At 40.6% G+C, this 144,179-nt stretch overlaps 1 protein-coding gene across 2 annotated transcripts; it reads left to right on the top strand.

The window, feature by feature from the left end:
* The first annotated feature begins 32,994 nt into the window (after positions 1 to 32,994).
* On the top strand, positions 32,995 to 83,890 carry BASP1 (brain abundant membrane attached signal protein 1). Of its 2 annotated transcripts, none has more exons than XM_074873963.1 (2): positions 32,995 to 33,180; positions 82,270 to 83,890. In XM_074873963.1, the coding sequence occupies exon 2, from the start codon at positions 82,279 to 82,281 to the stop codon at positions 83,008 to 83,010; it is 732 nt and encodes a 243-aa protein (XP_074730064.1). In that variant the 5' UTR covers positions 32,995 to 33,180; positions 82,270 to 82,278; the 3' UTR covers positions 83,011 to 83,890. The 2 variants fall into 2 exon arrangements, with proteins under 2 accessions (XP_074730064.1, XP_074730054.1); XM_074873953.1 differs by lacking the exon at positions 32,995 to 33,180 and adding an exon at positions 39,200 to 39,271.
* The last annotated feature ends 60,289 nt before the right edge of the window (positions 83,891 to 144,179 follow it).

Here is a 144,179-nt window from a genome sequence, read left to right as displayed (position 1 = left end):
GACACAGGAGTACCATTACAGGGAGAATTTTAATACAAATGATTTTAACTGGATGCCCAACCACAGAAATTTTAAGATAGCTTTACAGCTAACACAAATATCCCATATGTCACAATTTATACACCAGGAACATACCCTCTACATTTCTTAGTTTACCGTAACCAAGTGCTTTCAGAACAGCTTCCTTCTGTCTTCTGTGACTGGAAAAGGCACTATATAGTACAGAACATTATCTTGGACAAGTTTTTCAAGGTTAATATGCAAAAAATTCTCATTATTGGATTTATGATTTGCGGTGTTACAATATGACATAAGTTTGATATATGTTTTTCTACAAGTCAAAGACCTGCAATATGTGATACATCATGCAAAACTAAACATGTCCCACTTTTCTCTGAAAAATCAGTGAAAAAATAATTCCTTGCCTTTTTGAACTTTGGCATTACTATGTAGTAACGTGCATGCATCTCTAGCTGAACTTAAGGGAGATAGAGGTTGTGGGAAAAATTGCATTTGGCCAAAACCCGGAACTATGGAACACCAGACTGGATTCATACGTGCAATACAGCACAGTGGTAGCATCTTGAGTGTGGATTTCTGAAGCTTTGCATAGGATTAACTCTTTTGAGAATCAGCACAGTTTTTGAGAATTAGCACTCAGACAGTGATTTTTATGGCTTTGTCAGGGGAAGTATTAGCTAGTAATGTAAGAACAGCCATCCCAGTTGAGATCAATGCACGGCTTAAGAGGGATCTAAGTTGAAAACTCAACTGCAGAGTGACAGGCATGGCTGTGCTGTCCGATTCATGGCATTACAGTGGCAGAGGGGAAATCCTACTGTACAGTGCATTGAGTTCCTCAGGCTGTAGTCTTTCCTCTGACTCCAAACCCTGTTGCTGACATTCTGGTTGCACTTGTCCCCCTCATCTTTTTGACACCTGTCCCTTTCTCATGCCCACCAAGTTCCAGGACATCCTCATCCTTGCTCTCCTTGTCCTGACCAAGCTGACTACCCACCACAGTGTTAAAAAGCAGCATGACAAGGGGAGACCTCAGCAACCGCAGATCCTATTTCTGTTCCCTTGTCCTGTCATGTCTCCAGGTAGAGCACCCTGCAGCATCCACTGGTTTCTCAGACATTTGCATGGAGCAATGGGCATTGCTGGAGAACTCAGCTAAGCAACTCCTCTGTCTATTTTGCATTTTTGATTCTTTAATCCTTCACCCCATCCTTTTTCCACTTATCTCCTGTGGGATCACTTGTGTTTTTTCCTAAGGTTGCTGTCTCTACTTGTCCCTTTGGGTGTTCTCTACCCTCATTTGGTATTCTGCGGGGACTGGTTCACGTGCTTAAGGGAAAACCAATAACCCACAGTGGACATAGGAGAAATACAAGAGTGGGGCCGTTATGTAATGACACGTCTTCTAAACGCTGTCCCAGCCTCCAGCATTTTGTGGCTCAGAGGCTCAGAGGAAGACATGTCTTTTAATTTAATAGAATTTGACAGATTCATTTTCCATTTGCTTGTCCAAAGAGATGTTTTATCAGCACTAGTCGAACTGTGGCCACACACAAAGTAAGAGAAGTTCTTGTGTACATGTGGTGTAAATCCTGAGTGTGTAGCATCTAGTTCTCTTTGGCAATAACTTCATAGCTGCTCTCAGATCCTTCAGGAAGATTTTAAACCATGCTTTAGAAAATCACCACTATTAAAGGAATATTTTTCTTACTTCTGACATTTTTCACTGTAGTGTAGAAGATGAATATGCACAGGCTTGTTTCAAAGTCAGGAGCTTAAGTCACCAGTGAATAGCAGTAATGGTTATATCTCTGGCTGGTGAGGTGATATATTTAGATTGCCTGGAAATCTTTTTACATTTGGCAGTTTGTCCCTGACCATATTTATTCTCAGAACAACAATGGCAGATATTCTTTGTGCCAGCATATCAGAGGAGTAGAACAAAGACCTTGCTGAGATTAAAGCTTCCATTCCCCATTGTAAATCCTACTGAAAGGTGAGAGTTAGTTATGTATTAGTTACACAACACAGTTTATGTAGTCGTGCCCCATTGATCAACTGCCCCTGCAGCACTGAAGTCACTTGACATTCATTTTTTGCAGCAGTATTCCAATTAATGCAAATTTCAAAATGTATCGCTCTTTTCAGATTGTAAGCACATTTTATGGGTTTGCACTGATGAGTCTGAGATAATGTAAAATGTCATTTTATGTTGCAGTATTTCCAGTTTATCAGTGGCAACAACTAATATTCTAATTGAAATATTTAAGTAATGAGGAGGCTTTCCAAGTGCTATGCTTTAAAAAAAGTGTAGACACATAATAATCCTCTTTTCAGAACAGGGTGCCCAGAAAAGCTCTTGCAGTGTTTGGTCAGCATTTCTGCAAATGTTCACAAAACCCAATTCACAGGGTACTGAAGCATCTGAAATACCACCTGACCAGTGGTGGTGGTGGTGGGATCTTATGACGTCTGACAATCTGTCCTCAATGTTTTGTTTTCTAGTATTATATTTGTAATACAAGATGAAACATATCTGCTTTATCAGTCAATTACCGCTTTATGATTCCTTCACCCCCCCTTGGCTCAGGGGCATCACAGGATCCCCAAGAAGCATTAATGAATCTTTTTTCTCACAGTGAGAAAGTGAGATAACGTAGGAGTTCTCATTCCCAGCTGATATACCTTTTTAGAAAACACTGATTCTGGGGGAACATACATACCTAACGTGTCTGTAATCATTGCTATAAAGATAGACTCCCCTGAACCATGTATTGGTCTCTGAGAGTCTTTTATCCCCTTTCTATCAGTTTTTTCTTCATTTTCCCCTCCTGCTTATAGTACTACTGTGAATTAACGAGAGACAATGCAGAAAAGTTTGCATGCTAGTGTATGTTTTCTTGAATACAATCTGTAGAAGATTTCAGCAAGAAACCTATAAATATCTTGATTTGTTTTGGCTAGCATGCAGGTTTTTTTCTAATATGTTAAAATTATCAGGATAAACTTCCTTGATGCTTTTGGTAAAAAAGAATTCCAGGGGAGATTCAGGAAATTTGACCAGTGAATCAGCTATTGCTGCAGAGCTACATTTGTCGAACCAGTAGAATTAGTGCACATATAGATACATGACATACTTCAGATCATCAACATATTTTTTTGTAAAGGAAGTCACGTCTCATAAATCTCTTGGAACTTTTTGATGGTGCAGTCAATTTAGTCATTCTGGATCCCCAGAAAGCTCTTAAGGAAATGAGGCAGCCTTTGCATAAAAGGGAAGATCATTCCATAGAAAATTAAATAGTTAATGTATGAGGGTAAGAGAAAAACATTAATTTTAGCTGTGGAGGGAGGACATCAGCAGCATGTTATGGTGAAATGTGATAAGCTTGATGTGACGAGATCTGCTGTTCAGCATAGTCACAAAAAAATTGGAAGGGCATGAGCAGCAAGGTGAGAAAGTCTTCCAATTACATCAGCTTATACAGGATAGGAAGAATGAATTGCATGTAGCCCTTGCTGGACTGCGTGACTGGAATTTCAAATGATGGATGAAATTCAGTTGTAGATCAATATTAAGTGGTATTCATGGAAATATACACTCCGGATTTAAATATTAACTGATGGATTCTGAACAAATTATTGTAACTCACAAATGAGAATTTAGTTATTAATATGTGGATACATCAGCACAATAGTAATCAGAAAGCAAGGATAGCACTGAGAGTTATTAGTAAAGATACAGAAGACAGACTATATCAGTATGTCACTGAATACTTCCATGTCACACCCCCATCATGAATATGGTGTACAGTTCTGCTCTGTCAACTCAAAAAAGATAAACCAAAACTAGGATGGATTCAAAGAGGACTAGTGATAGCCAGCAAGGTATGGAAGAGCTTCCCTACTGAGACAAGGACTCTTCAGTCTGGAAAAGAGATAATTGGAGAGACATATGACTGAGTGCTACAAAATCATGAGTGGCCTGGAGATGGTGAGGGGGAATGACTGTTTGGCAGTTCTTCCAAGAGAAGAGTTGATCATTGTGCCAGATTAGAAGTAGGGAGGTTGCAAATAAAAGTAAAAGGAAGTAGCCTACCATCCAATGTAAAGTTAAACTGTTGCAAGAAATCCCTTGCCAAGGGGTGGTGTGGATACTGGTAGTGTATGTGCATTCAAAAGCAACCATTCATAGAAGAGTATCCATCAAGGATTATCATATACAAAGCCTGTGACATCTGGCTCTGGAATCCAACAAACTGCAAATTGCTAAGGGATGGGAAAGTATTCTGGGGACGTATCACAACATGAGTGCTCTGCCACACTCTTTTCTAGGTATTAGGTGTTAGGGTGGTTGTACCTTTGGCATAACCCTGCAGAACTGTTACAATATTTCCCGTCCTGGCAGCCATGAGGATGGCCCCTTACAAATGTTTCTCTAAGGATATCACAAGGTTCTCCCTCTTATTCTTTTGTTTCAGTTTTGCATCACAATGCAGAGCAGAAGAAAAATCAAACAGTAAAACGCTAATACATAATTTCAAAATTGTTAACCTCCACTTTCCTTAGTGGAAATTCCAAAAGCTCTGTTGTTCTGCAAATGCAGGGTCACTCATTAGCCACATATTGGATTTCTCCACTGCACAATTCTGCACTGTTTGTGTATGCAGCACACAAACTATGCACAGCAGGTGTCATGTTAAGCTCTTTTCTAATATGTTTGGATGAGCTGTTTCTAATTAGTTATCATTGCAAACAGAGTAAGAAAATGTGGCAAATATGGTCATGCGGACTGTCTACCTAATAGCCCAATTAAGTAATTGTTCTGTGGGCTCTGGCTGGAAGTTGCTGCCACGTGTGAAATAATAGAAATAGGCTCTGTACACTTTTTTAAACACAGTCCATCACAGCTTCTGCAAAGAAGTATAATGATAGTTCGGGCATTAATATGCAGGCTGCTGTGTATTTTGCATCTCAAGTTAACCTTCATTTGTTGCATAAAGTATTTGGTATCACTTATTTATGTCGGAGCTGCAGTTGGATGTATTGAATAGTAGTCTAAAGACTACCCTAAAAGGTGATGCTCTGAGCATTTCAGGTATCAACACCTCATCTAAAAGATTCAGCCAGTGTACTCTGGATCAATCTGAGAATGAGTACTGATTAAGTTGGCCAACACAAAATATTTTAATGTACATGGAGTTTATTGTCCTTATTAAATTTCTTGTAACACAGTTCTCATATACAGCAGACTGTTTCTCTAGAGACCTGACTGACAAGACCCTGCTCATGAGTAAGCTGACTCAGCATTATGAATGTTAGAAAATGGGCTCAGTAGTCTCATTTAAATAAGATGATAACCCATTTAAAGCTCTTAAGTCCATAATTTAGATAAATGCAGATAAACAGAGAACAAATGTCTGATCCTCAGCTGATGCTAACTTCAATGTCACACATTAGATACTGGCAATCCGTGATCTGCTCCAGTGCTAGACCTGCAGTGACCTAGCTGCAGCTTGAGTTGAACTTGCACCTGCTTGAAACCATGCTAAGCTCCACTGGTGCCACAGAGAGCTGCAGTTTGAAACTTTGGGGGTTTGTGCTGATGTAGTCGTGCCAGATGGTAGCTATGTATAGCATGGAGAAAGCTGACGTGGCATCTGGCTTGATCTACTAAAACCCTAAAAATGTTTCACTTTAAAATAAACATCTGATATGGATAACATCTAAGTTGAGGGTCTTATCCAAACACAGTATCAAATGATAGTCTAATCTTATGGCTATTCTCAGTTACTGAAAATTCAGGGTACATCCTTGTCTGGGATGCTATATTGGAAAGTCTAGGATTCCTTTTGTAACCCCTGAGACTAGATAGCTCCAAGCAAAGGAGCTTTAAAATAGCAACTCTAAAATTGCCAAAAGCATACTATTGCTAGCCAGCTTTACTTGAGTCTATAAAAGCAGTGATGACCTAGCTTGTGGCTTGGCATAATTTTAGAGAACATGGCAGACAATAGGGGAAAATCTGCCAACACTAATATCACATTTCTAAGAACTGTCCAAGCAATATTAGTTCAAATTAATTATATGGGATAAATGAAAGTTTACCTAATAAGTACCATTTTTATGAAAGCAGCAGTGAATTAAAAATGGACTAGTAGAAGCTATGTGGAATTTTTAAAAGTTCATGCTGCTAAATTTTCCCCCTCCATTCAACTGAAGTTGATGGGATCTCCCCAGAGAGAAGCAAGATAGATCTGACTTGGTGGAGAGGGAACAAGTCTCATTCATGTGCGCAAAACTTTCACTTCAGACCAAGTGGGTATGGGAATTCCTATTTTCTTCAGTCAGGCTATCCTAGATGTCATCCAGAAGTGCCTACATGAAGAAATTTATTGGCTAAAAAAGACCTGCTGATATGTCCTGTGTGTGGACCTTTGTGCATGTTCCTTCTCCACACCTAGATTTGAAAGCCAGGCTTTGAGCTGCACTGCATGCTGAAAGGCTTAGCTTTATTGGCTTTTTCATTTTAAACTGTTTGTGGAAAAGTATCTTGGTGTGGCATATTCAGAGGCTTAGTCTTTGCACTCTGTGATACAGTGGCTAAAGGTTTTAAGATTGCCCCTTAGACAAAATTGAAGAAGCACCTTTGTGCTCATGAACCTAGGGAAAAATTTGGTGCTACTAAGTGGGGAAATGACAAGATTAACACAATTCACAAAAAAAAAAAAAAAAAAAAAAAAAAAAAGCCCCAATGCAAATGCTATTCAAAGGTAGGGATTTCAGTTCATGTTTTTTCTGAGAAGTATGAAGACAGAGTTCATGCAGTATGAACTGTTCCTGTTGGTTATGAATTCACTTGTACAAACAGCTATTTAAGATACACAAGGCAGTGGAATATTCTGAGGAAAATGCGAAACTTTGAGGAACTTAATTGCTCTCTAAAGGCTCTTTCTTCGCAGGGGTTTAGATTAATGCACGGACTTTTCATTATAAATCTGAAAAGACAAATTTTGCTTCCTTGTCTGCAGCTAATGGCTTCCTGCCAGTGCTCATGGTATTTCTAACATATTTAAAATACCAATTATCTGAAGTAATGGTGACCCTCTGCCCTTCTAAAATGTTTAGCTTTGTACATAGGGAATGAAATTAAAAAGCAGATGGTGAAACTTGGAAAATGAATGGTGGTACTTACCTGACTATAATGTTATCTAACTGTACTCACAGTGCTTTCTGCTGAATTTTGTGGGGGGTTGTTTGATTTGTTTGGGCTTTTTTAATTCCATGGAATTCATCTGGAGTCTGTATTTTTGCTTAAAGGAGAAACCCAGAGAGCTGTAAATCAACATAGTCCACGTTTTCTTAAAACATAAACAGTATACAGTATGTTCCAGTTCTAGATGGAAGTCTCTTAAACTAACAAGACATTTAAGTCAATCATTGTAATACCTTAAGGGAAGTGCATGGCCTGCACAGTCCTTCCATTTTCCGATGGACTCATTCATCTTTTACAAATGAGTTTTTGGCACCCAGGACACTGCTAGACAACTAAACCTGTTTTCTAGGAAAACACTTAGTCGGTACTAAATTACCCTTTCATTTGATGGCCTTCAAAATTATGTACCTACTTGCTGTCAAGTTTACATTATTTCTGTGTTTACCTAATGGAACTACCTAAAGTAAATCAACGTGTGATTAAGGATGTAGATATGCACTCTGTTATATGTCAAATGGCTTTAGCTACATTGTCCTGAGATCACTTCACACTTATCTGGCTGAGCATTCCTGTGTTTCTATCTCTCCATCTGGAAACGAACTGGCATGAAAATAAGAGGACGTGAGGAGCACAGGAGTAAGATGAGCTCAGTCCTAATGACCTAATGCCCTCAGATCACTGTGGGTCTCAAACACTAACAGATCACTTAATGGAAGAACCTGCAGGCAACCGAGCAGTGTCACTGAAAGCTCAAATCCCAGTCTATAACTGACTATACCAAAGACCGCCCTGTATATGTCTCAGGAGAACTGTGCGCTATTTTTCCTTCCTGGTGAACAAGATAGTGAACTGTCAGCCTTCTGTATTAGGGACAAAACTAAATTTGTCATGTAGGAAATACTGTGGAAAGCAAAGGGACATGAGCAATTTAAAGAGGGGTACTTGAGCTTTTGGGGAATGCTATCTCCAGATAAGGTGAACTGTCATTCTTCCCCTTATCACGTTTGTACAGGAGATCTGTTCATCAACCATACCTACTTATGGACTGGGTCTATCAATAGCCACTGCAGAAGAAGGCACAGAAAAGCCTTATCAAAATCTAAATGGAGTGTTACGGCTTCCAAGAATGTTCACAAGGTGTTTCCTTGTTTTTCAAAATACCTACCATTTTTCTTTCAAAAATCTAAAGTTAGTTCTAGTTTTTCTTACCAGTAAATGTCTTAAGACTTTATGCCCTGGAGATAATATGTTAGTTTTAATATCACATTTCAACATGAGTGATCAGTAAACTCTTTAAAGCAAGCTAAACAATAAAGGACAGAAGCTCTGCAGCATTCATTCCCTCCTTGCTTTGGGGTCCCTGAAGTCCTACATATTGACAAGTTCAGTGACTATTTTCTGATGACTTCAGGTGAAGCTGATTTTCTGTTGAACTTTTCCTAGCTCAGTCTCATTCCACTGCTATAAACCTGAAGAAAACATAACAAAACTTGTCAGGAACAACATCAGAAAATGATCAGTATCAATCCTAACACTAAACAAAATATATCCAATTACCCTTATTGCAATTTTGTTTGCAAGTCTTATTACACTGAAGTTCATTTATGTGTAACAGAGACAGTGATAAAGTTCTGTAGACTTCAATTCACTAAACAGACTGAATTTACTTGTCTCATTCCTAGCCATGGCTTTCAGACTTCAAATCATGCATGTAGGTCTCACTTTCCAAGTCAAAATTCCATCTTCAGAAGTATTCAAACAGGTCTGGCAACAGCACACTCCAAAGTAATACAATCTTACTTGTTAGGGTTTTGTTCTTTCGGTTGTAGTATCTCACTACTTAGTGTTCATTGTTAATAAGAACCTGACTACTGATACTAAGGAGGACCTGTATGCCAAGGTAAGTTCATTTAAGAGTAAGCCTCTTTTAATACTGTCAAATGCAGAAATCAAACATATTTTTCACTTGCTGGTACATTCAGATATTTTTTTTTTTTTCACTTTTCCTGCTTTTAACATTAAAAAGTCTTGTGCTTAAGTAAGGGATACCTCAAAAAGAAGAACTAAGAGAAAGCAAATTGTTATCCCAGCTACAGAGATTTTATTACACTATTAACTGTCCTGTGATGTTCTTGAGTTAAGGAAAAGTAGGTAAGATTAATACCACCTAATTGTTACATCACATACCACCATTATGACTCAATAATGTTTTGGACTGTATGAGAGTAGTAAAACTTACTACATGCTGTAGATGGCTTTGTGCTAAGTTTGTTACTTCTGTTTGCAAATATACCTCTTAATGAAATAAAATTTTGTAAAATTTTTGTTCTTAAGTGCTTACTCCTCCTTGTTGACCATCTAAATCCTTACTCAGTTTCCAATTTTGTACTCCAGTTATTGAAAAAGATCTTGTCTTGTTACCTTGAGATCATAGCTTTTTTGTCTTCCATGGCTGTTTCCAGCCATTCATCCACATTAGTTTGCAACATAAACTGCCTGACTTGTTCTGATATCACATTCACTCACTTGTCCAGCAACTTTGGTTTCCTTTTGCTCTCTCACAACCTTTCATTATTAGAGTCTTTCATTATCCATTCCACTTCATATGCCTGGGAACTAATCTTCTTTACAACCCTATCCACTGTTTCTCTAATACAAGCTGATCTATTGTCATGACTGAAATATGACTCAAACCTACCAGTCTTACTTCCACTACTGCACATTAAGTCTGATTCAGAGCCAGCTGGCAGTGGATGGGAAAAACCAATTACTTCACTGAGCTTCTGAATGAGTCTGGAAAATGATGATTTGTTCACATATTAAACCCCCTTGTATTCAAGTAAGAATAACAGTGGTCCTCATGTTCTATGATACTTAGCGTTTTATACCCTAGAAGTCCCAAATTATTTCTTAGACCATTTTGGTTACTGCTGACTCTCGGAAAAAAAAAAAAAAAAAAGGAGATCTGTATCACTGAATTTGCTTGAATCTGCTTTGGGCCAAAGCAGGCTGTCTCCTTCTGATCTTGGGGGGAAGATGTCTTGGAAATAATTCTGGCTTAAATTCCTATTCTTGAAACAAATACTAACACTCCTTTCCCCAAGTTCAAAGTAGCTGAATCCTGCTCTTACACTTATGGCATTAACAGGGTTTGTCAGTGTATTATGAAATATTTTTCTTTAATGCTTTTGATACTTAAAATGATAGAAAAACATTCCAAATTGTGCATGTGGGAGTGCAGCAGGGACTAAAGGGAAAGGCGAGTAGACAGGTCGGGAATTCATGTCACCTTACAGACAGTGTGTCTTGTGGTTTCTTCCTCTGCCTCCTGACACCAAATTGACAGCAGTACTGGTACCCTCAAGCTACAGTACTGACTTGTACCAGCAGAGCTGGGAGGATGGGCTGTATTTACTCTTGAATGCAACACAGGATCATAGGATAATTCAGGCTGGATTGACCTCAGGAGGTCTCTATTCCAACCTCCTGTTACAAACTGGGTCAGCTGGGAGATCAGACCAAGTTGTACAGCGCTTTATCCAGTCTGATCTTGAAACTCTCCAAGGATGGAGAGAGACTGTTCAGTCTCTCTGGGCAACCTGTTCCACTGCTTGACTGTCCTCAGAGTGAAAAAAGTATTTTTTCCCTTATTTTAGTCCTTTTTCCACTCTGATCCTCTCTTGTTTTTGTTTGTGCCCCTTGTGTCGTGTCCTCCCACACTCCGCTGTGAAGAACCTGGTTCTGTTTGCTTGATGACCTCCTTGCTGGTACAGGCACACTACTGTTAAGTCCCCAAGAAGCCATCTCTTCTCCAGGCTGAACAAGTCTTGGTCCCTCAGTTTTCCCCATAAGGCAAGTATTCCAGGCCCTGAGCAGCTTGGAGTCCTCCGCTGAACTTGCTCCAGTTTGTTAATGTCATTCTTATATTGGGAAGCCAAAACTGGGTGTAGTATTTGAGATGTGGTCTAAGACATGCTGAGTAGAGGATAAACCCTTCCCTTGATGTCCTGGCTGTGCCCCTGTTGACACAGCCCAGGGTGCTGTTGGCCATCCTTGCAGCCGAGGCACACTGCTGGCTCGTGCCCAGCTTGTGCCTGCCAGGGTCCCCAGGGCCCTCCCCACAGAGCTGCCCCCAGCCAGGCAGGGACCTGCCTGTGTCCTTGTACCAGAGCTTACTGCCTAGGGGCAGCACTTGGTGTTTGTCCTTCATGAATTTCAATTGTTTTCTGCTGGCCCATTCCTCCAACCTGTCTAGGTCCCTATGGATGGCAGCCCTGACCTTCAGTGCATCAACAATTTTCCCCCAATTTGGTGTCATTTACAAACTGGATGAAAGTGCGGTCAGGCCATTGATAAAAATGTTAAGCAGGACAGGTTGCAGGAAAAGTCCCACAGTACTCCACTTGTTCCTGGCTTACAGACAAAGTATGACCCATTAACCCCCACCCTTATGAGCCTAATAAATGAGTTTTTGGATGGATGGTTGTCCATCCATCCAAACTGTAACATCCTAACTTGGATAGAAGAATATTGCTTAAGGCTATGTTGAAAGCCTTGCTGAAGTCAAGATAAATGACATGCAGTGCTCTGTCCAGAAACAGATCCTGATCACAGGAGGCAATCAGGTGGGTCAGGCATAATTTACCCTGGTAAATCCATGTTTAATTATCTCCCCAAGTGAGACCAATCAGCCTGTGGTTCTTTGGGTTGACCTTTTGGCCTTTTTTTTTGAAGATGCATATGACTCTTTCTTTTCTTTAGTCATCAAGCACCTCCTCTGGATCTCCAGGGATACAGCTCTAGATAGGCCTTGAGAGGGAAGCCTTGCCAGGTAGTGTCCTTTCTCTGTCTTCCCTTCAGACACTTTGTTTGGATGAACAAAGTTCACTCGGAACAGACAGCAGCGCGTTGCTTTAGGTTCCCCTTTTCAACACAGTGGTAAACTTCCATCAAGCAGAGAGGAAACCAAAATTCTGCTGCTGTCAGCACAGACAGCACAGATTGAATGATGGCCTTTACGTGTGTGCCCACGTGCACTTATGGATAAAATTTCAGAGCCCTGGTGTAGAACCAGGGAAAAGTAAGGGATACAAGGCTGGGTTGGGAAGATGATCCTTTACACTAGGTACCAAAATTTCCCATTCTACACTTCTGCATCAAGTTGAGACTTGAGAAACTTTCTTCTGTAACCTCTACAGAAAAAAAGAGAAAGGCTCTAAATTTTCCCTCTTGGGGAGAGCATATGGCAGTGTTTTTTCACACTTGAATCATTCAAAAATGGCTCAACAGATTTTACTCAGACATCCAACGTAATCACTTTTGGGCTGAGGTCAAGTGTGGAAAATTGAAGCCAAAAGGAATTTGAATTATGAGCAATGGGAAAGGGATAGGGAGGCAGGAGAGCAGCTGGATTTCTAACTACATGATTCTAACTACATCACAAAGAACCTCACAGCTTCAACTTCAACTGAACTTTCCTATTCTAATTCCAGATGAATGAATACCACATATTTGTATAGGTAACATGGGAAGAAGTTTTCAAAGTTGCAAGGTGAAGTAGGCTGCAAATATCAAAACATCAGTGTTTTGTTTGTCTGTAATCAATCACTTAGGGGAAGGGGAAAATTAAATCTTTGGAGGTGGTTGCCTTAACAAGCAGATGCAAAAAGTTTATATGATTCATGAGCTGGAGCAAATGGTAGCATGTAGCTAACTGTACTTATCAAGGTCTGCTGAGAAAGGAGAGTTGAGGATGTTGCATGGTATGGGTTAGCTAAGTGGCAGTCCATGGAGTGGTAACATGGCTGATGCCATACTGAAGTGAAAATTTACCCTACAAAATACCAGACTGATTTTTGAGAAGAAATAACTAAGGGGGAGGGAAAGCCACCTTGTCTGTGAGTGTTTCAGTGTAGTCTGAAGCATGCTACTTCACAAATATTCTGGATTCACTATGTGAAGAAAGAAGATGGCACGAACACAAGTAAATATGCATAGTGACAGCAAAGCAAGCACTGCTGTGTCTTCATAAAAGCTGTTGCTCCCTGTTTCAGTGGTGGTCAGTCTCTCCATGCCTAGCAGGGAATACCTGGTGATATATAAATTATCTCTGATAACTAAAACCAGCTGCCTGCCCCTTCTGTCTCAGTAAGTCTCAGACTCGTTGCTGCCTAAAAAAGTTGCATGGCAGCTGTCTGTATGAATTTGAAGGACAGCTCGGAAAGCTGAACTTGAGCATTTTCTGAAACACTGCTGGCAGGCAGCTTGAGACAGTTGCTTGGTTAATTGTGATATGCTCAGTTTTGTATTTGGGTCCCAAAGACAGGTCAGGGTGGATTATCCCATTGAACAAAACAAGAGTCTTACCACTTCCACGAGAGCCCTTGGGAAGTTCATCCTTTCTTCTAATACAAACAAAAACCCTCAGCACTTTTTATGTACAGACACAAATGAAAATGGTGTTATAAATAAAAGCACAAGAGCCTATTGACTTAATCCAATGAGATTGCTGTAAAAATGTACCATGTGTTAGCATTCAGCTAAATCCAGAGGGCTGCTTTTAGCAACAGGGAGGCAGGAACTTCGCTTTACCCAAGTACTACCTCCAAAGAAAGTGGTGAAAGCAGCACAAATGCCCAGGTCAGGAAACAAGGGATGAAAAAAGATGTAATCTCTGTCCAAACTCAGTGAGGTATGACTGAATTCAGTCTTGAAGGGTGCTCATTCAAAAATACAGATGGTTAATTTAGAATGTGATCCAGGGGAAATTCAAGTTTTCTGTAGACTAGACATTTAAAAATATTTCTGAAACATTGGAGTAACTTTTAATTAGTGCATTTTTATATAAGCTTTTCTATGCAAATACATATTAATGAAATCCATACGCACATAAACATAACAAAATTCAAAGAATGTTTTCTCTTGCAACAAAATACTGCTTTCAAGCTCAACCAAAATTGAAACATCTATTTCCATTTTGAAAAGAGTTTTTTAGAAAGAAATAAAAGAGAAGAAAACTATTCAACTTTTTCCAGAGAAAAAAGTATTTTCAAATGTGAGGACAGGAATCAATGTATATAAATATCACAACTTGTTTCTACTTTTGTGCACTTTAGGCATTACTAAGAAAACAACATACTAGATACAGAGAAAAAAAGCAGCATTTGTCATGTTGAGACCAGGATGTTCCTGAAAAATTGTTTATTCCTTTTTCACAGTGTTATTTCCAACATCAGTTACACTTGCACCTTCTGAGGGTGCATTAATGATAGGGAAATCAGAGGCAATGGTTAGACCTACTGGATCTGCTCTGGTCCAAGGCAGCTGACTAGCCGAGTGCCCGTCAGTTTGGAATTGCCATGGTCCAGAAGAAGCTCGAATGCAAAAAGAGCCCTGGTCCATATATGCAACATGGTCAGAGCAGCTGTGTGGTCCTCTGCTCCATTGTTCCATAACGCTTGAGGAGATTCTCAGTTTATCAATGATAGTGCTTGTGCAAGCAATTAGTTCTGCGTTTTGTACATATTCTGTCTTGTCTAGGCTGTTTCCTACTATACTTCATTACTCTGAAATGGAATAACCTAATGCTTGTATATGATTGCAGTTAAGGCCATTGTATTTTCTTGAGAAAATAAATCCACCCTATGCTTGATGAGGACTCCATATGCACATTGTTTTGGTCATAGAGGCATCTAAATACACATTTCTTCTACACCACAAGTAAAACTTCATTCTATCCTAGACTGGGAAGAGAAAATACAGAAAAGGAGCCAAACTTCATTGTTAGACTACCAAAGCTGAGCAGAACACAAATGTTATAATTTATCTTTTTATATGTTGAAGACAACTAAAGAGCAGCTTGATTGAAGGCCTACCATGTTTTCTGTCACTGGGCTTGTGAAGGGTTTGAAGTCCTTCTATCGATCTCCCTGCAAGGAGCATGGCTGACTACTTCTCCGGCCCTTTTGGATTAAGATTTCATGAATGCCAAGCTCTTTAGAGCTTAGTTTTTCCATTGGAAGGAATTCAGGACTCTAAAGTTTCACCACCCTTCTACAAATAGACCATTCAAAACCCACAGTAACTTGTTCAATTTTCAGTTTTATTTTCAAGTTTTCATATGAAACAATGTCTAAAGTTAAATTTACTACTTGCTTGCTATGAAGGACCATCCTTAAACATGCTTCATATACAAAAATTCAACACCACTTTTCCAAGAACAAATATTTCCAAAGAAGCACGGAATTTTCCCAGAACTACCAATGACTCACCAGGTCTGCAGCTTCCGCTGATGTAAATTAGCATAGCAGTAATAAATGAGGTTATACCATCTACATCAGCTGAAGATGTATCTCACTGCTCAGCACTGAGAAATTTGATGAAGACATACTCATTTTATGATCTTACTAATGGATAACATGGTCTACTACTGATGTGCTTTTGTTGCTCTTTCCTTTATGAGTTTACATGAAAGCTGTAGCGCCTGTGGGCCATGAACAGAAGACCAAAAGACTGAAGCAGTTCTCTGTTAGCTGCTTTGTAGATGATTATAAGCCAGACCAGAACACTCTTCAAGAAATGTTCATTAAAATCACGAGGGTTTCCAATCTGAAAACAATAACATGTTCTGGACCGAGTCTCTTTCCAGAAATTAAATAGTAAGTTACAAAATAAGCTAGTTCTCAAGCATTTTGGAATGACAACAGTTCAAGATTTTTGTGGTGAAAGCATAACCTTTGAAACTGTTATTTCACAAACAAATGGCAAGCTCTGTCCTTCTTCACACAAACACAAGATTTGATTGCATCTGTAAAAACTGCCCCCAAAGCATTTCCTTTGGCTGATGTGGAATGCTGACTATTCATTAAATCAGATACAGAAAGACTTTTTTTTTTGGCCCTTGTGAACTTCTGAAGCTTTGGGGGCTAACAGCTGCTTATCTTGTGAACAGAATTTCCTGTTAGTATCCTTCCAGCCTATTTGTTGACTAGAAGCACAACAAATGTCAACAAAAAGAACACACTACCTTCCAATTTTTAAAGACAATTGAGAAATCTCAGATGTTTTACACTTCCCAAACAGACTCCTGTTCTATTAATGAATGTCCTATTATGGCCTTGCTCAGATCTCATTTAGTTCTGGTGACTTAGTTGGAGTGAAATTACAAAGATGTTGAGAGACTGAATATAAACACCATGTTCTTGTAACATACAATGTACTTCTAATAGCAGTGCTAGCAATCATTTTAGGAAAGACTGAGTATTTTTAATTGTGAAAAAATGTCTCTTTTCTTGCTGTGACAGTCAGATTCTGAGTAAATCTGTTGTTCTGATTCCCTTCGGGTTAACTAATAAGCAGTGATTTTGGCTGACAAAATGAGATGTTTCCCAGTCTCTCTACCCCATGGAAAGCTGCACTGTCTCTAGAGCTGTCTCCCTCAGCTAATTCTAGTTATAGTATTGGAGAAGGATCTGTGGGCTAACCCATTCAGGACATCAGACTATTAGAGTGTGTCCAGAGCAGGGTGACCAAGATGGTTAAAGGCCTAGAGGGCAAGATTTAGGAGGAGTGGCTGAGGTCACTTGGTTTGTTCAGAAGAGGAGGCTGAGGGGTGACCTCATCGCAGTCTACAAGTTCCTCAACGGGGATAGTGGAGGGGGAGTTGCTGATCTTCTCTCTCTGGTGACCAGAGATAGCACATGTGGAAATGGAATGAAACTGAGTCAGGGGAAGTTCGAGTTGGACGGAAAATGTTCTTCACTCAGAAGGTGGTCAAGTCACTGGAACAGGCTCCCCAGGGAAGGAAGTGGTCACGGCACCAAGCCTGTCAGAGCTCAAGGAGCATCTGGACAATCCTCTTAGTCACATGTTTTAGTTTTAGGTAGTCCTGCAAGGAGCAGGGAGTTGGACTCAATGATCCTTATGGGTACTTCCAACTCAAGATATTCTACGATTCTACAATTCTTGGGAGGAAAGGCAGCAAGTGATCTGTGGTCAATACTCCTGATCTTATAAACTATGCACTACAGCTTTCATTTGGTCAATAAATAGAAGATGGGAACTGTTGCTTACTTTCTGTGTGTGGAAGATTGAATGGGCAGGACAATGATTTTCCAGGACTCCCACTCCAAGATAAGGTAGGGTAAGCTTGGGCATAGCAAGAGCCTAGGACAGGTAGGCAATATTCATCTCTGCACCTTCTGTAGTACTCCCAAAACTAGGAGTTAGAATTAGCTATCAGATTATGCTCTAGGAGCACAGGACCACTGCTCATCCCAACAGGCAGCCTAGGATGTTTGCAATACTTGAGAGCTGGTTTTGGCTCACTTGCATGAGCTTAAAATAGATGATGAAAGGTATCAGATTCAAACAGAGGGAAATTTGGAATCAGTAACTGCTATTTTTGTAGGACCTAAGGATAAACATGTTACTCCTTCAAAAGTTCATTCAGACTGCAAATAGTTGAAATGAGTCACTCCCCTCCAGTCAAAACTGGTCCTGATGGGATTCTGCTTGATTTTTGGTTTGGTAAAGGAGCAGAAGCATGAAACTTTCTGATAACACCATTTCTAGCAGCGCCTGCTGCATAGAACGGCACTGATCTACTCTCTCCAAGGGTACTTGTCATGAAGATTAAAACATCTGGGTGGCTCCCCAGTTTCCACTGGAGTGGGACACACAAATGCAGCAAACAGTGCTGCTCTGCATGTTCCCAGGGACGTAACCTGAAAGCTATGCCTGCTTTCTCAAAGAGATGACCAAACACATGACAATCATTTCTTTTCCTTAAGACACTACTGGAGAGTGTTCACATGCTGCAGAAAGCCAGGAGTCTAAGAAGACCACCCACTATCCTGGACTTAGAACTACATTGCCTTGAACTCCTTCAACAGCATTGGGTGATTTTTGTAGCACACAAGTTTGTGGTGCTTTGTGATCCCACTCAAAAGGCAGGAGCCAATTGAGAAACTATGAGAATCACACACTACAGAGCTTCACGGTGTTTGAAGGAAGTGATCCTCCTGCTTGCCTTGCTAGATTAACAATATCAAGAGAAACCGCTTTGTGCAAGAAAACAAGGAGCTCTGTGAGCAATCGAAGTTACTGTAACAAGTGGAAGTTTGTTTTCCAGATTCCTGTAGCTGATGTTCAGTGTCTACCACACACATGTTATGCTGCATGTGCACACAGCAACTGCAAAGCACATGTGTAGTAAAATCAGGCCATCCAACATCTGTGCAGCACATCTGGTCTCGTTTATGTGAGACATTGACTTGCTATGTACATGTGCCACAAGAGAGATGTTCTTAACATGCTCATAATAACTTTTTGCCTCCTGACTCCACTCTCTACCTAAAGATGTGTCCAAAGTTTTTCCTAAACCCAAGGCATTCAGGATGCTCATACAAGCACCTTCTGATGTCCCTGAGGTGCAAGCTCACATTGCAACCTTTCCCTAAAGTGGAGCAAAACCAGAGTCCCTCTAGATAAGTAGTTCATTTCTTTAATGAAGACATGCAAGCTTTTCATGTGAGATCTCCATCACCGTTGGATAAAACTGCCCAACAGGTTCAAAGCTGTGGAGGTGGTGGGGGAAAGGAGTTTAGACTCTGAATTTCTGTTTATAAACACTGCATTTTTCATACAAACCTTACTACATACAGAGCATCAACAGCGGCACTGTCAACATTGTCCTGTACCCTGCAGTCCAGAAAGCTCTTTTTCTTGTCACATTATGAATTCTTGGGCTTGTCAGCAAATGGCAAATGCAGATAACATGCATTGTCCACAGTTGTCATTCACCCTAAGACTGAGACAATAAATTCAAATCTGAAATATATCTTCAATGACATTAGTGATTCTTAACTTTTCAGGGGATGTCTCGTTATTCACAGATGTATTTGTACCCTTTCCATAAGGATGCTGCATTCTTATTTGCAGTGGTGAGGAAACTGGCCACTGTTCAAGATCATGGCATCACAAATTCAAGAGGGATCCACAAGCCACATGCAGTCTGACTTACAGTTTATTACATGGAATACAAGTATAATTTTCCTTTCTTATAGCTGAAACACACTTTAAAATAGCTGCTTTATAAATAACCAATCATATAGGAAAATCCACCTGAGTACTACCCTGGAGATGGCTCTGGATTCCCATTCACAAGTCTACAGTCCAAACATAATGTGTCTCCCATGTGAAGGGGGATAGTCAGCCTTTTGTAAGGATGCTTTTCCCTTATTGAGTGCATAGCAGTGTCTTGGGTTATGAAGAATTGATTCATTGTGTTGATTAGCATTTCAAAAGAATTTAGCTTGGCTGGAGCTCTATAAAAGATTGCTGTGAACTGTGTTGCTGTATGTATATAGGCACTACTGAATACAATAGGAAATAGGATATATTTACATTTTTATGAGAGTTTCCTGAGTTAAAGGAATGGGCTAACTACTTTGAAGTTGAGAGCAAGTTCTCTTTCTGCTCTTCCTCAGCCTGAATGGTCATATGTACAGCACAACTGTAGTGTCACAGTGCAGGTGAAGTCATTGCTGTTCTAACCATTCCTGTATTTTCCATGGATGCAACTGCAGATGTGGGTAGAAAACAGGATCTGTGTGCTGGGTCTTGTCTGGTGGCTCATCCTGGCTTATTCCACACCTTGGCTGTGCTTGTGAGCCATGTTGTCCCCTTTCAGATCACAGCTTCATCTACCCAGTTGCAGAGGGTAAGGAAGACAGGTCCTAGATTTATTTTCCCTCCAAAATATGAAACAACATTTAACACAGCAGTTTTTGCATAACTTGTGTAAGTGAACAGTAAGTTAGCTATAAACAGACAACTTGAATGTGGATCTGGTATTTCCCTCTTGTATAATGCAAATCCCTGGTGAACAGAGACTGAAGCTTATGGTCAGGCATGAATAAAGGCTGTTTAGGAAGGACAAGCAAAGAAGAAGAGGAGGGAGGCTCATGAAGAGTCTGACTGTCCAGTGCTCCACTATAAATCTGGAGGACATGCTCATTAAGCATGTCTCTGGGGCAAGAACAGAGAAGGAGGGTACACTGAGGATGAGTCTGTAAGAACTACCTGACCAAGAGGACATAGCTGATGAGGTTTTCTAAAATGACTAGTAAAGGTCTCCTGGTTTTAGGTTCTCATCCTCATGTCGTTTTCAACCCTCTAGACATTGACAACACAGCAGTATGTAAGCATTTCAGGAAAACCCTAGACTGTGTTGGTGATAATTTCATAACAGAGAAGAGTTAGAGGCTCAGCTGTAGGTAATACTCTACCAGACCTATTGCTCACAAACTGTGAAGAGCTAGTGGAAAATGAAGTCATGGTTGGCAGCTTGGGTTGCAATAACCACAGGATGATTGAGCTCAGGATCTGAAGGAAGGCTGGGAAGGAAAGCAGCAGAGTTAGGACTCTGGATTTCAGGAGAGAAGACTTTGGTTTATTTTTAGGGATTTTCTAGGCAGAGAGAGGGCCATGGGAAGCAGCCATGAAGAGGAAAGGTGCCCAGGAAAGCTGGCTAATTCTTAAAGAAAACTTTTTGAGAGCTCAGGAACAAACCATCCTGTTGTACAGGAAGACCAGGAATTCTGGCAGAAGGCCTGCTTGGCTAAGCCAGGAGCTTCTCAATGAACTAAAGCACACAGAAAAGGAGTGTACAAGAAGCAGAAAGAAAGAGAGGCAAAGAAAGAAGAGTATAACAGTATTGCTAGGCAATGCTTAAGGACAAATGCTGCAGGGACAAAATCAGGATAGTCAAAACAGAAGATGGGTCTGGAGCTAAAACTGGCCAGAGACACAAAGGGCAGTAAGTTGTTACAGGAACATTAGCTGGAAAAGGAAGTTCAGAGAAAAGGTAGGTCAGTGGATGAACAAGGAGACAGTCTAGTAGCAAACACAGAACCGACTGAAGTACCGAAAGTCCTTTTTTGCTTCTGTCTTCACAGACAAAACCTGCTCCCAGAGCTCTATGTGTACCAGCACATATATGGAAGGAGGTGGTGGGTAGGGGGCACAACAGTTTAGGGGCTACCTAAAGAAGCTGGAATTATTCAGTCAGTGGGAGGAGATGGGTGCTGACAGAGATGGATGATATGATTATGATGCCTCTGTCCATGGAAAATAATGACAATCAGGAGAGGCAGCTGTGGAGCATGTCCTCTGGACATTGCCAAACCCCCAAAGGACAAGAAGGTAATGAGGACTGGTCAACATAGATTTCCAAAGAGCAAATCATCCTTTGCTGACAAAATCATTGGCTAGGTAGGCGAGGGGAGAGTGGTGGGTATAATATATCTGACTTTAGTAAAGCATTTGACACTGCCTACTACTGTATCCCAAATCTCACCCAGAAGCTGAGGAAGTCTGGGCTTGAGTAGGGTAGAGCCTGGGGCTCAGAGAGTAGAAATCAATGGCTTGAGGTCTGATTGGTAACCCATGGCATCCCTCAGAGGGTAACATGACAGTCCATATTATCTATTGTTTCATCCACAGCCTTGATGATGAGGCTGTGAGCACACACCCTCTACAAATTTGTGGATGATGCTAAATTGGGGGGGAGGGATGGGGCTGACATGGTAAATGGTGGAACTTTAGTTCACAGTGACCTGAGAAACTCAGACTAGGGCAACAGAAAACTCATTGACTCAGTAAGGAAAAGTACACCTGGGGCAAAATAACCCCATACATCAGTACTAGCTGGGAACTGTCTGGCAGAGCAGCAGCCTCACTGGAAAGGACCTGGGATTACAGGTGTTACTTGGTGTGACAGTGGATGCCAAGTTGAACATGTGCTAACCGGGTGCTCCCATCATGAATAAAGGAAATGACTAAGGGAAGCATGGCCAGCAGATCACGGGGAGCTAGTCCTTGCTTTAATCTGCTGCTGAGGAGGCCATAGTTGGACTACTGTGTCTGGTTCTGGGAGTCCCCAACACACTTCACGAGGTATGTTAAAACCTGGAGATGGTCCTGCAGAGGGTATCAAGATGGCCAGGGACACAGAGCACACGAGCTATGAGGAAAACCTGAGGGTGCTAGGCTTGTTTAGTCTGGTGAAGAAGACATGAAAGGGAGGTTGAATAGCCTGTGACTACACGAGGTGAAGTTAAGAAGATGAGAAAGCCAGACTTCTCTTCACAGTAGCAAGCACAAAACAGACAAGGGTAAGAGACATATGTTGTGACTTGGGAGGTTCAGATAAGACATTAGGAAATTATTCTTCAGCAAGATGGTAGTGAGCACTGGAAGAAGCTATGAGAGATGCTGTAGAGTCTCTGCCCTTGGAGGTCTTCAGGACTCAGCCAGATGAAGCTATGGTGGGCCTAATTAACTTAGTCTTAATAATTGTCCTGCTTTACGCAGAAAACCGAACTATATACCGCCCAAGGTTCCCTCAAAACAGCTCTTGTGATATGCGACGTCGTGTCCCCAGTCCAAGCTGAAATCTTGCAATTCAAGGAGTTTATTTCGTTCATATCCTGTATATCAGTGAAGGATATACAATTCAGATTGTCAGGGAAAACTTCTGGCTAAGGAACTCATTTCAGTTTATGGTCTATTTCCCCCCTCTATCTCAAAGCAGGTATTTTTTAGAGTTGTTTGTTTGGAGAGAGAAGAGAAATATTATATTCAGGCACTATATTTTAAAAGGTCTGAGTAACCAGTAAAATTGGTTTGTACATAAATCCAGAAACTGAAAATTAAAGCAATTGAATGGAAAGCAACCTGAAGTCAAACTGCTAACATTTCTTTTTTGTTTACAATATTAACTCTAATATACCCTGGTGAAAATGGTCTGGTTCAACCTTTCTATCACAATGGTGCAGGAGCTTGCAGTATATTCTTCCCATGGTTCCTTACAGCAGAACTACCTTGTGGTGGACTCAACATTCCTGTTATTTACTGAGTAACAAAAATCTTGTTCTAGCTCTTTTTTGGTACGAGCAGGCTGAAAGAAATAGAAGCAAATCTTCAGCATCTTTCATCCATTGTGTGGTATCGGGAATGAGCCGTATCAGCTTAGAGTGTCTTCACACTCTGTGCTGAAAGCAGCTTTGCAAATGTTGATGGTTACAGGGAACAGGAGGAGAAGACAGCCTTCCTTCGAGCTTCCTGTTTCTTTATCTGGTTGGGGCATCTAGTGGCTGTTGTGACTAAATTGCTTCATGGCTGTAAAATAAATTGCTGGCTAAAGGTTAGTTCCTCCATGAGAAAGGCCTACACTGTAACTAGTAATTTTGGCAAAGATTTTCAAAATTATGCTATAGAAAAGGCTAGCAAGTGCTTGCTTCTGTAGATAGAAGAAAGTGTTTGAGAAAGCAACATGGGAAAGTTTATGCTTTTGTCCTCTAATGTTGCCTTTCCGCTGTGTTCAGAAGCTTAATTATTCAGGCCAGAATATACAGTAACTTTTGCTTAAAAACAGTCTTTTAAAGAAATAACCTGTAAAGAAAGAAGGCAACAGGATTTCTTTAAGTTATGTTACTAACTTCTACAAATAAAAGAAACAGACATTGAGTAGAAGTGGCAGAACAATAAAACCAGATGTAGATTGTAGATTGAACAAGGTTGGAGCTTCAGACCATGCACATGGCTATGCATTGTATTCATCACATACGACTACAAATTCACCATGAGATTCTCAAAAGTAAGTCTATTGCATCTGTTGTGGAAAAGCAGTATTTACTCAGAATATGACTGCCCCAATGTGCTCTGGTCAGCTTTTCTTTCTAAATGCAACAGTAAGGATTTTTATTCTTAGTACTGGTGACTTCCGTGCCAAAAATTGGATGTAGGTAAGCTTCTTCCTGAACTGATCTGAAAGCCCCTCCAACATCCTTTTTCACTTTCTGCAAGGAGGAAATCTGCTCTAGGTGCAGTTCTGGCATCAGTATCTCCTCCCTGATGTATAATTTCAGTCATGCCGGCTATGTTGGGACAAGCAGCAGGAGGTGCTTGAGCCAACTGCACTGTCATTAGCTACTGATACAACAGAGGGGAACAGCCTCCACAAAATCCAGCCTTGTTACCTCTTATGCTCTTTTATTCCCACTATAGGGGCATCACTCAACTTTAATGCTTTTTATGATCCTTACACTCTATGGGAGCCTAGCCAGCATCATGAGCTTACTGATCTATTTGACTTGGCTAAGACCTATAAAGCACAGGTGTGTATGAGCAGGAAAAATTTCTGCCTTGACACAAAGACCAAACACTGCAACAGGACAGACTGTGCAGATGAAATCACATGAAAGACTGAAAATCAAGGTGACTGTGGCGATTTTGAGTTTTGATTATGACTTGATTTTACTTACATTATGAATTCCTGCAGATCCCTTACGTTCCCTTTGCTTTGGTGAAAGATGGTATAAACTCCTACCCTAGCCATGACAAGTACTACAGACTCTCTGGCAAGAATCCAAAGTGCTGGTTTGTAAGGGAAGGAAGGGGAGACGGTGGACAGGGAGATTACAGAGAAGAAATGAATCATCTCTTAAACTCTAAACAATTCATTATTTGGCTAACTGGCAACAGTTTTACACTCTGCCGTTCCCCAGTTTGCTTTCTCAGTTCAAAGGAATAGCTGCTTGAAAGGCCTTCTGCTAATGTGGTGGCTACCATATTTGGAACAAAAACTCTTTAACGATTTGGCTTGTAATCTTTGCTTATTAACAGCTCAGCCTCAGGTTTATGGAGCTCATGGAATTCAGGACATGTATACTAAACTATTATTTACCTCCAACTGTGGCATTAACCTTGTTTTCCTGACTGATGAATTAAAACACACAAGTTTGCTTGAGACTACAGAGCAGATGGGGTCAATACAAGATGGCATCTATGAAGTTCATTGATCAGAAGTAAAACCATATGCCTCTTCACAGAAGTCCTATCGAAGAATACATTGAGGAAGTGGGGGCTGGAAGGTCACACTGTGGTCACATCTCTTCTTCAAGGTGCTAGAGGCTTTGACCATCTTGGAGATTATGATGTTCCAGAAACACCTGGAAAGCACTCCTTATAGAAAGTTACAACTTTCCAGTCAAACAGGCTGCTTGTCCTGTTAGCTTTGTGTCAGACCTACCAGCAGTGAGGCTTCTTTCAGTGATTTTGATGAGAAAAGATGATGCCTTCCTTGTCCCATTGGAAAGTTCCTTCTCAGCCTTTTAACTCACTAAATAGAAACTGGAAGCGCTGTTTGCATGATCAGATGTTGTTACCGCAATTAGTGAAGGATGGACTGGTGGTATGGTGATAATAGCAGCCTGTTCCTGTCACCAAGGCTGTTACGTGTCTCTAAACAAATATGAGCTGCTGGGCAAGCAAAAGCAGCATCTGTCTCCATTACATGAAGTCATTCAGTTACACTGGTCAATGAACTGTAGCTGATAAAGCAGGGAATGTCTAGTACTTCTGTGCTGGAGCACAATCAGTTATCAACTTCTGGACCTCCACAGACCCCACTGGCCTTTATCTTTTTCTTTCTGAAGTTTTTCAGTAAAGCTTGAACCGTTTTGTGTGTGTGTTTGATTTATGCACTGTAACAACCTTGATCCTACCATATGTCAGGACTCCCCATATGTTCTTTCATTTGTAGTATCCACAAAATTCATCCAATAAAGGCAAAAGGTGCAGCCTGACTACAGATCCTCTGTCATTCAGCTACAAACAGCTGGTAGTGCATATTACAAGGCTTATTTAAAGCTCAAGTACTTTCACTCACCCTCTCTGATAACTAAACTTGGCATGTAAAAACACGAAATTAAAAATATCAAAGTAGTGTAGCATTTCAAAGAAGCATTCAGGAAGCAGACAGCACGTCTTGCTCCAACACACAGAATCCTGTGGCTGAATGCATGGTGCATGCTTTGAGAATGTACCCATCTCTGGTATGGAAAGGACAGGTCATCTAGGTGTGGTCGCATAACTTAACACGTAGCTGCTCACACTTGCATTCGCTAGTCTGAAGCACTGGGTGCTTTCTGTGCCTGACCATCTACCGCTAGCATTTCAATTTCAGAGAAATCTCCACAATTGACTTGATTAGAAGGACTGTTTTCGTACACAGGAGTGATCTCAACAACCTGTGCTATTGACGTGTCTGGTGGTTAGTTGAGGAATAGTGGTTTTGAGGCATGAGTGCTATCTGGTGCTCATTTTCCAGGAGAGCCACTTCCATCTCAATGTTTACAAATATTTTCAGCTTTAGCCACCTCAAACGTAGTTTTTTAATTTGATTCTCCACAAGTCATTTGCAGCTTGTGCTTGGCACAAATAGCGCAGTAAGCAGACAGTTTCAAATCTAGTGCCTCCAAGTTGAAGGAATAAAGGGGACTAAGAAAGGTAGCTGTATAGGACTAGAGCTGCTGTAATTTATGCAGGTTTAAAGTCTTTTCCGTAACCACTTCAATCACCAAAGATCCTCGGAACACCTAATTTCGGTCAGTTCCTGACCTAGAAATGCCCTTCATTGGGAGAGGGTGGAAAAGAACGGGTGAAGTATCTAAATGAGTTCTGCAACCTAGAGCAGTAAGGAGACAAACAAATGATCCTATAAATTTCTCCACTGCGATGAACCCTCAGGCTTTCCCACAGTCAGCTTCCGGGACAGGAGAGGCATCAACAACAGACAGGCGTCAGGAATATTTGCCCCTGTTACACAAATTTGAGGAGGGGTGTCCATCTTGTCCTTTCTCTGCTTTGACTCTGTGGTGACACTGGCACTGTTAGGAGGGTTTTAATGATAAGACTAAGTTTGCAAAAGTACAGATGCAGGTGCTCCTGAAGTGGCCTCATGTGACCCAGTTTGAGTCTGAAAGCAGAGCAGTGGTACAAATGTCATGAGTGGCTTCACCAAGGAGCAATATTCCAGGTAAACCAAATGACTTAAGTTGGAGCTACCTCAAGGAACTGCATTTTGTCTTTACACAACTAACCGGGCTGCCAGGAGGCACTGTGACAAACTGGATATTGGGGAGCAACAAGCACAGGGCTGCTCCACAAGGAAGGAGGAGCCGGGAGCTGAGGGGGGTGAGATGAGGAGGTAACCAGATCCAGGGTCCAACCAGGAGGTTCAGTCAGAGGCAGCAAAAGATGGGGTCAGAGACAGGGATGGGACCAGGCACAACTGTGGCATTGCTGGGGCAGGGACTGATGGCCTGGGCTGAGCTGGGACCAAGGCCTGAGCCATAGGCAGGGCTGTGGAGGAGCCCCAGGGGAGGCTTGGCAGGGGCAGTCAGGGCTAACCATGCCCTCAGGGCCATGGCCCTGGGGTTCACAGCCAGAAGTTCTCAAGATAGGAATCCAACAACATGTGTTTCAGAGCAATGTTTTAGCCCAGTGAGTAAAGTATATAAGCAGCCATCATCGCAGAGATCAGAACACCAAGTACTGGAGCAGAGAATCACGTTTTTCTTCTCTCAGGGTATTTGACACTCTTTTCTGTGTGCCTCACTTCTCCCACCTTGTAGGAGGTACAGCGTAGCTGCCACATTAGTTAGACCATCCAGTCAGTCGTGCATTTGATCCTGCGTAACTGACATTCTTGCAGTTGAATGAGAACAGAACAAAATAGTACATGAGAAGCCAATTCTGATCACTATCAAGATACTGATATAGTTGCTCCAGCTGTTAACTGAAAGACATTTTTGTGGCCATAGAAGCCAAACAATGAATAACTCATTCAGCTGCTGCTTTGGTGAAACTTGCAAGTGAAAATGGAGCAAAGACTCTGAGATCTAACCTATAGATGGTCACTGAGAAGCCTGGCATACATAAATCATAAGGGAAGCTTATAGTAGTTGAGCACATATGTTTCTTTTGTACATGAGTAACGCTAACTCTTTAGGGTAACTGGGGTAAGAGACAGAAATAACCCAGATAATTGTACTGTCAGAATAGCAACTATATCCATCTTTGGGAAAACTTGCATACAGACTTCTGTGGAGTAGGGAAGCCTTTTAAAATAGATGGCTAGCACAGGACCTCCTGGGAGGCACATATGCTTTGCATTATAGATTGAGCTGAAGTCAGGAACGTTGGGGTAAAGCAGGGTTCACAATCCACATATCCCTACCTGGCTACAGGCATGAAGTGCCACTTTTTATGGTATAAACAGAAACATCAGCCTAGTAAAGCTAGACTTAGCTATGCTAGCCATCATACAACTTTGGGTCGTTAAGATTAAAATTGTTATCAGACGCTTGCATCTGTCTTCGTGTCAGGACTTAAATTTGGATTGAGGTGCTCCGGTAGGGATTTATCAAAGTTGTTATTTTAGGATTTTATCAAAATCCAAACCAAAAATGTTTTCTGTGCTCTGCCTGCAAATCTAGAAAAAGCATCATGTGTCTGTCTATGCTGTTGCAATCAATTTTTGAAATTCATACAGCTGGTATTTACATTTATGAGGAGAATGACACCCACTGCAAATAGAAAATTCTACATATGCCTTACACTGACATCTTTTATTTTCCCCAGAATAAATGACTCTATGACCAGGTGAATCAACAGGGAATTGGACTCTAATTACATTTTAGATAATAATTATAAAACCTACTGTAAGTCTTAATGAAATCTTATGAAATATTAAAAAATTGCATTGCATGGTAAAAGAAAAAAACGTTATTACGAAAATGCTTATGCGGAAAACGGGCTTGGGAAAACCTCAACATACGGGAAACTGAGTTTACTCTCTTCTCGATACAGGGAAAACCAGGTTTTGTCAATAAACTGAACAAAACGCTCCCTCTTGTGGTGTAAGTTCGGAAATAGAGCAGCAGATGGAGGCTCGGGGGGCCAGGCTGCTCCGGCAGCTGCAGCCGAAGGTGGCAGGTTTGCAAAGCCCTGAGCTGCTAAGACTTTGGATTTGCTTTTGTTTTGTTGTGATGAAAAATGCGAGGAAGGAGGGGTTTCCCTTGCTAGGCTGATTCTAGAAGAGGAGCACTGGTGGGATTTTTAACTTGGTGATTTTTTTTTTTTTCTTGCTTGCTGGTCATTTTTCTCACAGAGTAAAACAAAAAGCCCCCTACTTCCCCAGAGTAGGTGCTCCTTATGGATACCAGCTTCTCCTGAGGAAAACCAGAGAGTGCTCAGACACAGAAATGGAGGAGCTGAGTGACAGGGATGGAGGGATGTTGGTGGGGTGGGAGACGAACAGGAGAGGTGGCCTTGTGAAGTGCTTTGAACTTACCCTGAGATAATGCTGGGCTAAGAGCTGTGGCTTGTGGCTCTTTTGTCAGACCTAACATAATCACAGAGCAAAGAGCTCATTATTAATCAGAAGAACAAACTGAATACAAATTAAAGAGGGAAAAAAAAGTGTTCAGGATTGTATTTGTTCCCTAATAGGGAAGATGGAAATATGACAGTGGGTGAGACCTGGAGGACAGAGAGGGCTGAATAAAGTCAGGCCCTAAGGGTTGACGCTGAAGGGAAAGGCCCTGAGATGGAGTAACTGTCAAGAGGTGACAAGAGGAGCTGGCTAAGAAGAGGGAGCTAGCTAGGGTGTTTGTCACAGCAGAGTAACTGTGGATTTCAGAAAAGCAGCAAACAGTTATGTTACACAGAAGAGCCTAGACGTACCTATGTTTCCAGAACAGACCTGGTTCTCCATCTTTTTGCAGGTGTCTCCGTTCCGTGGTTTTTCTTCTTCCTGATACCAACTTTGTCTTTTGGTTCCTTTGACATATGAGGAAAAGGTGGGGATACTTTACAACACCCTTAGTTATGGCAAAGATGTTCAAAGGCTGCTTAGAATCTCCATTTGGATAAACGTATCACATTTATCATGTAAGATGTACATCTTGATGCAGCAAAGTTAACTAAAGGGAGCATTTGATAAATTCTGAATTTAGGGGGTTGTTTGAAGATACATAATTTAGTACATATATTTAAAAGAACGCTAGCTAGTAAACCCTGGTTATCATCTCAGCGCCCTAACTGGCGGTAAAAAGAGGAAAAGGATCAAAACCCCTCTCAAACTGGTAGCATCAATGACTATTTCCTTGCCACTTTTGGTTGTATAGGCATTCCCAAGCAAATGACTCAATACAGGCGCAGAAATTTTATTTCCTTGATATACTGGGAACGCTGTGTAACTTGTCTTTCCCCTGTCGAGTCAGGTAGCACTTGACTCCATGCAAGTGGACATCCACTGCCTAAGCCCACCTTCAAACACAGGCTTAAATACTGGCCTTTTCCTTTACCTCTATTAGATTATTTCACACTGGTTCTGTAGTGGTTAGGCAATTTTACAGGACAATCCTGACAGTCTAAATGTCATGGTCCCACAGGCACTGTTAGCCTTGACTAGGCTAACCAGCCTAACCTGGGGCTTCCCCTGAGCCCCGCCCATGGTCCAGGACCCCATTTCAGTCCAGCCCGGGCCCTCAAACCCCGACAGCTATTCTGTGGGCGCGCTGCTGTGCTCCGCCTGTCTCCGCCTTACTTTCTCGTCAGATTTTGGACCCACCTTGCCTGTCACTTCTCTCCAGCCCTGCCTCACAAAGACGCGTGGCTCAGAAACAAAACTGGGGGGATGGATTTTCCCCCTTGACCTTGCGGCAGCCCACCGACGGGCGGGGGCCGCGTTACTGCTCCCTCTCCAGGGATGCTCCCGGGAAACGGGACGGGCGGAGCCCCGGAGAGCCCCCACCGTGCCGGGCGCTCGGCCCGCATCTCCCCGCGGAGAGCCGCGGAAGCAGCGCGGGGCGGGGCGCGCCTCGGCTCCGCGGGGAGCAGCTCCCCCCCCCCCCCCCCTTTTTTTTTTTTTAAACTTCCATTACCCAATTTAACGGTAAATGCTGCTTGCCTCACCCGTGCGGTGCAGCCGCCCCTCAGCAGCCCGTTACCGTGAGCGGGGAGATGTCGCGGGTGGGGCTGAGGGTGTGTGTGTGTGTGAGTGTGTGTGAGGGGTCCCGCCTGCCCTCCCTCCCCCCCAGCTGCGGCAAGGGCGCAGCCAGCCCTGCACCGCGCCTGAGGAGGGGTGGGATGCTGCATTTGAGCAGGTGGGGCATGGCGAGCTGCTGCAGCGCGAGGGTTAAACCATCGCGAAAAAAAAAACCGGAGATACGGAGAAGAATTAAGGGGGGAAAGATAAAAAACCAAACCAAAACAAAAAGGCTGAAGCGAAGACTGGTATGTGAAGGTTTGCACAAAAATATGGGGAATTGTCCCTGCAGTCGCCCAGGAAACCCGCCGTGCCCGTGCTCGCTCCCTCCCTCTCCGCCCAGGGCTTTTGTGTGGCCGCGGGGGGACAACGGGGGCTCCCGCCGCGCTGCCCGCCCGTCCCGGAGCCCGGCCCCCCGCCCCGCCGGACGCTCGGCGCGGCCACGGGCTCCGCGGTGTTGTGCGTGGAACCCAGAGACCCCAAATTGCATTTTATTGCCCGAATGTTTTCCTACATGGGAATATATGGGGAGTCCTCGCGCGTCGCGTCGCACCGCACGCCACGTCCCTGCAGCAAAGCTCCCCCGCCGCGCCCGCTGCGCGCCCTGCGCCCTTTCCGCTCCGTCTCTACCGAAAATGCAAACCGGATTTATCCTTATCACGGGCCAGCTACGCGCCTGCCGCTCGGTCCTCGCCCCCACGTGAATGGGAAACAGCCTCCATTGTCCCGGCTGAAAGGTGCTGCTGCTGCCTTTGAAGCCGCGGCGTGGCGTGGCCGCACCGCTCCCTTCCGCGCCCCCGAGGGGGTGCCGCCGCCGCCGCCGTTCGCGCCCAGCCCGCCCGTTTCACCCGGCAGCGGGGCCACGGGGGGCGGGCACCCACCCTGCCCGCCTGCCGCCGGGGGAGCAGAGGGCGCCTCAGCCCCGCGCATTGGACCCCGCGGGCCCCCGCGGCGCGCAGCGGGCGCGGAGCGACGAGCGGGGCGCGCCCGGCTCCGCCGCAGCCCGGCTGTGCCCGACGGCGGGGTTTGAAAAAGGGAGAGGCGGGAAGGTGCGGGCAGCGCCCTTGGTTGGGGGGGTGGGGTGCGGGGGTGCAGTGGCAGCCCCAGGGAGGCTTTTGAGCAGGGGGAGAGCTGGAGGGATCCCAGACCTGAAGCCCCGGCGACGTTCAGGCCAGCTCTTCAGCTGCAGGAGCGCCCGGGAGAGATCCGTTCCCCCGAGAAATGGGTTGCCTTCCTCCGTTTTTATTAGTTTTTTGCGCCTGTTGTGTTTAACGGGCAGCCCCTCTCCTTAAGCGCCCTCAAGCACAAACGCCGGGGATTTTTCAGCCTCTTCCGCCCGTGCCGCCCCTCTCCGGAGGGGCGCCGGGTCCCGCACGGGTGGGCAGGCGGCCCGGCTCGCCCGTCCCGTCGCCGCCCGGCTCCCCCCGCGCCGCCGGGGCCGGCCCCGCCGCCGCCCCACGGGGCACAAGCCGGCCCAGCCGCCCCGCGGGTGCGGAAGGTGGCGGAGAGCTCCGCACCTCGACGCGCGGCCCCGCCCGCTCTCCACGGGGAGCAGGACAGGCTGGCTTCTCCCTTCCCGCTCCCCGTCCCCTCCTCGCCGCGATCCTCCCCGAGATTTATTTTTTTTGAGGGTCGCAAGGTGCGGTTGCGGACCTGCGAGAGAGTCCTCCCGCAGCGCGCAAGGCTGGTATTTAAAACCTTGGGTCCGTGCGCCCCCTACGCGTGAACGCCGCGCAGCGCATCTCCTGCCTGGGAAATAAATAAATTAGTGCGTGTGGCTTTTGAACTGCCCACAGACTGTCACAGAGAAGGGGGGGGGAGGGAGGGAAAGAGGGAGGGGGAGAGAGTGAGAAATGCAGAGGCAGCAGCCGCGGTAGCGGCGGCATTGCTCCAGCAGGCACTAGTCACTCCAGTCCCGGCGAGCGAGCGGGGGAGAGCCACAGCGCTCAGACCAAGCCGAGCGGGCTCTGGGCTACCTGGGACTCTCTTGGTGACACCCCAGCACACAAACACACAGAGGGGGAGAGAGGAAAACCAGACAAAGGTAAGAAGCGGTATATCTCACTTATGCCATTGACACAGCAGACCCCGAGAGCTTTGCAATTTTTATCCTTTTTTCCCCCTCCCCGTGGCGTCTCGGATGTGGGGAGCGGAGATGCGCGTTTGACTCGGGAGGAGCGGGGAGAGCGGAGCGGGGAGAGCGGAGCGGGCTGGGAGCCGCCCGCCCGGGCACATTTCAGGAATATCGCTGCGAGGAACTCGGTTCCTCGAGAGGGAGACCGCCGGGAGCGGACTCGAGGCACGACAGGGGACTGAAGGCTATTCCGTGAAATTTAAATGCCCAATGAGGCTCTCTTGGGGGAGGCTGGGGGTAGCGGTGGGTGTGGTGGCAATAATAGTGGTTTATGCCCCATTTCTTTGCGGTGCCTTGAGTCCGTTTCCAAAGGGAGGCTGCTTAAAACAAAATAAAAATAATCAGAAAAAGATCCCCAACCCACTCCGCGAAACGAAGCGCTCGGAGGAGAAGCCGCCCCGCGCCGGGAAGATGGCAGGGCGGCGGGGCGGGGGGCGGCGGCGGCGCAGGGAGGCGCCGGGGGCCCGGCGGGGCGGTGGGGGGGGGCTCGGGGGGTGTCGGGGGGGGGGGGGGGGGGGGGGGGGGCAGTGCCGGGCGGCCGGAGGAGCGCAGCCTGCGCGTGCCTATTGTGGCTGGCAACAACGCGATTGTTCTCGGCGGGGCGGCGGGAGGAGCGGCGCTGCCTTCGCGGTCACGCGTGCGCCGGGAGGCCACGGCGGGTTTGAGCCCCGCGCTCTCGGTGGGGCGCTCCGCCGAGGTTCCGGGGGCTCGGCTGCCCGAGTCCTGCCGCGGCAGCATGCGGCCACCAACCGGCCGTCGAAAAAAGGCAGCGGACGCCGCCGCCCCCCCCCGGGGCCGCCCCGCGCCCGGCTGTGCCCGTGTCATGAATATTCATCGAACGCCGCCTCCCTCTTCCCACAGACCCCCCCCAGCCCCTTTTTTTCCCCCCGTTTTCCCCCCACCAAAGCAGGCTACACATCCCCACAACCTTTTTTTTTTTTTTAAATTCTTTCTCCTCCCGACCCGCCTCGCTGTGCCGCCTCTCCCCACGCACACGCGTGTCTTTCACACGCAAGGAACTTTCCCCCTGTCTCGTCCGGGCGGGGCGGCTGAGGCAGGGGAGGGGAAGGGAAGGGACAGGCACACGGGACCCACGCTCCCGCCACGCCGGGTGGGCGTCCCGCGGCGGGGGGTGACCGGCTCCCGCCGCCCCTGCCCGCGCCTTTGTCTGTGCCCGGCGCATGCGCGGAGCCGGGGGCGGGGCCGGGGCCGGCGGCGGAACAAAGGCTCCGCGCTGCGCCGCGACCCCCGGGCCCTCCCCATCCCCCCCCCCCCCCCCCATCCCCCCCCCAAACGCATCCCCCCCGCCTGGCCTCGCCGGGGCTGCACCTGCCCCCGGGGAGGTAAATGGGGGCGTCCCCGGGGCACGCCGGCACCCTCCAGTGTCCGCACTGCGCCCGGCTGAGCTTTGGCAACTGGTACCCTGCGCGGCGGCGGAGCGGAACCGCCCTCCTCCCTTCACCGCGCCCCCCCTCAGTTTACCGAGACAAAATCTGGCATTTTTGAAGGGGAAAAGGAGGGCGGTGCTGCCCGCCCCCCTCCCCGCCCGCAGCAGGTTTCGGCCGGCGGGTGGCTGGGGGGTGCCCGCAGAGCTCCCCCGCGCCGGGTTCCAACGCCCGCACCCGCAAAACGGCCGAGGGGGGGGGGGGGGGCGGTGCAGATACGGGGAGCGGGGTGGGGGGGCGGGTGCGTGTTCCTCTCCAGCAGCGCCGGTACGGCAGGTCCGTCTGTGGGCCCTTCTGGTCGAAGAGGGCGCAGCGGGTGCGCCGTGCGTGCCGCAGCCGGGCGCCCCGTGGGGCCGCCACGCCGCGGGGAGCGGCTCGGGGCCGGGCTTCGGCCGGGGGGAGACACCCGTGTGCTGCGTGTCCGCGGGTCTCCTGAAGCATCGCCCTCTGCCCAGGGGAAGCAATTTCTCAAGAGGAAGATTTATTTAATTTTGTGTGTGTGTGTGTGTTAGTACGACATCTTGAAATCTCTTTTGTTCGAATTGTTGCATCCCGATGCTGCCGGCGGTGCTCGTTCCTCAGCCGCCTGCCCCTTTTTCCCAGCAGATGCTCTTGTCCAAAATTAGGATACAGGCTTCTCTTTAGGGTGAGCGTGCTTAAGCCTGTTGGAAATGGGTGATTTTGTCAGCTAATGACTGTTAGCTTCTGAACAGAGACGACGGGTGTATTTGTCAAGCTGGAGTTAAAGATGACAAAAGACTACTGCAAGTGGGCTTCTCAACAGAGGATGGCAGCGGGGTTTATTGCATCCCCTCCAGGGTGATGAATGTTCGCTGGAAAACAGATACCCCAAGGCCTCTCACGTAGCAATTACTTGGTATTTCCAGTGTTTTCAAATAAGGTCCCTTGTGAAGAAGCCGTGCCATCAGAGCCCTAAAATCTGGCTTAATGTCCCCTCTGTGCTTGCCAGGCACCACCCAGACCGGCAGCCAGGCTTCAAGCACGGAGGGCTTTTTCCCACTGTATCTGGTAGTTTTCCCCTCGAAGCAGCGGGAGCGTGGGGTGGGAGTGCTGTACCAGGGGAAGATGCGGCATCTGCTCCTACCGCTGTCTCCGGTGGAAATAGCTTTACCTGCACAATCCTCCTGTATTCAGGGTATTTCTGAGAATTTTTGGCAGACCCTCCAAGCTTCAGGGTGGGAGGGAAGAAGTAAGGGCATGACCAAAGGGTTTTGCGCTTGCTGTCTCTACTCATTATCTCACAGAACTTAATATGAGGGAGAAGCTTTGCTTTGTGATCTCCCTACCTGCTGGATTGTGTGCAGTGAGTATTTTCTTTTTGTCTGGCTGTTTTAGTTTCGCTGCAGAGCGCCAACTCTGGTCTGTGTACGAAATAAACCCAAAGCATTGGGAAATTCATGGTGGCTCTGTCTATTCTTGTATGCTTCATGTATGAAATAGCTGATTGTGTAATTCAGGGAAATTGTACGTAGTTGCCAAAAAGCAGTCATGCAGCAGTTTTTTTTCTCTTGATATGAACCTCTGAGCATATCGTATCCAGTTAAAATAAAATCAACATTAAAAGGTAAAACTGGTAAAATTACCGTTCCAGTTACTGCGTGTAGCAATGATCAGGTGCTTTTCTTCTTTTCTTCCCTCCCTCACCCCCTTTTTCCATGCTTCTTTGCATTTGAAATGCAACACCCACTGAAGAAACCTGGTGATAAAAGATTGATTTATTTCAGAAAGTGGCATACCTTTGGAGCATCGTCTTTCCTTGAGATTATAGAGTGTGCACACTGCATAATTTCAGAACCATCTCTAGAACTGTTTCTAGTCCTTAAGCATTTGTGTGTTTTGATCTTTCAGCATTAAGTCTCTGGAATAAATTCTATTTTCCAAGCGAAGCATCTTGTGTTTGTGCTGTGTTCCACTGGTAGCTTTGCCCCATGCAGTGAACCATTAAGTCCTTGAGCAGAGCCTCCCGTGCACAGGACAGCTTCTGTCTGAACAATGCTGAATTCTTCCCTTGTGCAGGCATCCGCCCATGCCCTGATGGGATACACTGAGGGACAGAAGCTGACTGCAGGGCAGAAACAGGCCTTCCCATGAAATCTTGTGAGACTTCTGTGCAGCTACATTTTCAGGCATTCAGTTGCCATTGGGCTACTAATTATTTGGAAACTTGCCACTGAAAGGTGATTTTGCACTAATTTTGAAAACAAGAATTTCAGATTTACTTTTTTTCCTCCATCTGCAAGAAGAGGATGTTACATTTTTTTAGGTACATATTTGTGCACACATCCCAGGTCTTGATTTAGGTCTGTAGGTATAAATGTAGTGTCCTTGGGTACACTGTAAATTTAATGGCTAAAATCTGAGTTCTTCAAGTAAGAAAACTGGATGCTATTCATATATAATGAAGAATTATCAACCAGCATTCAAGGCCCTACCTTCCTTCCTACATGGGCAGTAAAGGCAGGCCATTTTGAAGTACTGTACAGATGCATTGAGACAACTTCGTAACTAAAGAAAGCAAGCTTAGGAGGGGCTTGGGTTGTTTCTTCTGTGTCAATCAGGAATGACAAGAATGAGGTAACAACTAGAGAAATCAAAGAAATTCCTGAAGGCATTAGAGACTTGAAAATAGAAACCATATGCAGCATAATACAGGTTTCATGCATTAGAGGAAACGCTTTCAAGATTTAAAAAAATTCCGGGGGAAGAAGGGGGGAAACACCTCGTGCAGAATGGAAAGGACTTTAAAGTCTTCTCTACAGCATCTTGTATCTCCCAGCTGTCTTTCTTATAAGCATGATACCAGCTCATCTTCTTACTTCAAAATGGAGAAATGCGGTTAGTATGAAAATGTAGCTATTGGTTATTTGATATGAAAATTCATAAGTTCAAAATAGAAACTGATTGATAGCAACATGATTCCTCAAACATGAAAGATTCCTGACTTGCCAGAATCTGAAAATAAAATCCTTTGACTTTTTTCAGCACATCAATAAACGTAAAGAGATACTGATTTGTAACACATGTGGAATGGTCAGGCTTTGCCTGGGAGCAAGATGTGTAGTAATTCCCTCTTAAGTATGGTTAATGGAATTTAACTCCGAGGAAACAGTTTTATTAATAAAAACCTTCTGTCTTAGGATATAAATCAGAAGCTGATGTCTTTTGATGTGTTTGGTATTGTGTTCTGCAGAATAGAAATTAAGTAGTCTGTATAGTTGATCTGACTTGTGGGGTATAGCCTGCCAAGTACCTCAGCAGTGCTGTAGTGTTGGGAAAGCCACATGCTTTTTAGTCACATGTTTCATAGTTTAGATTTTAGCCTGGTAAGTACTGCCACACATATGATTATGATCTGCTGATCCAGGCATTTTTTTTTTTTTTTACCCTGTAGGAATTTGAAGGTCTTTTCAAAAGACTTAATTTGATGTACACTGCTGTAGCAGTTGTTCAGAGCAGCACGCACTTGGTGCTTACTGTAAACCTGATGGTAGGAGCTTCATTTTGATTAGAGACTTTGCTGTCCTTACGAAGGATACAGCACTGAACGTGTAATAAGACTGGGCTTTAACCACCTACCTTTTGCTACTTATAAAGATATGTTGATGGATTCTTGCTAATGATGTCATGATGGTGGTTGTAGTACCAACTCATTGGCATGAAGAGGATGTGAATGCAATGTTGAAGCATATCCTTTTACTCCAGGCAAAAGCCTAGTAACTATAATGGCAAAGCTTCCCATAGGGTTAATTTTAATGACAGAAATCTATGTCATCAAGACTTTACATGACAAATGGAAGCCACTTTTGTACAAGTAGTAAACTCAGGGGGCTACTGGCCATGTCCTGTTTTAATAGTCCTTAAATACTTGATAGGATGTAGAACATGACCCCTGCAAAAGGATAGAACCTGTTTTAGTTTGTGAATTTTATTTTCTGCTATGACTGTTTACCTTATGTGATTGGTTTGTGAAGGAGGGGCTCATACTCAAAATTATGGCTTGACATTAACTGTTTTAGGATGAAGTAGAAGATGGTCACATAGCAGGATGCTGTACATGTGCATCTGCTAGACAAATTTAAGATGATTGCTGAACTACGGAGAGGAAATGAAGCACACTGTTGTTATCAACAATAATAGAACTGATACACCTCTCTCTCACCTAACTACTTTAGAAGAGCACACACAAAACAAGCACAAATCAGGATGTAGAAAACAGTGAAAACCCGGTTGCAAATGCGTAATCACATGGAGAGTAAACCCATGTGAAACCCTTTGGTACATCTGTTTGTCCAAAATAGACTGGAGCCTGAGAATTGCTACATCAGCTTCCTGTAATCATCCTTCCTCAAAGCAGTGAAGCACGTCATTAGGGGAGAAAGAAAACAAAAACAAAAACAGGCTAGAGGTGGTATAAAACTAGAAGTCTGGAGAAGGATAGGGTGAAACGTGTCACCACTAGATGTGGGGCTCGGATCATTTCGGCATTCACCATTCATGTGTGAAGTTTCCAGTTGCTTTTATTTTGGCCAGCACTGGTAAGTGCATGATTGACTTCTGCTACTAATTGTGCTGAGCTGGTGGGAGGAAGCAAATTCAGTGAGCTCTGAGGCAATAAAAACAGCTCTTCTGGGTTTCTTGCTGTCACCACAAAGCTGGGGAAGATGTGCTAGTTCCTCTACCCAACAGGTTTCTGAACCAGGTGGGCTGAGAGAGTGGGGCTCGTTCCTCTGCAGCAGCATTGCTCAGTCCTGTGTGCAAACTCTGCTCCAGTGAATGTACAGCCCATGCTGGCAATAGCTGGTCTCACTGAAGAGTGGGTGAAAGCTGCCTGTTGACTCTTGCTTTGCTTTTCAGATCTACAAGCCCCATGAAGCAAGGGAAGCAACAGCTCCCCAGAGTTTAAAAATGGAAATCTGGCCAGATTTTCCAGGCTTTTCCATTCCTTACTTTGCTTGAGATGGAGTAGAACTTACTGTTGGTTTGTAGCTTTGTTTCGCTAGGAGCATGTGAGGCCGTTGTACCTGAGTGCTCAGGATAGCCCCCTAGCCTATAATTCAAGTGCCTAAATTAGCAGACTAAAGCAGAGGTGGAAATGTGGAAACTCTTTCCCTGTTTGCAGTCCATACGTGCTCTGCATAACTCCCACATCCATAGCGAAGAGCATCGTGGTGCTCTAGAAAGCTGCATGTAGATTGTCAGAGTTCAAGGAGAGTGACAAGTTGTCCATGCAGGCAGTTTTTTCTGATGGATCTGGTATCATTCGCTGGGAAGGATTTTGGTAAGAAGGATGTATCCACTCTCTGTTCCTGTATGCTGTTCACTTTTCTCATTTCCTGCCCTCAGAAACCTTCACCTTGAAGAAAACCATCCCACAGCGCAGAGGTACCATCAGAACCCCTTTTAAGCTGCTTGTGGCCATCTGACATTCCACCAGTATTGTACCTTTTAATGGTTTCATCAGTGCTAGTTTCTCTAGATGATATTTAGAGGGACTTTCAGCTTTCTGCATAGTGGTCCATGCTTTACATCCAGTTGCCTTGAACCGATGACATTGCCTTAATGAATAATACTTTTAGAACCAAGCTAAGTAAAAGCTGCCATGTGTACTGAAATATGAGAGCTCACCTGAGTGTACTTTTTTCCCATGCATATAATATTGAATAAAAGCTTCAACAGAGCTCAAGAAAATTATTATTACAGTAGTCTTTTATAAACACTAGAATAACTATTAGTTCACTGAAAGTTCAGCTGTCCTTCTTTTTTGTGGATGAGTCAGTGACTGACAGATTCATGAACAAATTATTGATGGTGATGGCAAGAGCAACGTGGCACTCCTCATGGTCTCTCAGTCCTGACTGAACAACACACTGTATTGGCAATCCACTGCAGCACAATGTCTTGAAGTAGCCTTCAGTGCTGAGGTAGCTTCTGTTACCGAAGGTTCAAACTATACTGCAGATCACCTACAGGTGTTTTTATAAACATCTCTTGAAACAATGCCATCACCAAGGCATTATGGAGAACAGTAAACATATCAGTCAACAAATGACTCCCCTTGCTTGAAACAGGATAAATATTGTGTCTTTAAATACTTGCCATCTCTGTTCTAATTTGGAGTTGGTACATGGAGAATGATGTTGAGGGAAACGGACTGGCTTTGCGTGCTCTCCCACAACTATTGACCGCGTGAGGCAAGAGACTGAATCCGCGTTCCTCACCAGCTACAACACAGAGGTGATAGGGAGCGAAGGAAGTTCTTCACTGACAGATTTGTGGTTCAGAAAAAAAGCCTGTCCAAGAGTTTGCTGTGAAACAGTGGCAGTAAATTTACAGTCTGAGAATAGAAATACTTATCTCAGCAGCTTTTTTTTTTCCTTTCTACTTCAAAACCAAAGTACTTTGGCACATTTGCTCCTGGTTAAAGAAGCCATTCAATACACTTCTTGATATAAACTTTTTATGCTAACATGTGGGGATATACCTTATTATCTCTAAGCATATTTGTAAATATGGCACAGTAAAAAAAAATTCATGTGTCTTCAAGCTAGTGCTTACTTATTTTTCAGCTAACTTTGACTCTATCCTTCTTTGCCATGTCCCTGTAGAACATTTATCTTCAATTAAATTATCACAACTGGTTATGTTGCCGTTCCCCTTCGTTATCCTCTCTAGAAGTCCATATTCTCAGCAGTGAAGTAACTCAACCTATTTCACAGAACACCTTGTTAATCACACATTAACCTGTAATATGTGCATTAGCAGGTATTCAGAATGCAGTAAGATCTATGTCGTAAACTTGTGTGTGCTGGCATTCCTGTGTAATACAAAGCAGGGATATGAGAACAGAACCACTTACTGCAAAACTTCAATTCCAACCTCTGAAATTAATGTTACTAGACCCCAACTGTTTGCATGGATATGGCTCCCAAACCTGGATGTTCACTAGAGTGAGATCATATCAACATGAGAACTTGATCTTAAACAAAGTTTTATGCAAATCCTGTAAAAATATGGAGATTTTGGAGCTCTGCCAGTCAAGAGCATTCAACACTTTAACCTTCTTATCACTTGAAGAAATACTCATGTGATTTCTCCTGCTGACTGAAAGGGAATAGAACTTTTTCTTTTTTACATGGTGTTTTAGTTTGAAGCAAAACTGGCACTTGACTAAATAAAAAAACCCCAACACCCCAAAACCTGTATGTGATAGCTTGCATTGTCAGTCTTATTTTCAGGAAGAACTAGATTTGTTTGATTCCTGTAGGACGTTAAACAAATTGTTGCAAGATCATAATTAAACTACATCAGTGAGTTGCAAAACCTTCCAAAACACACTTTTAGGGGAAACATTTGCTATTATAATAGACAAAGCTTGTCTGTCAAGCTGTGGCTTTGCTGGGCTGCATATTGCATAAAGGCCAGTAGCTGTCACGGTCATACTGGCCTGAGTTGCTTTCATAGAGAAACCCTTCTTTGGATCCACTTCTAATTGCTTGAGATATTCATTGTGTCCAAATAAAGCACAACATCTATAAATGACGGAGACAACAACATGATTGCTGTGCAAATTCATTATAAATGCCATCAAAATGAGTGCCCTGTTGAGGCCAAATAAGTTCATGATGGCAAATATATAAGCCTTTTTTTTTCTTTTTTTTTTTCTGGAGTACAAGTCTGTGGCTGCAGATAGACTGAAGACACAAAATAGCCTTTGGTCGATGTGGAGGGTCCCCAAGCAGGGGGCCAGAGAACTGAAGTGGGTTGATTTAGATCATCTCCTCTACATTGACCTCCCAAAGAAGACCAAAAAACTCAAAGGAAATTATTTTCATTAGAATTACAACTAGTCATCTCAGTTAATTAACTCCTTAAATAGAGAAAACTCACAGTGATGAGAGAAACAAAATAATAGATACAAGGTCTATTCACAGCCCAATCTCTGCCCATGACCCCTTGCAAGTTTTGAATGCTAGTGTTGATTTCAAGTACACAGTGGTTTTCTGTGCTGCAGCAAATTTCCACAGTCCTCCCTGGTCCCGAACTTCCTTTCCAACACCTTTGGAGTCTGATATGTGCTCCTTGCAGCATTTTTCCAGTTTTGTTCCTGAGCTGCAGGTTCCTGGCTTGAACCTCTTGCCTGTCTCACCCTGCCATCTCCAGAAACCTTCTCTCCTCTGAGCAGCCTCAGTGACTCCTCCAGGGAAGAGATCCTTTGGCCACTTGGTCTTCTTAAAATAAATAAAATGAGGCTGCCCACAGGATCCTTCTGTGCTGTCTTGCAGACACAGTGGCTTTGGTGGGACTGCATCCATGGGGCATACATGGTCTGAAGTGCCAGTCATCAGCAGCTGTGCTGACGATGTTCATTGACTCCTTGCACTGGAAAGGAGACCAAATAGCTAACTTAATTATTACAAATGCCCCGTTTTAATTAATCTAGCCATATGATTCTGGTTCCCTGATCTAATTAGCTAGGGAGACAGTTAAATATAACCTCATGTTTCTAGGCACATTTAGCTATTCATGGTTAAATCTGCTCATGGTTCCTAAGAGACTATATTTCAAAGTTATGGAGTCACAGCCGGGAATACCTCCCAGCTGTCCTTCATCTGAAATAAAAAATACAGAGTTCATCTTAATTAACATGGTGGAATAATTTTTTAATGTTTACAATCGTGTTAAAGCCTTTTATAGAAACAAGGAGGCATCTTTCTCTGGTCTCCCACTAAGGACTAGCAAGTAACTGTGTTGTACACAAGAAATGGGATTTCCACTGTCCGAGTAGATAAACATAACTTTAGACTGTATGTGGAAAATATTTGCCCTTTGCTCTGTGACAGATGGAAGATGGTCAGTAACCTGAGTTAAAATAACTTGAGTAATTTGAAATTAATAAATCACAGTAAAAATTCCTTGTCCATGGAGGCATTTCTAATAAAGACTGTACATGGTAGCCATAAAGAATATGTGATCAGAATTACCGTAAAGAAGATTTTGTTGACCAGAAAGGGACAACAAGAATAACAGAGGTCCACTTCCTAGTTGTGCTAAGCGTTTGCTACCAAAATAGAATAAATTGCCTTTTAACTGTCCTAAAATGGACATCTAAGAATTTCATGTACTATGCATTGAACATTTAAAGATATTTCTTGCATGGGTCATATGCCACATAAAGGAGAGATACCGTTCAAGTGGACACACATGTAAACAGTAAGAGCGATCAAACAGGACCTATGAAAGGAAAAAAATGAACACATTTGTTTTGTGCAGTGTAAAGAAGAGAGTGATTATTTTAAGAAGAGGTAAGACAACCAGTGAGAGATCACTTGAATGTAACTCATTCTGCCTTGGGGCAAGAAGAGGGACTATCTAGACTTCTCCTGAGGTCCCTTCCAGCCTGATGGTTTGTAGGACTAGGCACATGGAGGACCTTTGGAGTGAGCTTGTTCTTGAGTGCAGAGAAATTAGTTTGGTTGAAACAATATCATTCCCAAGAGTACTAATTTGTTGGCAGTATATCTGAGCTCTGCTAAAATAGAGATCAAAAGATAAACCCTCTGCTAATATGCTTTATGGACATGGTATATGCTAGAAGGAAATACACAAATAAGGCTTTTATAGAGCTGGCACGAGGAGATTTAATTTATTGATGTTGAACAGCAGAGCTTGTTAAACAGATTTCTCATAGCACTTTTGACAGAATTCCTCAAATGTGCTGTAAGTTTGAGGCCATTCTTCAAATTGGGGCTGATGTACAAGAAAGGGAGTAAAGCTTACAAAAATGATTGAGACCTTTCAGTTCCTAAATTTTACTTCAAGACAGTGATATGAAGTCATGTGGGTAGGTTCAAAAATTTTACTCAGTAAGCTCAGAATGAAATTTTGTGACTTCATCTGAGGAGAGCTGTGTAATACTGGTTTGTATGATGCTAGTATGTCTTTTGTTACTTAATCTATAGGCTGCAGAGACGTTTGTTGGGTTGTTCCACAGATGAGTGGAGAATCTAACTGCGTAACAAAGGCTATATACACGTTTTCAACACATGGTTGCTCAAACTTAATGGCATAATAACAATAGCTTTGAAGGTTAAGCCTGATATAAATTAAGCTGATTTCTAAAGAAATCCTTGGTGTGTATTCAAAAATGGTTTTGAATAGCCTTAATGTTTAGCTGAACAAATATCTTTGTGCAATCTATCTTTTGTGTGCAGGTGGGCAGCTGCTGTTGAAACTCCTGGTTCAATACCAGGGGCTACCCATGCTGTGGATACTTTTGACTATGTTCTTGAAATCAATCAACCTTTTTGTACCTGAGGGCAACCTGAGATTTATTTAGTTTCCATATATGCTAACTGGAAATAGTGTTGTGCTCTTACGAAGCACTTGCATGATTTGTACGTATGTTTCTGTTTAATGAACCAGATTCTTGGCTAGCTGCCCATATCTTGGTGTTATTAGAGATGAGAAAATGCTCACCTTTGTTTAGCTGCTAATTGTTAGATTATTCAGTGATGTATGGATCTTGAGTTGTGCACAACAGTGTATTGGTATTCTCTGAAGCACACCTCTCAATGAGGGGAGGCATGTTTGGGAGCAGAACTAGAGTTGTGGGCTCGATTCTGGTTTTATTTACATTGTTGATCAGTGACTATTTGCTTTCAGTTGTACTAATAAAGGCAGAGCTGTAAGCCGCTAGAATTCCGTGGTAATTTGAATGATTGGGTGGGTAGCACAGATTGGGTCTGATGCTCTTATATGGTATAACAGTGCTTGTGTTTGCAACCATGATACATGAACATTTGCCAAAACATTAAATCCCGATGTTCTGTCATCTTGTTTGGTTTTCTACCTGTCTTCCCCCTTAGATCCTTTAAGAAAGTAGGTTAATTTGGATAGTATCGATGTTGAAGGCGAGTTTCCTACTGCCTGAAGAGAAAGAAGGATTATCTTTTTACTCTGAAGAAGATAAGTATGTGGAGCAGTGCGGTTTTCATGTTGAGTAGATAGGTCAGAAAAAAATATGCCTTAGGTTAGGATTATTTTGGTCAGAGACAAAATCCCTGGCATTAGGTTTTATTAATATTAATAAGCTCATATAAACTGGCACAAAGGGCTTCAGAATAGTCTGTAGAGCAGAGAATTTTTTTTTCCAGTACACAGGCCTGTACATGAGAAACAGCAGACCTTGCAATTACAGCAGTGAGGGAAGGGAGTGTGTCCTAGATATACTAGACTATGCAAGCGCATACTATTATGCGATAATATATACTAGGGTAGGTAGGGAGCGTATACTAGTACATATGTGGTCACTGCTTACTTGCTTCTCTGCAGTAGATCTCTTGTGTAGGAGCTATGGAATGAGGATGGTGGGTTAGAGTGATTGTGGGGATTTCACTGCTTGTCCTGGGTTTGAGTCAACACCCTGCATCGGAGCTGGTTTCAGCTGTGTTTTGGTGGTGAATCTGGTTTTGGTAAAAACTGTTCACAAGTGATCCGACCAAGCCTGTTTCATCAGCTGCTTATGGAGCTCTGCAGTACAAGCAATAGGTAAGCAAGATGAAGTGCTAAAAATGGCCACGCTGGAACTTCATTCAGGGGTTGATATGGTCTAGAAGATAGTTTTTATCTTCAAGTATTATGTGCATGCAGACGTTTAAACTCTAGAGCTGGACTGATTTGTCATAGAGAAATCTCTGACCTGTATAAACCAGATATGGCTGGCATAATTAGTGTGCTACAAAAACCTTTTCTACATAAGAGACAGGCCAATGAAAATAAACATGAACTTTAAAATCAACCCTCAAGTTTGTATTTCAGGATTAGCGTATGCTTTCAAGACTACTGTCTGCAATGGTAGGATAGTAAAAACATTTCCATTTTCTACCATAAGGTAACTAGCCACTTAATAAAGAGTACAGTTCATAGAGTTTTGAGGTTTAAGACCTAAAGCATGCAATAGCACACAAAGCCTATAGACTAATGAGTGTTAATTAAAGAAAGGCATACATCATGTCTATCGGTAAAGCACCCTGAGGATGTGCAGCAATAAGAAAACTTGTTGCAAAAACTATAATGTGAATTATTTGAAATTTGAATATATTTTAATAGATTTTGTAGCTTTCTGTGTTGTACCACATCCTTAGCTTTTTTTTTCACCAAATGGAAAGTGCAATACTGATAGGAGGAAAGTTTAAATAAAATCCTATCAGCAGTTTCTGCCGTTTTGCAATATTTTATTTGTAGAAGTTTCCGGGAAGATGTTCAAGTCCCCAACTGCCAATTAAGTGCCTGGCATGGAGCTGGTCCTGCTACTTTACGTTAGAGGCAAATTACATAGCATGAAAATTTTAAATTTATGTTACAATGTGTGGGTTTTTTCCTTATTTTAGAACTAATCCCATCTATGGTGTTAGATACTTCCACCTCAAGGGTGCAGGTAGGACAGCTGAATCAGCAGCTCCTTAGGATGGGCTGGCTGCATGCTCTCCCCTGTTTGCTTTGTTTTTTTCTGGCTGGGCTCCTCTGCTCCCAGCTCAGTGAGCTGAATCACCTTGCCCAGGGCTCAGCTATGAGCCAGACCAGCTGCAAGGGCAGTGGAGCGGGCAGTAGGCCCACCCCACTTGAAACAGCAAGCTATTTAATTTGGCTTAGCTGTATCACCTAACTACACCTTCATGTCAAGATTTTAATGAATTTTTAATGTTATTCCTCTAAGAATGTTTTTCATCTAAACCCACGTTTAAGACTATCCATCTTATGACTAGAATATGGAAACATCACATTTTGTAATTTAAAAAAAATATTGCACAAACTTTTGCAAATTAAAACCAATTGTGAAATCTTCCAATAAAATGCTTTTTGGTTTAAAATCTAGTAAGTGGCATAAACTCAGTGCCAAAGGGCTAAATCTGCTTAAAGATCACCGTATGTCTGAACTAACAAGGGAGTTCCAGTGTGGGAAATCAGAAGTGAGTTAACCCAGACTGTGACCTCTAATGACCATCTACATCTCTTACATCCATATCTATTTTGTGTAAATGAAATCTGACTCAAATCTTAAGCTTCCTCTTTTTTTTTGTCTTTTTACATTGTTTCAATTCCTGTCAAAGCAAGCAATAACCCTTATGGTTTATGATGCGATCGTGTTGTTTACAGCTGAATGGAGAAAGATGTGTAAAGCTCAGGTGTGAGTAAAGTGGTATGGCAAGTAAAGGGATGCCTCGGAGCATCCGACATGTCTGTGCCTTGGGCAGGAGCCAGGCCTCTCAAGGGATATTGTGATCCTGGCACTGCAAGAAAGCTGCAGAAGGCTCACTAAATTCTTACTTTAATGTTGTCTTTTGATTCGAATATTACAAATAGTGAGTAGGTTGTTATGATAAAACTATTAGATGGGACCGGAAACTTGGGTTCATACTTTCAAGTGTTTCTTAATGTTCGTTTAATGCTGACTGGGGGAGAGTTGGGGGGATTTCCATCAGTTTTAATCAAGGGGACTACATTTTAATTCCTAATACATATTTATAATATCTTCAAAGGAGTTCTTATTTTTTTCTATTAGTATAAGAGTCACTCGTAGATTGCTTCAAAAGATAAAGGATATTTTAGTTCAACTGTTTCATCTGTAATTCCTGATTCTCACTACAAAACTACAAAAAAACCCTACAAAACACATTGAGACTACAGGTTATACTCCTTGATAGAATTAGATCAGTAAAGTAGCAATCAAAATGTGTTGCACATAAATTGCTACACTGGTGCTGGTTTAAGAAATCCTTTATTCTGTAAACAGGAACTTAGCACTTTTTATGAAATGTCTTATCCTGTAGATAGCTGCTCAGCATAATTTATGAATACATGTAGTTCTCTCACAGAGTGTACTTAGGAGATGGCTATAAAACTGAGCTTCATTTTGTACAGGTTTTTTGTATTTATGTCTACTATGTCAGCCATTTGGCTGCAGGAAAATGGTGCCACTTGCTTGTGGGAGGGAAGGTTTGGACTGTTAGCCAAACATGAGACACTTTGTCAGGACAGCAAGGTAAGTGCGCTATTCCTGTGTAAAGCTGTATTTTATGAGGTGAGCCCAGCTATCTCGTTGTTTCATACAGTAACTCACTGGGTACTTCCTGCCTACCGAAATGCCCTGTGAGAAGTCTTTTCTACCATGTTGTGAGGCCATGCAGTTAAAAAGAAAGGATTATTGATGGGATTTTTGAGAAACCAATTGCAAATAAATTTCTTTTCTGATTGTATCTGGAAGTGGAGAACAGTTGGACCAGTCTCTACAGCTATAGATCCACATTTTTTTTCTCTATATATTGCAGCCATAAAAGTGGGAATATGTCCGTAGTGCATTTGGTAGCTTTAGAAGTGCGGGTTCCCCGAAGCTCTGTTCCCAGCAGCACCATAGCCACATTCATGAGGAAGCTCTGTGGGAGTTAATTTTATCCTTCTGAGAATGTTTAGCCACCTCTTGTACAATTTCACAAGTATTCTACCCTACTGCTTCCAGTAATGTGGGCACCAGTATGTTACACTGCTCTGTGCCCCAGAGTTCTTCCCTCCATCTGAGTGTTTCAGTAGTAGTTTCAGTGTAGCATTGCCTGGAGTAGTAAGTGTCCTTGTTCCATTCTTTTTGATTGAATTAAATTGAATAAAAATAACATTTAAAAAAATCAGTGTTAAATATACCAGTTTTATCTTTTATTATAAAGCTTTTTTGTGCACATAGCTCTCCAGAAATGCTTGTAAAATCTAACAGTCCCTCTTAACTTCAGCCTTAACTAACTGAATAATTACAAAATGGCAACATGAGAGATGACAGTAATGTTGGAGATCCCACTAATTTGTATTTGCACACTTTCACAAATGAGTGGCGCTATAGAGACTGAATCCACCATACAAATGTTAATGGGTCCTCTGTCATTCCTTCAGCACAGGTAGTCAGCATAAATGCTATTTATAGCAAACCAGTGTTCCCTCTGTTACAGGGAACAGGACACCAACCCCTGTTTTCTAGTGGCTTTGCTTCTATAAAACAAACTCACATTGAACTAAGGAATCTAAGTTTGTAAAAAATGTGTAACTTTTAGATGATAAGTACATGGCTAAGCATATAATCCCTGATATAAATGCTAAAAGCCATCAAGGAGAACAGGCTGAAAAAAGCACTTTGTGATTTGGTGTGAAGTTGTGATCTCATGAAGCTTTCTGGCCTGACCACCCCTGGGCAATGCCATGTGCCTTCTTGCTGGTAAAGCCACCCAGCGTGGGGGGCGTGAGGGGCTATGCCTGAGAGCTTACCCCCTGTCTCTGCCAGGCAAGCTGCACAACTGCGCTGCTGGATCAAAAGCTGCTTCCTTCTCCTTCTGCTTGTGAATTGTATGATGTCACGTCTACAGTACTGGTGCTGCTGTGATGGCTCTGTGATGCACCACTAGTTTTGAGTTAGCTCAAGGCGTGTACTAGAGTTGCATGGCAGCATGGAGCTCAGCAATCTGCAGAAACCGTGCAAGCAGCAGTGTGAATACACAAATAGTTAGACCACACTGTGCTCTGGGGTGACTACCAGCACCTGGTGTAGATGGTGTTAAAGCTAGGCAGAGTGCATCTGCACTGCAGATGGTCTTGCATGAACCTATGCCCGATAAGGTGTTGGAGCACTCCAGCTTCTCACCTAATGCAGGTCTGATTGAAAATCCATTTGTTAGAAAGACTCTAGTGTCTATAAAGCCTGCTGCCTCTGAGAGGAAGAAAGGTGACTCCTTGAGAAGAACTTGAGGAAGAAACTATATTCATTTTGAGCTGAAACTCAAGTGCTAATAGTAACTAATCGCTGCAGAAATCTAATCTAAATATTAACAGCCCCCAGTGCTCTTTTGCAAGGACAAACATTTCTTTCTAAATCTCAACAAAGCAAGCTTCTAATATGGGTCAAATGGAAATCCTATTTATTAAAAAGCTGCTAAAGACAACTAGATTTTTAATTTCAATGGAAGAGGCTTCTCTGTGACCCTTGAAGGCATACCAGTGGACTCTTCCAGCACATGCCTCAGTAAACAACAAATGAATCACTGAGGTGCTCTAACAAGGATTGATGTGTCCACCCAATTAGAGGGATATAAAGAGCGCTCCCTTGAATTTCTGGGTTCATTTGGGTTGCTCTGCTATTTCTGCAGTCCAGCGCTGAAGCATTGCTTCAGGGGTATTGTTGGCCTCAACAACTGGCTTGTGTACATTGTCCTAGCTAACAAGTACTAATTTTGCACAAATATTTCTCCTATGAAATACTCAAACAGCAAAATAAAAGAATAACTCTGAATATCAAAGTCAGATCAGTCACTAGTGTCAAACAGCAAAATAAAAGAATAACTCTGAATATCAAAGTCAGATCAGTCACTAGTGTCTGTTTAAGCTAAGAGCAAGATTTTCTCCAAACTTAACACTGCTACAAGTGTGATTGATAAGACTCTTTAAACAGCTGTTTTCAGGGGCTTACAATTTCTCAGTTTTACATGGGTTTAATTTTCTCACGACTAAAATATGTGCAGTTTTGGGAGCTGAGAAGGTGTCATGCATCTTGTATGGTGTGATTAATGCAACTGCTCAGATGGAGCAATGCATGGAAAATTCATTTTTTGAGACTGTTTCCTCTTTCTCTTGGAACAGTGTTTCTATTTTCCATTTTAACTGTACACGTAACTTGCACTGCTTCACAAAGAATTTCCTCATGTCATCTTAAAAGAAAATTAAAAATTAGACCATTTTCTCACTATACAGAATATTTTTATTCCCAGACAAATAGTCCAATTGTTTGCACAGAACAACACATAAAGTAGCCAAAAGAAGGACATCATGCAGATCAACAAGAAAGCGAAGATCAGAGTATGTTTTGTTTTTCAACCAGCTGCTGCCTCAACAATCGTGGAGCACTTGAAGACTTCAGAGGGTATCTTGCAGGTACTATTTAAGGATTCACTCTGACAAAGTATGGTGGCAATTTGAAATTCCCCGACCATGCTTCCAGGAAAACTGTATCATGTTATTATGTCTTAAGATAGTTAGATACTGGCACCTGAAATTTCATTTCCTAGACCACAGATGAAACCCTGACTTTTTCAGGAAATTGCCTAGACCAAGCAATAAATCATTGCAAAACAGCTGATTAAGATATTCAGCTGTTGCAGAAGATGCTTTAATTCCTCCCTTCTTGTTGCTTCTTACTACCCCTTCAGTGTGACCTGGGTCTTAGTAGGGGATTGTAACTTAGCTGTGGTTAGCATCTATTTGAATTCAACTACAATTATATGCTTGGGTTATATGGTGTTTTGAAGCCTTAGTTCATCATGTGTGAAGGTCCTTACAGCAAAGCGCTAGTAGTGCTCTTAAACACATCATTATTATGTAAAAGAAGATTTTGCTCAGTTGTGTAGGTTTTATAAAAATTGAAAAGGTAGTGTTGCAGTTTGCACCAAGTAGCTTAAGAAACAAACTTAAATACCTAAATTAAAGGCCTTGGCATCTACCATTGGTGGAGAAAGCCAAGCTCCTCAGTGCTCCTAATTATCCACTGAAGATAATTAGCTGACTGTACTTGCACATGGTTATCATACCTCAGATATGACAGAGATGAAAACAATCTAAGGATTTCTTTGAAGCAAAGTAAAGATGAGAAGTGTGAGTTAGAAACAGGTCCTTTAAGGTACTGTTTTTCCTCTCTGTACGGCCAGAATCCTAATATACCATGCATTCAGTGAAGTTGTGCATGCTATTTCAAAAAGTTGTAAATATTGAAGACTGATTTAAGCCAAGGTTACTGGAGCTACTAACTTCAGACTCAGGTCTGTGCTGTCTTTTAAGCTGGGGAACCTTCCTAGCTTGTCTTTTGCCAATTCCTGACTTTATTTTATTAATAGATTGGCTGTGTTGGGGATGATTTGATCTCTTATTTCCACTGTTTATGTAATCGAGTCACTGACCCACTGTGGAAATTCAGTAGCAGGCAGCTGTGATAGAGTGTATGTGCCTTATGTCACTGGCCTTCGTGTCCATAAACTTAAAAGCTGCTGCCTGGCCATGCATGACTCTGCTTGCCAAATCTGCCTGCTTGCCAAGTCCTTGAGGACATAAAAGAATCAACGCGTTTTCTTAAAATTGAGACTTTTTTTTTTTTTTTGAGGCTTTCCCATTAGAGTGGAAAAGAAGCAAAAAAAGCAGCACAGTAAAAATATTCTGGAGTGACTTCAAAAAATATCTCACTACAGTAGTGAGACCTCTGTATTTAAAATAACCTTAATAGAGTTAAATATTAGAGTGAATGGAAAAACAGATGAACCCTGTGCTTGTATTTAATCCATTGCTGTCTGCCAATATGTGTGTTTTGTTGTAGTACTGGAGGCTGTTTCACCTCTGCTCCTCTTAGGTAACTGCTTTGGGGCTGGACCAACGTAATAGACAATTCTTCGTTAGCTCAGATGATGGGAAAAGAAAAAACACAGATGAGGAAGGCTCGGTAGGGGGAAGTTTGATTATACAGAACTCCTTGTTTTTAACTCCTGTTCAGGGCCAGACCTAATCTAGCTGCCTTCAAGCCCTCCTGAATCTTGATGCAACCTCTGTCAGCCCTTTGGGAGCCAGCATGCAGGTGCAGACACTCAGTCTTGCTCGCTATGGAGATTGGAACAAAGACCAAAATCTGTTTATATGAATTAAGGATTGCCTTGCTGCCTTGAACAATCTCCTTCCCCTTTTATCTTCCCCCTCCCTGAGCGTCTCCACTCCTCAAACTCCAAACCAAAATGAGGTAGCAAGGATCGTTTCCAGGTAGGGGCTCTCAACCCAGCACGTTATCTCTTCCAGTCCCCAACAGGGTGATTTTCCCCTGTCTGGCACTTCTGTGTTCCTGCTCTGTGTTCCTACTCTGGGGACATTGCCCTTGCAATTTGGCATGATTGTCCTATCCCTTATCACAGCAACAGCATCTTTCAAAGACATTGATTTAATCTGCAGAGCTCTCTCTAGTCAATTATTGGTATAGATGTTTCAGCCATTAGGAATCTCTCTTGTGTGATTTCCTCATCCTTCTCCCAGACCCTTCATGTCTTTGGATCTCAAGGCTTTTCTTGCAGTCAGTTCGCATCCCAGTTCTACTTGTGCTCCCAAACAGTGCAAGGTAGTCCCAGACCCCTGCCTGACCGTAGGTTCCTCTTCATGCTCAGCTCTTCTCCTTCATCCCCTTTCTCTGTGTTCACTCCTGCCTGGGCGCAGCTTAGGTGAGAGCCTGCCTGGTGGTGCCAGGACTCATGGGAAATATACTTCCAATAGACACAGCAAAGCTTGCCAAAACCTTGCGCCAGGGCACAGGATAGTTTATTCTGGCAGGCTATCTGCCCCACAGTCTGCCAGCTGGCAATGATTCTTTAGTGTACTTGTAGTATCTCCAAAAATACTGGTCCTTTCTTACTTTGGGTTTATTTTAAATCCTCACTTACATGTCCTAAATTTTATGGCATCATTTTTTCCATTGAGGGGTATAGGAATGAATGGAGCCCGGTAGGCAGGCACTGTGCCATAACAAGTGCAGCACATCCTTGAGCAAGGAGCTCCTTTTGTTCACTGACCATTAGCCACTTCTTCAGTTGCACTGAATTGAATTTCTCTCATGGGTTCAGAAATTCTCTGAGATCTTGAAGATGATGATCTTAAATCATCCCCCGCCTGGACAGTTCGGTGTTTTGCAAATGAGTACCTCAAAGCAGAAGTCTCACTCTGTGGATTACCTCCTTTGCTGGAGAAAATAATTTTAACTGGCAAAGGCTTTCATGTAAATACTGGGAAAATTTCCTATGTGCTTGGTATCTTGGAAGTAGTGAATAATTGTGGTATGTGACATGGAAAGAACTTACGTAACAGTGTTTCACAGGCCTGTGGGGAGACCTGAATTTGCTCAGTCATGCTCTGCTGCATGAAGCTCTTAGGTTTTTACCTTGCAAATACAGATAAAAACATAGAAAGTGTATCAGACCACCCATCTCTTGTCAGCTTCTAGATCTGTTACGAACTTTTCCCACTGTCATTTCTTAGGACATTTTTCCTTTTAAGTGAACATTTTTAGTTATCACTTTTGCATCTTGCCTTTTGGGATACATTCCTGGAAATGAATGACTTCATCCACGTCAGGAACTCCTAATTCTCTTCCTTCCCATTCCTGGATCATCTCACTGCTGCCACTGTCAATCTTGAGTAATAATGAGTTTTCCTGCAGTCACGTCAGACCACTCACTGCAAACAGCTTCTCTTTGCATCCATTTGACTCTTTAAGGACTTTCTATTCTAATCTGTTGGTGTACACAAACAAAAAACATTCAAAAAATGGAACTGTCTGAATAAAGTTCTTTTTGCATGTCTGATTCTTCCAAAATAGTACTGATTAAGTATTGTCCACATCACTGTTGTACTTTTTAAATTTTATCTTTCTTTATGGAAGAAACAGTAAAGCTGAGTCACTTAAAATGGAAAACTTCTTTTAAACTGTGTCACAACTACTGAGATGAGTATCTCTGGGATGATCCTCCATGCTGCCTCTCTCATTTGCAGATTCCTTACCAGAATGCCAGTTAAGACTAATTCCCTTGCTGAGTGCTAGTTTTACTGGATGGGTGCAGACAACCTGCTATTTATACTTGAATCTTTATTACCATCTATGTAAGCTTCATTTTTGATACAGTGGTCAGAGGATGACAGATGCTTGCTTGAGAAGCTCTGGAAGTATTTATCAAATACTGCTGTGGCACTGATGTCCTTGCATGTAAAACACCTTCTAGTGCAGGTGGGCTGGAATAAGTGACTATTTCTTACAATAAATGCGATGGAAGTCATAAGGTTGACCCTGTCTGTGAGTTGTTACTTTCTTTCTCTTTCAGATTGTTGTGCTGAGTCTCTGTTGCTGCAGTGAGGGCCCACTGTATTACTGGGAGAAAGCGCTGCTTATGCTGAATGCACCAGAATGCATAGTTCAGATGGGCAGGAGGCCTTCTTCAAGTTATGCCAGGGATCAGAGCGTAAAATTTAAGGAGTAAATTTAATGAAGAACAGAGGAAATTTAATCCTGGATCTGGCATTTTTATTGTGTACAGTGGAGTAAACACCATAACTGTTTTTAATAATAAGACTGGTGCCTCTATGATAGAGTTTATTTTAAGTTCTCTTGAATTTGGAGGATTTCTTTTTCTAAATATATTTTATATTTCACACAACTTTCCAATCTTGGAAGCGTTGAGTTTTGAGGATATTCACAGTTTATGATTTATTCCCTATTGTTAGTCTTCAGACTGCCTTTCTGGCATTGAAATCCAATTCACCAAGGTGATTTTCATCTCTCCTTCAGGAGGAAGTAGTAATGGTGCTTCTTTCTCTTCGCATGCCTGGGGCAATTCCACATCAAATTATTTTCCAGGTTTGTACTTCACTTTTACAGGGATCGTCACCAATACTGAAATAGTTGTATTCATTCAGAGTTCCTGTCTTTATCCCTTTGCAATGGCCAGCATGCCGGAAGGAAGCTTAGGTTTCTCTGAAACCGTGGCTTTTTTCCTGTCATATGGAGACTCTTCATTTCAAAGTCTTTTCAAGTCAATAGAGCAAACTAAATCCAGATCAGGTAGGGCTAGTTTCTTACAGTGTTTAGTTGTTGGTTTCACAGAATGGATACAGCTTGAAGAAGAGGAAGTCCTGGTCCCCCAGGTCATTCATTCTTACAGTATCTGATGTTAAAATTGAGGTGTGAACCAGTTTGTGTTTAGAACTGAGAGCAACAGAGTTCACACATGCCCTCTGAATCTTTCTCCTTGCTTAGGCTTGTACCAGACATGTTTTACACTACCCTGGTATGCAGGTGGAATCTCATATGTTGAAAAATAAAATTTTGATGATGTCCTACTCTTTCTACTTTTGGCCTGAGAACTGTTACTTTCAGGGTGGTGGCAAACATTTCTTTGCAGCCTTTAGGAAGCCTTTCCTGGTTCTGATTTAAATTCCAGTGGTGCCTGTGCGAGTGCTTATATGGAGAGCTTGTACGGACCAGCTTGTCTCCTTTTCTGCTGGTAATTCATTCAGAACCTACAATCATCCCAAATTTATAGGTATTGAGGACTCTAGCAGTGCAACCTGATAGCTAGCCTTAGATGTTTAAATGAGTTCTGCTGCAGTACTTCAAAGGTATTACAACACCAAGGTTAATGATGACCTGGTGACCTACCAGACTCATTTTCTTAGATTGACCAGAGCTGATGCAGATTTTAGATAAAAATGAGATTATTTGTAAATTTTCTTTAAAAAAACTTACACATGAAATATCAACTTGTTTGGGTAACCTGTAAAGTGTTTTAAATTAGAAAGGGCCAGATTAAAAAAATGTTAGGTCTTTACTGTGCATTTTTCCCTCTCTCACTGTGTTGCATGAACCCTGACAACTCTACTTTTCTTCCAGTTTTCAGCTAGCTTGTATCTATATTCAGCTCTGTATTTGAAAACTTGTGAACTTACAGTAGTTTCACTTCCTGCACAATTTCTGTCGTCCCGGGCTGGTGTGCGGTATGCATGCCGGCTCTGCTGACGCTGTGTTGTGAAACTACTCTTTCAGAAGCTATGCCCCGAGGAGTGGGAAAGATATGTTGTAATGCTGTGAAGGGGGAGAAAAAAACCAAAACAGCCTCATGTATAAAATGGTCATTTCTCAGAACCTGAGTGGTCATCTTCTTCTCTGAAAATGGTGAAACCTGGGCTGTGTTTGTATTCTTTATTTGCTTATTTTTTAATGGAAAAGTGTTGACTAATGGCACTTGCTGAAGGGGTGATTTTGCGTACATGCTGCCTGTGCTGTACCTTTCCCTGACAGGAAAAAAAAATTATCCCGACATTAACTGAATGTCTCTGCAAGCCTTAGCAATTCTGACTGGACAGAAAGATGGGGTCTGGAAAAACAATTCTCTGCAGTATTTACTTGAGCCTTCCTTCTGTCCACACAAACCAAAATTAGCAATGTCAGTGTAGATGTCGGGTAGTTATGCCACACATGAATTTATGAGTTTGCATAAACATCTTGTTATTAAAACTTTAAATATTTACACAGAGATTCTGCTGCCTTCTGGACTCTTGTGAGATTATTTCTGAGCACTGAGGTTGGGGCTTTTTAACTGAGAATATTCTAGGGTTGACTTTCAGTGCTTTTCCAATCAATGGTTACAGATTAATTTATGCTATATCAGGGTTTAAGTGTTGCTTAATCCTTCTATAGTTCTAGCAAAGGCTGACCATTTGAGTAAGATTATGTAGCTTTGAAAAAAAGCAGTTTTAAATAGGATATTGAAGCAAAATTAAGTAGAGCTTATAGTGCTGACTTTTGCTGGTATGTCCACACTTAGATTCTGCAGCAATAGGGCATATTTCTGTGTAGGGCCCTTAGGAAATCAAGGCTTGTGCTGACTGTTCCTCTTAAGGACCCGGTATAAATCCCCCCTGAATGAGACTCCTATTGTTTTTGGTGAGACTTGACTGGGGCATGAAAGCAGAATCATTATAGTAGGTTAAACTTTAAACTATTTTCTGTTTAGCTATATGTGCATATAACAAAACATGCCCTTGGCTTGCCAAACATTATCCAGTTGGCAATCACATGGCAAACAATATGCTGAAGATTAAAAGACTCTGTGCTTTAAACAACACTTTCCATGCTTGATGCAATAGTTCCCTTTTAATTATGTAGGGAACTAGCACTGTTAAGTGGAGGCAAGTAATTGCCATGAAAATTTGCAGATTTTCTGAGTAGAAGTATTTATTCAAAATAGTAGTGGGGGATAAGAAACGACCGACTATAGCTGATGGAAGGACTGGCTTATAAATGACTGGGTGCTGCACTTGGATATGGTGGGACCTGGAGGAGCTGCAGACTGCCGAACATCACTCATTGAATAATGCAGTGACAGCTCTCTTTTTAGCAAAACAGCAATGGCCCCCAGTCAGTGTGGAGAGGGGAATCACGGGATGAGGCAGTTTGTGCCAGGGAAGCAAATTATAGCTCCAGTTGTCTGCAGTGGGTCTGTTAATTTTAATATTTTTAGCATAATTTTAATTCATTCAAAGAACAAGCTAACCCTAATTTTTTCCTCCTTTAGAAATTTGGAAGGAGGTAAAAGAAGGATTAAGTAATGACTTAGGAATTTTACCGTGAACATGGATGTTGGCTCTCTGTCGCTGTAGCTACATCATCCATCTCAACATACAGTAGCTATGGGAACAGAGCTATTGGACCTTGCAAAAGGAATGCAAACATTTCACTGCTGATTTGCCATTTGCCAGAGTCCTTTTCTCACAAGTCTTAACATAATTTCCATTCTGGTCTTCAAGCTCGTTCAAGCCTAAAACTCCAACTGTGGCATCTGCCTCCTACAGAGTCAGTCTCACGGCAAACAGGTCTCTTTTCTCTGTATTCTTACAAGTCTTTCTATCATATTCAACTTTGTTGACATAGTATTATTGGAGTTTCTTCCTCCTTGACTGAGCAAGGACACTGAGTAAACTATAGCTGTAGACAACAGAGGAAACCAAATGGGTGCGGAATAGCCTCTCCAGCATCACAGATAGCTTCTCTGCTTAGGACACACGTGCAGTTGGGCAGCTTAGTCACAGAATCTCATGGGTGTTGTTAGCCCAAATGCTCTGTTTATCCTGGATCTCAGGGAATATGGTGGTGGTGAGCAATTTAAAAATGCTTGATAGAATGGCTTAGTAAAATAAATAGTAACGATAAATTTACTGTGTTTCAGAAAATGTAGCAATCAGCTGCAAGGAGTAAGGGGCATTAAGCAGCTGATCCAAGAAGAAGCTTTGTAAACAAGGGGTGCTCATACTCAGTAGAACCTACATATGTATATATACATATATATATGTATACAAATTCTTAAAAATAGTGTAATTTAAATATAGATACAAATGAAAGTTGTAACTGTTTAGTGCTCCTTTCTACACAGCATCCTGACATACGCTACAAAATTCCTGTCCTTTCCTGGCTGAAGAGTTGACAAAATGAGGTATTTGTATATTAGGTGACTTTGTCTGAGCACTGTTAAACACTGGTGGCCTTGGGGAGGAACAGAAGTACAATAAATATTGCTCTTTCAGAAAGCTACAGGAAAGGAAATAGGGCAGTTGAAATAAGATACTTATGTTGATTAAATTAATGTTCACAGCATGACTCTTGTCAAAACTTGGCTTAATACATTATAAGCAATTTACCAAAGAGAACTGGTATATTCAAGATAAAGACAGCCACAGTGTCCTGGTTTCTGAGAGCAGAATATAGTTGAGTTTGAATCTCAAGAACTTGATCCAGGCTTACAATTTTTGGCTTCAAATCAGACCAGTAACATCCTACTTCCTAGCAGATGAACTAAAATAAATGACCCGTGAAGCCTGATTCTGTTTCTTACTTCTATCTATTCTACTGCAAGTAAGATTTCTTATTAAAATCACCATGGATACATGATCCTTATAATCCTGTGAGTCTTTTTCTGATTGTCTGCTTAGCTGCAGAAAGTTAACTAATGCTGTGCCTAAGAGAAATAAGCTGCTGCTCCTTTCCCAAAATCCCAAATCAAAGCAGCTTGCTTTTGAATCAATCGTGGGCATTTTGACCTGGTTCCACCATGGCAGATGCATTCAGCAGTGCTTTGTGTCCATCCCAGTGGGATCTGGGGTGTGTGCTCTCTGCTGCATGGCATTTTGCAGTAGCAGAGAAATAAAACGTGGTGTGGGAAGTTGCTTAGACACCTTTGGAAAGAGTGGAGTAGCAGTGCAGAAGCAGTTGCCCTGACACAGAGCTCTTTTGTAGAGGCCTGTGCATACTTCAGAAAAAAAAAAAAAACAAAACCTTTATTCAACAACCAGTGCGATTGATATGGACTGGTTGGTTATTACTGGTAATCTGGTAAAATCAGTACTCTGATTTGTATCAGCATGTCCCTACTGTCAAAATATGAATGTGTATTCTCTGATTTTCTACCTTGTTGCTTATAGGCATGAATTTGAGTCCCTTAAACCTCGTGACGTACAGTACATTGGGCAACTCAGTCATTGTTGAGAGCATCTCCTGGGCTGTCCACAGCTGACTGCTGTGGACAGAAAGGAAGGGCAAAGGTTGAAAATCCCGGTTTAAGTAGCTGGAGAAATATTTTGTACATCACCACACTGCCGTCATTACCTTCTACTGGTATGGGCTTTCAGTAAAATGTATCACAAATGACTTATGCTGTACGTGTCCTTTCCGGGTTCCTCCTTAGCAGCACATATGCAGTGTCATTGTGTGCTTCTCAGTGAAAGAGGCTGCATTAAAAATGACTTCTGTTACTGTTTAATGTACTGCAGCAAATGTTGCATAGATGTGTAAATCAAGACATTTGTTCTTCATTTTTAGCAATGCCCTTTCCCTGAACTCATTTAATGAGACAGAGTTGTAAGATGTTTGTATGTTATCCAGCTGGACTGGGCGCGCGATTCTTGAACTCTGACTCTTACTACATTCTCATTTTAAAGTGTCCTGTGTCAATAGATAGTGGCAGCTATACTCTTAAGGCAGCCTTGTTTCACATAACACCACTGTAACATAGTAAGCAGTGTAATAGACAGGAAAATGGCTGAGACTGGGAGAATTTGGGAATTTCTTTGTTACTGAAGTCCTTGGCAGCTGTGTTTCATAAAAGTGAAGGGGCACTGTAAGTGAAGGGGGAGGGTAATTTATGAAAGGTAGTGTATGAACCGAAATGTGACATCCAGCAGAAGGTGCCGGTAAAAAACAGAAGACACTGCAATTTATTATCCCTGTATGTCACAGAAAACATGACTAGAAATCAGTTCCAGCATATAAATGCAGTTTATGTAGTCATAGCAATATAGTTATAAAAGTAGTTATAGAGGCGTAGATTATTGCCTCTAATTTCAGATATCTGTTACAATAAAAAAAGAAAAACTTATGTTGCTGAGTAACCAAACTATTTTCTATCTGCTCTAGATTAAACTCAAGGTGAGAATTTTTTCAACCCATTTAACAATTTTTATGCTCCTTTTCTGCTGAATGTCATGGCAAATGTAGATTGCTCAGATCCTCAGCTATGCATCTCAACCCAACTACACTGTATGGCTGTTTACCAAGAATGAGTTAAGTATACTGCTTTTTTCTGTACACTTTGCTGTTAAATTTTATTTGATGTCTTGCTGGGCCTAGTCCTCTGCATTTAGACTGCGCCACTGCCTCATGACACCAGGCACTTTGGGCAAGCCAGGCTTGCGTCCAAACAGATGCTGAGCTCCAGTGCTGGAATTGCTGCTACTGGTCTGAGAGAGCTTTTTGTTTGCTGTTTTGTTTTGGTGTTTTGCTAATGCTGTACCTTTCTTAAGTAGTCTAGGAAAACATTTTACACCTGTGTACAGCAGCTAGTGTAATGGGACATTATCTGACTTACAGCGATGGGTGGGGAGTACTTTTTGTTTGCAAGGACCCCGTGGAAAAAAAGGTTAAGGCTGGTCTTGTGGCAGCATATTCTTGCTCTTTCTGAACATGAGAAGAATAGATTTCTTATATATCCTTTTATCTAGTTTTCTATTCTCTCTTCTCTGCCTCTCCTCCCCTCTCTCACAGCGTAAAAGTGAATCTTCTCCTCTGTGTGTTTTCATCTAGTAACTCCAGCTTCTTTCGTGGGGTCTTTTGCTTCATGCCAGTGCAGAGGAGGCAGGAAGATGATGCTAACTGGTGCCAGGAGAAGGAGAACAGGGCACTTCCCATGCTCAACATGCATAGGACAGCCTGGAGCCGAGGTGCTCTGTCATGGTGATAGAGAGCTAAGCAGCAATATGGACACAATGACCCTGTGTATAAGTTGCTTTTGTTTCTTGGTTAGAACAGAGGACATCTTGCCTTCTCTGTGTGATGGTCCACAACTGTGCATGCTAGGGTAATTTACTGGGTATTCCTTCAGTGAGGAACATGGTTAAAAACATGGGAGGGAGGTGATCTGCCATGTTCCAGTGTCTGCTGTAGAAGCAGATAAGAGACATCCTTTCTTCAGAAATGTTCTAAAGGGAAAGGGTCACCCTTTCATCCTTTCCCCTTCTCTTGAAAACTTTGTTGGACATAAAAGCAGTTTCAGTCTTTAACATTTACACAGATTGACCTCAGAAATAATCAGTGGCATCCTAAAATGACTGCTAATCCCAGGGGCTGCAAAGATGTCTACCATTTGTCAGATACTTACACTACATTTGAATAATCAGAAAAGCATAAAGACCAATTCAGTAACCTTTTCCTGGTATTGCTTGTTAGACGTTTGTGGTCAGACCATCATCAGTATGGACAATGGCAGCGAGTGACTTTATTTTCTGAATTACAGTAATTTCTCACACTTCAGTAGCTCCTCTTCTGGCTAGTGGCCTTAGTCTAAATCCATGTTTTCACTTTCCTCAGTACCTTCAACTCTCAGATTCTACACATGAGCTTTTCTTGGCAGCTATGCTTGTAATGCCCAGATTGGTTCCCTAATGCCTTAATATTTTTGAGATCTAAAACACTGCTGTAGAAAAGAATTAAAGCACAGCCTAGAATAAAAGAACTAATTAACAATTTTTAAGTCCCTTTTCCACAGAATGTGTTAGCAAGTACACGTTGTTCAGACTTCTAGGTCTGCTATGCACTGTGACCTAAAGATACCAACTAGTTAGTTATAGCCGAGATACAAAATCCTGTAGCTTCTCAGGAGAGAAAAATGACAGGATTGGTTGCATTTTTTTTTTTTTCTTATTGCATTTAAAGTAGAGTTGAAACTTTACATCTTGGGAGGATTTAGGTGGACAGGATTAATAACCTCCATGAACCTACTGTACCAAATTTATGCTAGTATCTGATCAGAGAGTGAGTCTTATTAGTGCTATAGAAACCTCCCAGCAATATCGTGCTCCAAGAACAAAAGTACAGCTTGGAGGCATTCATATCAATAATTGTATGGAAGTGGCTTCATCTAGATATCGATGTTTGAGGCTGTGACTGGTTGTTCAGCTCATGGTGCCCACAAATCTGCATAGTGCTCTTGAGGGCTGGTGGTCTCTCAAATCTTAGCATGGAGCATGGAGCCTTTCAGAGCTGCAAGACTGCTGATCTTTCCAGGTGGGGTGTTAAATGGAAAATAAACAGCTTTGTGATGCATTCCCATTTTCTGTGGATAACCATCGATGGAAAATGAGCAGAGATTGACAGGCCCAATGAAGTGCCCCTGAATAGGAATGTAGAGTGACATTTACTCTTTTTTCCTTTTTTTTTGGTGCCTTTCCAGTACCAAATAAGAAGGAGAAAGAACACCTCTTTCTCAGATCTTACTACCTCTTCACAGACTCCAGACTTAGTTTTCTGGTGAATTTAATTGTAGTCGTGGTCTAATATCTCTCTTTCTAACACAAGAATGTGTACATGCACAAAGTTGCTCTCCTGTTGCTCTCTTCTCCTGTCTATTTATTAACAGAACTGTCAACTGCTTGATAATGTCACATGGGGGAAGGCAGGGCTTTCTATTTTCTTAGACCTTAGTCCCAGGTAGAGTTACAGAGTGCTAATGGAAAGTCAGGTTTTTAATTTCATCCTGCTGTAGTCAAATATTTAATTAATTGTTGCATGTTTTTGCAGCTGAGCATTAAGACTTTTGTTCCACATGCTTGATCACATGTGCCGAATCTTCATAAACCCAGTGCTGTACTCTGCTCCACAGCATCGTGCTGAGGTGCTAGTCAAGGCGAGGCTGTAAATCTCAGCAATTTACCGTGGGGAAATGTTACTGTACCTTGCAAATGTAAAGAATATGCTTTCAATAACCTTCTAAACAATGTTTTAAAGTCATTAAAGCAGTCTGAGGAGAGTGACGCTCAGTTGAGAAGAGTTGATTGCTCTCAATCTGTATAGGCAGGTGGCCATGTACAACTGTAATACTGCTTTTCTCTGGCTATTAGCTTGAAGATACTGATACCCATCCAGGTTTACCATTGATACTACTGTTTTCCAGCTGCTGCTTGCTAGTATGAACATATTTATGGTAACTGAGGATCATATTTGAGTAACTGTAGATGTCATACAGTTAGGCTGCATAGGAAACACTCGATATTTGAAAAAAAATTGTTGAATGTGAGGTTCAACAAAGCCAACTGGTTTCAGAGCCTCTGGTTCAGTATTCTTTGATCCAGCTTCTAACTTCATTCATAGGGCTAGCAAACAGTGCTGGAGTCTTTCTGTCTCTCTCCTTGTTTTTTATTGAAAGGGAGTTGTACTGGCAAACGCTAGAGATGTGATCAAACATCCCAGCTAAATTTCACCCTCCTAAATATAAAACTTAGTATTTTAATACTCATTTGAAAGTACTGAATTACAGACAGTCATTGCAGATCAACTTTTGTTTAGCATTTCTAAGCATTACTTTGTAGTTCTTAAAGTGAAACTGCAAAATTATTCTTGGTGATGATGGCATTTTGTAAAGACTCAGTTTTTGCTTTGCGCTGTCATCTATAGTTATCTTTGAGGAGAAGATCATAAGGAAAAACTCTCAAGAGCACTTAACTGAATTTTGAAAATGAAACTCATGAAAATAAAATTTGGAACTTAAAAATAAGTGAGAAAACTCCCATCTCTTCAGCAATACTGAAATTGTACATTGATTTGTATCTGAATTACTTGGTATAGCAGATAATATCACCACATTACTCTGAACAAGTTTTAGAAATGCTTTTATTTTAATCTAGCCTGATAGCAAGTAGTTATTTTCCAGTCGCTAAAAATAGGAATGAGATAGATAGGAAAAAAGATGATCAAAAATATCCAGGCAAAACAGTTGAAATGGCCTAACAGACAGCCAATATAAATTCCCATGTTTTCATTTGTGCATTAATTCTGTGCTATAAATAACATAAATAAAATCAAATTATTGTTATAGTGCTCCAGCTGGTAAACCACTCAGCACACCAAAAATATCATTTAAGTGCAAATGAGCAAAGGAATTTATGTCAAAACACTCCACAAGCTCAGTAGATGGAGAGATAATAGCATAGATCATCTTGCAGTGATGCACTGTAGTTAGCTAGTAGACAACAAAATTGTTCTTGACTTTTTCATTTTAAAGGTAATTAAATTTTTTAGGACAATTTTGGATTCTCCATGTAGGTTTGAATGGAAAAACTGTTGGGAGTGCCTCCTTTCTCTACCTGTACTGATTTTGACAGACTCCCATCTCTGCAATCCTGATGTAACAGTTACCAGAGACTCAGTTTTCTTCTTTTCCATCTACAGTTCTTCTGTCTTCCCTGTTGCCTTGTTGTACAGTCCTTTGTCAGGTTTATTTCAAATGGTGCTAGATGTCTTGACTCCTGAATATGCAAGCTTAACTTGTCAGAACAAAGCATGCTAAGGAGAAACACACAAATTTTAAAATAAATTTAAAGAACCCTTGTGTTTCTTGAATTTCTCTGAATACCAGGCTAACAGGTAAGAAAGAATGACTGAAATAAATTGACATTAATTTTTTTAATGAATGTTTCAGATACCTTCCTCTCCTTGCAAGCATGCAGTGTTCCAGCCTTAAGCATTTAAAATGAATGATGTTGTAAGAAACCATGAGGCAAAAAATGCCTTCTGGGTTTAGCACTCTTTCAGGACTGTTCTTGCTAAAATGAGGATTAGAAATTAAATTTTAGATTATTTTTGTAGTAAATACTAGAGCTGACGCTTTAAAAAAATTCCACATACTCTGAGGTTATGATAAAATTTTGAGCTGAGAACTTCCAAATATATGTTCATAGAAACTGAGGTCATTTGAAGCTGAGTGTCATATGGTTATGATCCCATGTTATTTAGTTACTTTAACCTCACTTCTTTCTCAGGTTAGGATCTTCAAGATTTTTTGGCACACATAACATTTTTCCTGACTGGCCTCTGACAAATATGGTAATAAAAATAGTTTTCTTTTAGTTTAAAAGACAAAAACCCCTCTTAATCTTATTTTCTTCCTCTGTAACTGTTATTTGAACTTTTTACATGGAAATTATTCTTATTTTTGAAATTAATCCAAAAACATTTTTTGCTTTAAGATAAATTTGTTTTCTAATCAGTGACTATAAATAGGTTGTGAACCTGCTCAACAGACACTGATAGGAGATTTTTTTTCAAAAGCCTTGCATTTACATAATTGCCACGATGTAACCTGCATGGAAGCAGGAGTCTCTGCAACAACATGTGTATGCCCTTCATCTACTCATAGTACAACACCACAATTCCTTCAAAATCTACATAAAAAAGATTACATCCAAGTCAATGGGTACAAAGTTGGATGTTCACAAATTCGGTCTGTGACTTCGAGCCCACAGTGCAGTCCTCTGTAGCTGCTTGTCCCTCAGTGCAGGTACTAAGAACTGAGACCAACACAGCTGCTCTTTATTCCCCTGGTATTATTTACCTGGCCAAATTTACACTGCTGATCTTAATTTACTTACCAAGGCTTCTGAAACTCCAGAATACTGACTAGTTTGAGTAGGCTATGTGAAAATGCTGCTACTGAGGGGAATTTACCTAAACTTGTCACCCTTCAAATAGCTAATTCCTGCCATGCCTTGAAGATGATCCTTTCGTATCCTGCTCTGTTGAGCATCATCTCCAGCAGCGCCATGTCACTATGTCTAGTTGACATTTAATTGCACATTAAAGGAAGACACTTCTAATTTTCACAACTTTCTATGACTGTAGTCACTACAGCTCAGATCTGTAGGTAGTAAAGGCAGCTTCTGCAGTATGTGACAAATGTAATTCAGAACTTTCAAACTTCTGTAATCTTTAAAAAGGTCTTGGAAAGTTAGTGAACCAGTTTAGAGCTTCCTCTTTCATCTGTTCAAATTTGAATAATTACTCCTAAAAGGGATGTCCTTTAAACAAAGACATGTGTCTAATTAATAAATATAGATTAAACATAGCACTGACCATGATGTGTTAGTACAAGACCTGAAAACCTCATGAAAGCAGGTTAAAAGGGGTTTATCGTAGTTTTTCAAGGATTCACAATGTTCTGTTTAAGCCAAATTACTTTGGTTTCTTACATCTGTCTTTAATAAAGCACTAAGATGGCTGCCAAGCAGTAGCTTCATCTTTATCCAGCTGGATACACCTGAGCTTTCTTAGCTTGAGAAGAAATCCTTCTCATCAAGTGAACCGAAACTGAGCGAAATGTGTGTATGTGGAACTATAAATCAAAATATCCATGTACAGATGTTCTTAGCCTAGAGGCATAAATGCAAAGGAGCTTGGTTCCAGAAAGCGCTTTCAGCAATACCTGAAAATGTTCAGAGATGCTTAGCAGCTCCATATTGCAATATTAGCACAGTACTGTAAAATCTAGATGAGTGTCTTGCTCATTATACTATCCTAATATGTGCAATATAATGGTAAGCTTCAGAAACAGTAGTTCAGTACAGTGCCAATATGCAGAAGAATAGCCTTCTCTAACAGAGATTTGGGGTGAAGAAGTCATACGGAATGAGCTTGCTTTTTAAAACAAGGAAGAATATCTCCAACCCTTTATAGCACCTGTTGGCATCAGGCAGACCTTTTCTGAGGATGAAAAGTGATATGATCCCATTTTGCGAATGGGGAAGTTGGGCTGCAAATGAGGTGGCCTTTCAGGCAACAGCAACTGGAAGAGACTGAGTAGGTTTTGTGCTCATGCCTCCTCTGACCCCAAACTGCTGTGGACCCCTGAAAATAGGGAGAGAGAGATATTCTCATGATTTTGTACTATGTTACAGTTTTATTGCAGTAATATGTGTCTGCATTTGGGCTTTGGAAGGGAAGATCTCGTCTGTCATTTTTACCATGGTATGCTTCATACTGACAGCTCCCAGAAGTTTAAACCAGGAGATAGTGTCTCACTGCTCTAGGATGGCAGTTTCACCTGGAGAAGATGACTCCTGCTCCAAATGAGCATGTTGTGATTTTAGGGATATGAGGTTAGTTCTTTTAAGATTTGCAGAAAGATGCAGAGCTGGGACAGACATGTGAAGCTAAGTGTGACTGGCAGGGTATGACAAAATGTAATGGTGTGATGGTAATTTTGCATTATTTAAATTGCCCTGAATAAAGAGAATAATTCCTTCTGTATTTGATTTCTATGTTTGAATGAAGTGACTCATGTCAGATTCTGTCAGAAGTGTGTGGCATAAGAGAAGTTTGCAGGTACTGGCAACTAGCATAAAATGACCCCTCTTTTTAGCCCCGTATATTCACACAGAATAGACTTTGAGAAGAAACCTTTTTTTAATCATTCATTTGCAAAAGCTAATAAATACTTCAATAGAAGACTTGCCCTTTTATAGTGAAGAATTGCTGACCTGAAAGTAGGCAGTGAAATTGGCCATTTATGGAAAAAAGGTTTTTATCTGTTCTATGTATAAATCATAGAATAAGCTTAACTGTGGTATTGTTTACCAGTTACATGTGATTAAAAATAAAAGAAATATAGGAGAGTAAGAGATTGTGGTAGGTAAGAGATTTCAATGAAGATCTGTGGTTGCAAATACTCTTAAAATAGTTATGTGTTTCTGGAGACATATTTCTTGATACTGGCTCACTTAGCATTTTCTGAAACAGTGTAAGACCTTTGAAAGTATTATTTCCAAATACAGATATGAGACTTTTATGGACTTGAATCATATTTAGACCTGCCCCCCTTGTCTGGGACGTGTGAATTTAGTGCTCAACTTGTGCATGTTGGGGGGATTACCCAGAAAACTGCAGTGAGCAGAACTGTGTACATGATTTCTGTAGAGCTGAATGCCTCTTGGCTTATGACAGACAACATCTTAAAGTTTATGAAGTGCAGCTCCCTCTCCCCACCTCCCAAGCAAAGTAATTGCCAAACGCCAGGAGCCAGAGCTGAGGCAGCAGGGCAGAGGCACTCTGGAAAAAAACCCCAAATTTAAGTGCTGCTCTGTCTGACCATTGCTACCTCACCAGCCAAAAGAACAGATTACAAAAAACCCCTGTAAAAGCCAGTGGCTGTTGGGAGTCTTGGCAGCTGTGTTCTGTTAATGGCATTAAAATGAATTGGTATCGTCTCACTTCTCCTGAAACGTGGAGGAGGATGGATTCCACATATGTGCTAATATGGGGGACAGCAAAATTGGACCCCAGTGCTGGTTTGAAACATGGGCTACTACTGAAATGTATTATTGCTGAAGGAGCTAACAGAACTTTTATAGTGGTATTTTTCTTGTTATTTATGGTTCTGTCTTGAAAAATGAAAACTAGTTTTCCATGTTTCTCAAGTCTCTATTGCTTTGATAGACTTCTCTCATTTTAATCCTGGAATAGCTCCGTTATACTTTATATTGATGTCTGCCTGCCTTCTTTGGTTAGAATAAATAATTTTTCAAATAGCCATGGGCTGAAAGCTCTTTAAACCAAAGGAATGACTCTAAGTGTTCTCTATAAATAGCGCTCCGTACAGCATGTGGACCTTGGAAAATAAGGTCTTTTCTGTTATATGGTCTCAGTTGACCAGAATTGCAAATTGACATACATACAGTCTTGATGGAGGGCTAGTCTACATCAAGAGTAATATAATCTAAAGCAACTGATATGCATTCTGAACTGCAGAAATTGAATTGTGCCCATATTAGGTATTAATTACATTCATTGACACAAAATGCAAGTCAGTGCTCTGGTGAGGTGGAGGGAAAGGGACTACATCCAACTCCACAGCTATCCCTGCAAAGTTATTTTTCTTTTGCTTTCATTTAGTGAGTTTAAATTTGGTAGGTCTAAGATGGACAGATTTCCTACTGGTACTTAAATGGAAAAGAAAACCAAGCTATTTTATTGAAAGGAGATATACACCTGATCTCCTGTCTTGATTTCTAGTTTTCATTTAATTCCTGCTGCATTGTTTGTTCTTCTGCTTTTTGGGTAGCTGCTAGCTTGGAATGGTTCTGGCTGAGTAATTATTAAATCGGATTTCTGCCTTGCCTGGTTTGAACATAAATCTCTTAGTGCAATTTATGGATTGCACTGGCTGCTCACTTTACATCTTGCCAAATGGACTTGTTAGCCTCCAGTCTTATGTAACCTTCCCTCTAGCAGAGCTGAGCAGTCATCCCAATATAACCCAAAACAAAACCAAGTAAAAGAGAAAGCACAATCAGTGAAGATGTCAGAAAGAAACTTAGGCAATCAATCCAGATCTGAGAGTCTTGAATTCAAGGTGACATATCTGACAGCTTATATGGCTTGTTGCCTGGCATAGCTCTTACTTTGGGATTATTAGAAACACTTTAAATTTTCAAAGTGGATTTCTCAAAGCAAACCATTATCCTGTAGGGACACAAGACAAAACTCTGTAATAGAGACTGGTTTTATTCTGCAGCCCCCTCTGTCAGCTTGCACCACTGAAAACGAAAAGCAAACTCTGCCTCTCTCCTCTCAACCAGCTATGGCTCGCTCTGAATCTGTGTTAGCTTACTAGCAAAATGTGGCACTGAGGAAGTGTAATAGGCTCCACATGACAGCAGTTGTTGATGCATACCTACGGTTCTTCAGCTGGGTCAGGAAATACTGCTCTCATTTCTCAAATTTTGGAGAATATTGCCAGTCTTAATAAAAGATTGCCTAGATGTCTTGTTATTTCGAAGAGCCATTAGAGGAGTGGTGAAATGTGTAGTGGTGAAAAAGATCAAGAGGTATTTTTAAGACACAAAGAGAAATCAGCTGTTTAATGCTCTTTGCTTGCCAGTGATTGTTGTATATCGATTCCATGTCGTTTTGATAATCCTCTCCCAGTGACTAAAGTGAAACTGGTAAGCCTGGTAGTTTGAATGTAATGCTTTGTTTAAAAAATGGAGGGGGAAGGGAAAAAAGTCAAAATCCAGTATAAACATGCATTCTAAATAAGATCAAAAAAGAAAATCTGGAACATGAGATTTTCTTTTGTGTTCAATGTACGGTGTTTTAAAAAAACACATATTGTGCTAGTGTGAGAACCAGGAAGTGAGAACAACCAAAGTGACAAACTTAATATAATAGACCAAGCTACAGTCTGGTAGAAAATGTATATGGCACAAATGAGTGTCCAGGAGCATGAATGTAAAGAGTTTTCCAAAACGTTGAGCATTTAGGCTTACATTGCTCTCATTTCTTTTGAGCATGTCTTTAATACAAGACACTATTACAACAGAGCTGTGAGAAGCTGAGAGCTGATAAGATGCTGGTATTGTGGTCATGAGGAGGAGTTTTTTCTTAACAACATGAAAAATACTTGTAATTTAGCCCAAAGTCTTGCAGGGTTTAATTATAGGTAGTTTTGATGTTACGCAAAACATGACTTGACCTGTACACATTGACTTTAGTACAGAATTTTTAATTTAAATTGAAAATTAGTATATGAGACTGAAAGTCAAAAGTTGTTATTCCAAGGAGAAATGCAGCAGCTCTTTAGGAGATTGGTGTAAAATACCCTGTAAGTGCTGCTGAGGTGGTAAGTAGGTTTTGTATTGGTTGCTTGCGAGAGGTTAAATTTCACCAGAGGCATGATGTGTAATACTCTCCTAAAGACGTAAGTGTACTCAGCTTTCTAATGCAATGTTAAACTTGCAGGTATTTTCAGAATAACGTTCTAATGACTAATTTAACTGTCATTAGCAGTTGTGTATTAACTAGAGGATGAAACTGGTTTAATCATGTGACTCCTGCATATACCTTAATTTCTGAGGAGTGCCTTTGCGGTGTTCAGGGCTGAGGTTATTGGGAAGGTGGGCACATCACCAGTAACTGAAGCAGCTGCATGTTCTGTGATGGAGGTTCAGGAGAAGAGAACTGTGTGTGTTTTCTGAAAATCAACGAACCCCTTCTGATGTCTAGACCTGAAGCTGTGGTACCTCTTGGAGCATCAAGTAGATGTGCAATCATTTCCTTTTCAGGAAAAATAGAGAAAAGCTGTTGCTGCTGCCTAATATAGAGCTGAAACAGATAAAAGCAGATAGAGAATGTGTTAACTAGATCCTAAATCTTAAAATACTTTAACAGTTAGGTAATGGAATGAAGGAGTCAACAATAAATACTTCATTTAAATTGCTAATCTTTTTTTTCTTTTTTTTTTTTTTTTACTGAGTAAACTAGGTACCATGTATTTTGGAAGGAAACACTTGCAGTGTTCTCATGAACACCATGACACACACCACAGTGGAGAGTGCTGAGTTGGGTGGTTGGTGGCTGGTCTTGCTTCCCTGTTTTTGTCCTTTCTGTGGTGGAATTGTGGAGTCATGTGCTGCAGTCAGAAATGGTGTGCTGCAGCCCATGTGGCTTGTATTGAAAAAAGAAAACCAAAATTGAGAATCGAATTTGGTTCATAATTATAAACGTGGTTTCATTGCCTGTGTCATGCAAACAGAAGAAGGAAAATACATAGTTTAAGGATTACCATGATCTATCATAGGTCTGAGCTGTCTATTAAGATTCCTGTTCCTAGCTATAGAATGTATTCTTACAGCCGAGGCATACGCCCAGTGCTTTTTCCAGTGAGCAGCACCATGAGCAGCCTAGAGATAGGAAAGAAAAATGCTGAAGAATTTAGCAGTCCCTTGGAGAATCCATTTTAAAAATAAAACTGGTAGTTCCAAGATTTCAAAGTTAATGTATCTGTTTCTTATAGCATATTGTAATTTATATTCTAAGGAGTGTCTGAAGTTTAATTAAAACTAGTTTGACCACTTAAATGGGCATTAAAGTATTACAGTTTTTATAATGTGGAATGTTAAAACAGATATAATGTAAATGTAAATCCCCATAAATAATTGTCTCCAGTGTCAGTTCCCTAATTAAATACCCTAAGGCCTTTTTCAAAACGTGAACGTGGCTCTCCATGTCCTTGTTAATGAAATGGCAGGTAAGTTTATTATTTATGCAAACAGTAACCAAGAACCTTTGCTACTGAAGAAAACATGTAAATGAGGATTGTATAGTAATTTTTTTTTTGGTATAGAAAGCATGAATTTGAAATCTCTTCATGTGCCTTGTACTGTATGTTCTTTGTTCAGGATGAGGCTAAAGAAATACAATTAGATATTCCTACACCTTCTCTTCACTAGGATTGTAGCGTCGAGTAGGCTGATGTTTTCATTGCTTACTAACATCTGACTGTTATATTTTTGGACTGTCACTTTTGGAGGCACCCAAAACAGTTCAGGGGTCTGCAAGCCAAGCATATTTGAGGTATTGAGATCCACGATAGAGATGGTGCTGGAGGGGCAAAATTCAAGCAAAATGTGAATGAGAAGGAAATCGTTCCTTTATCTAGGCTTTTATCACTTTGCATGTTTCTGTAATTAGACATGGTGGTGGTGTCTTAAGTTTTTGAGGGAGGCAAAATGTGGCTGGCCATAATTGGAATAATATGTGTGGAATCTTGCCTCACCCTTGGCTGTGCATGTTCCCGAGACCTGAACAGTTTGAAAGATGTGGGCAATAACCACCTCTGAAATTTGCATCATTTCCTATTTGGGTACTTAATTCTAGGATACAGATTAGAAAACTTTGGCTAGTGTGAAATATTTATTAAACTGCTTCCTGGGGAGTCATGCACAAACCCCAGAGTGATGTGGCAACTCAGAAAGAATAAGGAGGAGGCACATGCTTATATTTTTGGCTTAGTCTTTCACGTTATTTTGAAGCCTGCAAACTATTTCTACAAGAGGTGTTCTTGTAAAATTAATCTCAGTCTCTGCAAAACAGGTGTTTACAGCAGTTTCCCCTTCCAGCTGTGTGCCTAACAATAGTGTGATTAAGATCTCAGTCTGGGGCAGGCTGACTTTTGGCTGCATGTATGTACCTGCATGAGCATGTCTGCAAGCTGCTTTTATTATTCAACAAAAAAGAACATATGCCATTTATCTGAATGTAGGAGAAATGCTTTGAACATGAGCTCGGTCTCCGGTCTCTAGGAAGGCTGGTAGGCTGAACAGGGCAGATGAGGCAAATAGAAGTTGATGGCAGCATTTTTAATTTAAGCCATCAGAGCATTGGATGAACCGAATGCAAGGCTGAGCAACACATACACTGCACTGTAAAAATAATGTATTTTATGCTTCTTCTGTGTTGTGCAGTTTTTAATATGACTTGTGTTTCTGTTATAAACAATGCAAAAGAGCCTGGCAGGAACTGCCAGGGATGAAACTGGAGGCACTGCAATTGTATCTATGCTGCTGGGCAATGTAGTGTTGTGTTGGATCACTGGAAAAAAAAACAACAGTTGTGGCAAAACAGTGTGATTCTGATTTGAAACCAGCAAGAGGGAAGTATCATATAATGGTAACACCAAAATGGATCAGCTGTAGTCAGTCATCTAAGGAGAATAGGGGAGATGTATATTAGCTGGTCTAATAAAAGATGTTACCTCTGCCTACAAAGCACAGCCTCACCTGGGGTGAGTGGGGAGTTCGTACACAGCAGAGCATTTCTTCCATGACGCTTGTTGACTTGGGAAGGCAAGACTGGTCCATGTTGTGCTCATGTTTTCTGCAAGATGGCTTTGTAGCTGGAGAAGCTAAGGGTGTATTGGCTTAGAGAAATGAGGTGTATTACATTCGGGAGCACTCTTCTACAGGGCAGCTCTGCAGTACACAGGTCAGAACTTCACTTAAGTGGGTTTAATATCGGGTGACACGCACAGACTGCATAAGGCAGTTGATGTTTCCGCAGACTTTACTACAGCTAAAGTAGTGCTGGTGTCTGACCAGAGTGAGACTGGATAGTGGATCTTCAGTAACTATGTGTCTCTGGATTCTTCAGCTGTACAGTCCTCCAACTCAGGAGGATGCAAGTCCAAAGTCTTTGATAGTTGCTTTCAATGTAACCCACAAAATCTTCATCGTTCTTTGATCAAATAATGGATAAATTTTAGTTTTATTCAGGGGAATTCTGCCTAGCTAGCTAGCTTTTTTCCACACAGGAATTACAGAAGAGCAATTACAGAAGAAGAATTGCAGGTGCAAAGTACTTGTGGTTTCAGGTTGATGCTAAATGAATTGATAATTTTAGCAAAACCTTTGCCTGTAATGAAACTGTGGGTCTTCATTCCTCTTCTGTTTGTGAAAAAAATAGGTTCCTAATTGATGAATTCATACATACCTCAGAGCTCAAGTATTTCACATCAATCTTAGTAATAGCTCAGGTACAACTTTTTCATTTGCTCTCAAAATAATTGTCATGTGATTATTAACTTTTCTGATAACTTGCTGTATTATTAGTAGTTATGCTTCTCAAATGAAGCAGGTATTCATGTACAAATTCTTAAATAGCCAGGCACAATTTTATAGCAGCCTGTAGTTTGCTTAAATTATTATATCTCATAATTGGAATCTAATATAAATTATGATAATTTAGATATATTAATGACAGATGGCCCATATTTAAAAAAGCACATCATCCTCCCCATTTTTGTGAGGTGTACGTGTCCCCGGGAATTCTAAAATAATATAAAACTTGAAGTTCCCTTTTTTTCTTTTTTTTAAAGAAATTTCCATCACATGTATTCTACTTCTCACCAGAGGAGAATAAAACTGAAATCTGACTGAGAATTGAACCCTTAGACTTGGCATTATTACTTCTTAGAATTCCTTTATCGGCTGCATATTAAAAGAAAACAGGCCAGTACCAAAATCAGAATTGGCTTCTTCTGAAGATCAAGGTTAGAAAACCAAGTGAACACAATTTTTGTGTTTTAAACATTCACTGTTTTTTATACTCCTTCACTAAATCTTGAGATTCATGAGGCTTTGGAGGAAGGAAAGAGGCACCACAGTAGTTACAGGACTGTGCACATGCTGAGGAAAGGACAAAAATCTATCATCTGTTGTCCATGAAGAAAGCAGCACAAGTGCCAAGCTGAGATGTTCCCAATTTATTATTGTGTGTCTCACAGCAATAAACACACCAAATTCTTGAGTGTTAAGGAGTTGGCTTGAACAACCAGGGCATGTGGAGACCACAGGGCATGTTTTGTTGTGTGCATTTAATGAACTAGCATCTTGTTACCCTCAGATAGATGTAAGTGCCATGTGAAGGCGGTGTGCTGCTCACAGTCCTGCAGGTGTGGCATATTGTGAGGTGCCTGGCCCCTGGGGGCACAGCTGTGTGCCACCCCCAGACCTCTCTTTGTAAGGGAGAGGTGGTCAAGTGTGTGCTTCCTGCTGCCTCCCTTGCACCAGCACCACAACCAGTCTGACTGTAGGAGAGCCAGTTCCCATCGCTGCTCTGAAACAATAAGGAACACAGAACAAGAGGGTAGAGTAGGAAAGAAGAAAGTAGGAGAAAGGAGAAAGGAGAAAGATAAAGAGGAGAAAGAAGAGAAGAGGGAAGGGAAGGGAAGGGAAGGGAAGGGAAGGGAAGGGAAGGGAAGGGAAGGGAAGGGAAGGGAAGGGAAGGGAAGGGAAGGGAAGGGAAGGGAAGGGAAGGGAAGGGAAGGGAAGGGAAGGGAAGGGAAGGGAAGGGAAGGGAAGGGAAGGGAAGGGAAGGGAGAGAAGGACAAGAGAAGAACAAGAAAAGGTCACTACTACTGATGTGTGAAGAGGCCAGAACCTGAGAGACCTAGCCTTTCTGTCCTGTTAATTCCAAGTAACATCAGAGGAAAAGGAAGATGTGTGAGAATAATTGAGAAAGAACAGAAAAAAATGGCTTTTTAGCTAAAAGACAAGGCTAGCTAGTCTAATTCTATCTAGGGGTACGCTACAGGCATCTTTTAACATTAACCTGGTAAACTGATTGAGCTGGACTGGTGAGACAGGAGTGGCTCTGAGTGTGCATGTGTAGAATGGGAAGCATGAAATTGTACTGCATATTTTGAGAAGTAGTAAGATCTTTTTTTTTTCTTTCATAAAAGTTTCAGAAAATCTTTCAAAAATTGTGTCTGGAAATTCCTTGTTTCCTTAAGTTCCTATATGTCTCTTTATAAAAACTTGTTTGTTTTTTTTGTTTTTTTTTTTTTTTTTAAGAGAGGTGTAGGGTGAATCAACGAGGTACAGAGATGTAGTGGTTTCTTCAAGATCTTTTCATTTATTTTGAGCAGCTGGGGGGTGGGCCAGTTTCTGGGATCGGTATTTCCTTTGATTTGGAGTGTTGAAGTGCTGCGTAGGGAGGGATGTGCATTTTACAGCTCTTGTCTGCAGGCAATATGAGATAACTCATGCCTGGGAACAGGCTTGTGCAAGGGCTACTTTGGCCTGACCCACTGCGTGTGCCTACATTACGCTGAAGGCAATGGGATTTCAGAAGATACCTAGCATATTCCTGAACTGGTTTTTCTGGAGGTGGACTGAGCTCCCCACACTTGGCATGAAGTTGAACAGGAGCTTTGGAAGTTTAGCTTTGGCAGTCAGAGTATACAGGTGCTAGCTGTGTTTTGTCCTTTCCTGATACACTGTTCTCTGTACTGAGATTGAGGGTATAGCAAGTCCATTCTCGTAATAACCAGACCCTCTCATGAGATGTGAAAGTGTGTACTAAATGAAATGTTTAGAGATTTATAAGCACATAAGAAATCTTAACTGGGCAGGCAAATCTTTACTGACAAAAGAGAGAGATAGTAAGAGTCTAATTCTAGGGACTCTTTCAATATAGAATCACAATTTGAAATATAAAACTTTGAAATAATATTTATTTTCCCAAACTATACAGATGTATGCTGTGTTCCAGGGACTCATCTTCATCAGATCAGCTCAGTCTTCAGGTGTAAAATCTGAAATGTTCTGAGTTCTTCTTCTTGCTGTATTATGGTCTTACTGACATTAACTCTTTTTGACACTGTTATCCCAAGAAGTCCTGATTATCACAAATATTCAGTTTTCAAAGTGCTTCATATGCTTTAGGTGACCTGTAGACATGATATTTTGTAATACAGATATAGTCAGATTATTCCTTCCATACAATAAGAGAAATACCTGTGCAAGCTCTCCAGTTCTCTTCCTGCTTTCTGCAGGAGAATGGAAACTTCAGGGTAAGCACAATGAAAAGCAGCTCTTAAAACTGAAGAAATCCTTGCTCCTGTTGTAGAAGTCCTCCACAGTGGTCTCTAGATCTGTTTCTTCTTCCATGAGAAGAGCAATACATACAGTCAAGGAATACTGAGCATGCTGAGAAGCAGATAAAGTCTATTAAAACTTCTAAGCGGTGTACTGACCTTGCTCTTCTGAAGCACTGGTCTGCCAACTGGTTCATCGAAGTTCCCTGAAAAGAAGTGATATATTGCAAATTCTTATATAAAATCTGCTTCTAGACTGTTTCTCTTTAGACCCTTTTCTGTCCAGTAGTGAAGAGGCACAGCCATCAAATGCTGTGCCATTTTACAGGAGTGGTGCTCAGCACCAAAATTTTCAAGGATCTTCCTTTTGGACATGCTTCCTACAAAGTGCTTCGCACTCAGCTGGTAGCTGCTAGAGCTAGTTCAGAACCACTACGTGCCAATGGTAGTGGAAATAACTGAAGCCATACTGGGTTTTAGCCTGTGTGGTAAATAGTTGTCGGCAAATTTTTTTTTTGGGTCTGTCATTCACAAGGTTGATGCAATGGTTATGGGTAGTAGGAAGAGGCAGGGGGATTGGGAGAGGCTGGGCAATAGAGCTGGGGCCATGTGTCTCACTGGGACAGACAGGGTATCTCCTTTTTGTTAGACTTGAGTCTTTGATGGGGGCAGCAAAGAGGTCTGGACTCTTGCAAGTCTTAATACGTAGGTAGTAATACTGAGTGGATTTAACCTTGTATGAATGCTTAATGCACCTCACTGTCAGTTTCACTTGTGAGATGTTTCACTGAGATTCACTTTCATGTGGCTCCAGGCAGGATTATCCCTGCAAGAATACCCAGCACAGTCACAGAGATGTTTAAGCGCCTTGATCTACATGCTACTTTTCTTCCAGGTATAACTGGTTGTAATTTTAAAATACTTTTAAAGGCCTGCTTTGTGTCTGCTGCATCCTGAGACTTTGCACTGGACGGTTCAGATGCAGTAAGGTGGGACAGGGACTAGATCAGCATCTGTTTGAGGCAGTGGAGCATGTGGGAGCTGTTTCTGGAGAACGTGAGCCCAGATATGTTGTTATCCGGGGTGGGGGGGGGTGGGGTGGGGGTGGGGTGTGTGTGAGGTGGGGAGAGGAGTATTTGTAATTCAGATGTAGGAGGAGAGGAACATTGTAGCCTTGCTACCTGCAGGGTTGGGCAATGACCCTGATGATTGCTGTGCTTTTGCGTGATAGCCTGTCATAGCTATTATGATGATGATCTAGGTGGCTTTTAAATAGGGAAATGTGAGATTCAGTGTCACAAAGAGCGAATCTGTTCTGTTATAAAGTAGCTGAAACTGTGCTGGAAGATGGCAGTCCATTTGTAACTGTAAATATTTACTAATAGAGCATAATGATAGTCTCTGAACCTCTTCCTGATCTTCTGCTCCAGTATCTTGAGCCAGCTGGCTGTGATGCAAATTGAGACACAGGGATTTCACAGTATACCTCCAAGCAAAGACAGTGCATATTTCTTTTCATAGTTTGGGAGCACATTTCTCATATGCACGCTTCTCTGGTTATTAAAAGGTCCTTTGGCATACACATTCTGTAGCCAGCTGTATCTGAGGTTAAAAGCTTTTTGTGGAAGAAAATATAAATTGTGGTGAGTTACTACTATCCATGGAAATAGCAAAATCTGGAAAAATACAGAAGATGCAGCAAATGAAATTAGGCTTACAGTACCTGGGCTTTGCCGGGAAACAAATACAGGCTTAATTAAGGATTGCAGATTGGGATACACACATGACTTCAGCATAAATCTCTGATCCTGCTGACTTGCAAAAGCCCTTTCAAACTATTTGATTGTAACTGTATGTAAACAATAATCTGGAGCAATATTTATGGAGTATCAAGAAGCCTGTAAATTTGTCAGATAACAAACTCATGTTTATAGCCTGCCCTAAATACCTAAAAAGCTGGTATTTGCCATGAAGGTAGAGATTAGATTGCTCAGCTGTGGCTCTGTGGAAATTAATCCTTTTATTGCTGTTCCCCATAAGATTTCAGACAACAAAGTAGTGTTTCAGTAACATTACATTACCATTTTGTAGAGCTGTGTGCTAACCCTTCAACAGTATTTGCAAATAATTTTTCTTTTTGAGAGCTGAAATCAGAAAGGTCTCTGCTGACGATAATACCTCCTTTTTGCCCAAGACATGTGGAAAGTTTGCTGTTGGGCTGTGCCTGAGCCTTGTATCTGTGTTAGCAGAAAGTCTGCTGAGAGGCAGCTAGTTCTTGGTGGTATTTAAAACCATTTAATATTCAGCCTTCTATGAGCTCTTGTATGAATTTTTCCTGGTTTGTAGTCATAATTTTGGCAACTGTGTGAAAAATATAGGGCCTATAAGTCTATCTACCTTTGCAAAACAGAAAATTAGAATGATTCATCTCCCCTGGAGGAGCTCTTAAATTAAACACTTGTTTGACAGTACTTTGAAAAAATCACCTTCTCTTCATTTCAAATAGTACAAGACTAGGAAATTTTTTTCTTAACCTTTCATTGAGTATGAATATTTTTTTTATTACCGGAAGTGTAATGTTTTAGCCAATCATAGAGGTTTTCGTCTTCATTAATGACCCAATGTATCTGTGTCTCCTTCTGTTTTAATAGACAAAGTTGGCTTTGAAGTACTGTGAAAAATTTTTTATATTCTTAGTTAAGACTCCTACATAAAGTGTATATAAATACTCATACGGTTACACATATGCTCAACTTCTTTTAAACAACTAAACTGTGTACTTGATTGCTTGTCATGCTTGAAAACAGACAGTGAGAGTGGAGTGAGTAGATGCAGTCTTCTGTCTTATGGAGAACATTAGCTTTCTCACTGACTCTGGGCTTGCTTTGATTTTCCAAACCTTAATGAAAAGCTTGTTCATAGCCTTTGCTAGAGTGCTAGTGGACTTTGTGTTAATGAGGGGTGGATGCCAAAATTGACAGTCAAATTCAGTTTGCACCCAACCTGAATATAAGCGCGGCTTTTTTCTACTTCCACCCTTTATATCCCTTTTTCAAGACAAGAGATTGTGATGTATGTTAGTCCTCTATCATCTTGTTACTCCCACCCTCCCCCGTGAAAAGTAACCAGAGTTAGAGGGATTTAGAGAGGGACTGTTCCTAGGGGGATGTGGCAGAAGGGGGTTTGCTGACTGAAATGCTGCAGGGCTGGTGGGACGTAAGCTCAGCAGTGGTGGTGCTCAGCAGCATCAGTGCGTTCAGCTGATAACATTTGACCAAACCTGATGTAGTCTCTTTTTCGGGAGCGAGCATCCATTTTTCTCTTGCACCTCAGCTGATCTGATTTTCATTCTCTCAGTGATAAATGCTGAGCTTTGGGTAACCATCTCCTTCCCTTTTCTGTTACAGAGCTCCAACATGGGAGGCAAACTGAGCAAGAAGAAGAAGGGGTACAGTGTCAATGATGAAAAAGCTAAAGACAAAGACAAGAAGGCTGAAGGAGCAGCAACTGAGGAAGAAGAGACTCCAAAGGAGGCTGAGGATGCCCAGCAAACCACAGAGACCACAGAAGTGAAGGAAAACAACAAGGAGGAGAAGGGTGAAAAGGATACTCAGGTCGCTGCAAATAAGACAGAAGAAAAAGAAGGGGAGAAGGAGAAAACAGCGACCCAGGAAGAAACCCAGAAACCAGAACCAGAGAAGTCAGAGGCTGTTGTCGATGCGAAAGTAGAGCCACAGAAGAACAACGAACAGGCAGCCAAGCAAGAGGAGCCGACTGCAGCCTCTGCTCCTGCTGCCAGTAGCGAAGCACCCAAAACTTCTGAGCCTAGCAATGATGCAAAAGCTTCCCAGCCTTCAGAAGCCACAGCTCCCAGTAAAGCAGATGACAAGAGCAAAGAGGAAGGGGAAGCCAAAAAGACTGAGGCTCCCGCAACACCTGCAGCCCAAGAAACTAAAAGTGAAGTGGCCCCAGCTTCAGACTCAAAACCTAGCAGCAGCGAGGCTGCACCTTCTTCCAAGGAGACCGCGGCAACAGCAGCACCTAGTTCCACTGCTAAGGCCTCGGACCCTGCAGCCCCACCAGAGGAAGCGAAACCTTCTGAAGTTCCAGCGACTAATTCGGATCAAACCATAGCAGTGCAAGATTAAATTGGACAGCCTGTTGAAACAACCACTTAAAACAACCTGTGTCTTTTTTTTATTTTTTCAGCTATACTAACTCGTTTCAGATCTGAAATAACAAATATGTATTGCCCAGAAAGGAAAGGAGAAAAAAAGAAAAGAAAAAATGAAAAGGATGTCCCATCAAGTTGGGAGGGAGGGAGGGGGGAGAATCCAAATAGTATTTTTGTGGGGAAATATCTAATATACTTTCTGCCAACTTGACACAAGTCCTGGATTAAAAAAAAAAAAAAGTAAAATAAATGGATGTCTGAAAGTACAGCACATCTTTTGTATCTGAACTGCTGTAAATGCACTCCACCAATGTATCAAAATCTTCTTTTTGTTCTGTAATGGGGTTTGGGAGTGATGCGTTTGATTCTGCCCACTAGGTTTGTGCCAAGGCAATCAGATCTTTATGAAAGCAGTATTTTCTGTGGTTTTTTTATTTACAGCCTTTCTTATTTTGATATTTTTTTTATGCAGTGGATGAATGCCAACTTTCAGACAAAACCCACTTAGCTGTCCACATATTTCTCAATGCCAATCCTCCAATTCTTCCTCTCCAAATATTTTTTGGGAGTAAAAAGCATTCTCATCCTACTTAGCCTACCTAGATTTCTCATGACGAGTTAATGCATGTCCGTGGTTGGGTGCACCTGTAGTTCTGTTTATTGGTCAGTGGAAATGAAAAAGTCTGCGTTCATTGCAGTTCCAGTTTCTCTTCCATTCTGTGTCACAGACACCAACACACACTCATTGGAAAACAAATGAAAAAACAAAATGTACAATGGATGCATTGAAATTATATGTAATTGTATAAATGGTGCAACAGTAATAAAAGTTAAATAATTTAAAAAATATAAAAGTGTAAAGCCTGATTAAATCTTCATTTTTATCCCTTGGGAACTAGGTGAAGGAGATTCTTACACTTCGATAAGAAGTGTTACATCTGGGGCTGTTTACTGTCCTATTTATAGTGAAGTAGAGGCAAAGAACGAACCATCAACCTCATCCTAGAAACATGCTGCCATAAACTCTTACTTCAACAGCCACAGTCATACACAGGTGAGGTTGGAAGAAGTGGCAAATGAACAGCACATCTCATATATGTTTTATCCTGGGCAAAGTAGAAATGGCTTTTGCCTGACTTAATGTGAAAAAAATGGCCTCTTGCTATTTTAAAGAGCCAGAGGCATGCTGACTGGGTTTTAACTAGGAGTAAGACAGTGGATTTGATAATCTGATCTTTTAAAATAAGGCAATTAAATTTAATCCTAGTCCTGTTAAAATATTCCTAGTGATAATACACTTTGTTCTTTTCCCTGTTGCCATTGTGTGGGAGATGAACTGCAGGTGCCACAGAAGGCCAATACTGTGTATTTCAAATATGGGTAAACTTGTGTAGCTGGGGCGAGTTTAGCCTAGCATAAAGAACATTTTTCAATAGTTTTGCCTGTTTGCCCCATTTTTATTCAGCAGAATTGCTGAATAATTTCAGTTTCTGCTGAGTGGTATCCTTGCCAGATACAGACAACAATTTCAGTGCAGAGCTCAGGATTCGTAAAACTAGTTAAAGAAGCATATTTGGTTTGCCCATTAATAAACTCTTAGGCTGAGCAGAAGTTCTGAGAGAAGTGGGCAATGTTAAATAGAAACGCAACTTGTACACATACCAGAGGCACGAGTGGGCTTGTGTTTAGTAAATAAGGGAAATGGTGTTTTAAAATGATAGAAATTATTTCATATACTCTCCATGCAGTGAGGATGATTCACTTTACAGACTTATATAATTCTTATCCTTTATTTTATTCAGAAATACAAGGTTCCTATACCATGCTGGGGATACTGATGGGCAGTTGTGCACCCATGGAAAGCTTACTGGAACAAGCGGGAGTAGTTCTGTTGGGTTTAGATCAGGTCATTCACTTACATGAATCTTGCACCAACATCAAGCTTTTCCACCCTTAATGCGAAGGAGTCAATTTCATGCACAACATGTCAAAATACAGTGTATTCTTTTGCACAGAGGAAGGACAGCTAAGTACTCTGGCTTAAAAAGAAGGCAGGCTTTTTTAGATTAAATAGCTGAAGCACTGCAAGGGGCCAGGCAGGTAACATATTTGCAGTAGTTTACCAAGCCTTGTGCCTATATAGCTGTCACAGTCTACAGCATCTTTGTGTGGCTTTCCTGCGAATCTGTAAGAGCCCTCTGCCATCGTCTCCCAGTGTAGATGTGTCCTGGAAAGGGAGAACTTCTGTCTGTGACTCCCTCATGAATTTTCATGAGGTGAGTCCAGGATTGCAAGGAGTTCAGGGATCCTGCAGTACTTCGTGGTGACATTGTACTGAATCGACCAGAAGCTGATGGGACTAAATCTGTGCTCTGCCTTTGGGCTGGAAGTGGCTGCCAATGGAAAATAGGTATGTAACTTGTGGACTGGAATGGTATGTGAATGTGCTTACTAACAGTATCACACCTTGGTTGGTATCATACCCATTCACTTTCAATATGATGTTCAAAATAGTGCTTAATCTCTATTACTAAAATAGTTTGACAACCAGCACACGCCTTGTTTTCCCCTAAGCTTTCTTCAGTTGGCATACTTAAAGCTGGTGAGATGATCTTGAATGCAGTCTTACTTTAATTCTTGGAGGCAATTAAAAATACTCCTGTGCTCCACAGCTGTATCCAACAGCCTCTGCAGCGGCTGACAGCAAACTCAACACACATGCTGCAGTTCTCACAACTTGCTTGCTGACGGTAGTTTCTTCCCAAGAGTGTTAATGGCACAAGGGAATGTTATGCCCCATGTGGCTGGAAATCACTAACATATGCACAAAGAAGTACGAGCTTGTGTTTGGGAAGCTGAGAGTCAGTGCAGCCAAAGACTGATGTACTTATTTAAGAGCTCAGTATTCTCAAAAAATAAAAAGGAAAGTTGCCACCTAATGTTTTCAATTCTTTTATTAATAGAGGGGGTTGCAAAATTAGCCTTGTCATAGTAGTTAAAATGCTTAGTGTGTAGCTGGTAGTGCCAAGGCATTCTGGCTTAGGAAAATGCTCGACAGTGCTGCTATTCTATACTTACATATGCAAGGAAAGAAATAATCTCAAAAAGCTTATGAACGAAGCATATATGGTTAATAGAAATATGAAGCATGTTGCTTGCCTGAAGTGGCATGAGAAGAGATTAGAGCCTAGACCCCTGGTTTTCCTCACCTCAGTCCAATATCTCATTTCCAAGATCCTCTTTATCCAAGTTATATTCACTCTTTAATAACAGTAAAAGTATGCTAAAGGTACAGAGCTAACAGGCATGTTAATGCTTTGAGCATAAGCACACTGCAGATAACCTCAAAGGACCCAGCCCTTTTGGGAAAGTGTGCCAAAGGAATAGAGAAATTCAACCCTGGGAAAGAACCTTTGCTATTGTTTAGAGCCTCTACAGAGAGATGTTTGCAAGGTCTCCCTTGTTTTGCCTTGGAGACTGTCAAGAATCTGTTGCTCTCCCTGTGATGGGAAGGTCAGTGCCATTGGCTTTGCTCACACTTTGCTCGCACTTTCACAGCAAGCAGAAATCCAGCTGCTGTTAAATGTACAGCAACTTAAGCTTTTTTTTTCCTTTTTTTTTTTTTTTTTACTGTATTTGAAATGTACCTTTAGTATTTTTATGACATTTTGAGATGGAAAAACAACTAAAGTTATGTTAAAATAGTCATGATGAAATAGCTTCCTGGGAGCAATGCTTACCACTTACCCTGTAGCTGGTTTCTGTACACTTACATGTCTGTACAGGATAGACACTTCCATGAAGAAACAATAAAATAAAATTTTATAGGATGTGTTGATGTCTTATGTGACAGCACTTCTAGGCATGTGAGTGTGTGACTGCCAGTATCTAAAGAGTTAGTGACTCCTGAATTTATGCTGGTGCTTCCTTTGTCCCAACACTTAACTAGAAGGTCTATACATTCTCTGTCTCACCTAACAATTGCCTTCTCTGGATTGGCTTGAACTCCAGCTTGGTTCTAGTGTATTGAACTAGTGGGTGAATCAAGCCCTCAGTCTTGCTTCAGGAGCTTCTTATCACTAGATTGCATTTCTGTGAAATCATCCTTATTTAGCCAAACTGGGGAGTGTGTCAAATAAGTACCTCAGATTTGTTGCCAGTGGTTCAGAAGGCAGTTTCTCACAGTGTATTTCTTCTGTACATATACTACTATACTTTCGTTGTTGTCTCCTTGCACTGAGTTAATAGTCTTTAGGCTCTTTTTAAAGATTTTTCAAATGCTAATCATTTGATTTGCACTTTTTTTTGAGGGATCACATATTTTTTTCTGCATCAAACTGTCCCCATTTATCCTGTCTGATTTGGTTGACTTTCTGCCTTTCATTTACTCTTTTGGGGTTTTTTTACATCCTGTTTTATATTTAACCTCCCCATCATATTTCATGCAATATGAATGCATATCAGCTGTTAAGCAGTCAGATTTGGAAACGATGGCTCTCGAGTCATGGGAAAAACGGAGCACAAGGAACAGCAGCATACATGTGTTTTCCTTCACTGCTGTGAAAAAGACTCTTCTTTGGGACTGGCAGAGCTTTGCTTACTGTCATTTATCACAGTGGGCTCAAGATCTGGCTACAGAGTCAGGTAAGCAGTAGGAAGTATTTTTAGTTTTTTTTTGTTGAGGAGAGAGGGGGGAGGAGTGGATGTTTCAAAATACGGCCACAGGTGTTGGGACATAGGGCATATGACACAATGTTTTCGTTTCCTGGAGACTACACTATTGTATGTTGAAAGGCCACCATAATGTTACCAAGTCTCTCCAACTTGTCAGGATACTTGTCTGTGTAGGCATTATATATTTATATATATATATAATATTAATATATATTAATTCCAGCTCTTACTCTCATGGCTGTTTAAATGTATTGCCTCCATCTTTAGCTTGTCTTCCCTCCACAATGTAAGCCTTAGATCTCTGAGAGTCTCCCGCTGCATTAGGAGGCTGACTGAGCTTCTTGATGGCTTGACTTGATCAAGATTACTTTTTTTTTTTGAGATTGTTCAGTCAAGTGAGGTTCAAATTTGATTGACTTACAACTTTGTTTCACTTACTAAGCAAAAGTTCAAAGGCTTTACATGATGTTCCTGCTGAGGGTAAGGTGAAATCATCCTACAAGCCCTACCAATCTGTTATATAGAACATCATCAGGTTGCTGCAAAATTAATAACTTGCTAAACATCACTGCTCATTCAGCTGGGCACTAATTTTAGATTAACACTTGGTAAAGTTCAATGTTCAATCTCGCTTGAGATTGGTCTTAATACAAGGACAGAATAGAGCTGTTCACATTAGGAGGTGGAAAAGTAATAGAATTCAATTTTTCCTCCCTTCAGTTCCATCCAGTTCAGAAAACCGTTGTGAACAGGAATCTGTCCCTAGATGGTCTTTTCATGGGGCAAAGCTCATAGCATCATCCAGACTGTAAGTCATAATAGCCAAAAAAATGGTCTTTAAAACTTAACAGTTAGTACTTTAAACCTTAAACCTGAATAGTAGGTGTTTTAATCACCGGCTACACAGCCCCCCTGAGAAACTGGGCTACTCGGGATACCCAGTGTGGAAGGAAGCCAGTTGCTGGGCTTCTGTTCTATCCATTCCAGTGGCTCTCATTTTTAGCACTCCTTTTCCCCTATCCCTGTTTTACTGGCTTTCTACCAGTTTTAGGTTTATTATGTGTTAATGAGAATAGCGTGCTGTAATGACAGACCATACTGATGCTCCATTAATAGCAGTTTTCTGGCTTTTAATTTTTTTTTGTAGAGTTCTGGCATTACTTACAGGATTCTGGACTGGGTCCATAAAAACTTATATGTTTACTAAGTAGAATATCAATTGATCTGGTGGAAAGGAGAAGCTGAAAAAATAAGTATATCATTGGAAATTGGTGCAAGCCTGAAAGAGCAAACCCTTTATTCTGCAATGGTCTGGGATTCTGAAATGGCTAACTGTAAGCTAAAAGACCCTATGGAGATTTCAAAAGATATCACATGTCAGTATGCTGAATACATTGTTGGTTTAAGCTCTGCTGCTCTGTCCAATTATCTGAACTTTGTCAGCTGCACTTCATTTTTTTACTTTTTAAATAAAAGACAACATTCCCAAGCTAGCATTTTTGTTTCAAAAGGCGAACAACAGTAGCTCATAATGAGTAGGTTATAAAGGAAAATTTCAGTCCCATTAAACCTTGAATAACCTTTCTCAGTAGAAGAAGCTCTAACACTCCTTAGGAACCTTTTCCAACATTTTATTTAAAAGGAGAAGTTTCCTGATAACCAGTTTTTCAAGGACATATTCATAAAAACATACTTTTATAGCATAACAGTTGAGGACAAGCTAAATGGACAATCTAATGGAGTCTGTCTGCACATCACAGGCTAAGGAAAAAAAATGTGGAACATGGGAGGCCAGTTCATCAACTAGCAAAATTATTGATTCAGGTCCACTGAACTGTATGAAAATAATTTTATTTGCAGTTATTCCATATAGATCTGAAAAAAAAAAAATATTAGCAATAGAATATCATATTGTGGTAGGTAGCATTGAATGACTGGATATGAGGGAATTAAGCTGTTAACCTCAGTGATAACATAACAGACAGATCTGGATTTAAATTGAAGCAGTGTATGAATACTAATTAGGAAAGTAATGTAAGTTCTGAAATAGTAAATTTAAAGGATTTATTCAAGATTTTAGGTAGTCAGTTTTTATGAATGTTTCACAGTGTTTCTGTGAGACAACAGGGACAACATAAGGATCAGCATATTTCTACATATGCATGTAAAAATGAAACGGAGAAGAAAAATTGATAGTGGGGAGGAGTGGTATATATTTTCTAATAGGTGTGAAATTTAAACTGGTGCATCATGCTGTACTTAAATATCTTGGGCTTGAGTTTTGCCTTTCACCATATTTTCTAGCTTAGCTGTATCACACACATGTTGGACCAGACTTTTGTATGAGATTTGAACAGCAGCTCTGTTTTCACTACACTGCCACTACTTTTGTAGCCATACCTGACCTAATTTTCTATGAATTTTTCTAGTTTAATCTGCCAGGACCAACATGGCTACATTAGAGGGGATCTGAATAGGTGATGACCCAAACTCTCAGATAGGTCTTTACAGTCCAGACTGAGATCTGTGCTACTGTGTTGCATCTGAGCTCGTTACTTCTGGTTTTGATGTATCCATACCAATGGCAGGGACTGGGAAAAGCTGTCAGTGGGTTTTAATGTGCATTGCATGCCCCACACCTCCCTGACCCCCTCTCTTCCCAGTGCTCAAAAAGTAAGGGTGGCTGATAGATTCTAGAATGCTGACCTGGAGAATGCCTCTCTGGGTCTCAGCTGAAAGGCTGAAAACTTGAAAAAAAGCTATATAGTTCCTTGGTCAAGATAAGCAGAGACTGGAAGAGTTTGAAAGTATGATAGCTGGCACAAAAGTGATATTTGACTTCACAGTAGAATTAGAGTGACAAAGACATAGGCTGCATCCCAAGAAGAGCAGCACCTTACAATACCTTCAGTATTGTAGAGGAGGAAGCTGAGTACAGAAAGGTAGCTTCCACGAGAACAAATACTGCATTTAGGATAGTGATTTTCAGAGCACCATTTCAAATGGGTATGGAGACAAGACACAAGCTGAGAGTCTGGACTAGACAGAATGGATTGCAGGCTAGCAACGCTATGCAAAAAGAAAGTACAGAGTTTTTGCCTGTATGTGAAGGCACAGAGAAAGTTACACACTGCTATTCTTTTCCCTTTCACTCCAGCTCTCCCACATTGATATTTGCTTCCTCCTGCAGGCTTAACTTTTCCCTCAAGGATCTCTTTCTTGTGCCCAAGATATGCTTTAGTCAACAGGCAAGATTTTCCTCAAGTGGCCAAAGCACCCCTTTCAAAGGAAAGTGACATGTACCATGTCTTCCAGAGTGGCTTCTGGAGAGGCTTCATGTACAGCCTTGCCCTTCAAAGCATCTTGTACGAAATGGAGACATACTAGCTCACTTGGTATCTGAAACCATTGCGTACCTTACTGTGTTACCACATAGGTTTTCTCTACTGTTTTATCACTATGCAGATACAGTCAGGTGCGTAGTGTTTTAGTACTTGCTTGAAACAACAACGGACCTGTTAACCTAGAGAGAACATTTTATGAGCAACTTCTCTGGCTGCCCTGTGTGCTGCCAGGCCTACACTGACCACATGGGCATGGAGAACTGCCCACCTTTATCTTGCCTGGGCTGCCTGCAGTGGGCTGCCGCTGGGCTGCCTCTCCCTGCCGGCCAGCTGTTCCTCCTTCTGCCTGGGGCATATCTGCACCAGTCTCCTGCTGAAGAGACTTGCCTTGGAGGACAATAAATCATCTGGGGAGTCCATGGAATTGCCTTGGGGGAGTTTAAGGTTGGGGAGGAGAGCTATTTGCCAGGAATTATGTGGATATGGTTGCATCTCCCTTAGGGCAGGGGAATGGGAAGCTATAAAAGACATTGAAAGTCAAAGTCTTTCAATTTTTCTATGGTTCTGTGATAACTAATGATTGTCCCAGTAAGAACGGTTTTCCTTCACCTGTATAAGAGCTAGACTATATCTGCTTTCATGGAATAACAATTCACTTTACATTGCCTTCAGCAGGACTAAGGGCAATACAAGATACCATTCAGACTTAAATCCCACAGTGCTGTACTTCAATAGCTGCAGACTGTTACTCTGGGGTACCAGGTATCCCCTTTTTAAATGGATTTTTGAAGTGTTGTCTGAGTACCTATAATGAAATGTTTCTCAATTTTACTTTACTTTTTTTCCCCTCTCTTACATGATTTCATTCCAGCCATTCTTTTGCCCACTGGGCCATCAATAGACAAAACTGTTTACTTTTTCCTGGGTACATCAGTCAAACCACAAATGAGAAACAATAGCATGTGTTTTGGTCAAAACCTTCCCTTGGCTATATTTTTGCAGCACTTCAGTTCATGTCTCAGCCTGCTATAGGCAAGGACCATATTGCTATTTCAACTGGGCAAAATCATCAGTTGTTATAAATTGTCTTGGGGATATGCAGATGTACAGCAGTGGTGAGAATTTTCTAATCTTCGTGTGCTTTATTTAAAATGCAATTCACAATGGATCTCTGATGAAAAGTGCTAGTAACCCTGCGAACTCTTAGAGTGCTGCCTGTGCAAAATGGGGTGAGGCTTTCTTTTAAGAAGTACTTCTGCTGATTTGGCAGAACTGAACCAGCAAATTGCAGTGATGAACTGGATAAAAATGACCTGGAAAATCCCTGCCTCATGTACAGTGCTGACTGCTGAGCAATCATTGCTGTTCTGTGCTTTTTCCTTTGTGCTGGCCTGTGCATAGATATACTAGTACTGAGTTAATCAGAGCTGGGATAGGCATAGGGGAAACCACAAAATTTTAAAATCCCTTTTTTTTTTTTATCTTGAAGAGAAAATTATTTTCTAAGCCTTTCATTTTTGTTGTGGGGAGGGAGCAATAAGATTAGAAACTGAAGCTAGGTCAGACTTTCTCAAGCTCTTGTGCATCTCCACACAGCCACGTTTGGGCACTAGAAGCTGCTCAGAAGTGACTCAGCCATATGTGTAAGAGTAATTAGATCCATTTGAAACTCAGGAAATAATAATTTTGAGGATTCTTTCAAACTCTTTCCAGTTGAAAACTCCATGAGTTCCTCTCCCTCTGTACTCTGTCTTGACTCCTGGCATCTATTAACACCTAAACCTCAGAGCAAAATATCTGCAAAAACTGCTGGGTTTAATATCAAAAGTTTTGGAAAGCACCACAGTTTCCATGTTTCTTCCACCCCTCCCATCTTAGTTTGGACAAATTTATTCAAATTTCAGTGAACTTAAGGACAAGACTGCACGTACAGCTTCCCATTACTTTAGCCAGGATAATTGTGCTGTTAAAATAATCATGAAAACTATTAAGATGAAGGAAAAAAGAAAATGAAAGTTTGTTTAATTGGAGCAACTGCATATAGGAAAGATGCTTGAGCATCTTTTCCATAATAAAAACTGGAACTGCTGAGTAATCAGCCATGCCCTTCTGCAAAATCTGGACTGTTTACTCATGGGTGGTTCCCAAAGATTCAGCTCACCTGCTCTCTGAAAGCAACGGGTGTCTTACCTGGTTACCGTGTAGATTTTCTCCACTGTTTTATCACTGTGCAGATACAGGCGGGTGTGTAGTGTTTTAGTTCTTGCCTGTCTCCATTTATAATACTCCCACAAAGTCCCTAATCTTTACCGAACAGCTTTATCTTTTTCAAATAAGAAGCATGAATTTCTTATAGAGCGTACAATTGGACCCGTCATAAGAAGTTACTGAATAACTAAGGGGAGAGCCACATTCCTTGAGCTGTTGTATCAAACCCATTACATATAGCTGTTACAGTGGGCCTGCAACTGGAATGCAGTGGTGCCACATGGTAAGAGATACCACTCTTACTATGACTGATAACCCAGACAATCAAAGATATCACTACTCTGTCATGAGTTTATGTTTAATTGAGGTATTTTTCCACCTTGGGACAAAGACAAAACATTTTTTTATAACTTGCTATCCTGGATTTGCTTAGTTTTAAAGCAATTGCCTAAGAAGATTATCAAAACAGCTCCCAAGAGGTGCTGGAGGCTTGAGGGTAGGGAGTGGAAAATTAGAAAGAAAAAATATTTTTATTTTTTTATTAATTTCCTATTATGCAACATTAGGCAGTTTCTTTACTAACATATATTCTTTTTAGGAGATCCCTTCTATTTTTAAGTTTTTAGAGCCTGAAGCTTTCTGTAGATGTTCTTAAATGCATGATCTACTCTTAATGAAGGGAAAAATAACATAGAAGTTTAAAAAAATGCCCTCAGTCTAAAACAAAGTTTCAAATTAATGTGAAACAGTCGCACCTAGTTTGGGCTTCAAGTGCATAATCAGTAATGCAGCGGGTAAAGAAGTAGTGTGCATTACAGAGTGACAGTCTAATTCACTTCAGTTTTGGAAAGCCAAACCAAGAACAACACAGCCTTGTCCTGGACAAGATATCTATGATGTTCATTATAACTGCTTTTCTGAAATCAAGCATGTGCTAGTTACCCGTGCAGCTCACTCTTTCCCCCACCTTCCCTGTCTGTGAGAGTCTAGGGGAGTTCTTGGTTTGCAGCCAAGCATCGTAGTCTGGTCAGGCAGGGTCATCTGAGGGAGAAAAAAATGTGGCATGGTTACCCTGGCATAACCATTAGTATAGCTGCTGATAAAACAGGGAGAGAAATAATGCTGGTGAGTTGCAAAGCTTAAAAGCTTATGTTTTCATGTATTTGTAATAATACCAACTCTATTAAATTATCTGAAAGTATAAGGATTTATTAAACCTCTGTGTACAATGCTGTTCCAGCTGGGTATTTTGGTAAGCTGCCTTTATGTAGATATCTGTTCAACATAAGCTAATGCTCCACTAAGAAAGAAGATGTTTGGGATTATCCTGGAATGACGAAGAGGCATCGTGTGAATTACAGTAGTATAAATTACTGTCTATTGGTTTAATTAGTCTATGGGGGGGGGGTAGGTTGCCAGAGAAGCACCAGGGAAACAGTCAGTGAGAGGATTTAAAACTAGCTAAACTTAAGACATCAGGGAAGCACCAAGAGTGGAGGCTTTCTCTGCTTTCTCCTATTCATTTTCTCTCTCCACTGTAGACTCAGCAGCTTTGGCACTTCTCTCTTTGTAACATTTCTATGATCCTCTGCTGGTGGACACCGCTGACATACTGTCAGTATAGAGTCTCTGCTGTGCCCTTCTCTTTACTCTGTAGCTCTCCCGACCAGCAATTCTTTTTAAAAATCTATTGATCAAGTGTATTCTAAAAAATTATATTCACCTTCTCAGGTGAATTTGTTTTGTTTGTTTTTTTCTTTCTCTCTCTTTTTTTTTTTTTTTTTTCTTATTCTTCAAAACCTTGATGGAAAGAACACGATTACTTTCCCTTTGAGGAACAAAGATCCCAATTAATCTTCTGTTTCTCATGGAGTAACAGAAGTCACTGAATATATATGCTCCAATAACCTCTCTATTTTGTCTGTGTTTATCCTATCAAGTACTGCTTCACATGGTAAAAAAAAAAAAAAAAAAAAAAAATTATATTATATATATAAAATATATATATAATAAATATCTATAAATTTATATCCTAATCCTGTTCTGAATGAAATTGAGGAAAGTTTTGCTTTGACCGCTAATGATTGAAGAACAAGGTCCTTGCAAAACAAGGATCAGGTTGTGCACCACACTGAAAGAATTATTTACATCACCACTGATTTTAGTGTGGGAGGGACAAGTTCAAAGTAGTATCAACAGGTGATTTTCAAACCACCATTTTCTCTGATTTTCTCTGACTCAGAAAAGCCACTGCTGTGAACAAACAGGCAGGCAGAGAAAATGGAGGAGAAAAAAGTGCTTGAAGGAGATGACTGACAGTGATTTTCATTTTTCTCTTCACCGGACAAACACACTTTGGTTCCTTGTTATGGTGAAAGGCCAATCTAAAGCCAGTGCAGTGACTACCCAAACACAGAAATAGAGACTTAAATTTCCATGAAGAAAGTTCAGTCCACTCATCTTTCATATACAGCTCACTGTATAAATATAACCTTTCCTTTTTATTGCTACTTTTCTCTCTTTCTCACTTTCTTTTTAATTTTCTTTCTGCTGCTAGGCTTTATGTAGTATTGGAGGTGTGGAAAACATTTCATAACCCAGCTGCCACTTGAAATAAACACAGTCCCACATCTGCATTTGTAAACATGAGAGGAAGGCTTCTCATACAAATAACTGATAAGAAATATTTGAGTCCTTCCCTTGTGAGGGTGGTGGGCTAGGAACAGGATGTACTCCGGAGAGCCAAGGTAATTCAGGGGAAGCGGTGTTTGAATGCCAAGCTCCATACCAAACCAGGACTGCCCTAGCAGCTAATGCTGACTGCCATAGGCATGGATCCAGCAAGGGCAATGATCTTGTCCCCAGGCAATTAGCATTTTGGTGTTCCCAAGGCTAAGGCAACTATGGGCAGTGGCTTTAGTGGTGATTTGCTTCTCCCTCAATGGCTTCTGGAGATGTGGGTAACAGGCCCCTTATTCCCTATGGTCAATCTGTGTCTGGATCTGAAAGACATCACATGCCTTGTGTGCACTGATGGCCTAGCAACTGTGAAATATCCAAGTGATAAATTTAAATTGTGGTTAAATTTTGTCCTGATCCCTGTAGCGGGTATATCCTATGACTTAAACTGTTTGAGAAGCCCAGACTTCCTCCTACACTTTCTTGGGTGCCAGCTCCCCATCTTCACTATCTAAATGTCAAGCACTCTCCTAACAGCTTCCCTGAGAAGACAGCAAGAAAGTAAACAGTCTTTTTGAAAATTCAGGGACCACAAAAATAAATTGAATATATTATCTTAATAAAAAAGAGGCTTCTTTTTATTCAATTCCTATTATTCAATTTCATATTCAACTGAATACATCTCTAGCTGCATTGAACCAGTATACACCATAAGACTTCAGAGCTTCGGTGGTCTTAATACTTCTTAAGATTTGACTCTCAATTTTTATATGTAATGAAACTGCCACAAAATTGCCAGAAACCAGAGCTCTCGTCTGCAGAATTTTGCTTAGCTTGTCTCATTGTATACAAAGTCAATTTATTTAACTGCAAGATTACTTAAGGAGGAATTTATTAGTGTTTCTAAGCTGCTTCGAACAGGCAAGCCAAGGTGAAAATGCCATGTGTACTTGTACTTACTAATCAGCAGAATGGTCATAGTATAAATCTCCAAGTCTGACATAAACTATGATTAGTTGTAAGCTCCCATTTAAGATGAATATCTGATGCACTGTAACTTGGAAGATTCATTTATGCAAGTCGAGTACTGTGTTCTGATACTGGTTGTATACATAATGTAGAAGTATTTTTAATAAAGGAGGATGCTGAAAAATGCATTTCCATGTTTGCTAGTAAAAGGTTGGAGGAAGAAGTAAGTACACAAAGCTATAGCAACTGCAGTATTCTAGAACATGTCAACAGAAAAATAAAATTTTTCTTCTATGGAAATTTGAACATTTAGAAATTTGGTTTTAATCTGAACTAAAAATGTTTCTATTTTAAAATTTCCAACTCAACCCAAACTTATGAAAGTTGTAATTCTGAAAAATAAAAACATTTTGTTAACTATTTAAACCATTAGAAGATTGTAAATACGTACAAGAGTGTGTTTGCATTCTGTGTTTATACATGTATATAGTATTTGTAATTAAGATACTGAATATTTGTATAAAAATACTAACATAATCTCAAAATTATAAAGCTGAAATGTCATTTATCAGCTCTAAAGTTATACATTAGACCTGAAACTATCTGTTTTTATGTTTCTCATAAGAGGAAACGAATGGTTTTGAAATGCTTCAGTTTTGACAAGAGTGCATTTAAAGCAGTGGTGAAAAACTCTTCTGGCCTTTCAGATAGGCCTTAAAATTTTTATATTTCTCTGTTGAGAGAAGACAGTGTAAAAAATCCTAAAGAACACATGTCAGAGCAAGAACTGAAGTTTGGCAGGAGAGGTGCTGAACTTCACACACTCAATACCTCCCAGGAATCGGCTGGGAGCCCACTGAAGTCAATGGGAATTTTTGGCTAGCTTCAGTGTGCATTGGATCAGACCCAAAAGAGCTTTCTATTCAGCAGACTGCTTACATGGATTTTACTTCAGGTATGAACTTAATGAAACTTTAGCAGATACTTAAAAATCATACACACTTGCATTTTTTGAATGCACACTCAAATTTTTTTAATTTATTAAGATCTTTACTATGTGAATTGTTACAATGTAATAATAAGAAAAATATTGAAGCAGTGGTCTTTAGTTGTTTAAATACATGAAGAAATGAAAGTTCAAGAGGAGATGCTGAGCTACACTTCTCAAAGGAACCACAAAAAAGACAACTATTTCAGAATGGGAAGTGAGAAAAAGCAGACGTTATAACCAGGGGATTTTCTACATTTTAAATATGAGGCCCAATTTACACCGTAGTAGGACTGAAAGATCAAAGCCAAAGGTGGTATAAATTGGCATATCAATCACTCAGATTAAAGGTTTGGTTCATAGTGTCCCTACCCCGGAAGGGAAAAAAAAATGTGGAAATATTTAATAAAAAATTCTGTTTCTGCATTCTAGTCACTCCCATGCGAGTGTCTTCACCTACACTAGAGATATTTGTAAGTGAGAAATAGATTATGGTTTGGGTTTTTTTATTTTAAAAACAGGAGTAGAAGAACTGCTTAAATACCTATAGAAATTAAAATGCATCTTGAAATGCAACCCTACAGATTTCAGCATTTAGGAGCTATTGAAATAACATTGAAATTTTCATAGAGAACATTTCCTTTTTTACATTAAAGAAAAGATATTCTTGGGGTGGAGGGGAGAAAAGTAGATATGAAGCTTGTAATAAGCCAAGATGTATTAGAATCTAAATCCCAAATCTGGATCTAGACAGGCTTCAGAATTCAAACCTCATTATTATAGGCTGAAATCTGAGGTCTGAAGACACAGCACTGGAGTAAGTTTAGATTTGCATTTAACAGTAGAAGGGATATTCTGAAAAGATACTCTTCATTAGCTTTTAACAAGGGTAATCCTTTCATGTCTCTCAATAAATCGGGACCCTTATGTTGGTGTATTGTACTTCTGTTTTTATTTTAACCATTTTGCACTGATTCAGTCATGTGGACCTGATTTACTGTTCTGATGCAGACATGTTTGATACACAGTGAAAACATAATCACAAATATATACTAGGTTCTCTTAACACCACATTAGAGAGTCCTCTAAGTGTAGTCACCATGTTAACATCCTGCTTATCTAGTAACCAAAACATTTGTGCAATTTTATCACAGCACTCAAAATGAATCACCGGCTACCCCTGGGGGATGCTTCCATCAGATGCATTGTCATTTTCTGGAATGACAATCCAGCAGTGTGAAACCTGAGAAACAATAAACCCCTAATAAGGGTAATCGGAAAGCCCAGCCCTTGCAAGCCCACATTCTGAGGTCAGGTGACTCATGTAAAAGCAATCCAGGGCTGTCATGAGACAAAGTTTCTGTAGCCACATCAGCTTTTCAGCATGTACTGCAGCTCCCAAGTCTGGCTTGTGCTCATTGTGTTATTCATCAGATTTATTAATGCATTGTTCTAAGTTTTAAATCACAGCCCTTAGTGATCATGTTCATACAGATCTCCCTGTGGCAGACAGCAGAGAAGTCTTAGGAGCAGAAATGAACATATACAATCTCTGTTCTCTGGAGGATACTGCTCACTTAAAACAACTCTATTTTAAGATTAAAACTTTCTGTGAAGTTTGCTAGATTCTCCCCTTCATTTTCCATTTCACAAGCCCGTACTGCAGTTCTGGCATGTGTCTTTTATCCTCAGGAAACAACCTGCCAGACTGCTGTGGGGATTGAGACATTCTTCCAGGCTGGGTTTCTGCTTTGTTTTCTTTTACCTCAAACCATTTCCTAAACTTGAATGTTCTTGTTGAAAGTTTTATCTCTAAAGCATGAGCTGAGATATTTACCTGAGGAATTCCAAATCAGGAATTTTAATTGTGTTGATTATATCAAATTTCCTTTAGGAAGAGCACAGGATCTTACTCCTGAATTTAACTGTGGCAATTTAAGACATGACTGGCTTCATCTGTCCATGCTTTCTCTCTTCTCCTGCTTGTAGTACCAAGGGCAGCATGACTGGTTGTATGTTAGATGGTGACTTTACCACTCTTGATCACAGTCCTGCATGTTTAAATTGTTGAGGAAGTTTTGTGTACAGAATGAGACTGGGGAAGCTTGGGCATGGATGTGTAATTCCCCTGCTCTTCCTTTTCTAGGGGATCACAGTGACTTACACTGATGCAGATGAATCACCACCACTTGACGCTCAGAACCCTTTGAGAGACCCTTAAAGAGACTGAATAAAACTAAGGATATCAATAGTTTTCCCAGGAAAAAAAACTATAAGCAATAATAAATAACCAATATCTGTTCCTCTTCTTAGGTCATGCACATAAATCCACACACTGTCAGTGGAAATTCTGCACCACATCAAGGGTGTGTGGCAGGTGGACTTTTGTACTGAAAATGAATTTGCAGATGTCCATTGGTGCCATAGGGTTGTTCAGGCATAATTACGGCAGCTTATTCTCTGTCCTTCACATACAAGAGAGCATGGCGGCCACTGTCTCAGGGTGCAGAGACTGAGGCCACTAAACTAACCTCTCAGGTCTAGATTAGCTTTCCAGAAGAACCCTAAAGTACCAGGAGAGGGACACCAGGAGGTTTCCTATCCTGTGCCAAAGGAGAAAGGGGATTTTCATCTGTGGGACCATGGAGTGACAAATTTTGAAAGCACAGCAGTTACTCGTACTAGTTACTAGTACTTTCTTTAATGAATAAATGAATAATGGTCAAAGAAAAGCAAGGGAGGAAGCAGAATTCATAGCTCAACTGATGTGCTGTGTCTTTCAGATAGTCATTATACTGGACTCCCTCATCCCACAGAAATGTGACTTGGAAACTTTACCAAACCTCCTAATTGGTGCACTTTTGGGAAGTAATGCTTCAATTGGGCACAGCATAGAAAGAAGGAATGAGGAGGCTCTCAGTGACAACTCTCCTCAAGAAAGCTTTTACTGGGTTTTACCAGTTTCATTGGCTCTGAGACATGAGGTACAGGAAAGTTTTCCATCTACTAGAAGTAGACTGTTGTGATCAAGACATTTTCATTTCATGTGCTAAGTTTAAGATGTAAAAGATGCCACTGTTACAGGTAGTTGTCTATTTACAAGGAGTACCTCAAATGTGTTATTAATTTAGGGACTAAATCTGGGTCTGTTCTTCCTTGGTCCATCTGTAGATTAAAACCACTCATATATCTGTGAGTGGTATCTTTTATTGTGAAAATAATATTTGGACCTGGAATGGAGGACTAAAGTCTGGATTTAGCTTAGGTAACACCAAACCAGTCACAAAAAACACAGTCCCAAATAGTTAAAGTGTCCAAGACATCCATTATTTTGGTTGCTGTATGGGCTCTGAGGGCACTGTTTGCCCTGACTGTCCCCTCCCAGCATACCTTGGGGCTTTCCCCATGCTGCCAATGGCCCAGGACCCCATTTCAGATCCTTTATGAGCTATGTCACAGGTGGCCATTTCAAATTGTTTGGATTTCACCGGGTGATCCCTGACCTGACTCATCCCCCTGCCTTCATCAGATGATCACTAGACTGGGACCTGTCTCTGTCATTCGACCAGCCTTGCTCAGGTGCCACAGGCTATTTCCTCCTCGACAAGGACATGGCCATTGTTGGGGTCAACTGCAGCTCCTGGCTTGTCCCCCTCTCCCTGCTCCCAGAAGGTCTCGCTTTTACTGACGCAAAGCCAGATAGTTTCACAGAGTTCTCTGTGGTCACTGATGTTGTCTATCAGTCTCCAGAAAATTGAGTGGACCTCATGTTGAGATTTTGTTAAGAGCGTCTTTATGATTATGAGCAGAAAGCTATAGATTTTGTTTAATTCTACATGGCATGGCTCACTGGTATTTTTATATTCTTAGCTCAAGAAGTGTGCTGAGTGTGATCTCAAAAGCTGAATGTGAGTTTAGAACATGTCATTTCATATTAAACACAGAATCTGTATCTATAAGATTACATTTAAGCATGTTTTCCAAACAGAAGATTATCTTTCCTTATTATGGTCATATGACAGTACCCTTTCAAAATCTGAAGCTAGCTTCAGAGTGTCTCAGTCTTAGGAGTTTTGCACACACTTGGTGTGTGACTTCGAAAGGCACTTCCCTGCTCTCAGCTGAGGTTATAATGAAACCAAGAAACAGCCCATGTTCAAGAAAAGAGACCAAAGAACAATTGTACTTCAAAGGAAATTTGAAAAACAATCACCCTGCAAGCTCTATAGCAGCACTTACATGAAAACTGAGAAAAGCCCTTTCAGATTTTTCTTTCAGCACACTCAATAACATGGTTAAATATGAGATTGCCAAAACTAAATTAAGAAGTCTTGATGGTACTTATCTCACAAGGAACAGCTTGAAATTCACAGCACCTGGAGGCTGTTGTTTTCATGCTGTTTTGTAAATGACACCACGGGAAAGTGCTAAGCTATCTTCTAGAAATGGAACTGTGGTAAGAAATTGTTTGGAGTTAGTTTGAAAAAATGTTATCAGCAGTATGTGACTGGTTAATCAATGGGGGTTTTTTGCAGAGTCGTATAATTTGGGGTATACCTGTTCTGCAGTCACAACACAAACTGCTATCCAACAGTTAAATACCATAGCTACTGCTAGAAATTTAGAGCTGGGATCAATCTATCTGTAACCCAGCTATGGGCTAACTGTAATTGCTTTTTTGGCAGGTCAGTTACCCAGCCCAGTGTTGCCATGGTCTGCTTATTACCTGCCCCTAAACCCCTGAATTTAAATGCTATTTCTCTGTCACAATCATTTTGTGACTGCAGTCCTTACTGTCCTTGTCCCAAATTTGGTTCCCAAATGTAGCAAGTCTACAGTACATTAGCTGAAATCAATTAAGTCTCTCTCAATTTGTAGCAACTGAAAGCTGAATTTGACCAATATACTCTGCTGAACCTCTAAATGCCTGTATCTTTACTGATCAAGTGCAGCGCTGCTGTGCTAGTTTGAGCCAGCAGAGAATTTAGCTGTGTATCAGAAAATCAAATAAGTGAAGCCTTCAAATAATCTAAGCTAACCTCTCAGTTTGACAAGCACACGGAAACATGGATCAACACCATTATAATAATAATAATGAAAAAGTATGAGTGGATCCAAAGCTACGTCTGTTGTGTATGTACACTATTACTTTGTGAATAGAGAGGAAACTCTGTATAAGACCACATTCTTCTCCAAGAATTATCATGTGAAGAAGATCTACCACATTATGATGTGTCTCTCTGATGTGACAGTTTTGAGATTCTGGATTAATGAGACCTCTTTGACTCCTTTTTGATGGATAGTTAATATACAACAGAGGAATATTTAGATGTCTTAGAAAGACATATAGGAATAAGAATATGTAGGCCTGCCTGAGAAGGAGGAATATGGATACAGCTATTTTAAAGATGGCAAACACCTTGACAGAGGGAGATGTCTCAGGTTAATGGGAAAGTTATGGAGTGTACTAGTCCACTCAGATTTAAATTAGGAGTAGCTGTAGTGAAGTGTAAAGTCATTATATGCAATATCAGACTCAGAATCTCCAGTTATCTCACACCATCACTCAAAAGGTGGTATCTTATTCAGTAAAGCCCATTGCAATCATTGTATTGCTGGCTAGCAGCTTCTGTCTTTAATTCACATGCTAATTGTGAGTCTTCTTACAAAGAAGCTCACATATTTTCTTCTTATTGAGAGTAAAAAAGGAAGTATTTTACTTTGGAGGGTGAGTGACAATAATGCTTTGGTTGATTGAATGGTGTTTCAGGAAGGGGTTGAGAAAGCCTTGAGAGGCTTTTGCTGTTGTGCTTCCTGAGATTAGATTTAGTGTATCCTTCTGACTGTAGTGATATAATTAGATAGATCTTTATTATACAGACAGATAAGCAAAACAAATTCAACCAGATAAGTTCTTTCGCTAGTCAGTGCCTGGAAGATCATCTGTTTATTAGCTACCTGCCTGGAGTTCTGCTTCTCCAAATGGCTGTTTTGTAACTAAACAATTGACTCTTAAGGTCCAGAGAATGAGGATGGCGTAGGACAAAGATGGTTCACTTGGATGACTTAGAGTCTGTGCAAAGGTCCTGTGGTGGAAGCTAGAGCTCCCTGTGTTAATTTCTGTAGCCAAAGACTGCCAACTGCAACATGGATATCCAGTGGTTTATTCTTTTTCCTCCTGCCAGGATTACATGCTCAGCTGATGAAGTGATAGCTATGTACATAACTAGATCTTTATATTCACCCTTCTTCTATGGCCTGTTTCTGTATCTGATGAAGCCAAAGGGAAAGTTTCCACTGAATTCGTTGATGCAGAATAAAGCCTTAGGTGGTTTTCTTTTTGGTAGGGGTTTTTTTGTGTTTTTTCTTTTTTTTTTTTTTTTTTAAATATACATAGCAGAGAGGTAGGTTGTCAGATGTGCCAAGTCAGAGCAAGGTTCCCCTCTTTTTTCTTTCCTAAAGTGTTACAACAAAGCTGACAAGTCGAGGAGGAATATTTTTTTCCAGCATATCCAGTCACATCAGATTGTAAAGGATGTGAAATAGAAAATTGTTATAGAAATGAGTAAACTGATAACGTGATTAGAGCATACATTTCTCAAAGAAAAACAGCTGGTAAATTTCATACACAGTACTCTTCATGCTGTGAAATAGCAAAACAACACATTCCAACAGTAAGATAAAGCTAAGGACTTTCAGGGTGGCAGCATACATAATCTATTCAAAAGATCTTGCTGTTGGTTCAGAAAAACCTGTGTGATCAAAATCTTCCTCTCTCCCTTCTGTTTATAGTTTAACACTTTCTAAGAGCAAATTACATGGTAACAAGATCTGCAAAAAAGATTGAGAAGAATATATGGCAGACCTGGAGACCAGTCCTGAGTAAAGTCTGAGTCATTTGACAGATGGAGCTGAGGGCCACTTCTTATTTTTTTAGAAAAAACACCAAAGAAGGATATTTAGATACTCAGTTCCCAGCAAAATCAATTCTGTGGAAGTTAGGCACCTAAATTCCTATAAAACTGTAGGTCAGAAGGACTGTGCTGTTCTTTGAAAGTGTGCAACCTGGGATATCTGTGGCTGCTTTTAGGTACTCTCCTGAAAGCAGCTCCTCTGCTCAGAGCATAGCTCTCACAGCCCTCAGTTGACATAAAGTGCTTAGCACTCCTGCAGGTCAGTGCCTAGGAGTGGAGAATCAAATCAGTTTGGGAACTGATATTTAAAAGACTCTGTGCACTGATCATCTGTTGTGGAAAAAAGTTTGGCTCAGTGGTATATTCAGTGTCACAGAAAATATCTAGGGCAAAGGGAGAGTCTTGCTTTTATCTCTCAGCTCTGCAACTCCTTGCTGCTCATTTACTTTCTTATCACTGCCTCCCACACATCCAGCATCTGTACTGGTTTTGCATCTCAGTTTCTGCTTTTCTTTCTTGCTCCTAAACAGTCGGCTGCTTTTTCTATCTCTCTCTCACCTGGGTCTTGTTAGAGCAGCCACTGAGTCGTTCTGTCACTGCAGCAGGTACTACATCATGGCAGATGCAATTCCAAGGGAAAGCCCTGTTCATCCCTCAGGCTCTGGAGATCTGAGCAGAGAAGATAGAGCGTTCTAAAAGTTTTGCTATCAAAACACTGATCAGATACAGACTGAAATATTCAGAGGCCTACAAACTAGTTTGAGTGGACATTCATCTGGACAAATAACCAATACTAGGATGATCCATCTACCAAATCTGAACCTCCTACTCAAAGGCACAGACAACCCCTAGCAAATACCCTTAGAGTGCTCTAACATGGTGGTTTCTCTATATTGTTTTATTTCTGAGGAAATTGCTCATTTAATTCTGAAAAATAAGAATGTGAAAGTCTTCAGTCTAAACAGGTAAAGTTTGGAAGATATGTAAAAAACTGTAGGAAAGCCTTTTAGTAGAAAGGATAGAAAAAATGCTTCAGTCCTTGCTTTGCAGAGAGGAAAATCTCCAGACTATTACATTTTCAGATTTCCATGAGTTCTTCTGGTTTTCTTTTTTTTTTTTTTTTCTTTTAGTATTTGTTACACATTAATAAAGCAGAATGTGAGGTCTACCTGCCACCCAGTTCACAGATACACATGTGAACACAGGCATTTCATATAAAAGTAAATAGATCTGTGCAGATGTATGTATGTATACATATCTATATGTTCAAAGTAATTTCCATAGCAAGGTATAATTGTTTGAGATAGTGTTCTGCATTAAATAGCCTTACCAGAAGGAAACTAATTTGTATTAGCTGTGTCTACAAACAGCAGTCTTTTAATGAAGTAAATGTCTCTCTCACAACAGATTAAAGTCAAGTACGACACTCGAGAGTCTCATTCTCTCCTAACAGTTAAGCATTCCAATGTGAAGCAATTTCCAAAACACTGGCATATGCAGTAGACTTCTTCTTTGAAGTTAGCTAATGTTTTAGCTCTAACTGGATATTAGAGCATTAGGAATATTTTGTGTGTTAAAAGTTCTCATCAATATGTTCACTCTCTGACAGGAAAATAGCGCTGGTAAAATTAGAATACCTTATCAGTCTGAAAAGTGTTTACATCCCTGCTTGGGACAAAGAGAAAAGAAATATCTGAAATATCCACATCATTATGTTATTTTTTCCAGCTTTCTTCACCAGTTCCTACAGTTCTGTTTTTGCTTTTGTTTTCTTACAGGATATTAACAGAACAATATATTTAATTGTGTTTATAGTTTTTGGTGCTGTTCTACATAATTATATTTTCTAGTCTTTCTGTGATGCAGTATTTGCTGGTGAATTCAAAGTAGGCCTCAATTTCATGGTTATCTGTGTTTTGTAAGAACTGTCTTTGGATTTATGGTCATCTCAAGAGCTTTTCAAAACTCTCAATGGACTGTTGGGACTATCTTGTCTGATCTCTTACTCAGCCTGAGCTAGAAGACTTCACCTGGTGCTATGTACAGTGCTCTAGGATGAAAAACACATTCTTCTATGCCACATGTGATTTAAATTAATTAAAACCCCTTTTATATATTAATGCTGACCAAAACATAGTTGTTCCAAGTGTGTGTATGGGTCAGCAGCTCTTCACTTCTGCCAGTTCAGCAGGAATCCCATCAGAGCTTCTGGCAGGTATTTCTGCCTTCTCCCATGACCCCTCAGAAATCTCCACAGGGACACACAGGACTGTAGTGTACTCACCTCCCTTCCCATCATAAGGACTGGAAGAAAGTGCTTACTGTCAATAATCTGCTAGTGAGCAACAGGAAAGTCTTGGTGGCAGAAGATCTGAGCAGAAGTGATTTCTGATAACCCACAACTCCTTGTTGTGCTGCTTGTGTTTATGGTGGGGTGGGGGGAACCAACCTTTGAAGGAACATCAAAGTGAGAAATGACAGAGCGGTCTATGAAGTTATTCAAGGTATTTGGATGGGGTTCTGGAAAAAAGGAGGAAAGCAATTCTTGACTCACTATGAAATGTAAATAACTGCTTCTCAAATTAATGTGTTTTTTCTGGGAAAGAAGGTAGAGGAAACTGACTGTTTTTCATTTACCTATCAGCATAAACAGCATGGTTCTAGATACAATATGTAGTTAATCTCATTCAGAACAAAGTTTTCATTTAGAATGAAATTGTGTCAATGAATTTATTGACTCAAAAACCTCTCTGCCACTTGACTGAACAAAATACAGATGCCTTGAAAATAATTGGTGAAGTAAAACCACGATTTTATTCCAAAATTTAATTGAGAATTTGTTTTGTTTTCCAAGATACTCATCCTCATTGTAAAATTACATCAGTTAGATTATTATTCCTATGTTAAATTCTAATATTCAGAACTGTAATGCAAATTTTATTTTCCAAAGATCTTGGAGGTAATTGACTGTTATTAATTTTTCCCCAGCGGAATACTGTTTTTAAAAAAGGAATAGAAATAATTCTATTGGTCTTCAGTTATGCAAGCAAACTGCCAAATTTTTCTACTTGTGTTCCTTTAGTTGAGGTTTAATTCTTTTTGTCTTTCTGTAAGTCAGTATTTCTTTGATTTTTAAATGAATAAATAACAAGTTGGCTTGTCCTTGGTTTGTTCTCTCCCCCACTATCTTTGTGGATATACCATGTGACCCAGTAGGAACAGAACATTATTTCTATACTGAAAATGAACGAAACTTGCAAATTCCTTCTTTGGTCTGAGGTAATGCTCAGACAATAATCCTAGATAGATACAAGCAAAATGTTTTGCCTTGACTTTGTGCTACATAATAGAATTATTTTGGGGAAAAGAAATTGTTTTTTACATTTTCTATCCCTTTGTATTCCCAAACATCATAACTTTAAAGTTTTATTTGTCCACCTCTCCCTTTAAAACCCACAAATTTTGGTTACTAATATTCTGTATTTAGTCACTGTCTTTGTTTCCAAGTGACACAGGTGGCCTGAAAAGATGGAAGTAATTTTTCCAAAGTAGAAGAATCCTTGCTGTACTGATCTAAGTCATACACATTTGCTACAGGACAAGAAGAGCAGTTGAAAACAAACTCTTTAACCTACTGTTGGTAGGAAATAAGAACAAAGAAAAGAGCTTGAATTTCATATTTTGAGGGCATGAGCTTGCACAATCAAAACATGAAGGGCAGCTGGTTGTTGTCAGGCAGGTAATAATCCTTCAAAACTCATGTTCTGCTTTCCATCATATCTGTGCTTGGAAGAAGAAAGGAGAAATTTAAGAGTTTGTGGGCCTACCATAGAAAGCATGGGAGAAAAAGACAGTTGTATAGGAATTTAAGCTCTCATTACCCATAAACAGTTCTCCAAACGGTTGAAATCTCAGGTGAAATGTTGTCTCTTTGCTAGTGCTTCCTACCTCTATTTGGAAATGTCTTGGGCACTCTTAGTGTTCTTTCTACTAGAAAATATTGTTTATATATTTTCTTTTTTTTGAGGAGCTTCTCTCAAAAGGCCATCTGACTATCACTTAATGCAGTGAAGTAAATAACTTAGTATTGGAGTAAGCAGTAAATATTAGGGGATGTGGATTCCATTTGAGCATATGTTATGGTAAATCTGTAAATATTAGGATATCATTAGGTTCCCAGTCCACATGATTATAAAAGCTGCATCAAGACAGTTACAAGTCATGCATAGCATAGGCTAATATTTCATTTAGAAATGCAAATTTACAATATGAAATCACTTTAATTTTAACAGCTGTAATTTTCTTTTTGCTTGTTTGTTTTGTAGGCATTGATTACAATTTATAAATTGTTCCTTATAAATGTCATTTTGATTTTGGGGATTTTAATAATTTGCTCAAAGAAGGGGAAAATGTGCAATGGAAGACTGTTTTTTGTAACTGCATGAACAAAATCTTGGACCCTTGGTTCTTATCATCCTGTCCTCCTGGACCTTATCCCCTTACTGGAGTCTACAATGTATGTGTTTAAGATAGTGTAGCAGCCATAGGATCATTTACATTTTTAAGGTGAAAAAAATGCCTGGAGTATCAATAGAATATTAAACTTTTTTTTAGAGAGCTGGGTATAATAACTGATGACAAAGTATCTAAATAGCATATTTATTTTTTTTCCCTTTTTCAGTTACATTAGTTTCTTCATAGAGTTTGGTAGGGTTTTTGTTGTTGTTCCTAAATCAGTTTCAGTAATGTCAAGGAAAGAAAAGAAAACTGAAAAATAAAACTTGTAATCAGGCTATATTCAATTTCTGAGAAAAAAAAAATGGTTTTAATATGTGCAATATTTGGGCTTTTATCAAAACACTTAGATTTTTAATTCTTGACTTACTTATAAGTTAAAATGTCTATTGGTGAAAGATTTCTTTAGTAACTGCCACAGCTATGGAGTATATGTAGAAAAATTTATGCAAAAAGACATTAATCTTAAGACTTTGTTTCTAAGAGTAATTTAAACCCCTGTAGTCATGACAAGAAGTAAAATCAATGTTGTTTGATTCAGAGAACCCCTGCCTCCCTCTTCAGTTTTTTGAATTTTCTTTGTGAGCAAGAATTTTTTTTTACCTATTGGATAGAATCACTAATTTTGATGAAAGACATGGGTTTCAGAAGTCAAAGATTTTAGCACTGTTGTGTCACTGTAAACATGAGGTTTTGATTTGCGCTGCAGAGACAATAGTTAAACTCTTTATAGTGATACCTATAAAGAATAGAGAAACCTATGTCAAGCCAGGAAATTTGTGGACAATGATGTGGACACATACATACAATCAAAATAAATCTATTTCAAAATTAAGTGGTTATGCAGAATGATCATATAGTTTTCTTTCCAGACAGGATGCACAAGTTAAGACTTTTAATTTGTCATGAAGCACAGCTTTTAGTTGATCTTATGTTTTGTTTTGTTTTATTTTGTCATTGATCTTGCTTTTTGTTGACTTCAGTATGTGATGCAACCGATCAGTCATGAGCATCTGTTCACAAACGGTCAGCTGCTCTGAGATGGCACATTGTCTACAAGTAGCTGTTCTGGTGAGGTCCTTTTTTTTGGCAGACTCTTCAATTAGGCTGAAGTGAGTGGGCTACCTTATCTTATCATGGTTCCTACAGGTGGAAAGGGAAGGTGCTGTGATCCTTGTGGTATTCAGGTGAAAGGCAAATTTTGTAAATTACACAGAAGTTGGATGTCCTCTCCTCCTCTTTATACATGACTATCTGCCATTTGTTCTTTTCACTGATCCCTGCAGATTACCTCCAGTTTTGGACCACTGGTTTTCTGATGCTGTACATCTCATCTCCAGCAGATATGAGCTCATCTAATCCCAAGATAAAATATTTAGGTTCTTTTTTGACAGAAATAACAACCTTGACTTTTTAATTTTCCCCTTCACATTTAATATTGATGTTGATTGGTGTTGAAAAAGTAAATTAGATTGTTGCAACTTAAACCAGAATTGTACTAGGCTGTAGCTAGTAAAAGGTCAATACTAAAATAAGTATCAATTACTGTGAATTGTGGCATGAAGGTAAAGCACAGTGTAGAAAGGTGGGAAAACTCATTTATCCCATCTCTAATTAGATAATGACAATAGGAAAAAAAGTGAAAGAAATTAGTTAAAAACAGTTCTATAAGGTTTCAGGAGTTCCGTGTCAGTATCTTGAGTGCCCACATGGTGATCCAGAGGGATCCAATTTTCTTTCACTGAGGTGATCATAGGGTTGTTGCTATGGTATTATATTTTGAATTTGCTCACTTGTGTTTCTCTGAAGCTATGGAATTGGCTTATCCCTGCTATTTGAACTAATATTGGACTGTCATGCAGCAATGAAAAGCAAAATGCTGTGATGGTAAATATTTTAACTGACATTTTTGTCTCCAGAAAATACTGTTTTCTCATTACACTAGTCTAAATCTTCAGTACCTCCACAGGTTACTTCCACTGTTATCATTGAACTGAGAACTAGATTTTACCACAGATATCTTCTGTCCTACTGTATACATCTTTTATTTTGGTATTGCTTCTGCATTTGGGAAAATTTCAGGAATTGTTGAACGAAAAGGTACAGGTTCCCTGTATTAGAATTCTATTAAAAATATCTCATTTCCAACTAGATTAAAATATATGTTCAACCTTGTGCCAATCCATAGAATACATTGTATTATTCTTGACCCTGGGAGCAATCAGCCTGGTGTTAGCTCTTGGTCATCAGAAACATCTCAGTTCTCTGGGTTTTGCTGCCAGTTAGGCTGCAAAAGGGTAGATAGCTCTAGCAGTAGAAGCCACTACTAGTTGAACAGTATTAGGTGTGTGCTAAAAGGCAGTGGATCAAATTGCATCTCCCAGCTTCCAGTGTGTTTTTCCATATTCACCTGTCATTGTTCAAAAGCATGACTGAAATCCCTTAGAGGTGCCACCCTGACCTCTGCCATTTGGGTTACTGTAGCTTGCAATGGTGCCAGTAACGGGGTGTCATCCTCTGTCATACTCTGTGCTGCAAAAGAAAGGGGTTCTTTTCCAATGGGTTTCCTAGTGTCTCCATAACAGAAGATGCAAGATGAGATTCACAACCCTCAGACTCCCTCAGGTTCTGGAGGAGTGTGCTCTAGGGGCACAGGCTCTCCTGCCTGCTTCTTTTTTTTCCCCTCCATCTAATCTTTCCCTATTACAGGCACTTTCTCTCCTAGCTCCTTTCTCAGGCCTGTCTCCATTTCTTGCTGTTCACATTCAATTGATGTCAAATGGCAGCCAAGAAAAAGCAGTACCCAGGCTTTATTCTGCTCTTTGTGTTATGACAACCACCAAGTACTTTCTGTAAGTGCTTTTAAATTCCTGAGCATTAACTTATAAACATATGTCAAACAGACCTGTACTAGGAGGTTCATACTGTAACTTAACTTGTGACACTTTCATGGAAGTTAATGAAATGAAACATGAATAATGTAACTTGTGCACATACTGAACTCTCAGATACATTCCTTGAAAATCCATTTCAGATAAATTAGCACTAACTCTACTGAAGGAGAGTTTATTATTTTGTTTTGGGAATAATGTCTTCTGTGTCTTGGTACAAAGTCTTTTGTTTATTTAACAAGATGCTGGAAAAACTTCAAGTTTTTCTTTTGATGACTGGCTACTGCTTTGCACCTGATTCATCTTGTCCTGGGATATGTTAAATCTGTTTCATCATCTATTGCTTTTTGGCCCATGTTCTATTCATATCAGACTGGTGGATTCTCTGAAAGGTGCTTATTTTAGACTAGACTAGACTAGACTAGAATAGAATATTTCAGTTGGAAGTGACCTACAACAATCATCTAGCCCAACTGCCTGACCGCTTCAGGACTGACCAAAAGTTAAAGCATGTTATTAAGGGCATTGTCCAAATCCTCTGCAACACTGACAGGCTTGGGGCATTGATCACCTACCTCTCTAGGAAGCCTGTTCCAGTGTTTGACTACCCTCTTGGTAAAGAAATGATTCCTAATGTCAAGTCTAAACCTCCCCCTGGTGCAGCTTTGAACCATTTCCATGCATCTGATCACTGGATCCCAGGGAGAAGAGCTCAGGACACCCCTCTCCACTTCCCCTTCTCAGGAAGCTGTAGAGAGCAATGAGGTCACCCCTCAGCCTCCTTTTCTCCAAACTAGACAAACCCAAAGTCCTTAGCCACTCCTCATAGGACATTCCTTCCAGCCCTTTCATCAGCTTTGTTGTCCTCCTCTGGATGCATTCAAGGACCTCAACATCCTCCTTAAATTGTGGGCCCATTTTCTGTTGTTAGAGCTCTTTGCTATCCAGTTTTTGTGTTTATTTATTTTTTTTATGGAGTTATAAGCCACCAGCCACTTTTTGCCAAAGGTCTTGATAAACAGTAAAAGAGCTTTCCCTCTACTGATCTGATATGTATCTGAATATCACTGAAGTTGGCCATTACAACCACATGTTAAGCACATGCTCCTACTTTGTAGACTGTCAAAATGCACCTGTAATTGGGAAGTATTTCGGGAGTATATCTATGCACCACTCAAAGCAGAGTTATTTGCTAAGGGGAAAAAATAATACCTGGCATTTGTGAACCCCTTTTAAGAAATACTACTAGACAAGATTAAATGAAAGAATTCCATCCACCTTATTTTAGCAAACAGTAGCCTTCAGAACTCGGTGACATTTGGAAATATATTTTCTGAGAAGTTATCTATCAGTAATCCTACTGAGAGGTCAGTTCCAGAGATGTGATTGTTTTTAACTAGTTCACAGATCTGGATCCTGTCCTTAATCATGAGTTTCTGGAGATGTTCCTTCTTATTGGCTAAAGACTAAATGCAAGTGAATTTCAGCGAAACACCTTAACTTCCAGTATCCTCTTTTGCTGCTACTCAGCCTCAGTGATGTTGCAGTCTTGTTTGTAAGTAAAAACACAAATTTAATACTGAGTTGCCTCATACAGGAGAACTTGTGAATATAAATCTACTACTTTTCCTGTTGCAGTGGTCCAGCTTCACTTGCCATCAAATTCATTCTCTTATAGAGCATGGATGGTAAATGTGGTCTCTTTCCTCACCCTGAGAATTTGCTTTGGGTTTTAGTTGTTGTCTTTAACCAGGCCATTTGTCCTGTTTTACACAACCTCTTCTTGTTTGGTAGAAAATTTCTTTCATAATCAGTCTTAAAATTGACTATGGCATGAACTCCCTGTGAATCCCACAGATTGCCTCCAGCATTTCAGATCAGCTGTGATACATTGGTGCAGTAGGCAGTGAAGAAAAAAACTGATGCTTGGTCAAATACTACCCCTTTTCCTCAACAGCATTATTATAGGGGTTTTGTCACAAAAGTGTTGGCCCATCCTTTTTGTGACTATCTCTTGGAATTCAAGAGTGGTGCCATATGATGTTTCCAATTGAACATCAGGAAACACTTTTTCACTGTGAGGGTGACCCAGCACTGGCACATGCTGTCCAGAGAAGTTGTGGAGTCTCCATCCTTGGAGATATTCCAAAGTCATCTGGACATGGTCCTGGGAAATCTGCTTGAGCAGAGGGCTGGACAAGATGACCTCCAGAGGTCCCTTCCAACCCCAACTCTTCTGTGATTTTATGACTTTTTTTACTTTTTTACCTTTTGTTTGGTAGTATATAACCATTTTTAACAATTTATTTGGCTTGTTTATTTGACTGCCGCTGAAAAAGCTGGATTTTATTGTTTATTGAGTTGTGTAAGCAGGTGCCTATTGGCTGAAATGATATTTTTGGGGTATCACAGCTGCTAATGTCTCATTGTCTTGTCTAAGAGGACTGCTAGGTCAGTTCATTTAATTTCTAGCAACTTATGATAATTAAGTAGTTTGCAGTGACAGTTTCACTTCCTTTTTTGCTTCAAGGACTGAAGTTCATGTGTACATTTTTTTCATGTTTTTCTTAATTCCTTTCCTACATTGTTCTACACATGGCATTTACTGTGCTGCTTGGGACTCGTCTTCCTGGCTTTATCTAGCAAAAATGTAGGCCTGTATTCTGAGCTAACTATAAGGTTCCCCCTGAAATCAGTAGGAAGAAATAGGTGCCTCCAGGACAGTTAGGTCATCCAGAAACAGCTGTCTTTTAACTTTCAGGGCAGAGTAAGCATGTAGTTTAGAGGACATGCATACCTTCTGTCTGCCTGCAGTTAGGGGAGATGAATTAATCTGTAGGCTTCTGTATGGTCCTCTCTGTTGCCTTTTTTTCACAGTAGCTTTGATCTTTTAGGAGATTTTCTGTTTTCATTAGCATGGATATTATGATATGAGAATATAGGAGGCTAAATACTACACATTTGGTTGTGTGAACTCCTGCTGTTTTGAGAGACAAGTGAGCTTGCTCTGCAAGCACCCAACACAACATAGGTGAACACATATTCATCTTTGCTCTGGAAGATTTGTTACTGGACTCTTTCCACTCCCTTGTCCTGAAGTCTTGTTTGTAAGTGAAAATACAAACCAGGACAGAGTGGTCCTTTGGCCTTCTGTTTTATATTTCCTTCTTATAGAAAAGTAGTCTTTCTTCCAGCTGGCTGAAGATCTCATGCTCTGACTTAGTTGCTATTTATTTTGTAGTGTGAGGCTGCTCTGCATAACTCAGTAAGCACATACCTGTCTTGTGTACAATGCATCAAATACATAACATTGCAGATTGAGTAACAGGCAGCAGCTCTGTAGTGATGTGTATTTAATTTCTGTCTGAATAGTTCCCTCTCCTTGAACATACACCTTGAACTTTTCCCACCTGAGTGGTACTGAAGGGTATTCCTTTTACACTGGGCTTTCACCGGTAGTGGTAAATAAAAAAGGTCTTTACAGGGCACCTTCATATGACTGAACTGTCCCCCAGCTCCCTTCCCACTCCTCATAAATGTGCTTGCCTGTGCTGTCAGTGAGGAACACTGACCCTCCGGGCTGCATGGTTCCCAGAAGGGTAGCTGGGCTGCGTCAGGGAGATGGCACATTGCCACAAAGGCGCACTGGCAGCTCAACAGTTGGGCTATTGTGTGCCAGGGCTCAAGCCTGTGTCCTCACTGTTTAACTTGCTAGCATGGAAAGCCTCTGTGTTTAGTGGGTACCTGAATTCACAGAATCATCTAGGTTGGAAAGGACCTTGAAGATCATCTAGTCCAACCATTCACCTAGCACTGACACCGACCCAGAGCTGTAACTTCTTTTCTTTTTCCTGAATGGTGGCCCAAGCGCTTTAGCACTGTCAAGGCACTGAGGGGGCTAGTGGCTCCCTGGGGATGGGCATTAGGAATGATGGGGGTTCCCTGGGTGTGTGATGGCAGGGCCTGGCAGCCAGGGCCTGTCCCACCCCCAGCCAGGAGCAGGGCAGCCGAGGGCACTGGGACAGCCCCAGCGCTGGGCATCGGGCACCTCCCTGGGGAGGGGGACAGCCGAGGCCAGGCTGAGATGTGAGCCCAGGGGTGAGTCTGGCACAGCAGGGCCCATGACCGGGCAGGGCAGGGCTATGGGGAGCTGGAGACCCCCCCCTGCTGTGGCATCGCTGGGGCAGGGGCTGACAGCTCCAGGGGTCTGGCATGGGGCCAGGGTCTGTGGGCAGGGTGGGGAAAGTCCCAAGTTAATTTCATTTAATTTCAGATTTCTTTCTGGGCTCCTTCTGGAGGAAAGGTGAGCAGAGCCATGCTCCCCCTCAGCTCCCGCTGCCCAGCTATTGATAGGTTTACCACAGCACCCCTCACAGGGGTGCCAGTTTTCAAGGTGGATGCTGATGTCCCCTGGGCAGCACCTTTTCCATGTCCCCCTGCTGCAAATGTAAGTCCAAAGACTGTTGTCTTGGTATGTAATCACAGTTGATTGTCATGTAGGAGAAAATGCTAAAAGGCATGATTTACTATTTAATGTGATAAGTAAAAATGAATGATTTTGACCTGTTCCTCGCCCTGTTTCCAGCACTATCTTTTTCCCTGCCCCACATTTGGAGGCTATGTGTTCCCAAATCTTTTCTCATGCTGGCTCAGCCCCTTCAGTCTCAGAGACTGGGACTCTCAGAAACAAACTCCTCTGCTGCAACATGATCGCTTTGTCCCATGGTACTTCATGGTCTCCTGCTCGTTTCTGGATGTTTTCTGAGCTTCCAAGTGAAAGAGCACAACCTATGCACTGTGTAATGTGCACTAATCATTTTCTGTGGTGGTAACTGCAAAACAGACTGTTCTACTGCATAGAATTACTGAGATAGCTGTTCTCACTTGGTAACATATATGGAATTTATTAAGAAGAGTTTTGCTTTAGTAATGCTTCTTTAATTGTGAGCAGTTAGATGTAAACTATTTTTTTTTATTTATTATTTTTCTTTTAATTTTTAGTGTATGTGTTTGGCTTCCTGATACATATCCTATGCTGCTTTCTGAAATTGTGCTATATAATATGTGATACTAAAAGCAAATAAGGAAACATATTAACATTCTTTTAATTGTCTTAAGAGTAGCCACTTGATCATTTTTTGTTTCTGAGCATCTCAGTTAATGTTTCGCCTTAAAAGTCCACTACATGAATGCAATAATGCACTGTCCACACAAGTTATGGTTTATATTTGTGTGTCTCTCATAGGACTCATCTGTAATTTAGGATTAATGTTCTGGGGTTAATAACTCTCTTCTTTTTGCTAAATGTCTCACTAACATTTGTATTACCTGAACTTCCCCTCTATCTACTTCTTACTTGATATTCTGCTTTTAATTTACTTGACCTTATGGTACTGTGATTGTATTATCAGGGAATTTAAAATTTGGTTTGATTATATTATCACAGAATTTAAAATTTGGTTTAGCTATTTTTCTTTCTTTTCATGTGCATTTCTGAAGAGGTCTTTGTGCCTTTCACACACATTGATGTCCACTGTTCATTTGTATTCCATTTCTTATTGTGTTCTGCTGCCTTGTCTTTGCATCTGGTGCTAGTCTGAACTTCACAGTCAATTTATTTTTTGCTGTTTTGCACTGCACTGATGTCACATACATGCAAAGATCTCTGAGTCACTGCTTACTTTGTCAGTATGGGGGCATTATTTTCTTGTCTGTAATTCTTTGGATAATGACTTGTCAGAATTTTTGCATGTGAGCCCATGTAATGGGCATTTCATTATAATTTTTTTTTTTTTTGTTTTTCCACAGTAGCCATAGATCTTTGGATTTTGTTCATCTCTTCTGCTTTTTGTTTTTATGCCCATTTTTAATGTTTTTTTTAATGAATTTTCAGTAAATTTTCATGCCTTCTTTGCTCTGCTGTCTGAAATACCTTTGTGACTGCTTTGCTTATATTCTCGATTTGGCTGTGAGCTTGTTCACTAGCCATGCACATGTCTTTAGTTCTCTGGAGAGTTAATGGGATCTCTAAGCATACTCATTTGACTGCCTGGATTTTTTGTCCTGTCATTATTCTATCGCAAATTAGTTCAGCCTGTGGCGTTTGGTAATTGCACATATCAGTCATCTTTGTGTAGTTTGCCAAAGCTCTGACCCATTGTTCTGAAGGTTCTTGATTGATGGAAAAAGGAGTCTTTCATGCAACCGGAATTTTTAAGGAATTAAAATGCTCAGGAGCATTAAGATTTCTCCCTGCCTGCTGCTGACGTAGTGGGATGTCACTGAAGTACATGACATCCTTTGCTTGTAACAACTGTAACAGTCTGCTCCTCTTACTTTGCTTCCTGTTTTCTAGAGCCATGTTGCAATCTGTTGTTTTCTTTCTGTGTCTGCGTAGTTCTATATGTTCTCTCTTTAAATGCTCATCTGCTCAGGCACTGGACTATATTTTCCCTTAGTTTATGATTTCTGTTGACCGTAAGATCACACTGAATTTTGATCCTGTAATTGTCCATAAGCATGAACAAAGACAGTCAAAACAGGGCCACATTCATGTTTTATTCCTTCCTTCACATGTAAGGTCTTCACCACTCTCACAGACTTGAGCATTTTGTATTTGGGAAGAGTTCTACGACATAGTTCTGACAATGTTACTCTCACCTTTCTGTCCCCTCCATCTCTTCCTGTGCCTGGCCTCTAGTCACTTGTTCCTTATACCCCTGACTCTGTTCTGAATCTCTCATGGTTTTGTGTCCTGGTATCTTTGCCCAGTCAGATCCATGCCCACACGCTTCATCAATTCTGTCTCACCTATCCTTTAGGTCATCTTTTTACTGGTTTGCAGGTTCGCTGCTTTTAGCCGCCTTTTTGCTACTCTTCCTGACACCTCTTCTTGCCACATCTACTTGCCTATCCTATCTTTTAGTCTTTCTCTGTGTAGGAGTCAGGCAGATTCCTGTTCCTTACTTGGGATCTGGCACACGCGATAGGAAGCTGGTGTGGCAAAGAAGGTTTTGCTTTATCCCTGGAAAACATGAGTGGAACAGCAGTTTTAACTGTTGAACCCTAGTTAATCTCTACTGTACATATGCAAAATTGGATAATTCCCCAGCACCAGAAGGCTTGTAGTACAATCCATTTTGAATGCACATCTGCAAAGCCTATTTTCCTGATACAAAGGCCATTACCTTGTCCCTTTGTAGTTTCTGCTCCAAAACAAATAACATTCAAAGAAAATAATATAACAGTCAAAGAAAACTCGTGCTTTTCTTTCCCTAGTCTTTGATCTATAGTGAAAAAAAGTATGGATCTATTGAAAATGGAAAACTGTTAGGAAAAATCTAGGCTGACTTCGTAGCAAAAGAGAAAATTTTGTCTCCAAAACTTAGTGGAACAAGGTCACAAATAAAACAGAGCAGAATCTTGCAGAGGAATGAGTAAGAATGTTACCATAAAAGCTGGCAGAGGAATTATAATAATAATTATAATAGCAATTGATGATAATAAATTTATTAACAGAAAACTTCAGTCTGAGTTTAGGAAAAGTGTAACTATAGGATCCATTACTTTAGCTGAGGTTGAAATGAGGAAAAGAGTTGTGTGGGGGAACAGTTTCATTTAAAGCCACTGAATCAGTATGCAAGAAAAAAAAAAGTCATGTCAATAAGAGAGAAGTCATTATGTAAGGACAAAATCTTTCCCTGTTAATGAAGGAAACTATGTGAGCTGGTTGTGCACATGAAGAAAGAAAAGAAATAGCACTTGCTATGGCTAACCTTAAGGTGATGAATCAAGACAGTGAATAAAAGCTTTCTGTGTCTCAAGAGCATTTTATTCTGTATCTCTTCACTTAGAATAAATAAATTTGTTCCAGATGAGATCAATGTAATTCATAGGTGCAAATCTTTCTTATGAGCTCAAAATGTATTTGGGTGTAGTTATACTACAGCAGTCTGGATTTGATTTACCAGAGGCTAAAAAGCCTCAAGAGGAAGGGCAATTTTATAATATCTGACAGTGCACTTTTCTGTAAAACAAAGCTTACTTCTAAATATAATGTCACTTTAATAACTTTTATTTCCAATCTATGCATTAATGTGATAACCACTAAATGAACAGCTCAGCATTTGACCTCTAGTGTAATGATGTCTTTCAGTGCCTTCCTAGCACCATTTCTATTGACCTTGTCAGGTTATTTCTGTTTCATAGCCTGCTTCTGTCACTCCTGAGTCTCTGTGTTTATTTGTGTGCCTTCATTATAATTGCAGACCAGGTCCTGATGCTGTTTCCCAAATGTCATAAGCTGTTCTGTCCTAGGACATCTGATTTTTTTGTTAACAGTACTGCACAAACCTAAGAGAGGGTATGAATTTGGACCAGGTTAACTGTATATGAAATGGAGTGAGAACATTATCTGAGCATTGACTGCGACTGAGAAGTCACAGATAAAAAGGTGTTACCTAAAGCAGATACAATCTTGAAACTTTCTCCCCTGCACTATTCCCTCTGTTCTGTTCTCCTTGAAATGTTCAGCTATTCAAAGCAGTTTACCTCCTAGATAATTGATCCACTATTATATAGTGTATCCAGGTTTTACACTACTGTACAGTCTTTAGAAGTTCATACCAGACTTATTGTAGGATGGTTTACTGTCCTTGTTGTATGGCCCATTTGATATAATCAAACTCCTTTCCATGAGGTGAAATTAATGGGGAATCATAGAATGGTTTGGGTTGGAAGGGACTCCAGCATTCATCTAGTTCTAACCCCCCTGCCACGTGCAGGGACACCTTCCACTAGATCAGGTTGCTCAAAATCCCGTCCATCCTGACCTTGAACACTTCCAGGGAGGGGGCAGCCACAACTTCTCTGAACAACCTGTTCTAGTGTCTCACCACCCTCACAGGAAAGAATTTCTACCTTATATCTAATCTAAATCTACCCTCATTCAGTTTAAAACCATTGCCCCTTGTCCTATCACTACAATCCCTGAGAAAGAGTCCTTCATTACCTTTCCTGTAGCTCCCTTTTAAGTACTGGAAAGCCGCTATAAGGTCTCCCCGGAGCCTTCTCTTTGGGCTGGATAACCCCAACTCTCTCAGCCTGTCCTCACAGGGGAGGTGCTCCAGTCCCCTTGTCATCTTCGTGGCCTCCTCTGGACTTGCTCTAACAGGTCCATGTCTTATGCTGGGGTCCCCAGAACTGAACACAGTATTCCAGGTAGGGGTATCACGAGAGTGGAGTAGAGAGGGAGAATCCCCTCCCTCGACCTGCTGGCCACACTTCTCTTGATGTAGCCCAGGATGTGGTTATCTTTCTGGGCTGGAAGCACACATTGCCAGCGCATGTTCAGTTTTTAATCCACCGGCACCCCCAAATCCTTCTTGTCAGAGCTGCTCTCAATCCCTTCATCCCCCAGCCTGTATTGATACCAGGGTTGCCCTGAGTGATGTGCAGGACATTGTTTTGGGAATTGATGCTTTCAACATTGAAAAAAACCATACCTTCTGAAGGCAAGTGGCCTAAGCTGCTTGCAGATATTCAATGACAAGTAAGAACTTTTGTTTTGGACTTTGTAGAAGTCTTAAGGATAAATGACCTGAATAGTTTTTTTATTATTATTTTTATTTGTCTCTCCCCTTTGGCTCCATCTTACTTTCATTGAAAGGTTTGTTGCATCAGGTAGAATGTTTTCATGAGGAAAATACACTCACTGTGAGGTATGTGACATTGCCAAAACTCATTTGTGCATTTGGCCCTGGTTTGTTTTGATTTTTGGAACTTGGTGTGTATGATAATATGGTGACAGCAAGCCTGTCACAAGAGCAAATAATGGAAATAACATCCCTGTGTTTCACATCTCATCTCCCTTCAGTTTTTAAATTGACCAGAATCAGTTTCTATGGATTCTCTTTTTTTCCCCCTTGCATCAAAGTTCACTGGGCTCCTGGTGCTCTTCTGTAAAAAGAATACAAGACTACATGCATGCTAGTCACCTAAACAGTGCCGAGGCTCAGGCACTAGCCCTTGATAGTGCATAACTGTGACCATGTTCCTGTTTGACCTGTGGTTGCTAACATGCTTCTAGGCATGGTTTAGGGAGGAGCATAGGCCTAGGACTTTTCCTGGCAAGCAGTATGGATGAGGCTGTCCAGGTGTGTGTAGGGAAGGGAAAGTTTAGCCATTTAAAGGTAAGTCACACTGTGCCACTTGCCATCTCAGTGCCAGAGGCAAAATTCTGATCTATTTGAATTACTTATATAGGTGCAGACTAAATGGATCAGCTGACTGACCTGGGCGGGGGAGTGTTCCTCTAGTTACTCTGTTGGCTTCCGTGGAGAAAAGAAGTGAAGTTGGTTTCACTAGAAGTGAAGCTAGACTATTATTTTCTGTAAGCTGTGATATGGATGTAGGCATTCTACTTTTCTGTTATTAGGCCACATGCAGTCTGATGGATCTTCAGAGGCTATCAACAGAAAAGGGCCAAGAGGTGTTTTAACAGTGCATGTCCTCCTTACATATTTCTTCAGGTTTCATTTGTTTTTCCCATAGAACTCTACAGTTTTCACTGAAGTGTTCTGGGCTTGCATGTATTTGTGACTTTTATCTCTGCAAACACTTTTAGACTCCACAGCACAGGGTCTGATAACCTATACCAGGGAAGCTGCACTTCAAGACAGGACTGGCAAAACTTGAAAAAGCAAAAAGTCGATGAATGTATTTAAAGATAGCTAAAATAAATTTAAAAATGCAAATGTATTACTTTCTTGCGGGCCCCCTCTCCCCTTCCCCCTACAACTAGTTAGGTTTAAAAAAGGTTCTTGATAAAATACCACTGCTGACTGACTATTGTTGTACTGTTGGTAAGGTATCATAGGGTATATTGTGACAAGCTGTGGCAGATATTTTAAGCTGGGTTTTTGTGCTGAAAGGTCACAGAGAGGTATAAAGCAGTAGGTTCTATTTCCTGATATGTTAGGCTCACCCCCTGTGAAGGCTGGCTGGGATGAGAAGGCACAGACCTTTCAGAAGCTACTTTATATTAGTCAGCAAAAAAGCACTGTGATTTTGACAGCAACACTAGACAGCCAGGTTTCTGTGGCTAGTATCTGTGTTGTCACTTCTGGTCTGTATTTCTGCTGACAACCACTGAGCACAAACCTATGGAATTTGCCAGAAAGCACCTTGTCTTCTCACCCAGGCTCACTGCCTGATTTCTCTATTACCTATGACACCAGTTTTACATGTTCTGTTTGCTCTGTGCGCTTCACAAAGTCAATCTGGTAATTGCTTCTGGAGATCAAGAACCTGCTTTGCTCTCTCAGCTTGTTACCTACCTGCCTTGTCTTTGCTCATATGCAGTTTCTCTTTCAGACTTTTCTCATCCAGCAACAAAACTCGTCTCCAGAGGCCTCGTAATCCTCTGTCTCTCTTCTACCTTCACGTCTTTTCTTCATTTCCTGCTCAAAAAACCTCCAGATTTTCAAAATTAAAAAAACAGGACAGCATTTGTAACAAGCACAATGCATGGATCAGGGATGCCTATCCACTTCCACTTGGGCAGGAAGGAGAATGGAAGATGAAGAGCAAACAGTTCTTTCTCACCATATTCAACCAAGCAGAATTGTCCCTTTCAACCCCTTCAACGAATAGGTGGAAATTAAAGACTCTAACCTCGGCTGTCAAAACCTGAGAGAATACAGGACTTGTACTTACTGGAACTGGAAAGTGGGCTGGAAAAGGAGAAAAGAAGCATGTAGTTTGGCTGAGGAATGATGCAAGTGGAAGAATGGAAGGATGGAAATGGGCTGAGGTAGGAAACAGAAGTATCCCAAAGAGTAATCTTTCAGAAACAGCTACTGGGCTAAAAGAATCCCTCTGTGATTTGCTCCAACTGTTCTAAGAATCTCGTATATTTGAGTGGGGTAGGACTTGTGCAGAAGTAGTTTGAACGTGTTTCTTAAGATCTTGCAGGAGATTTTGAAAACTTAAAAAAAGAGATAGCCTGGAACAATAGGCCAGGTACTGAATACAGGCTAGATTTCCAGGTTTCTGAGGTGTTTTTTTTAAACTTCCAAGATTTGTAAAGGGTCAGATCTTCAAAATGGCCTACTACTGTGGTTGAGCTCTTTTGAAAATCTGGCCATAAACCAATGTGGAAGAAGAGGTCAGGAGGTGGGGAAAGTCCAGATCTACATAAAACCTCAGCTGCCTGTTGTAATTTTCATGTAAAATCTGGCACTTGAGAAGTTTCTGACTTCTTGATCACCCCAGAATGGCTCATGGCCCACACTTGTAAAATAGTAGAGAAGTGACTACGTAGGAAGTCAGCAAACTTGCTGTAATATATTAAACACAGATGTATCTTCTGGTCAATGTCCTCTTTAATTCACTGGCCGTTATGTAGGACAAATGTTCCTTGTCCAAAAGGTAATTTTAAAACCAAAAGGACTACTTACAATAGTCTGCAAAAGCACAGGAAGGGCTTATTGTTTTTAGAAAGAGCCAACAGCGAATAAAGATGTCACAGATATAAAAATAAACCTATGCAAGAGTGCATACAAAGAAAAGAGCCAGAATAAATTCTTCTTCAGGCATACATAATCAAGTTATGTCATGCGAGTCCCCTCTTCCCCACTTGAAATCAAAGCAAAAATTCAAGATACTGAAGTAGGAGAACTAGCTTTTGTGGTCCTGATTCAAGGCTACCCTCTGACAATAGACCTGTTTTTATGCTTTCAGTCTAAATGCTTATGCTATCTTAGTTCTACAAGAGAAACTTTCCTCCTTGACTCCTAGTATACATCAGAGAGTTGAGTAACTTTCATAACAACAAAATCCCCAAAAGTGTGGCTGATCAGTCAGAGGAGTCACAACCTATAAATACAACCAGATGTACACATCATATACATTTTCAGTTCCTGATTTAGTGTGGAAAATCCCAGCAAACTCACTGGTGATCTGTGTAGGTGGATTCAGCCCACTCTCATCAGGCCCTATCCGAAGCCAGGGTTTGCTAACAGTAAAAGGTGGGTAAGAATAATGACACATAAGATACAGAACAATACAGAGAAGCAAGCTTTCTCTGCCACTTGAAGTTGCTACTCTTTTCTTTAGTGAAAATATAGTTAAATCCTCTTATGTAGCTGTTCTGGCAGAATGCAATCACACAGAGAAAAACTTTTTCAGTGAGCAGGAAAATATCCTGGTATGGAGTGGACCCCTGGATTGCAAGCTGATTAGCTTTCCCTAATAATATTTAGGCTCCTGCAGACCAGGGGTAATGCTGTGAATCATAGGGGGAAAAATTTTCTTAAGCAGAGCTACTTCTTCTCTGGATTTTTGTAAACTTCCACAGAGCATCAACCTACTGGACCTTCTCCTCTGATCACTCACAAGATAATAATGAGCCTGCCTGAAATAAAGCAGCATCAATTTGCATCACAGAAATTCTTTCTTAATTTTCCTCACAGAATTGACTTGTCTTTGCTAAAGAAGAACAGAGAGACATGTAAGCCAAGCAGATCTTGTACATCATCACAAAATTCCCTTCCACCACAACACCTTACAGACAAAGTTCCCCATCAGCTTCACAGTGGGTTTGTGAAAGTGTCATGCCATTCTTTTTGAATCCCTTAATCACCTGGGCAGTCTTCTAAGGTAACCCCTTGTAAAAGTAGTGGATGGTTTCAATGTAAAGTGGTCTTTGTAGTATATCTGGAGCTGCTCTGGCACCTCAGTGGTCATGATGTTCTCTGCTGGTTCATCACAAACTGCATAGGCATTTTCTGCTTGCCACTTAATGGATTTAATATAGGGGCGAGAGTGTGGAGACATGTATTTTCTGAAGCAGCCATATTTCATTAGTTTTATTGTGTGTAGCACACTTATCAAATATAAAAAGTTGAAAGTATTGGAAGATAATTTCCATGGGAGTTTCCTTGATAATTTCCCATGTTCCTCAAATAGCAGAGCCAGAAAGTCACCAGAATTTTCTGCAAAATTCCTGGGGCTGAGAGAATGCACAGAGATTTCTTTCACTGTGCTATGCATGAAAGAATAATTAACTGAAATACAAAAGGAAAAAAAAAATCTTGTTTAAATGAGACATCTTTTATCTATACCACTGTTTCCAAGGTCATATGTATGCTTAATAAGAGATGAAAGGCTTACAGACTGCCACATTTTTGCTCTATTTGTTCAGGGGGCAGATTTGTAATAAAGACAGCAGGTCCAGGAAACTTTGTGGTCGTGCTCTCTGTTCTAGCAGTGCCACAGCTGCTGGTGGGGAGAGGCAAGACAGAGCAAGGAGGGGAAGGACTTGTGATGGCTGAAGCTGGGTAAGGAGGAAGGAATGTGACAGCCTGGGAAAGGCAGGGGCAAGTGAGAAGGCAGTGACGGTAGCTGTAACAGGAGAAGGAAAGAGATGGAGGAGGACTGAGAAATGAGTGTAATAATTTGTGTGGGGTGGCAGGAAATGAAGGAAGAACAGATGGGAAGATGCAAATGAGAAAGAGAAGGCAGCAGCAGCAGTCAGGCTCAGCTGCAGAGAGGTTGAAACTGCCACCTATGTTTAATATAATCCTCTATTTGACTCTTGTTTTGAGAACAGGGGTATCTGGAATATGGGTTATGGAATGATTTAGGGTGTATCTTTCTATGTGGCAACTGACATGTCTTCTGCAGCAGCTGGCTCAAGCCCTCCAGCCCAGACAGAACGAGCTGCACAAATTGGTGAGAAGCAAAGGAACTGCTCCTCCTCTCTATCTGTCTCACACCCTCTCTCTGGATCAGCTAGCCAAAGAACTGAAATCCTGAGGGGGGCTTCAGCATCTTGCCAAGAATACCTAGGAAGCAGAAGGGCACTGGAACCATAAATCTAAAAGTCTTGCAAAACAAAATCTGTGGTAATATACAAAAAATTGATACTCCACACAGAGCTCTATAAACTGAAATTCACCATTTTCTTTCCTGCTAGAGAAAGTACACATTGCTTAAAAAATTCTGGACAAAGGATGCCATTATTTATGAAATTCTTTAAGATAAATGCTTAATGAACCTTATTGACTTAATTGTCATTGCATTTTTTTCATAGGTAGCTTATGTATAAACTGTGTGCACAATTTCCATTTTTAGCGCTGTTATAGCTTGTTTCTCCTCATGGAAATCCTATAGACAACCGAAGCTGATTTTAGTACAGTAAAAACTGACTTAATATGAGAAGCACTGAGCACATTGTTCTCCTTTACTGAAAAGTTATAGTTCTTCGATGTCAGTACCAAAAGTTACAAGAGGTATAGTGCCTTAAAAACACGTCACGCCTGTTCCTCGAACTTGTGTAACAGAAATACTGTGCTTGCTCTAAGCGATTATACAAAAAGCATTTTGCCCTGTTTTGAACTTTGAGTTGAAGGACATAAATATTTTGAAAGTAGTTGTTGGCTTACAAATGTGACTCCAGCTGAGACTTTAAACATCAAAGAGGCATGTTGATGGAGATCAATAAGAATTTATAAAGCCACATGACTTGGAACATGTCAGCCAGAGATGAAAAAGAGACTGGATTCCTATGATCCTTACTTTCCTGTAGCAGGTAGCCTTTTCCTGGGGATGCTCAATTGTTATTACAAACAAAATAGTACCCTAAATATTAATTTTCAGTTCTGTATAATATCAAATTATGCTCAGAGAGAGATGAGTCTTTGACAATATTTTTGTTATTATATAAGGTTTAGGAAAGACCATTTATCCTTTTTCAGCCATCAACAGAATTTCCCAGGTACTACAGTTATTAGGCATTGGACAAGACCTTATTGGGACAGAAAGGTCAGGTAAGATAAATCAGAATGAGACACCTGCAATTTAATGAGCATACTTCATCAGAGATGTTAGAGAAAGTTTAGTACATTCCTCCTCTTGCTGAGGAAGAGTAGTGCAAAGACCAGTTTCATGAGGAGACACAATTCAACCTTTCACTGGTTGGTAGTGGCAGCAACCACTGTATGCCATTTTTGGGAAAAGGACCTCCCAGAGTGGCTTTATCTTAAGATTTTTATGTGCTTGAAGAGGATTTAAGAGGGTTTTTTTTTTGTTTAGAGTGGAAAATCTTGATTCTCTCCCACCTCTACCCCATGTTTGTTCTCCACTTTGTGTAATTTTTGTGTTACTGCTTACTGGCAAAAAAACAAATGTAGAAAGACACCACATCATGTTTTGATATCATCTGTTGGTGTCTGTATGCACGGAAAGGCAGCAGAAAATTAAACTCCTCTTTTCCATGACATATAGTTCATTCTGCCTGTAATTAAACTTGGCAGTGAGTGGTTCTATAACTCACTTGTAGGCTTTTAAGGTTGATTATTCTTCACAGTAATTGACAATAGAGCTTGTACTCCTTTTTCTAGGAAAAGATTGCATCCTCTTATCTTTTGCTTTAAAAATGGTCAGACCTGGACCTCTACTGGGGCATGGCTTATGTCTGCAATGCATCCATTCCAGTGGTGCCAGAGCCAACCTTCTCAAAACATCAAAATGCATCATACTAGGAAACCTGTGGTGAGGCTCAATCTGATTTCTTCACCAAGGAAATCTGTGTAAGCAACCAAGCTTGTGAACATGCCCACATGCCATCTGAGCTTCACAGTATGATCTTCTGAGCAATTTCTTTTTAACTCCCTCTTATTCTTTCAAAAGTGAAGGTAACAGTCTTCTTCACAGGTCTCTTTCTTAATTTTCAATAATGGGCATACAAGCAGATCGTCTTTCAAAAACTAAAGGGGTTTCTAGGTTAAAAAGTCCCAAAACTTTACCTATAGTAATTTCAGGGAGAAAAAAAAGAAAACATTTAAGATTATTCTTGTCATTTGTTTTTTCTTGTAAGCCTTAAAACTTGATTTAATCATCTACTGAGTTCTTAGTTCTTGGGCAATTTATATGCCTACACTTGTAAAGAAAAGAACATATGTGTAAATTCCTATTCAAGAAAACATAGGTTTTGTTCCACTTAAGTCCAAAATGTTTTGAAAAGGATAGGTTTCAGTTTCTTTACAGGCTTTCTCCCAGCTGTCAGAAAGAGCTCCTAATTTAGGTCAGATGGGTAGACAGTCCAAATGTGCATCTCAGATTGACAACCTCCTTCATCGGTTTTGAAGGTAGTGTGAAAACTGTCACCCTCCTTTTCTTAACCTTTCTTTACCATTTGTAAGCCTCGTGGATCACCACAAGGAAACCATTTGGATCACCTACTGAAATGAGAATTAGGAAAAAAAATGCTATTGCATACGTATCCCTATGGAAGAAGGATGAAACCTTAGCCATACTGAGTCAATGGCCTAACATTCCCTGTCAACCCAAAGAGTTCATTGTCAAAAGTCCTTGCCTCAAATTAGTTAGACTTCAAAAAGAGTTGCATAGTCTGGTTCTGATATCAATCATTGCTAACTGATGAGCAACATAAATTGGCCTCGTATTCTTCATGAAGATATTTGCTGGTTATGTTATAAATGAGCCTGAGAAGGATTTTTCAGTGTGCTTCACCTTCTGACTGGGGCTGAAAGCTGAACACTGAATGAAAGTCTAAAAGAGAGATTTATTACAAGAGAGGTCTTCTGCATTCATTTTAAATTTTGTTTTATTTTTAGTACTTCCCCTTTAACTCTTTTCCATATTTAGATTTTGTTCCACCATGCCAGCAGCTATATATTGGACAAGGATACCAAATCAGAAACATGCATTCAGCATAGCATGCCCACACAGACTCGCCACAAGAATTGCTCTGGATGATGTTTCTGTGCAACATGCATAGCCTGATCTTGTAGAAACAGCTGTTTTTGTGTATCTTGTTTATTACTGAGGGCAGTACCACAGTCACCATGATCAGGTGATAAATGTTCACTTTATAGTTACTGGTTTGTCCTCTCACCTTGTAATAAGATTTCATTGTTATGATCATGGAAACAAAACAAATTGCATATGAGATGGTGTTACAATTTTTGAGGTTAGTTTTTTTTATGATATCTGACAAATTCTGTATGCAAAAGAGTTGCAAGACTGGAATAGTTAGCCAGCAAAGCTTTAAAATAGTGCTATGTAAGCATTGATGAAGGAAGCCAGGAAATTCATGAATCTGCTGCAATGACACCTGAGAAGCTTCACACAGTCTGCTTCCTTGTGATATTATTTATGTTACTTTATAAATAATTCTACTGCTTGCATTAATTGCTACTTTTGACAGTCATTTAATTTCCTTCAGTCTCCATTACCTTAAGTGAAAATGACAGAAAGTATATTTCCTAGTGCCTCTTCCTCCTCCTCTGTTCTAATGTTTTCGTCATCCATTTTCATCTGGGACCTGAAAGGTGAAGACATTATTAAATTTTCACCTGGGAGTGTGTTCTCTACCTGACCACTTTTTACTCTAAATATTCTTCCTGGACTTTGTGTTTTGTTTATCATATTACCCTTTTCCTCTTTCAGCTGATGTTTGCAGCTTGTTATTCATACCTATTGGCACTGCTTAGACTCTGGGTTTTATTTTTACAGGTGGAAAGTATATCTTTTTGGGAATAACACTCCTGTTTGAAATACTTGCCGCCTCCTCTCTCTTTTTTCCTCTTTCTCACATAATTTTGTTTGATTGGAGAATTGATTTTTAACACTACATGTGAGCTCTCCCCTCTTTCTGTTCCCTACCTTGACATTTATACAGATCTGAAACTGCATTTTGGCTATTACTCAAGCTATTCCCTGTGATTTCCTTCCTGTCTCTGTTTCTTGCTTTTGTTTTGTACAAGGAAACCTTCTGTTGATGTGTGTACAAACACCTCTTTTTCTGTAGTCTTTGCAAATACCCATTCCCATTTCTTTAGCTGAGATCTCCTGTAGTACGTGCCTACTGACAAGTTCCACCTCTCTTTCATCCACCACCTTTATTATTTTCTTATATTGCTGTACCCTTGGGTATAGAAGTTTTAGAATAAAATCCCATTGGACCATCTTTTAGGCTGGATTCTGATCAGTTTTTGTCTAGTCCCCCCTCTTTAGCAGACCATGAGAAGATCTAAAGAAAATTGCTGCTGAATGTAGGTTATAATGCTAGGATCAGACCTCCTAGTTATATCTTCAAAACTGGGATCATGCTGAGTTCCAAACTCTTTTGTTTAAGGAAACTATTCTACCTTACTAGTTCTTTCCTATGTATGATGAACCACCTAGCCATGGTAATTTGGATACCCTCTATAGCAAATACTTGTTGGTTCCCTTATTTTTCATTTCAATTTGCTCTATTTATATACAAGTACAATGCCAATGTCCAGTGATTCCTTTTATTGCTGGGTTGAAAAAAAGGCAAAAGATGACTTAACCATGTTTATCTGAATTAGAATAATATCCTCCCCAGCTATCCCCAGTAGGAAATACTTTCCCAGTTCCATATTTCCAATCCTTTTGTTAACTCCTTCATTTGGCTGTGCATTTTTCCATCTGTACAGTATTTTCCCCTCCCATTCCCCCCTTCTTAATTTTAACAGATAGCTTTTTTCTCCATTTGTATTTGTCCCCTTCCACCTCAGTGACCTGTGTCAACTCTGCTTCCCTTAATTTTACATCTCCTCTATACAAAATTAGTGTATTTCAAGCTAAGATACTTCATCCTCTGGTCTGGCTCTATCTTTATGATGATAACACCTGTTTAATGTCCCTGTTTTGAGGGCACCAGGTAGCTTCATGCCTAACCGAGGAGCCTATATGATGAGGGTCTGTGGGGAGAAGCTGCTATGTTTTTTGCATCATCAGCACAACACAGTGAAGAGAGGTCGCGCCATATACTGGTTGAATTTTAACGGTGTTAAAAGAGTGAACATATTATCTTAGGATGTATATGAGGACGTGACTAGTGAAATGAGGGTTTTACATGCAATTTGATTCTACTCTTATGCTCAGGTCTTCATGCTGAAAGAAGTTCAACTTCATGAAAAAACTGGAACCTAAAATATCTTCATTTCCAGTCAACAGAGAATGAGTTCTGGTGCAAGGTAAGCTCTAGCTGAAAGATTTGCCTTCTGCATCTAAATTTAGCTCCTGAGAGTAGCTGCCTCTGCAGAGTAATTCTCTGCTGCATGTTATTTTTGAAGTACGGTGTTTTTACAGAGCATTAAGTAAGGCTGTCAAATGAGGTATTTTTATATGGGGAAGTACATAATGATAGCCATTTACTTTTTTTTTCAAAAAATATTATAGAACTGCCTCTATAGTGCATGTACTTCCCAAATACCAGTTTATAAACTGTGCTGAAGTGTCATCATTTTCACTTAATTTTTCACTTCTCATTAAATCCAAAGCATGCTTACACATGCATGAGCATGCTTTCAATACTTTCAAATGGATTCATGGGTCTTATTTGTGGATCAAGGCTAAAACACAGTATCACAGTCTGAAAATGTAGGTCTTTGGAGGTACAACAATGACTTCATGGAAATGTAGGTAGTGCAAGGAATTCAGGTTTTACTCTTGCAACAAAAAAATCCTTTTGTGTTCAGTTGTTTGTTTCCTTGTAACAACCCCATAGTAGGTATGTCAAGCATCTTGTAAAAATAGCCCACAATATTGTCGTGTGTTTTGGTTTCTTTTGGAGGGTGTGTCTGCATGCTTCATTGGTTCTTCAAAGTTGAAAGTGCCTGTTTAATTAAGGCTTGGTTCTTTCACTATTAAGTGACATTGAAAGACATCCATTTAGACCTCTTGTCCATTACAATGAGAAAGTCACTACAGGCATTAGCAAAGGGTACACATTTAAATCCTCCTATATTTAAGCTACATAAATGTTTACACTTATTCGTAGTATTTTCAGTATCTCCCAGGTAAAAATGTGATTGCTGACAATTTATTAACCAGACAGGGCAAGCTAACAAGTATCTAAGATAAGCACTTGACTTTCCTGAGTGTCATTGCGACTCCTGGAGTTTCAGATTATAAAATCACAATGTGATCACAAATGTCATTACTGGTGGTGCATGGACCACAGATGTAGTAAGAATGGAAGGACTGATGGAGAAGGGATCAAGAAGTCATTTTTGTATTTTTGCAGTTGACTAACTATTTAGTTGTGATCTTCCTCTGCTCAGCATTTTTACTTCAATACAAGGAAAAGAAAAAAGATGACTGCTCTATGAAGACATTGGGAAGAGTTGAGAGAAAAGTTCAGTTTTGTGTGTGAAATAATTTTTTAATAATCTTACTTTTTAATTTTAAGAAACTTCAGGTGTTTCTTTAAGAAGTGTTTTTAATAATGAAAAAAGGTAAGTGACTTTACTGAGACTCTTCTGGCATGAATTTAGAGGCAAAATATTTTCAAGAACTTTTCTTCCAACCATCAACCTCTTGTTCAGCCTTTTTCTTGGATCTCTGCATCTCGAGCATGTGACCTTTGTAGCTGAATGTGAATGTGCAGCTACACTGTCTTTAAACAATTTATTTGACTTCAGGCTACAATGCTCAAAAGCCAGGAGCTGCTGAGAAATGTTGCAACTAGAAGTAAAACAGCCTGTCCACCAACTCCGTGTAGCTGGGAATTCTGATTCCAAATTCAAAGGTCCTGTGTACACATAAATATTTCCCACTTGAAGGAGTGGAAAATGCATGGACTGATACAGCTAAATTTGTGCAAGACATTTCAGCGTTCTTTGCTGTGTTCAACAAAGCCTGAGTAGAGACCTTGACTTTCAGGCGAGCATTGAACCTATTTGTACCACAATAAGTTGTCTCAATACTCAGTGGAAAGAATGAAGGTTCATTTGCCTTATTGAGAATAAATCTATATGTTCTTTTACATTGCAGTAATTTGTTTGTATTTAAATAGCAATATTGTTTCTAGATTTTAAGAGAAATTATGTGCTCTGTGATACAACAGTTACGTCGGAGATCTGTCTTCTTTTCTCATACCAAGAATTTTCATGTGACTGTTTATGTTTAGTATTACACTGTATGGACATAAACACAATGTTCCAATTTAATCTAAACAATCAGGGCCTTCATTTATGAAGAACTGTGAGAAAGTCTGACAAGAGAAGTTCAAGGGAAAGTGCATAAAACCAGCCCTGGAATCTCCCAGCATATCTAAACTTGTTGGTAATTAAATTCAGAAACTGCTGGAATCCTTTAGAAGTTGAGTAGTTGAGGGAATATTTAATTTTTCTCCTTTAGTGGATTGATTACTATGGTATTTCTGTTACATGTGAAGAAATCAGCCCCTATGTAAATCAGCCAAAATGCTTCAGGGCTTCTTTGGAAAGAAACCTTCAGTCTTGTTAATATGTAGTTTAGCAGAGAGAGAGACTACTGGAGGGCATAATGTTTAGGTTTTGGCATTGTAAATGGGAAGTCAGTTATCTGAATTTCTCCTTGCAGGGAGACACAAGGTAAGCTTAGTTGTTGAAAACCTTTCACAGGTATGCTCATGAGAGATTGAGACTCAGGAAGGATGGAGAAAAGATCCAAATATCACCTAGTAACACAAGATAGATGGCTTACCTTCCCCCAAAATTTGCTAATACAGGTTAACTCACATCTAAATGTAGATAGAAAGAAAGCTGTGTTAGTCATCTGGGTTATCAGCAGCAGCTTTTCCTGAGCCCAGACGTGTCTTAATTCTGGTCTGCAATAATGCCTGAAGGAGAACAAGGTCTGCTAATACAAACCCTAGTTTTTCCTTTTGTGTAATCTATCACAATTACATACACACATTTATTTCAGAAAGTTTTACTTGAAATCTCATTCTTGTTTTGCTAGAATGTGACATTCATTCTAATGTAAACTAGCAGATATTAAAATTAATCCTATCCTGAACTTTGTCTTTTTCTCAAATTGTCTTCCCAATACTCACTCTTTTTTTCTTAAATACAAAAGACTTTTTTGAGTGAAGTGGAAACTGTTCATGTTCTATTTTTAATTTTCACTTGTAATTTTTACTATATATGTAGACCTGACTTCACATAATTCATATTTTAAATTGGCTGTAAAGGAAACATCTGCTTGAGCTCTAGACTTATTGACTCAATGCTAACAACATATTTTATTGAGGCAGAAAAACCCCTAATTTTTCCAGACACTGAAGTCAATAGGACATCAGTAAAACTTGCATTAACTTCAGCAGAAGAGCAGTGAGCCTGTTACTGTAGACCATTAGAAATATCATTACATTCTGGACAAAGCAATATTCATTATGCATGGTAACAGACAAGTAAATGAGCAAAATGAGTGGGAAAAGTAAGAAAGGTGACATGTCGCATCAGGAGTAAAGTACATGTAACTGGTTTCCTGCACAAAAGCTGTTGCTCTTTTTGCTGTTTTGACTTATTTTATGGGAATTCTAGTTCTTAGAAGAGAGGTTTTGGGAGGTAGTATCAGAAGACTTCTATTTTTTCCATCATTGACCTGTATTGATTCAGAACTGTAAAACTTTAAGAGCTAAAAAGAAAAGTCCTTGCAGTGGTAACTGTTGCCAACTTTGAGAGCTTTATTGCTAATTTTTCACTGTTTAATGTTCTACTTTTAAAACCTCAGTTCCTGGAATCAGCTGACTAAGTGAGTTAAGATTCCCACGTTAAAGCTAAAAAGGAAAATTTGTATCTTCATGACTATGGAAAGAATCAAATAGATGAACTCCACAGGTATACAAAACAGAATGAAGGATCAAACATTTTGAAACCTGTAGTACTTTAAAATGTAATGCAATATGTTATTAAGGGGAATATCTACTGCAATGAACAAAACAGTAGAGAAAATGTCAACTGAGAGCTTTTTTTTCCCCCTTTCCCTCTTTTTTCTTGGCTTTCAATGTACTTTTACACTTGTGTTCAGAGCCAGAGCTTTGCAATTTTGCTATCCTACTAGAGCAGACAGTTTGAATTATTTCTCACAGTGCTTCTTGCAGAGACAGGAATGGGGAACATTGTTCTAAAAGCACAGCGAAGAAGAGAACAACCTGTATTTAACCTTCTTTTCCACTTTTCCTGTATACTAACTTTGGACAGAAGTCTCCTGTGATAAAGGGCTTTATGTATTTTAGTTGCCAATTCCAAAAGGAAATGTTGCATTATGCAATCAATAGAATTTCACAGAAGAAATCTCTATATAAATGAAGCTCTTCTGAATTATGACAGTGTGTTAGGAGATACTTATTTTTCTTTTAAAGACAAAAGATGTGTCACAGACATCCTAGATGTTCAGATTCCTCATGTTTTATTGATGTGTTCTTCTGATCCAGTGTAGATATTAGCAGAAGATACTGATCAAACTTCTGCATTGCTGCTCTGTGTCGCGGTGCAGCATGGGCCATGGGCGGGCAGGGCATGGTAGGTGCATGACTGCACCCAGACATGGTAGGTGCCCACCGGCTGGCAGGGCTGTACCATCCCTGGATGGGTGCAGTCCCACCATGCCCCAACAAGCTAAGTAGAGCAGGTCTGGGGTTGAGGACAAGGGACAGCTGGGGGCCAGTGTTCACCAGGTGAAGCCATGGTGTCAAGACTGGTCCTGGGGTGCACTGGGCAGCCAGTCTGTGGGTCAGAGTCAGGAGTCCAGATCAATGGGGTACATGGCCAGGTGTGGACATGGCTATAAGTCAACTGCAACATAGCTCAGACAGAGGCCAAGGGCAACAATCACAACTAAAAGCAGCTCCCAAGGGAAGGAGGGCCAGCATCTGCTGAGGTTTCTTCTAGTTTTCTTCACAGCAGCTTTCAAAGTCAGTAGCTGTGCTCTCTCTAAGCTGGCCCTGAGCCCAGGAAGCCAAATCCCCAGGAGCAGGGGGATGTGCTTTAAGCCCTGACACTGCCTGTTTTTGTGATGCCATAAAAGCAGAGGTCAGATCAAACAAAACGCTGGTAGCAGGTCAGACCAAAGTTGCTTCTAGCTCAGTTTGCTATAGCCAGTAATAGATGTCTACTACAAAGAATATAAGGACAGGACAAGCATATAGTGGTACTTCTCCAGGGACTTGTCTGATCTCCCCTTGACCTCATAGAAAATTTTAGTATCCCCAGAGTTTATTAATTTTTTAAACTTATTTTATCATAAATCCAGATGTTTAATGGACCTGCCTCAGTTCTAGAGCATTATATATCCAAATCTCTCTGCTCTCCTACTGCTCACCAAAGACCTTTTTTTGGCTTGTGCTGGTCTTTGGAGAGTCCTTTCAGACAACTCTATTACCAACTTCCAGGTTGGCTGACAGAGGTGGAGGAGAGGGACTCTTACTCCTTGCATATCCTGGAAAAGACATTTACCAGGTAGGACCATGTTAAAACTTCTGTTATTTTTTTCACAAATACATAATCTTTATCCACATGTCCACTAATTCTGGTCTTTATTATAGTTTCTATTAATTCTCCCACCACAGATACAGCCAGAGTTAGAAGCCTGTAGTTCCCTTGTGAAATTTCTTAAAAAAACCTGACATCCCGTTTGTCACCTCTCAGTCATAGTCATACTACAGTCATATACTCAGTCATACTACAAACTATAATTTTTTTCAGCTGTTTGCTTGAGTTCCTTTATCATTTTACAGTGAATATCATCTTAATCATGGTAATTTCTTACTGGTTATTCGTTGTTTTTTTCCATTGTAGCTGCTTTTGCTGTATTTAAAACACATCCTCTGAGTTGCTTATAACAAATGGTGGTCTCTCCATTTGTTTCCACAATCAGCCATTCCTTTGGTTCTGTTTGTGATTCATTCAGGTAGAAATCTTGTCAACTGGTGAAAACTGTCTACTTTGTAATTAGGTCAAGGAAAAAGTCTTTGAAATTTCTTGTCCAGATTATGGCCTGACACTAAATCAAACATTGCAATACAAGTTTCTTCTCAATAGTCTAAATTTTGTGTTTAACCTTTTGTGCATTCTGTACAAAATATAAAGCTTGCTGTTGCACTTTATACAATCAGATAAAATGAGAGCTGAATGATTTTACTTGCAGCAGCCATTCTGGAAGGCAATAAATTTTCATTAGTAATAAGCTTATCATGCCTGAATCCTAATTACACCATAAGAAGAGACTTATATTTTGCAGTTGTATCAATAATGGTTGTTCACACAACTGTACAGATTAAGATGTTGTAGAATTGTTGTCCAGAAAGGCAGAATTCTGCCTCTAAAAAACACTGGGTAAAAACCATGAACAACTGGTGGGGAAAAAAGGATAATAAAAATGGTAATTTCCTTACTGTCTTTTGCACTAAATCAGTGAGTGGCATTCAGTATTTTTCTGTCTGGAACTTCAAAGAAATTATTAGTTCCCCTCTTGGCTACCTAAGATCCTCCAGTGGTTACAAAAAGTCTTTTAACAGGATCCACATCAGAATGGAAGTGCAATTACCTTGTGCCTAAGTGTGCTGCTGAATCGTCATAATATGCTGCTCAGGCTGTGTAGTCCAGGGCTACCAAACACACCCAGCTTGTGAAGCATCACATAGATGTTGTTGTTGTCTGTACAAGCAGCAACGACAGTCATTTCTGGCTTCATTTCTGCACAGCAGGAGGAATTTCCAGTTTGCTGATTTCTTTGTAATGGCATAACGCACTACTAGTGACAAGCATACTGAGCTGGAGACTCCCAATTGCAGGCATTTGTTCCCCACTTTTTGTCCTCATTATTTTTATTTTTGATATCTTTTATAAAGGCCAAAGGTATTCCATCTTTTAATATTTTTGGAATATAATGGGACTGTGCTAAAATTTGTTGTTTTCTACCCTTTTTAATGGCCTGAACTTAATTTACAAAAAAGAAAACTTTGTCGAGAGGTATAGATAGCAAAAGCTTAAGAGATAAAATAGTAACAATCAGGCTGTTAAACTGGGTATATTTGGGTCTGATTCTTCCTGACACCTTGAGTTCATCAATAGCAAGTGTGTCCCATTAACAGTTGTAAAGATTGGTTGATTAGTTAGCTCTGAAGGGAGACTGATGTCACTTTTTCAAACAGATGTAACAGCAGCAGTGCTCGGTTCCTCACATTCCTTGTCATCATATCCATCTCCAGCCTGAAGGGCTGGCAGGGCTATTTAGCTGCTCTTCTCATTAGAGGTAGCATGCAACTGGCAAAGAGGAATGGAAAGAATTGACCTTCTGGATTGCTCGCTTGCTTGCTTTGTACCACTCCCCATCCCGCAGTGTTCTCCCCTAATTTCTCCCTCAGACACTGATATTTTCTTGCTGTTTCTAATATTCATTGAGCTCTTGTATTGTTCTTGAAATTATCAAATGATTGGCTGCATTCAGTCTTAATTATGCGAATACAAGATTGCATGAAAATGGAATATGACTATCTGGCACTTGTAGGGCTTTCCTGCAAAAGGGTGATTGCAAGTTTTGGACTACTAGTTGACAGCCTGCATTGTGAAATACATCATAACCCATTAGTAATTCATTGAATTTGCAAAATGTATCTTGTACTATTTGTATTGCATGTAAAGCCATATTTGTAAAATAAGAATAATTTCGAAGAAAACTTCAGAACAAAATCTCTATTCAGTCCAGACTTGATCCCTGTATATATACAATGTAACATATGTTTGAATTAATAATCAGTTAATATTCTCCTTCTCTGACTTCTGCATCAGTGCATGAGATGGTGAGGAAATGACCATATTTCTTCTCCTTTATCACTAGCCGTCAGTGTTCAATACCCTTTGTTTGCTGTACATTCAGAGCCAAGCCTGTTCTGAGTAAATAATTACTAATTTCTTTGTGGGCTCTGCTGCTAATAATAACATTTCTTTGTACTTCACAAATATTATTTAAATTACTGTCCCATGACCCTTGGGAGGTTGAGATATAAGACTGCCATTTTACAGGTAGAGTATTAAGCCGCAGAATGTTTAAGATTGTATGTTTGTGTGCATGTGTGCACATATATCCAGGTAATCTGGGTGACTGATTTGAATGCAGTTGGAGTACCTCAGAAAACTCCATGTCGGTTGCAGAGTCAGCTCACTGCAGTTCTGAGGGAACTGCAATACTTCCTTAGTAACCTGCAGCCTGGGTCTTATGGACCATGACATGGGAAAAGGCTGTGCAAGTGCTTGCTAAATGCCCTCTACATCCCCACCCCCATCAGCAACAAGGCCTAGGTGCATAGAAGTGAGTAGGTCTAAGTACCACCCTGACTGCAAAATCTGAAAGTCCTTTATGGCGTGGTGCTGATCTCCAAACTAAAGATATGCCCAAGGCCTTTCAGGACTTTGCACAGTATGGATGAAGGCACAGGGATATTTGAGTGCTGGAATATGGAGTAAGAGAGAGAGAAGAACAAGTAAAAAAAAAAATAAAATTGGAAATCAAACAAACAAAAAAAGCAGACACAGATGGCCAGGCACAGTCAGGCACTTGGAGCGGTCCTCTGAGAGAGGTCCCCTCAGTGATGAGCTCGTTGGCTGGAAGGTTTGGAGCTGAAAGCAAGAAGACAATCTCTAGCTCTTTGATTTTTCTGGTGTTGAAGGAAGAAGGATACTGCACATTCCTGTGCTCTATCTGGCCTGCATCAAAGACACCTGACCCCCACCCAGGCATCCTCCTTTTGAAGGGGCAGTTTTCAGACTTTTGGTTTTATCTGGTTTGACAGAGATGTTTAGGTTTCTAACATGTTTAGCCATGCTCCCACTGACCTCAGATGTACACAGGAAATACACAGTACTCCTCCAAATTGGATTTTGATGGCCTCAAATAACATACAAAATAGTTTTTGGATGTAGTTGCTCTGATGGTTCTATCTAGACTTTTTTTTTTTTTTTTTTCTGAAATTCACTCATAGGGAATCATTCTTACCTGGCAAGGTTGGATCCTCTGGAGAGATAGCACAGATCTGTTCCCATTCATGATAACAGAAACTGCTTCCTATTGGTTTGAACAGTCACCAGAAATGGGAGAGCTGCACAATTTGCAATTACTCAGAGCTCAGCAGAAGACTTTGCACCAGTGGCACCCAGCTCTGCCTCATTTCTCCCAGCTTCCTCATCTCCCAGCCTGAGACCTTTTGCTCTTTCCCTGCTCTGTCTCTTCTTTTCATTCAGGAAGATGAGGGGTCCCTCCATGCTAATGTTTTAGTTTGGATCAGGAAAGCACTTTTCAACTCACTCTCCCATGAATCTCCACTTATCATTGTTTGCACTGCAGAAGGTTTGGAGTATACAGCTTAGATTCTTTCTGGCGGACATTAAAGTGGCAGATGTTCTCCAAGCACCTAGTGCATACATGTACATTCAGTCAACAAGACTAGGCCAGAGATAATCCAAAGAATTATCTCTTTCCCGTCCAGTAGTTCTTCCTTTTCTGTTGTGCCACTCTATTTGCCAACACCTTGTCCTGTTCTCCCTATTACAGCATATATCGTGGTTCCTGTCTTCTGACATTATCAGCTTCATGCCTTCCCTCAAAATTAGAAAGACCAAACTTTCAACATTAAGCTCATATTGATTAGAAAACACAAGCCATTGATTCAGTATATATCAGTGGATTTTGCATCCTGTGAAATGAATGCTATTGTATATAGTAGGACTAGGGTCTGGATTATTGTTAATTGCATATCCAGGCTGAATAAATAAAATAAGATATGTTGTACTCTCAATAAAAAGTCTTTTCTAGCAACAAAATCATGGAAATCTGACTATAAATATATATAGTATTTTGACTTTGATAAGTAGGATCTGCAATTTCTCATGTAAGAATTTTCTAAATTGTGGAGGAAGCCTTTAGAGGGGACAGCTGGTTGGTCAGTCTGGTGCAGGAGGTGTATAACATTTTTGCATATTCAATTTATTTAGAAAACACCCCACTCTTCTTTACCTTGTTCTAATACACTTGGATTCCCTATTTTTCACTTCCTTTCTCAGTTTGCATTCTTTTGCCTGTGTGGGCTGACTATATTATTTCCCATTTCTTTCTCTCTCTATGTCCCTGCAAAGCAGCCTTTTGTTGTGCTGTCCTTGGATACCTCTTATGTTCAGTTTGTTTGATTATGGTATACTTCTGAAGTTTAATTTGGAACAGAACATTCACATTGTCCTTGAAGCTGTGTCAAGTAGGTAATCTGGTTTCTTATTTCCTAATGGCTAGGCAGTTTAACCTTTCAAAACCACACCAAGTCTAGCAGTCCTAGGAATCCCTTGTATAGCAGACAAATACAAGTTCTGAAGGACACAGCTAGGCACGCTTTGATCTAATGTGTACTCTGTATAAGGTATGTGTACCCTATATAATGTATTTTTTAGTAAGAGTTATGTCTTAGCAGAAGAAACTTCAGTTGATTTGCTGGTGGGGTTTCAAAATGATGGTTGTTTCATTGCAGAAAATATCAGTGTAGTTGCATCTGATTGAGAAACTGAGCCTCTTTCTCTGAAAAAGTGTTTTCCCATGTTTATTTCTAGAGATGAACTACTTCTGTTTTAAGAGGAGAGATACCACTTTCAAGCTTTAAAATGGTCAAAGAGAAAAAGTGAGATTCCTATATTCTTATCTTTGGGCTACTGTGTTACTTGGGGTTTTAGAGTTCAATCCATCCATAAAATAAGCCAGTCTCAGGTGAGCATATGGAAGCTTGCATTTCTGTGGTTAAAGGGCCAAATTTCTTATTCTGATTTAGACTATCAAGGGGAACTAAAAAGATGTAGAGATGTTAATTTCAAAATGTGATGCATTAGTAAAGATCAGATTCCCATTTCATGGAATGTTGTATTCAGTGCTAGCAAAAAATTTTAGAAATATCTATATTCTAAACCAGGCTTCTTTTATCTAGTCTTGTAAAACCTGAGGGGTTTAGGTTGCTTTTGATCAAGGCTGTAGACAAAATCCAGTGGGGCATGCCTTTACAATGCCTTTGTTAAGAAGAGTGCAAATTCAACTGGAGAGACCTCAAACCAGATTCTTAAGACTGGAATTTATAAGTATAATCCAAGACACTACATTTATGTGGATTCCATCCCACTCAATACTGTAATGTATTCTCATACAGTTTAAATATTCCCAACAAAGTCAATAAAACTACCCAACATTATTATTCCTTCCTATATTCTCAAGTGTATCTCAGCTATATTTGATTAAATTTTTAGCACCAAACGATGTTGAAGGGAGCTTTTTTCTGCTTAGGTTAAGAAATTGAAGAAGCGAAGTTCAATCAAGATTTGAATGACCTCTATCTTCCATTCATAGCTATGGTTATTCACTGACTTGAAATTTGTGGGTTTTTGTCGTGAATGAGAAAACTCGAGTAGAGAGGTTAATGTTAATAATAACCTGATCCAGATTCAAATTTTCAAATACTTAGTCACAGTATCTCTGTCTATTGATGGCAGTATCATACATGACAATAACTCATAATTTTCTCATTTAATGTGCACAATTCTTTCAATTCTTGGACTATAATTATTTTTTTTTCTACTATTCACCCCTATATTGAATAAAAAAAGGTGTCATGATCAGGGATAAATTTGTTTACATCATAGGCAATAAACTGAGAAAATGTTTTAAAATGCTTATTTTCTTGTTTTTCTCAGCCTAGAGATTCTGTAAGTTGATTATTTGATTTCTTCGTAAGCTACATTTTCCTTGTTCCTTGTTACAATTTGAAGTTAAAGCAGTGCAAGATATTGATCTGTTTTGTGGGCATGTTTCTTCATTTCAATGCAGCTTTAGGGAATTAGATATGGATTTGAAAGAGATGTCCAGCTGCTCATACCATTTGGCAGAAGCTGTCTGAACTGTGAAAGTGGGGGATAAATGCAGACATTTTGAGCTGTTCTAACCTCTTCTTGACTAGACATCTCCATCCATTATGAATCCCTTGGGCCAGATCCTCACTGAGGTAAATTGGCACCATTTCCTTAGGCTCCTTGCTTCGGTGCTGACTTACACCAGCTGGGCCTTAGATTATTTTCTCATTAAGTGGACAAAAGTAACCAAAGCATGTCTGCAGG

Source organism: Strix uralensis, chromosome 1 (assembly GCF_047716275.1).
Source record: "Strix uralensis isolate ZFMK-TIS-50842 chromosome 1, bStrUra1, whole genome shotgun sequence".
Taxonomy (NCBI): domain Eukaryota; kingdom Metazoa; phylum Chordata; class Aves; order Strigiformes; family Strigidae; genus Strix; species Strix uralensis.
This window is presented reverse-complemented; position numbering and strand designations above follow the sequence as displayed.

Bases quoted from the DNA above. Each gene is read 5' to 3' on its own strand.
- BASP1 (XM_074873963.1), top strand. From the start codon at position 82,279: ATGGGAGGCAAACTGAGCAAGAAGAAGAAGGGGTACAGTGTCAATGAT.